The sequence below is a fragment of the Epargyreus clarus genome, unplaced genomic scaffold (assembly GCF_041222505.1).
Source record: "Epargyreus clarus isolate Ecla_fem2 unplaced genomic scaffold, WU_Ecla_fem_2.2 ptg000034l, whole genome shotgun sequence".
NCBI classification, from domain to species: domain Eukaryota; kingdom Metazoa; phylum Arthropoda; class Insecta; order Lepidoptera; family Hesperiidae; genus Epargyreus; species Epargyreus clarus.
In genome coordinates this window covers 662,386-805,557 of record NW_027332239.1, presented here as the reverse complement: position 1 = coordinate 805,557, position 143,172 = coordinate 662,386, and the positions used below count along the sequence as shown (strand labels likewise).

Below are 143,172 nucleotides of genomic sequence, written 5' to 3'. Positions count from 1 at the left end.
GCATCACACCGAGGATTAATAGACTACACATAGTCTGGAAAACGAAATTCCTAACACCTTATTGCGTAAACAAGCAATAATCATTTAATTTATTTGAACTCAGACCTCCAGATAGAAAACCTAAACTTGGGGTATCTGTGTTTTGCCACTTAGCTACGCTGAAATGCGCGCTTTTCTTAACGCGTAGATATATTTATGACAACGCGAAAAGTGAAGCAATAAAAATATTACAATTAGTAGTATTACTATTTGTATGGTATTTATGCCCATATACGTATTAGGCTCATAATTATAGGAAGAATATATTTTCCAACAGACAGATATTTGTCTTGTGACATAAACATGATAAGATTTATAAAAGCAACTCCTTTTCACACACAAAAAACGAATCAACCTTATAAACTAAGCACTCTTGCGCTTACAAACATTTAATGACGAAAGTCGATATTTACATTAAAATAAAAACGTATTACCCCGTCAACACTCGTATTAGAGTCATTACTTATCCAATAAGAATCTCGTATAAACGCCGGCTGATATGTGGAACATCGATAAAAAGGCGATGCACACCGCATCACTCACACACCGCTTACATTAAACTGGTAATGTCTATGATTAAACAAGATTAGATTCACATTAGCCAGTGTACGATACAAAACTGTAAGCTCCGCTCGAAGTGACGCGACTTTGTAGCGTGTAGCGATACGCGATGATGGCGTAATCGTGGTACATAGCATTTCGGAAACGTAGTATGAGTTATTGTGATATGGACACATATCACCAGGTATGATTTGTACATTTAAATTCTGATAATTATAGCTAGGTCGGACAGAGGCCCTTAACTCTAGAGCAGGTTCAACCGCTGATAGAGAAATATGTATGACAATGCTGAGATAAATATTTTTATATCAATATTTATTTATTTTAATTCAATATAATATAATATAATTTTATTTGATTAATTTATATCTTTTAAGATAAAAGCAATATAAGTATAACCAGTACATTTTGTTTTCTTCTAATACTAAATAATAATACTTGTTTTCATCTAATACTAAATAATGATGGAAATTAAAAAAGGTAATTTAACATTTTCCTAAAGTAATAACTTTAATTATTATAATGGAATAAATTTATTAATTTGATCGGAATTACATTAACTACCCGAGCACAGTAAATCACGCTAATCGATAAACCTCGACTTTCACATAGAACTTTCTACTCTTTGAACACAACTTTATAACTTTAAACACCCAAATCCGTTTTCGATCGCATTCACACGCAACTATCGAAGGTATAACATTTTTTAATCGAACGCTGTAATCGACACCATAGATTACTTTCACAATCATGATCTTAAATATAACCATTTACTGGTTAGACATAACATATTACAGTAATGCTCCGTAAAACTAATCACAATATCGGTAAAACCAAATAAAACTTATATAAACGGTACCGCGAATTTTTATATTAACTTTTATTGGCCGTAGTAGATTTACTAGATTATTGTTATATTCCAATGGTGCTTCAGAAGATCTCCATTTTCTTACTTTTCAGGATACCTATTATGAAGAATTTTAAAGTGTGAACGTTTTCGAGATTTAATTAAAAGCTTTGCTATGCAATAAAATTGCCATGAAATGCATTTGATTTATTCACTAGAAAACCTTAGAAATATTAAAATAAGAAAGCTATAAATAGTGTCTCTCATTTATATTCGCATAACCTAATTTGTGGTAAGCCTTAATTATTTATTTATTCTTTATGAACCTTACAAAAATGTAAAGGCACGAAGGCGGACTTAATGCTATAAAGCATTCTCTGCCAGTCAACCTTCGGGCAGTAGGAAAGACAGCGATAGCTAATTATACATACATATATCATACAATTCCAATCACAGTCAGTTTCTATAACGAACGTGGTAACCCTAACACAACGTTTACAATGCAATTGAAACCAAAGTGTCGATAGCATCAAAATGCCGTTGAAAGTCCAATTAAAGTCATTAACAAATCAATCCAATCCGTTGCGTTACCATTCGCCATAAAGGCCGATAATTAAATATTTATTCGGTTCTATTAGAACCGAATTCGAACTGTTACAGGGAATCGATTCGTCACCGTGGAAATGCTCAAATTGCTGGCAATAAAAAGATAAAACGCCGTGAAATACATTTGACAAACGACCGGAGAGAAAATCTATATTTACACTGAACGCAATTTATTCATTATAATCGATAATTGTTCTAAATTGAGGACGTTTATCGGTTTGGACGCATCGGGATCATATCGCCGTTCCCGTAACCCACTCGCGCCGATACGAATCGATTCGACTATCGATATATCGCTGAGTTCTCTTCGTCACGCGACCGCAGATCGCATGCGATTGCTGAAATGCTATCTTTGTTTTACACGCTTTCTAAATTATTATAGATTATCGTATTGTTTATAAACATTTGTCTAAAATGACGCTATTACAATTAAGAATACGTGTTTAATGTAGTATGGGATCCCTTTATATTTATTTTTATTTTTTAGTAGGTATTTGATGTTATACCAACGACAATACGCATATACGCATTCGGTTACAATTTTAAGTGCTACAAGCTTTTTATTTTATCAGTCAGTGGAGGCTTAGCAAATAGGATTTAGTTTTACCCTTTAGGTACGGAACCCTGAAATACCACCGAATAACAAAGTTCAGATTAAGTCCATACCGCGGTGGTCCGGCCTGCCTGGCTATCGGATGTCACGGATTAGGGGCTAATCGTTAATTGTGCTAACGACGCCTAATCAACGCTGTTTTGATATCTCGCTATCAAATGGCTTTCTGTTTACAAACCAGTTCCGATACGGAGGTGACAAGTGGTTGAGGTATTTGTGTTCGTGTAACTGAAATACGGTAATATTCAAGGTGGTAATCCCTCCATGATTCGACACCGAAGGCATCTCCACGCCTATTTCTGCGTTATAATAGCAGTGTTGCGCGATACTGTGTTCTTGTTTGAAGAAAGTAATAGGTGATCTCTCCATTACCACATCCTTTAAAAGGCATTCCAACGCAGTTTTCAGCATCTAGCGCCTCTTGTTTCCCGAATAAGAGGTCGCAGTCCGATGTCGGCTGTACGGTCCCCTAGGACGAAAGCTTGAAGGAGGTGTTTAGTGGGTAGGCATCCGCAAGAATGAGTCCTACACTCCCCAGGCATCGTCGTCGCGGCCTGGGGGTACTTAGGGCATTTACCTGCCTCCCTCCGCATAGGGTTGCCGTATTCCATATTCGCCTGGGCCAAAAAAAATCCTCAGCAGTAACAACACATCTGTGGCCGACGTCAAGATCCCAATCATATCTGAGGTCGATTATAAATGTCTATAGGCGACAGCTGCCACTTATCATCGGGTGCACTGTAAGCTCCAATAAAAGAAACAAATTTGTACAAAAGTTAATTTTAGCTTCGGAAATACTAAGTTAAAATCATTTCGGTTATATGTCTTTACTTATTACTTCCGTATGTGAGCGATCGTAAATAATATATTGTTTCAGTGTTAGGCAATAAAAACTTCGATCATAACCAATAAGTACCTATAACCATTTGTAAGTCTCATTTCGTTATTAACTCGAAGGCGTCGAAATTACAGCTATTGTATTTTAGCACCAATAATATTTTCTAGTAATAAAACCTCAGGTACGACCGGCGTAGCGTAATTAAATTATATAGAAAGCTTTAAGATATTATATCTTGTAACCTTCCTAAATATAATTTCCCAGTTGACAAAGAAATTGTTGCTATACACGTTTTTATCAATTTCTCTTCGCACCATTCCCTTTCGATGACAAGTCTTCATTCGCTCACACCTAAATTAAGTTTTAAAGCCGTCATATAATTGAATTCCGCGTCAACTGTGACCAACGGGTAAAACGGTGTAATTTGTGAATATAAAAAATGTCCAATAAACCAAACCGTTGGAAATCGACGGAAAAAACAATAACAATTAAAAAAAATATCACCAATTACCACGCGGCGGGTCGTCAAACATTGTGATACGAATTTGAATACTAATCGACGGGCGACTTTAAAGGAATCGATTAAATTGAAGCGGCCCCCGCTTATTAAGCGTACGTCTTAATTGTGCAACATCTACAAAGACGATCCCGGGCCATTTATCCAAAAGAGTTGCCCTCTTAATTAGTACGTATCCCGTGCGCTTGAGACGATAGAATCGCTGAGACACCTCTATTCCTTATTTAAAACTACCCGGGATTCTCCGCTCTCGTTTCCACTTGTACAGAAAGGTATATACTAGAAAGGGATCGATGAATATTTGAATGTGGCGAGATTGTGATCGTGGAGCGGGCGCCGGCACCCAACGTCCTAATGCGTGTTTTAAATGTTTACTAATGAACACGATTATTTAAAGTGACATTTTCGGATTTCTCCACAGCCATTACAAATGCCCGACGCTCTCGGCTGGACCTCTGTAGGAATTAAAATACAACAATTTTATACATTCGTCCGTAGTGTTGTGTCGGCATACCGTTCATTCTAACAGATATCGGTGACGATTGATTTAATGTTGAACTCTGACATCGATGGAATCGAATATTCGTTCCGGTGCTTCGTTGTGTATCGCAATGCTGCGTGCGACCATCACTATTGCCGGCCATACATTACACAGAATGGACGCAACAAAATAGGAATTTTAATTTCAAATTACGACATCACAAAAGCTTGCCGTGAGCTTCATGAGCTTTTATATTAGAGCTTGATTTGTTACTCAATGGCGTCAATCCATGTATTGTAAATCACTCCACGGACAAAACTGAATTGTTAATGAAAGACGAATTAAATATCTATGAATGAAGATTTAAATGACACGAATAGACAAATAGTATGAAATGATCGTAGAACTCTTTGAAACTCCACTAGGACGGCACCGCCGCCACGCCCTTTGCCCTAATAATAGGAGCGTAGCGTTATGGTATTCTGGTTTGAAGTCACGACAGATTGACTGTTTCTTTCGTCATGATTCACCAAATCAGTATAAATAACAAGATAATATCAATCCCTTAGTTACTTGACTTAATAATTAATAAAGCAGGAATTTCCTAACAAGTATCAGAATCTGGGCTAAAACTGTACACGTTAGCGACAGGGTGTGGGTGTAAAGCTGATGTAGTAAATATTTATATAGATTAAGACTTAATTAAATAGTAATGGAACATCATATTTTTACTAAATTTCTATATTTTTGTATTAATATAGTGATAATAATAAATCGTCATTTAACTAAATAATTTATTGTTGAAAACAAACCCTGTGTAGGAAAAAAATTGATTGTTTCTGGGGTTTCATAAAAATTTTAATTGTGTCTGGGAGAATGTTTGGCCCTTCGGATTGGTCTGGCTGTCCACAAAAGGTATTAAAATAGTCCCCCAAGCATCATATATAAAGTTGAAGACTTCGAATATAACAAAAGTTAAGTTATTTTTTATGAGGTTTAAAGCGTCTGGGAGGAATTACCGCCCACAGGAACGGTCTGTCAATATGAAATATTTATTTTGAATAATATTCTAAGTGACATATATAAAAATCAGTGCTTCGAATTTAAGAGAAGTAAGTTATGTTTTTGTCTACCTTTTCTACCTGCTAGCTGTGAACGGGCCGCCTAGCCAAACTAGCGAGTATACACACACTCTTAAACACATATAGGAGTGTCTATACCCTAAAATTCGTTACTTCAAAAATAAGGAAGGTCTGGGGGCCCTGGGATCTCACTCTATTCCCTCTTACAGCCAGTAATAATTATTTTTTAATAAATACAATACTTTAAAAATAAGAGGTGTCTGGAATTCGAATCAGAACCTCCGATTGAGAGGCCAAGTGAAGCAGTGTTGTGCAATACTTTTTAACCATTAGGCTAATAGTTTCACTACAGACTTATTGCAAGTTTTCCTCTTCCTTCCTGGCCAGACTGACACCCTGGATTCAAGCGATTTTTTCTGACATGAACCAAAATAGTTTCTGCTACAAAAATAGCGTACATACCTATATTACTTATCGCAAGTAATGTAAAAATCTGGCCAAAATAGATATGTTAATACTAAAAAGAACCACATAAATCTGACCATTGGTTCTCGAGTTATAAGCGCACAAACAGATAAACTGACGATGTTTCTGTACTATGTAAGAAAGGATGGGCGGGCGTTTATATGCCGATGTACCGTTGTATCGAATGTCAATAATTAACGTATCTAATAGTCATCAAGTAGTCGAATGGTCGTCATTTGCAATTTTCTAATCATAACACACCTTTTCTTCCTATCTTACTCATATAACGCAAATCTACCATTATAAAGGCGGTGACATACTATATTGGAAATGTAATATTTTAAAAGTTGATTAAACCATTGCAGTTCGAGTAGAAATGTACAACCGCCACACTATTTTTTTATAATATAGGAGTAGCAGACGAGCATGCAGTCCACCAGATGATACGTGACTACTGCCGCCCATGGACATCTGTAATCAACCCCCGATACGATTAGATATTCCTACTTGAGGTCCGCCACAGATGCGCCGCTACCCCTGCTGGAGCGCTACGGAAAAGTATGTCTCCCTTACCATACCCTTCAAAACGGAACACAGCAACACTGCTGTTATTAGGTAGAAATAGGTGTGGCGGTGCCGCCGGAGTCAAACCACAAAGAGTTCTACCACCTTCTATTTATATTACTAGAGTGAAGTAAGTTTTACGTTTCGGTTAAATGGTGTATATGTCAGCTGACCTACATGTACAGAGATCTTCTTAGCCTACAGGAGTATCAATGATGAGACTTCGGGAAGAACTCCTATTCTATAGGAAGTTGTATACTGATATCCACAAGAGCAGTGAACACTTATCAGTAGACTACATGCCTTTTGCTACTACAACCTTATAAAAAATATGTACATAAATTAAAAAGTCTCAATCCACTAAACTCGATAAATGATCAAAACAATTTTAATGAGGTTCTTACCATTAAACGGTGTAGTTTTTCAAGAAAGTTAATTTATTGGAATTTATGGAATTAGAAATTATTTACAGTGTTTTTAACCGACTTAATAACAGCTTTACACGAGACTAACACAATGTCATTTAATCCTAAAGGCTTTTATTTTGTAGGACATAAAATAATTATATATTCCGAAAACTCCTAGATTTCCTAGAAACGTAGATTTCCTGCAAAAATATTATTAAATAGGTACTTCATGCAAATGATAATATTCATAATTGAAACGAATTTTAAATAATAAAACTTCGCGTAATTCGACAACTAACTACTTGTTCAAAGGGTGTGGTGTAGTACCTACAGACGATTCACGCGACATTCCAACGTACTCCGCGAGATATGTCTCTTATCTTACTTGCACTTGTTTATAGTCTCCATGGGCAACAGGGAACCGTCAGCCAATGTCAGATGAACTGTAAGCTAGTTTGATACAAAAAAATACAACAAAGAAACGAACTTTATGTATTCTGTAACATGTAGGTATATTTCCTACGGAAAGTAGAATCTCATTGACAACAACAGTGTGTCCCAACCTTCGAAGATTGATTTAATACGTCATCACTATCTCATTAACGACGAGGCAGTAAACGGGCATCATCGAAGCCGGTAAATTACGGGCCTAGTCAGACCGAAATGCTCACATAAAATCAGTAAATAAAACTAATGGTATGCAAACGAATCGAACGTAGGCGTTGTCTAATTGGCCAATAAAGCGAGTGGAGACGGGGTGGGAGCTAGTGTTGATCTTTATGAGCTTTGGGATATTTTGAAAGGTGCTAGAAAGAGTATGGTTCGACCGGGAGGTAACACCGCCACACCTATTTGTAGCGTGACGCTATTCTTGTGCTTCGGCATATGAATGTGGATGCCGACTGAATGTCCACATCATATCCATAGATTAGTAAAGGATCCATAGAGTAGTAGGAAGTAATCCCTCCTAACCAGAAAATTTAACCAGTTTTGACAATTGAAATTCTTCTATTTTCGTGTTTGAAAATATTAAATGTAGTTTTTTGAACATTTAGGAATGAAACGATATTTCTCCGCACTTTTTCTTCGATTTCGTGTTTTTGCACCGCTTAAATGCGCATGTCGGCATTGTTCCGCGTGACAGCCATTAAATGGTTGACAGAGTTGTCAGCCGTTTGAGCCATTTAACGGTTTCCTTCAATTACAAGGCGGGAAAATATCTATACTTATCTATGATCATATCATATACACAACCAAATCCATTTTAGTCCACAGGAATAGCAATGTATACAGATACGTTACTAAACGAAATCACAGTATTTCCGTTAGGTAAAACACTTGTTCTATATGTTTTGTGGATTGCATGCTAGTTTACTACTTCTGTCTTAGAAAAGTTCCAATCTTATAATCAGATGGTGAATCAGTCGAATTGCAGAAAGCTCCACCTTTCTGCAATTCGACTGCAATACCACTCCTACGTACCTTTCTACACTTTAGCAAAAAACTTGGTGCTGAACTCCTCTGTTTTGAAGACGTGAGAGAAAAATAATCCTCATCATATAAGTAATTAGAGGAGAATAAGTGGAGGCGTTCATGAAATATGGTGTTTCGAAAGAAAAATACTAGACGTTTCCGAAATGTATTATTTACTAAAGATGTTTCGTCTATAAAAATTCCCAAACAAAATCTATATCATTTATTTATCGATCAATAACAATATTGCTAGCATAATAATAAAAACTATATAGCAGTAATCATTACGAATAGCAATAGGGTATTATAATACTTACTTGTGTAGTTTTATTTATGCTATGTCTTCATTGACAGCCGGAACCAAATACATCATATTATGTAGGGTTTCATTAGTATAATGCATTGACTAGCTTATCACTAGCTGTGCCTCGCGAAATTATTTGTGACTCTTATGTACATAACAATTACCAATGAGAGCTTAGAGGTTGAAACTTGGCCTCCAGTCGAGGGTTCTGACGATCGAGTCTCAAGCGCGACCCCTGATCTTTCAAAATTATGTGATAGAACCCTATGTAGTCTGACTACGACGGCACCATCACCACCCCTACCTTTGCCTAAGATCTGACTGTTGTCTTCCGCTTGGTCGATTGTGGTAAAAGAGACATACTTATCCAAGACATTCCATCTTAGTCTTCAGGTAGCAACAATTTTCGGTAGAAATCTAATCTTAGCTGGGTTTGTTTACAATTGTATACGGGCGTTAGGAGCTACTGTAGACTGAATTCTCGTTTTCTACTTCGTTATTATAAAAAAATCTAAATATTTTTTATGGATGTACAGATATATTGTTCCATATTTATATAGCAATGGCGTGCACTGCGTGAAGCTCCGGAGCATTAGAACGACTGTGAACGTGACGCTCCGTGTCAAGGCGAGCCCGCCAATCATCCTCACGATAACATTATGTAATAACATATGGGAACTGTATGACTCAAGTATGTGCCGCACTTTAACGTGGATAACGAATAATACTTTTGTTAAATGAAGTAATGCAGCTACGAGTAGTATATACGATATTTGGCTCCAAATGGATTTTAATGCGGATGATACATTTTGTGTAAAGGGTTCTTTCTATGGGCGTTTTAATGTGTAATTCAGTGGTTAGTGTATGTAATTCGAAGTTCATTATGTTAAATTATAAAAACAGTCGTATGTCGTGAAATAGTGCGTAAAAAAGGAAAACTAACAAGACGAAGAAGTTATGTCCGCTACCGAAGTTTCGCCGTGACTACGATCCAAATAATTTGGTCGAAATATCAAAATAATCAAGAAATAAAACCCCCTATATTTGCATAAAGAATATTATTTTCAGTTCGTAATTATTAAGATATACTATTATACAATACAAGTCACCGATATTTCTGACGTAGCACAGTGTAAAGCGCGGTTGGTTTTGGTATCGAATTACTCGGACACCTAATCCGACCTCTTCAGGCTACGCCCCCTGGGTTTGTTGCTTCCACCTTCCTAAATATAATTAGCTTCTCTAGGCTATTAGCAGTAACCACTTACCATATAGTGGACTGCATAGTGCAACGGATCGCTGCTGCCTTTCTGCTGGACTTAAATTCACTGACATCTCGTCATTTCTGAGAAATGAACTAATGCTATTCTGAATCGACACCATTACTTTTTATTCACGATTACTTCGATAATTCAAATTTGTTGCACTTCTTTGAATCTTCTCTATGAATGAAGCAGCATTGTGTACCGTATACCTACATTCCTTAAAGCTCTGCTAAAAACTAGCATTACTTGACATTGCAATTTGCCTACAAATTCTGCCGAATTCTGGCGTTTCATTGTGAAACCACCACTTAAACTCATTATAAGAGTGTTACTGATTGGTTCGTTTCGTTAATCCATAACAACCTCTACATTATTAAAGCTCTTAAACCTGTCAAAACGGAAAGTCACGCCTGAATTTATACGCGCCCGTAGGCTGTTCCGAACACATAATTCTGCATACTTAACATACTTTAAACAGTTTACATCGCGTAAATTAATAAAACAAGGACGGATGGAAAAAACAGTGATATACGGATGTGGACAGAACGTCCAACGGCCGTACATGAGGCGTCCAGTCATAGATTTTCATAATTTACCGACCTCCATAAAATATGTCCCCGTTAAAAATCATATGTATGCATATCATCAATAATTAGTGGACCTCCCATTGTTTTATAGCTCGAATGTATATTTTGTTGTATTAATATGTATATTAGCGTTAGAGTCGCGTGTCTGTCCATTCTAGACGCTCTGTTAATGACTTATTATTTACTGACCGAATCTCTAATGTTTATTTACGATGCTTGACAAGCGTCACTTCTGAGATTCGTATGCATAACTTCGATTATATTATGAGGAATTCGTGTTATAATCGTATTCTACGTATTATATGACTTATGTTGGAATCTAACACAGATTAATGACACGATAGACCGGAGATAGATTTAGTGATATTTTATATTGGTACTAGCATCATTCTGATATCCGATAGGCTGCACTACAGCAAAGTTTAAAAAATCACTTAATTGCTCTTTATTAATTTCGTTTTAGATACATACTTATAATGTAAAATTTGTCTTAACGACTCATGGGGTAGCAGTAGCAGACGAGCATGCAGTCCACTTGATGGTACCATCGAGTACCATCGAGTCCATGGACTTTAGTAATCAACCTCAGATAAGATTAGATTCCATACTGCGTTCGGCCACAGATGCGCCGTACCCCTGAGGACTACCATTGAATGCCTTGGAAAAGTGTGTCTCTCATACTACTCCCTTCAAACCAGAACACAGAAACGCCTAACACTGCTGTTATTTGAGAGAGAGGTGTGACGTTGGTGCCGCCGGAGTCGAACCACAGAGGGTTCTACCACCTTCAAGTTAGCTAAAACATTTCAACTTAACAACTTGTGCATTCTCAACAATTTCGCTCTACATATCCGATTATAAAAGCATATTAGAATTCAACATTGTATTTCAGGAATTTGTCGCCAGATAATCTAAACTTACAATCTGAATGCAGATTACAATCAAGTATGAAGCTTATTTGAATATAAATAGAATTGAAGTTTACTTATTAATGCATTTTACGGTGTCACTACATTCTCGTTCAGTTTTTCAATTTTTCGAAGTTCGCTTAAATTTGTGTACGTTTTAGTTCTCGTAGTTATGTTATAACTAATTCTTCAAATAAAACCTCAATTTTAATAATATTATGAAAATATTCCTACTGTGTTGACTTTTTCACTGGGTCAGAATTCCACCATAATTTCACCTTGTAGCCGATTTGCTACTTTTAAACAAAACTGTATGAATATGTAAGAAACTGTATTCTGTTCAAAGTACCTATAAAATACATATTATAGTGCTTATATTTTCCTTTTTGGGTTAAAGCATATTTTTTATAAGACATTTTTGCCAAGTTATTCTTATAGATGACGATATAAGAATAACTTGGATGGCTAAGATGACATTTATCCACTACACTGCGGGTAATTTCGGGGTCTTGACATCCACAATACCCTTAGCTATTGTGATAATCAATTGTTTCATATTTGGTTAGTTGGTTTGAACATAGCTACTGCTATTCATTTCTATCGATATATAAGCAGACGAGCATGCAGTCCACCTGATGGTAAGTGGCTACTGCCACCCATGGACATCTATAATCAACCACAGATAGGACCTACCTAAGGTCGGCCACAGATGCGCCACTACCCCTGAGGACTAAGCTGGAACGCCTCGGAAAAGTATGTCTCCCTTACCACACCCTTCAACACGGAACACAGCAGCGCCTAACACTGCTGTTATTAGGCAGAAATAGGTGTGGCGGTGGTGCCGCCGGAGTCGAACCACAAAGGGTTCTACCACCTTAAAAAATATTTATCTATTAAATTTTGAGAATGTTTCGAACGTAATAATCGATAGTGAAGAGCTGTCATTAAAATTGGTAGCGTTATTCGATCCACGTTAAACAGTGCGCACACGCAAGTATTTGAGCGTTATTTATGATTATAGCAGCGTTGGCGCCCGCTCCGAATGGTATCAAACGGATTATGAAAGCATTTTGTTCGATCGAATTTACTAACGTTTAGATGCGCACCAGAACATTACTTGAACCTATTAGTGAGGTTAAGTTATTACTCGGTTAAAGTGAAATCGATTTTAATATTGGAATCTGATTACGGGTAATAGTTATTAATGTTATAAACTCAATAACGAGTAACCGTTTTATGCTGGTAACTATTACCGTTAATTATAAATACGAGTAGTTTGCGAATTCTTACTCGGCTTTTTCTATTAGTAATCAAATTAGTTATTTTGAAGTATAATAAAGTGGCACACACATAAATCACACAGGTAAGTAGTCAATTACTATATTTGCTATTAAGTTGCAGTTACACCACAGATTAATAAATAGTTACTACGTGTTATACCGCTTGTCTTCTTATCAAAGTAGGACAAACTATTTATATAAAAAATGTTATTTCAAAAATTGAGAGTGTAGACGCTCTACAAACTGAAATCAAAATCAGAACTCTTGCTAGATTTAAATCCTTGTCCTCGGCAGGACATTATTATCCCACTGCTGGGCAGGGTTCTCCTCTCTGAATTAGAGGGGTTTAGGTCATAGTTCACCACCACCACCACCGTTGTGTATTAGAAGACTTAACTCAGGTTTTCTCACAATTATTTGGACTTTTTGGACTCTTTAATTGAGAAGATGTTTCATACCACTATAGGTACCTACTAGTAAAAACCCTTTATTACCTAGAAATTAAACTTGACATGTACGTATGCAGATAAAATTAAAGGCTTTAGATTAGTCCTAGTGCAAAACTCACCAACTTCGCTGTCTTACGTTAGTCCATATATGGAATGCCTCGTGTTCAGATAATCCCCGCGCTCTCGACTCCGATCGTTTCCTAGCCTCTTAGATAAAATGCCTTTAAGTTAACACGCACAACTTTACCACTAGAACTGGAAGTTAAATTTTTTATCATAAAATTAAGCAAGTTTTCTGTTACAGTGCCATCGGATTATCTTGCTGTTAAGCAGTTAACAGCATGTTAATGGCAGCAGGATTTTATACGGGCCTTAGTCCTTCCTAAATAAGGAAAAACTCTCCCTGTAAGACTGAACTAGAAATGTTACTCAACCGTCCATGAAACCGTACATGAAATCAGCCACAGTTTCAAAAATACGCAAAAATTACCACACCCTCTAAGAATATAGGAGACAGCATAGCGCTGTTGTTATAACGCAGAAATAGGTGTGAAGGTGGTGTTTCTGGAGTACCACCTTAAGTATTTTATGAATACTTATTTTTGCGTCTACGAAAATCTCAACATCATAACGTTATTATAGCTAGTTTCTACTTATATTATATGATTCGATAAACATAAGCGTTGAAGAATCTAGTAATAAAAAGTATCGTCATAAAAGGTGGGTAAGGTGCACTAAATCAGTATCAAGCGGTATATAAAAATTGATTTCCTATGTCAGTCGGGCGTCGCGTGGGCGGGGCGTGCGGAGGTCACAATACCAGTATAAATTATCGTTTATTGTAAGTTCCCACGAATGGTGACGCTTCACACTTCCTAGGTGGACTTTGATGTGACTGTTATGAGTCATCATTAACTCTATTTGAACTCAAATTTGGGCAAAATGTTAGAATGATAAATTTTAGGTTATAGTTCACGCAACCGGAGTGCAGATTGTGGAAAATCATTAAAACTATTGTTAAAGAACTGATATGTAGGTACGAAAGAAATCGTATTTCTTAACCGTTAAAGAATGTAACAATTAAGTGAAGAAAAACATCACGAAGAAGAATACCTATAATATTTTCAAAAAATTGTCAAATCTACCTATCCTATTCGCACTTGGCCAGCATGATGAGCTATGGCTTAACCCTTCTGACATTGAGAGGAGACCCGAGACCAGCAGTATGCAGTAAAGGTTCACTACGAAGAAATGATAAGAAACTTGTGCATATTATATTGCAAATTGTAGAGGTAATTTGTTTTGTACTAAAATTTACTAAACTGATATGATGGTATACATTAGCGATTAACCGTCGTTAAGTCAACTTATCCTGATGATGCTCAGTTTTGGAGCGAAACACGTGTTGGTGGTGGTATGTGTAGTAGTGCATATTTTTTATTTTATGCAATTGTACGTATCCTATGTTTCTATTATACATGATTTAAATGTATACCTTCAGACATGTCGGTAGCGGATTGTTGCGAAGTATTTTTTAATTTTTTATGCTTACTTCATAGCAGAGAATTCCGCAAAGTAACGCCTGATACTATTAACTATCTAAACAGATGATTTTATCTTTCATTATCTACCTATTAACGCTGGTTACAGGTCTTCTACAGGGTAGGCCGTGGGCAATGATATTTAAAACTATAGATATGTTACCTGCCCACTAAACTAACACATTTTCCATTTTACTTACATATTACAACGTAGACAAATACTCTTTAAGGGACAGAGCTATTGGAACAATATGATAAAGAGACAACTAGCATTTGACATTGCGTTTCATGTTTCATACATACGTAAATATCGACGTCAATTTTGCGTCTCTATCACTTTACTTGTGGAAGGAATACAGTTACGTAATCATAGCAGACCAAACACGAAACATAATCAAAATATAATAATTTCTTCTGGTATACTTGTGATATGTGATTCCATGAAGCTTGTTTTTTTTCATAATTTGTACAAGAAGGCATTTTGAGGTTTAGAACACTAAAATAATGACTTTAACGTGTACAGAAACATTCGTGTTAATTACTACGCCGAGCGAGAACGACTGGAGTCAACGTACACCAATTGGTGTATTTTGTATGTTTTAAATTTTTCCCGCTAGTAACCCATCTTTAGTTTATATCAATGACCGTAGGGTCATAACCAAGTGCGGATAAGCTATAAAGTGGTCAGCGATAAACTGGCACGGTTAGAGGTTTCAGTTAAATTCCTAGCCATAAACTTCTGATGGTTAATTGCGGATAAATTTTACCTGTAGTATTTTCATATTGTACATTACAGTATACTATGAGCAAAGATAAGTTCTTTTAAATGTACTTGTTGATGTGTATTGTAGAGACACATATAAATACACAGATACATTAATAAAAGTGATGGTAGAAATCTCTGTGGTACAACTACGATGTACATCGCCACCACACACACTTACCATATCGCTAGATTGTTGGATATCTTATACAACAATCTAGCGATACTGTTGGTTAGAGATGATCCAAGGGCCTCTCTATAAAAATTCACATACACTCCAAAAAGTCCTCAGAAATCTGTAGCAGCACTAAACCTAAACCTCCTCTCCTTCTAACAGGACAACCATGTGCATCAGTGGAACAATAAAAAGTTAACGACAATGTATATTTGTCGGAAATCAAGCCCAATACAGCCTTGATGACCATTGTCCTACACGAGTCATCACCAAAACAATCGCTCATGTGCCAGTACGTTATGCAAGCTATACAATTTAGTATCTCGCGCAACATTTAGCACACAGAAAGGACATTAAAATGTGGCGTACAACGTTTTGAATACTGCGGGCAGTGCAACGGCGTCGTCTGTGGAATATGCATTCTGTAATGAGGTGAGCTCCACTAATATCGACTACCCCTTGTTTTTTATTTCTTAAGGATTATAACATAATAAAATTGGTCAAATTCACAATTACAAGAACACGTATGTATACACAGATTTTTTTAAAATAAATTATGTTCAAATAGGCAAAATAAATTATGTACAAATTGTAGGCTTCATATTGCTTATGTACCTAATTAATCTTCTCTGTCTCTGAAATAAAACAAACAAACTTATTCGCAATCTTGATGGAGACACCTATCTTAGATACATATTTATAACCAACTGATGAAATAAATAGAAATAAAACAGAAATCACCTGAAGTCGGAAGATTCCTTACTAACTTTCTAGACAAATTACACAACCTACCATGACTACCTTTTTTTTTTGACTTTTTTTTTGACCTACTAGCTGAAAATATAATATAATCACATCGATAAAAGGGGCCGATATCACTTTAATTTCCAATTTTATTTTAATTTATAACGTAACGTTTTAGCTGCATTCACCCTACGAATGCAGCGTGCAGTTTCGGCGCGTGTGCGCTGCTATGTGCCGCTCGGTACCCCCGTCACGTCGCCATGAGTTAGATTTTATTACTTCGCTTGAATTTGTGATTCAGAAGCGCCAGCGATGACAGGAAAGCGAAATGTTCGAGCACTATACTTTTATTGCTACACATATCGTTAATTTACATGTAAACACATTTAATGTAAACCGTATTGAAGGTAAACGAAGTTTTCATGCAATAAAAATGGTACATTATTGGGCAAGAGCTTTAATATTTTCTTTCAATTCCCAGATAAGTATACCTATTACTTGATAGGGGACAAAGAATTAAGAAAGATTTCCTTTTTAGTATTTGAAATGCAAATAATTGATATTGGCTTCCTACATACATACTATATGCCCTATGCTTACAATATTATTGTTCCAAAATAATTGCTCATACTCCTGTAACATCGAATTATGACGAAATTCACATTTAACAAATTTAAATAAATATATTTTAATAAAAAATGCACACATACGTAGATATTACATCAATATACATATTTCAATGTAAGACACAAAACTATTTTTAGTTTATAAAATTAGCTACCGTACTTATTAGTAAATCCAACCCACAAAGGCAGCACCGAGCACCTTACAGTTGTACGTGGGCTGCGTTTATCGCGTCAGTACCAGGTCACGTGACACTCATCTGACCCTTGTCATTAGCGAACCGATAGATTTACTATACCCCCACTGAAAATTACGACCAACATAACTTTACTGTTACGAACCAAAGTAGCACTTAATAAACGACCTTATGTATTTTGAAAGAGAGAATAGGAGCAAGTTTCTTGGTAATAGTTTTATGTTTGCGCTTTATGCCACCCAAGGTGCATCAGCTCTATAAATGCGTACAATTTACAACCTTCTTAAGACGAGCTTGAAAAGTTGTGCTTGTCGCGTACAGCTAATGAGATACAATAGAAAAATTGTTCTCACGTCGCATTAATTCAAGCAAGGACCGAATGGGTGAGGTTCGTATTTCATTCATTTGTTTCTGAATGCGATGCGATAGTAATGTACGGGTTCTATTCTTGGTCCACACTTAATAATAGATAGAGCTTAGTGGTTTGAAATTCCGCCGACACCTGCAAGTAACAAGTTAGTTGGTCATTAAAAAGTTCTAGGACATTCACTGTGACCATAGTTACTGGGGTTACTGGGGTCTAAATGAGCATTGTTGGAAATTCGTCTACTTCACCCACCAGAAGTAAATATATCAAATAGATTTTCATCCGCTTTTGCCGAGTCATACAATAAAAACTCGTAGACATTCATGAGACCCGAATCCTACACTAGGCCATGGACTTCTCCCTACTTTTAAGCAAATAAAGCACTTTTAAAGGTGGAAAATTCTTTGTTTCAACTCAAGAGGCGTTGCCGCCAACATCACTTTTACACAAATAACATCAAAGTCAAAAAATGTGTTAAATGACAGAGGCTTACAAGATGCGTTCAACTTATTCATCAAGGGTAGCAGCGTATTTGTACTATAGGTAGGTAATTTTATTAGCAATTGACAGTGACCACTTAAAATCAGATGGACTGCATGGTCATTACCGACCACTGACAAGACGACACGTCCCATTTTAACCTAATCAATGACCACAGATGCATAACTACTTCTAAAATGTGATGACAAAGCTCTTTCACTACATAACATAGCAAACTCGTCCATTTGAGGTTCCCAAAGGAAGTTCTCATGGCGGGCATGCAGCACGATTTACGCGCTTCATAAACGACAACGTTGTAAACGCCAATCAATTTATTGATTTTACATCCGCAGAGGGTTTGATAAACAAAGGTGATTTACGGCCGCCCCGCAATCTCGCCATGTAATGAGCCCTAAACCACCAGTTACCTTGCGGCCTTAGCAGGCATGCTTCTTTTGATACCGGCGATTTGACAATTGCTTCAATGCTGCGTTTTAGCGACTTGCTGACGTTCGGTCATGATAACCAAAACGCACGTTTGCGTAAGTTTGTAACATAATCAATCTTAACCAATGTTTGCCTACCCAAGTTCTACATTTGACAGTTTTACTTAACTTAGAAGTAATAACAGTTTAAAAACTAAAAACCACGCTAAAATCGCACAACGAAACCCGTTAATCCTCATTCCTGGCAATCCTGGTGAGGAGAATGTGATAAAATTATTAAAATCGTGTATTGTCATTATCGGTTCTTGATAATTTTTCAAAATTTTAAATTAATCGGACCGTTCAAAGTTGGTAAAAATTGAATTCAAAGATTCCATTATATACATACATACATACAACCCAAGCTAATAAAAGCATGGTAATAATAAATAGTTGGTTAAGATCACCGTCGCGCACCGTATGCAGGATGTAGAATTGATCTCTGCGTCTAATTTTCGAAAAGCAGCTAAACCGTCAATCTGATGATGAAAGTAGCATGTCGGTTGGAACCCTTAACTACGATACCGATCTACTTACTTTGTATGCTGTACGCGACCGCTACAGAAATAGACACACAGATGTGATAGAATTTGCTCTATTATTTTTGCATAATGCATGCGCTAACATTTAAATGCGCGACATTGTGATTTCATAAGGAAATTTTAATTTATTCCGCATATAAATGTTGGCGTAACTTTAAAGATCTATCTCTACGCTTGTAAGCGTATGAAACACAGATTTTTATGTGACACATGTAACAATCTAGGATTGAAATTCTACTTGAAGTTAACCAGGATTATAGTCCGCGCCAAACTGCTAGTCCGCTCTGACGTTGTTGCAAGCAAGTGTAGTCATACAATTTGCTATGGCGACGCGATTCATTTCTATATTCAGAGCAGACTATCAGTTTTACGCGGACTACACGCCGCTGCCATCGAGGATTATGTTAAAAAGCTTTAGAAAGTCTATGCTGCTTACCTACGTCCTATACCTTTCAGAAAATATTTCTATCTACTTGAGCTCTGTATAAAACGTCTCAGGTGAAATGACAACATAATATTAGGGACTAAAAAGACATCAAACCAATCATATTCTTTAAGTTTTAAAGTACCTATCCAATTATTTGTCTACGATACGAAGTATTCGGATAATTATCTCCAAATCCATCGCTGGCCCAACCACGTGCAACGTATAACGTTATTACAAATAAATTATATTTAATATTGATTTTGGCGGCTCCATCGTAATAATAGAGGTGTTAAAATAAATGACATCTTTAGATATGCAGATTGTGTTTGTAAGACGGTCGTAAATATGTCCCGTCAGCCATTCATAGATGCAATAACCTGATAATATATGAAGGAACACTGACTTTTGTCTCTCAAGAAGTATTTGTTAGGATTTTGGGAACGGTGAGCTGTGTTGGTGTAGGTTTTTATTGAAATTTAATAAGCTTATCAATCCTACATACCAATACAAATATTTACAAAGCCTTTTGTTATTTAAATACAGATAAAACCAGAAGTTGCAATAATTTAAACTTGCCGATAATCTTATATATAAAATTCTCGTGTCACAATGTTAGTTACCGTACCTACTCCTCCGAAACGGCTTTGCCGAATTTCACCAAATTTTATATGCATATTCAGTAGGTCTGAGAATCGACTACTATCTATTTTTCATACCCCTAAGAGATAAGGGTTGTTCACCCTTAACATTTTTTTTGTTTATATGACAACACGTTTGCCGGGTCAGCTTGTTTTTATTTAAAAATTATACATAATCTGCATCATTATAGTGGGTATCTAATGCCTTTCGTAGCTCACATTACATTTAGATGTTGCTGAAGGGTCGCAAGAATATGTCGGTTTCAATTTAAATATAACCTGTGTAACCTTTAGTCAAATTAATGCACTTACGACTCAATGACATGTGGTCCATTAGTTACTTGCATATCACAAAGTATTTTTAGCATATGCAGATATATCTATACGATTCAGTAATTTATAAGAGCCATAAAACTTGATATAACAATAAAAACACTCATTCAGAAATATTTAATACAAACAAATGAATGTCACAAACTTTGACATATCGAACAGATAGAGAACACATCCAATAGACAAAATTATATTTATTGCTATTAATTAAACTTATTATTTAACTTTTAACCGTGCCTTGAATTAATTTGATATAATATACCATTGTAAGGTAAATAAATGTTAAAAGTGGTTGAAGAATTTTTCGCACATGACGCTACGTCTATTTTTGCGAATCGTAGTTCTTTTTTTATAATCTGCTACTCCTATGCAGACGAGAATGCAGTCCTCCTGATGGTAAGTGGCTACTGCCGCCCATGAACATCTGTAATCAACCCCAAATAGGATTAGACATTCCTACCTGAGGTCGGCCACAGATATGCCGCTATCTCTGAGAACTAAGCTAGAACACCTCGGAAAAGTATGTATCCCTTAGCAAACCTTTGAAACCAGAACACAGCAGCATATAACACTGCTGTTATGAGGGAGGAATAGGTATGGCGGTTGTGTTGCCGGGTCGAACCACAGAGGCTTCCACCGCCTTCAAAAGATAGAAGGTTTTAGAAGACAGACAGATAGACAGCTGAGGCTTAGTAATAGAGTCCCGCTTTTACTTTTTAGTACGGAAACCAAAATATAATGTTTTAACGAAACTAACCTGACAATGAAAGCTACATAGTAATGGAAAGACCTTTTCTATGCGCCGATCGAATTGACGTCATTGTCACATGTGTTTATCTTAAGAGGTTCTTAAAATTTATACGATAGAACAAAAGAGCGTCATTAACATCTCGCTATAAATATTTAATGAAGTAATTATCAGGTCACTTATATTTTATGTTATGTCTTATTATAGTTAGGTAATTCTCTTTTTATTACATACTCTTTTTATTCGTATTATTCAAAGTCCAGTAGCGTTCCATCAGTCCTGGGTTATCCAACGCCCATCCTATTTTTTAGTTCACGAGGGAACGAGGAAACCTTGAAATGGTACCCGACGCCGTAGGGAGCAACACGGGGTATATGGGATTTTTACCGCACTAAAATCCCTGTGATGGAGAATTCTGTGATCTAACGCCACCCATCCAGAGGTTTACATGATGTACCTATATGGACAAAGTAGGTATAATGTGCGTATGAGCTTCATCATAATATGTACAAATAGAATACTCTATTATTTACAAACTCATTCCCTCTCATGTAAACACCATCTTGATCGATCATTCGATCATTTCAATATTATTCTGAACAGAGAGAGCAGACTGTGTCACAAACCTTTAGATACAGGTCTGTGGTTTGTATATTCTCAGAAATCTCATTATGTATGAATATTTTCTAAACTCTACTACATTTTCTTACTTATATAAATGGTCGTATTTTTGACAATATATACTAAGCAGAAATTTTCAAATGTATCTTTGGTAGGAAAAGCATTGGATAGATTTATCATTAACAACTGGCGGTAGTAAGGTTATTTTACATTTACCTTTGAGCACAATATGTCGTCGGCGGGAAAAACTCATGTTTTCCTACCACAATAATCCGTCTAAAATGTCGGTGAAGAATGAATCCTCAAACACGTGTGCTTTGTCCGGCGGTAGTTATGACTGTGTTATGTTTAACAGATAACTTGTAAAGGTTTAAAGCTTCGTCACCAAACATAAATATACATAAATAACAAGGTAAATTAATCAAGTCAATAGTTCAATCTACCTCAAAAGGTTAATTAAATAAGTCGACAAAAATATAAATGAGCTAAATGTTAAAATCACATTCGACATTGTTCTTAAATTTATTAAATTCCAAAAACAAAGATATGTCAAAGTATACAAAAGGTCACGTCGACCATAAATAATACCATTTATTTGTTTCCTGCTGTTATTAGTATGTCAGTTCACCTATTTACAAGTTAATATAAATATTAATTAATATTAAACAATTGATTAATTTAAATCGTGTAACGTGAATGCCATGTAGATTTGGTAGCCTGTTGATTATATATTTATAATTTATTCGTCACAAAATCAACATACTCGTAATTTGAATTATTCTAATCATCAGCGATCGGCATAGTTTATAGGGTAATACGCGGTAGTTAATACATATTTTAACGATATTTATAATAGAAATAATGCAGTATTTTATAGGATTTTTATGTCTGTAGATTAAATTGTATAGTACGGAACAAATCTTTTTATTTCCCTCAGATAAATATAAAAAATGACATTGTAATAAGTAAATATTAAATCACTACTTACATTTAATTATGTACTATCCCACGTGAGTTCCAAACAGTCAAACAGTCCACAAAAATCGCGCAGCACATACGAACTTTTATATATCAGTTAATTAGTTTTAAATAAACAATTTTGATTTCAAATTAATTTATTCGCATACATCGTTTCGCATTTTATCGTTTTCCCATGTTGTATATCAAATCGGAGTTTAATTGGCTATTTAAAATAGGTACTGTGAAGTCAATAGCAAAACAATAACTTAGTTTCAACGTGGACGCGATGATGGCCGCCATAAAACAAATGACGCTCGCATATGAGTTCTAATTAGTTTTACGATCAATGAGATCATAGGGAACGCGACAATTCTCAGACCTATATTATAAAGCGCTATTTCTAGTGTCGTAAAATTCTGAAATCAACTATAGCGCATTTTATTAACCCACTCCCCAAAGGAAGAGAGGTTATCTATTCGAAACGTATATATTTTTTTTTATGTATGTTCAGCGATTTTTTAATCTTCAAATCAGTTGACGCGCTCGCAGCTTCGTGATACTGATTTTTCTAATACCATATACTAAAATTGTAAGAATAACCATATAATTGGATATATAGAGTAATATTTTTAAGCACATATATGTCTTATTCTGTGGCATACTCTACATTTGCGCCTATGTCCAGCGAACGCCTACGTTGGAAAAACGCTAGTGTGTAAGAGCCCTAAGATGAACCGATCAAAGATGACCGCGACATGGCAATGATATTATATTGGTGTCGTAAACTATCGACTCCATTCGCGTGCTTAAAATCGATTTAAAAACGTTTTTACTATGTTCTAGGTTGTAAATACCGACCACCTGACCACTCCTCGATTATATGGACGAAATAATTCAAGAGAGACAACAAAGTTCGTAGGTAATTAAGGTAATAATATGTATTGGATTGGATTCGAAAATATTTAAGGCCTATTCCTTAGAAATAGTGTAAAGTAAATTTGGCTTTCCTCTCCATAAATTTAAAGTAGCATTCACCGACTATGGAATCTAGAAATAAATATATCGAATACGTGATCTCCAAATTTTACGACACCACAACATAACGATAATTTGAAACGAAAATCGTAATAAAAGCTAATTTTGAAAATATATCTATCCGGCGCGTTCCATGTCAGACAAAAACATAAAAATATTCTCCCGTCCATTCATTTCTACAAAAATATGATTTTGTCAGCCACAGTCCGCCTATCTCACAAGTTCAATTTCTTTAAGTCTTAAATGGTGTTGTGACGTCCTTAAATGGACTCGGCGCGCAAACTTAATCATTTTAACATAGGCTAAGATTACACTCAACAATTTTCTTGTTATGACCACCGCCAGAGGGCGTTAATTTGTCAAATCAAAAACTATTAGTGGGCAATATCGTGTAATGGTATGATGTTGAAATAGAGCTGAGCAAGAAATTTTCTGATATTATTTCTAATTTATTGAATAATCAAAATAGAAATATTTGTCAATAACTCAATCAACATCATAACGTAGCATATTTCTTACCTTTACCTTATCTTTGACGACTTAAGAAGAGAATATCGAGTATTACATAAATAAATATACATATATGTAATTTTCAATGTCGCGATTTGTATAGAAATCTGAAATAATTCATTTGCAGCCTCTAATATTGGAATATAGTCAGATAGGCTTCATTTTTATGTTCTTATTTGAATCTCTCATAATGTTATATTGTATTTATTTATTGATCTGTTGAGTTTCATTTAAGCAATCTGTGAATTCTCCTACAAATACGTAGGAGTAGAGATTACTAAACAAAACAATTCAAATAAAAATAACATTCCGCCATTAATTGCAACCCAACTCGAACGTACAGTTATAAAGACCTAGCCCACAATGTTAAATTACAATGTGTTAGTACAATAAATATTACGAGCCGTACTAAAAGCTGTTTAAATCGCACAGCCCTACCGAGCGCTCGACGACACTGACCAATAACATCCTACAACCACCACGGACATTTAACACTACTGGTCAATACCCACCAAGACAGCTTCGCGATAACCAACTTTACCGATACGAAATAAACATGATTCTAAACGCAAATGAAAGATTGTCAATCGACAAAATTATTATGACTTCCATTTTAGTAACCCTAAGCTTTATGTTCTAAGAATTAAACGTGAAATAAAGCGTAAATTAAAGTTTGTAATAAGCAACGATCTACAGCCCGCTGTGAGAATCGCACCATATGATTTATTCGTACAAACGCGTCTCGGTATTAATTCACTCGCAATTTGTCATTGAATGTGAGAAAGTGGTATATTGTTCCTCTTCAGCGGAAAATAATAATGATAATGCATATTATTTCACGGGGCTCGCCACCCAGAAAATCATTTATAATGAGACAAACTCGCTAGTCGCCCTGACAAGCACTTACATTTAAATACGTCTCATGTTACATTTAAAAATTGCTTTCCGTAAAGATATATTAAGAGATGATAAAATCAAGTAATAGTGGTCAATCAATAAATGTTATTGTTCATTTATTGTGAGGAACTCGCAATCTTTTAAGTGGGTCGTAGGGTAAAGGACGCATTTCTAAGACATTTTATAATTACGAGTACATAGTTGAAGCTACTGGTAGGGGGGAAACTAGTTTTTCGAAACAAAAAGATTTATTTATTTTATATTTTAACATGTTTATTAATTTACATGTTTAGTTTAAAAAGTTTAGGTGGTTTACTCCGTGCCCTTTAACCTTTACTTACCTATCCTTAGAAAATTTAATTTCTTTATACGCATTAGCGAAAAAATAACAAAAGTACGAGTAAAATTTGGTAAGTGCCATGATACGGTGTCAACAGGACGTAGGTAAATTGTGTACATAACTAAAATGTTACGTACAGTAGTACAATAATTTCAATATTTTTTAACGCATACACATCCACTTTTTCAATACCTAGCGTCAAAAATACTTGCAATTAATGTGCAAAAATTTTGCAACACTTACATCATTTCCATTGCATTCGCAACTTTCGCCGACGACTGAACTAACACTTCTATATTCTAATTAATGGCTCGCTAATGACTGGACCTCATTAGAACATCTCCAATTCGCAATAGAAATCTATGCGGTTTTAATTTTGAGTGTTCATTAAGCATCCTTAGCGGCAAAATGAGTGGCATTAGCGACAGGAAGGCTCGTGGCTCAAGACAAAACTGTATTATTGTATATGACTATTCTATTGGTACAGTCAACATCAGAAACAAGTAATTTTACTTTAAAGTTATGTACTCACATTTAAATTAGAGTACGTATTATGGACATGCACCTATCATGGTAAAGAAATTAAAAGAGACGACAATTCATCTATCCTTTTCAAGGAAATATCTTTTAGCACCTCTATTTATATTATTACTATTTACACATTGTGGGTCTAACTCTATCTGTGTGCTATTTTTAAATATAGCGCCGAGAACACTGAATACTGTGGGACTATGAGTAGGTATGTATATTCATTTTTATTTATTTTAAGATCATAAGACAATAAATAAAAAAATATTATACCATACCATACCATATTCAGTGCTCTCATATTTCACGCTCATGGTAGAGTCGCTTCTCATAAATGTATTTATAGTAACGCAGGTCTTCAAATAAGCAATACAAATGTAAAAGCTTAAATTTTTAAGTAATAAAACCGAATATGGAGGCACAATCACCCACCTTTTTCTACCTTTTAAAAGCGCTACTTTGTCTTAATTTGTAGGGTGGTAAAGAAGTGGCACATGGAACATTCCAACTCAATCCCTAACTATCCAGGGTTGATTATAGAACTTCATATGCCGCCAGCCACTTACTACCTAACGGTTGGACTGCATGCTCATGTTATTTCTTTAAAAAAAAACGTAATCCAGCGCCAAATGTTTCAGCACTCGTCAACTGTCGTCGACGGTACAATGAAGAGATCATTAAAAATTCACAAGAGCATTGAGATGAGAAAGTGCGGCACGAGTGGCTGATTCGACACATTGCACTGTTTCAAGCGGGAGGGCGCTCGTAACAAGTGCGATTCCCAGACGCCATGACTGGACGCTAATGGTACGGTGACCATGCTTTAGAGATACGGAGATGGTGTAGCGTAGTGCATCAAAAATCACATACTATGTCTACCTTATAAAAGCCGTGTTTAGCGTTGCTGTGTTCCGGTTTGAAATGTGGTAAGGAAGACGTACTTATTAGAGAGGTTGCAACTCAGTCCTCAGGATTAGAAACACATAATCATAATCTTTATTTGCTAAATAAGGTACAAAGAGTGTTAAAACAAAGTATAATATTATCTTATTTTACTTTTAAGTGCAAATATACAGTCAGGTATGACAACATCTATGGCCGACCTTAGGTAGGTATAATGTTGTCGGAGGTTGATGACATAAGGTGACAGTAACCACTTACCATCAGGTGGACTGCATGCTCTACCATATATTTTTAATTTTGGCATTGCACGCATCCTTTGAGGGAGGAAGGGTGGTACATACTGCATGGTTTAAAATATATACCATCATAAAATACATATTTGTAGCGGATTGTTGCGCGGTAGTTTTAATCTTAACTTAATTGACTGCATGCTCATTTGTTACTTCTATAATACAAAAAATGTATACTGTTTCTGAAGCGGGATACGTCGAGGTTACTTAATGGTGTCCCAGACATTATTTTAACGCTCATTTATACTCTTAGTCTGGATGCTAATGCCACTCTTAGCATTAGTTATACTATAGAACAACGTTTAAGAGTTGAGAAATTGCTAAATTTTAAATCAACCAATTTAAATCTTTTCATAAAACAATCTTCTCAAATAAACAAAATTTTAATGTTTCTCTGTGACATGTAAATTGCCATAGTCAGTGATATGTTGTTGGAATTAAATAAAATTTTCAAAGTAGGCACTCCGAGGATCCCCATACATCGTTGCCACTACACAACCACTCGACTTATGAACTATTGTTATTTTTATGTAGTAGGCTAGTGTGGGATTATTCATACCATAATAAAATCTACAATACCCCACATAATAATTTGTTGTATGTATGTCCAATTGAACACTGAATGAGGTTTCATTTAACTCTATTAGTGTATAATAATTCTTAAATGTTCTTTAATGTTCTTAAATGTTCTTTGTGATAGATGTGTAGGTGTGGCTCTGTATAATTGTACTGTTTGTAGGTTTCGGGTATTATCGACGTATCGGCTCACTGCTGTATACCCCGCACGCGCGCGTCCGTCCTGTCTGGCAGCTCCGGGCAGAATGAATAAATGTGCGAGGGAGAGGGGGTATGCCCCGCTCCCTCTCTATGCCAGAGTGTGCGGCGTATACGCATGAGACGACAGACCCTTCACACTACTCACATACACTACATCTCTTCCTTATTTTAATGAAGAAAGAATAAAATTGTAATTTTAAATGTATATAAACTTTTATTTTGTAAACAATTCTACTGTAACGTCAACAATCAATCGCTTCAACATATCTTCCTAATTTCAAATATCATCAGGTAATTTCCCAATCAATAAATCGATCTATTACCAAGCTCATAGCATTAACTAATTTTAATAACTTCATGAATCGTCGTAATCATCCAATAATCGATTTAACACAAAGAACCGAATTTAACAAATTCCTAATACATATATTTTAACTTCGCTTCCTTCACTTCCTAAATTACTAAATTTTACATGTCGTCAGCATCATCAAGCTTCCATTAATTATTTTAAGAATTACTTGTTTATACCGTTTACCTCTATTATTTTACAAGCTTCAGCTCGTCCTTTCTTTTAACTTCCTTCACTTATTTTAAAATTACTACTTTACTACTTCCACCTTTATTCCTTTACCTCTTTTCATTTAGTCTTATTTAGTCCTCTACTATTACGTCTTTTCTTCTTTTATTTTTACCTTGATTTCATATGATTTCCTCTACTCCTCTTCCTCTCTTGTCGTTACTTCCGCCTCTTCTTCATCTACAACCTTCCACTCTCCCTCTACCTTTTTCAAGTGTACAATATTTCGTCTCAATCGTTCTCCTGTTTCGTTTTCTACTTCCACATCACCACCTGTTCGTGATCTTACCACGTATTCAGTAGGTTCAAAATTGGTACTCAGTTTATTCTTCCTATTCAAATCTTTGATATAAACTTTTTGGCCTAAACCTAGGTCATTATCCTGTGCTTTTCTTTTAGTATCTGCGTATTTTCTTCCTTTTTCTTTCTGTTCCCTATCCTTATCTCTAATATCCATGTCATCGGTTCTGTCAGATACGTCCTCGATCATAGGTAATTTATCTCTAATTTTCCTATTAAAAAATAATTCTGCTGGTGTTTTACCTGTAACGGTATGAGGAGTGTTATTATACATTGTTAAATAGTCAATTAGAGCTTCCTTCCAATGCATTTTCTTTTCAGCTTGACAAATTCGAAGTCTTTTAAGTATACTTCGATTTTGACGTTCCACCTCTCCGTTCTGCTGAGGCCAGTAGGGAATAGAATGATAAAGTTTTATGTTACTTTCTTCGCAAAACGACTTAAAGTCTTGGCTAACAAATTGCTTTCCGTTATCTGTCATTAATGAAACAGGATAACCTAATCTGCTAAAAATTTCTCTTAATAATTTTATCATCTCTTTACTAGACACATCCCGACAAACTTTTATTTCTTGATATCTTGAATAATAATCTACTACTACTAACAGATAGTCGTTCGTTGGCAGGGGACCCAATAGATCGATTGCAATATCCACCCACGGATGTGACGGTAATTCTCTCCTTTTTAAGGGTTGGGGAGGATTAGGTGCTGATACAAGTGTACATCCTTTATACGATTTTACAATTCTTTCTGCATCTCGATCATATTTGGGCCACCAAACCTTCGTCCTGAGTCGCGCCTTCATGGCCACAATACCGGGATGTCCCTCATGTGCCGCTGATAATATTCGATTCCGCAATGCTTTGGGTATGACAATTTTAGTACCCCTTAGCAGGATTCCTTCATGGAAGCAAAGTTCATTTTCAATCATTTTGAAACTTTTGATCGACTCATCCCACTTACGTTCCTTAATCCCTTCCTTGACTTTTTGTATATCCAGATCTTCGTTTGAATAGCGTTCTATATCCGCTAACGATACCGCTATTGGCCTCGAATACTCAATTACGTTTTGAACATAGTCAACCTTTGCAGTACTACTATCTGGAGTAAGTATACATAATCGGGAAAGGGGGTCGGCAATATTATTCTTTCCAGGGCGGTAAATAACTTTATATTGGTAAGACTGTAAGCGAAGCATCCACCTTTCTACCCTCGCACACGGCTTCGATTTAGGGCTAAATATTACCTCTAAGGGCTTATGATCCGTTACTAAATCGAATTGTTTCCCATACAAGAACATATGAAAGTGCTCTACTGCCCATACAAGAGCTAACGCCTCTTTTTCAGTCTGGCAGTAGCGGCGTTCACAATTTGTGAGAGTTTTGTTACCAAAAGCTATCACTCGTGGTCCCGACGCATTTTCCTGCACTAAAACAGCACCCAACGCTACAGGGCTTGCATCGGCAAATACTATTGTTCTGTCATTTACGTTATAATAACCCAAATTAGATATCTCACCAAGATCAACTTTTAAAGAGTTAAAAGCTGCTTGCTGACTCTTCCCCCACAACTCGCATATATCTGCGTTTCTGCCCAACTTACGACGAAGCAATTCTTTGAGCGGTTCTGTTTTCGTAGCTAAGTTAGGGATCCATTTCCCCACGTAATTAATCAGTCCCATAAAGCTTTGCAATTCAGAAACCGTTGTGGGAGCCCTAAAATTTCGAATGGTGCTCAGATATTTCTCTAAAGGTCTTATTCCTAGATTAGAAAGCTTGTGGCCTAAGAATTCTACTTCATTCGTATTAAAAATACATTTTTCTTCTTTTAGTGCGACATTATTTACTTTCAAGACTTCTAGGACCTTTTTTAGTCGAGCATCATGTTCTGTTTGGTCTTTTCCGAACACCAGGATATCGTCTATGAAATTAATCACTCCATCACAGTGTAATAGAATTCGTTCGAGTGTTTTTTTGAAAGACTTCCGGAGCGCAGGTAATACCAAACATCATTCTTTTATATCGATACAGCCCCTTGGCTGATATGAAAGTAGTTATAGATCTCGAATTCGGGTGCAGTTCTAGTTGATGGAAAGCGTCCCGAATATCCAACTTACTGAAAACTACTGCATTTCTAATCCTGGGTAACAATTGATCCATCGTAGGTAGAGGATGGTTTTCTCGTTTTATTGCTGAATTGGCCCGCCGCATGTCTATGCAAAGTCGAATATCGCCGTTCTCTTTCAAGATAGGGACTATAGGCGAGATCCAATCCGAAGGTCCGTCTACCTTCTCAATAATATCTTTTTGTAGAAGTTCCTTTATTTTAGCATTAACTTTCTCTTCTAAAGGGATTGGTATACGTCTGTACGGCTGTGCAATAGGTTTAATTTTATCATCTATCGGAATCTGTATTAAAATATTTTTAAATTTCGGGAAGACTTCAGTTTCCATTTGATTTACTTCTACACCAATTTTTAAAACTCCTAGATCCATAGCCGTTGTTTTTCCCAATAAGTTACGAGTTCCATTTTCAACCACATAGAAAACTGCATTTTGTGTTTTCCCTGCAAGTTTTATTGTTGATGTGAAAGCACCTAACAATTTTAAGGGAGAATCACTTCCATAAGCGTAAAATGTTTTATTAGGTTTCCGTATCTGTTGTGTAACCTTTATCTTATTACTTTTCATAGCAATCCATGATTTGCTGGTAATTAAATTATATTTACAACCCGAGTCAATCAGCATATCAATCTCCACCCCACCTATTTGGCATTTTACAGTATCATCATCATTCAAATTAAAGACGTAATCAATTTCCCCATCTAAATTTGTGCTCTTTTGTTCTATATTGCATGCATCTTTCCTCGGTTTTTTAAACCTCGGTGTATCTTTATTATACTTCTGCAATGTATCCTCTTCTAACTTCTTCTTCATAGGATTCGTCCTACATTGTAATTTAAAATGCCCTATTCTTCCACACTTGACACACGTCTTTCCCCTTGCTGGACATTTCTCATCGAATGCTAAGTGATTCCAACTGCCGCATCTAAAGCATTCTTTTTTCCCTCTCGAAATTCTGGTTTTCATTTTATCTTCTATTTTGTTTATGTCTTGATTATGTTTTTGTTTCTGACTAAAATCTTCTAATTGTCTGCTTATTACTTCCAATGCATTTGCTTCAACTATTACGTCTTCAAGCGTCATTTTATCTCCGGTTCTAAGAATTTTTTTCCGTAACTCATCTGAGCTGCACCTTTCAGTGACTTGGTCGAGAAGCTGGTCATCTACATCTGGGAATTGGCATTTAGCCGCTTGTTGTCGTAATCGTACAATAAATTTTTCAAATTTCTCATTTTCTTCCTGTTTCATTTGTCTAAATACATGCCTTTCAAATCTTTTACTTTGTTTTGGTGCAAAATATTCATCTAATTTCTTGATTGCCGTTTTAAATACATCTGCCTCCGCTTCTGAAGTGTTTGTTATGTCCAGATCAGGAATATTATAAAATATCTCTTGAAGTTCTGAGCCTCCCCAATGTAAAAGATTCGCTCGCTTCTGCGATGGTGTAGTAACATCTGCGGCTTCTAAATAAATATCTAAGCTTCTCTTCCACCGTTCCCATCTCACGCATACTGATGCTACATCTCCTTCACATTCAAATTTTTCAAGGGTGAGGTTTGCCATGTTTACCTGTAAATATACAAAATGCGTCTAGTCAAGAAACGGGCATCATCCGTTCTATGACTTACTTCCATCATCAATCATCCATAATATATTTATCACGAAATGGTCATCATCCATTCCATGGTTTACTTCCATCATCCATCATCATAAATACACTTAATCACGGAACGGTCATCATCCGTTTCTTGACATTCTTCCATCGTCCATTATTTTATTACAGCTTTTGTATGCCCAATATGTGTACCTACTACTATAAACTATCATATATAAACTTATTTACGACGATCTTTGTTAAATTTCACTTTTGACATAATGTGACGATTAATTATTATTCTTCTTCTTAATTTATTTTAAATTATAAATTGAACACTTTATTGCAACAAAGTTTTATACAACTTATTCATTTATCTGTTTATTATTACATACGTAACTCCAAAATACTCCTAACGTCCACTTCGTGTTTGTATTCTATTTGCATACATTACTGTTATATAATGAATTTAATTGTATAAGTAAACATAATTGTAGTTAATATCACATATTCGATCATGTTACTCAATTTAAATAACATTGCTATTATACGTTTACGTTAAGAATATTATGTCTAATATATTTAAGAATGTTATGTCTATTATTCAATACATTCCATTGAATTATAGGAAATAAACTTCGAATTTATGTTTATCAGTGGTCGGCGGCCATCTAAAGTGTCAGATTAAAAGAATTATTAATATCTTAATATCATAAATTTATTGTTCAAGTATAAAGGTAAGTTAAACTTAAATCGGTCTTTAACTATTTTCAAAAGTATGAGTTGAAAATAAGTCTATATTGATTAAACGAATGAAAGGTTTAAGTTTAAGAATAAGATTAAACGTTCAGTATGTAATCCAATGCGTACGTACCTATACATATTTATCACCCAATGATACGAAATATAATGTGGGTACATGCTGACATTAATAGTTAAACTACTTAGGACTACGACTGTGAATATTATATTCTTGATGGAAAGTATCTGACGTGATAACAATTACAACATTCCCCTACACTACCCACATTAACATAACATGCATACTGGATATTGGCCTACATTACGGAAAAGTATTCTTAATTTCATATGATATTTCTAGAAACTATGCAATATATTCACTTATTATTTGTTTATCTATTCTTTCCCCTTTTTTTGTTATTATTATTTTTAATATTATATATTATTGATTTTCCATTAATAAATTGTAAACAGTACTTACATCCTCGTCGCCAAATGTACTGTTTGTAGGTTTCGGGTATTATCGACGTATCGGCTCACTGCTGTATACCCCGCACGCGCGCGTCCGTCCTGTCTGGCAGCTCCGGGCAGAATGAATAAATGTGCGAGGGAGAGGGGGTATGCCCCGCTCCCTCTCTATGCCAGAGTGTGCGGCGTATACGCATGAGACGACAGACCCTTCACACTACTCACATACACTACAATAATGGTCTATGTGCATACAACATAGTCATATAGTTAGGTACATGGAAGAGACTTTAAAATTGAAGAAATCCTGGTACGTCATTGCACTTGTTTCTCGAAGGAATCATGTGATGGAGAACAGAAATAATTATGTAATTTATGCTTCTGAAGAGATGAATAAGAAAAACGTTGAATACATGACAATTATAATCCTTAGGGTTAGAAAATAATATTATAATTGATTCCTCAGCTATCGTAAGTGAATTTGAAATAACTTCGCAATCTACCACTTAAAACTATTTAGGTTCTAATAAAATATGCCTTAGTCATATATTTAAGTAGATTTGTGTATGCAACAGATTTAGTGATGTAAAATAGTCCGTCATAGTCAAGAAAGTAAGCACATAGTACAATTTTACTACGGTAACCACGTAGCATAAGTGAAATACATAAACGAAAACTGCAAATTAGCAGACTAAACGTATTTTTCTGCATTTCTGCAAAAACACAACATAAAACTTATGAAACACATTCAGCCCATATCTACGGCGGTAGTCTTATCAGGCTCTAAAGACGCACAGAGGCCTGCCGCCATTACGCATTATCAATGTAAATGTTCCACTCTTACATTAAATGAAGATTACTCTCGCTTCAAATGAAGATCGCGCCCGCTTTAAATGAAGATAAACAGTGTTTCTATTGCTATTTACATAATGGCTGCCAATTAAGTGGTAGCAGCTGGGTGCCATTTTCATTTGTTAGCGTCGCATTCACTCGTTATGCGCGATCTGCAATGGTTTAATGCAGTGCTTCTCAAAGACGATAACGCCAACTTATGGCCGCTGGAGGCTTATGACTAGGAAGGCCGATAAAGTGCCCCCAGAAGTAATTCTATTGCGATTTTCAAGTCATTCTATAAGTACTTTAAACAAATTAGAACGTAACAAAATAGTTAAATACCAAAGAGGAAGGTGGACTAGAGATTGAGAACCTCTGGTTTAATGTGTTGTTATTTGTTTCTTATAAAAAGGACTCTCCGATAAGTCAGTGAGGTCTTTGCACCTATAGAGTACTTTAAATATATTGCGAGACAAATCCATGACATTAACATTAGTTCTATATCTTTATTTAATACAATAAACATTATTTAAGGTATAAATGTGTTGAGTACAACATTAAACCAACATTATCAGCATATTCTTATGTATAGGTAGGTACTCTCTCGTATTGTAAGTTCTGCCTTTACCTACCAGCTGTGGGACAGTAATAGCTCAATCCTCTCCTAATCTTAACTTAAAAGTGTTATAAATACGAATATGAGTTTATTTGTTTATTTGCCAAACTATCACGCCTCACTATATAACCGATTGTCATTAAATTTTACACACAAGTTGTCTTTTGTCCCAAAAAAAGTACTGTTCCCGAGGGACAGATAAAAACTTATGACCCGTAAGCGAAACCGCAGATCAAAAGCTAGTAAGTTATAAAACCTTAAATATGCAAAGGTACTAACGTTTCCTAAACATTTTGGTTGAAAATTCATTGTATTAAACATAATAGGGACAATATGTCCCGGAACATTTGGACATATTTACCTAAAAATAGGGTGACTATTCAACTCATGGATATCATAAATACACTATTTTTATCTCTAAACATGGCCAAAATGTTTTTGTAGAAATCCTAGGCGTTTAAAATAATGCCTAATTCATCTGACTATGTCTACCAAATTGTGTTTTGAAAGTTGGTGAAAATCAAACCACCTAAAAGTACCTAACCTTCATCTGCAAATACTTAAATAAAATTGACACTAAATTGACGACAGGGAAAAGTAAAATTTTGTCAAATTAAATATTTAAATAAAATGGTCACCAAATTGTCAATGTTCTGTTGAGTTTGATGGCCTCACAACTATTTGATTTATTATTGACACATGTGAAAATTATTGATCGAAAATTAACTTTTGTACATTGTAACAATTACCAAAAAAATGTACAGTTGTTATAGGCGCAGAAAATCAGTTAATTATTTCGGTAACTATAATTTTACGTTAATTTTATTGAAAGTTTTATGGCCTATGATTGCGAAGAATTTTTTACTGAAGATTTGATAAGGTTTTGAAGAGGTGACATCTCTCCAAAAGACATTACAATTAAATATGACAGCAATTTACTCGTGCAAAAGGAACAGGTTCTACTGAAGACAAGAAACTATTTATTTTGTAAGGACACTTTAAGCACACTATTCATCTTAATTATTTGAATAACTAGAGAATGAGATAAAGAAAGATTTGGGTGTATAAATATTAACGAGAAAGTAATCTAGTTCCACGCGGTAATTAAAAATATTTGTATCCTAATAAATAATAAAACTTAATGTTATAATTGTGTTACGTTTTAAAAACAACTGAAAATAATTACTTGATATCTAACAGTCGACGACTTCTCTGAATTAATTTGCCTCCTAAGTAAGTAAGTCGTAAGTTCGTCTTCCCATAGTGATTTCCCAAAATATAGAAATGCTTTAATAATTCTGAATTTTCCTCGTTTAGCGATTAAATTTTCCATCGCTTGTCGTTCGCTGGCGGTGAAACAGTTTTTAATAAAGTTATCAACCTTCGACGTGAGAAAACCAAACAACTGGTATTAAATACCTTTGTAAATAAATTGAGCTATAAAATTTGGTCGTAAGCTCTTAAAACAAAAGTTCAAAAGCCCATTTGTGATTTGTGAGCATCATTGGAATGCGGAAAGACAAGGTTTTTAATAAATTTCGATAAATTATGCCTGACTACCATAGGCATAAAAGAAATTATGGTACGAAAAAAAGTTTTTTTTTTTATGGTACAATTAATTATCACCTGCCAAATTAAATGAAGTGTCAAATAATGATGACTTTGTAATTTTACGTTAGACAGACGTCATTTCGAAATAACAAAAATGCTTAGAAGCGTCACACAAATTGTTTTGTATAATTTTCTATTTTTTTTTAATTTTGATTGAATTAACCAGAGTTTGTTTTTTTACAGTTATTAAGATATTAAGCATTATTATTAAGGCACATAACATCTGGATGAAAGGTGTTAGAACCGGTTAGGTTCGACCTCGCTGTCACCACTTTTTACATCATCCATTTTTAGCTTAAAGCAGTTTCAAATTTCAATTGAAGAGTGTGGCATCCACAACGGACCTACGATGCGATCTTCTTACTCCTGAGGAATGCCAACGCACCTACGATCGGCTTCAAATGGAGCTCTTGTTTTATAAAAATGAAGTTGATCACAGATGTCCATGGGCGGTAATGATCACTTTTTGATAATATAGAAGAAGCAAACAAGCGTGTAGTCTATCCGATGATAAGTGGCTACTACCGCCCATGGACTTCGCAATCAATCCCAGAAGAGATAAGATTCCTACTTGAGGTTGGTCACAAGTGTATTGCTACCCTTGAGAACGACGTTGGAACTAAATGTCTCCCTTATCAAACCTATTTAAACGAAACACAATAGTACACTGTTATTATAAGACGGAAATAAGTGTAGCGATGAGGCCTTCGGAGTCAAACCATAAACGGTTCTACTACCCTCTAGCGGCTTAAGAGGCAATCCGGTCCAGACCTCCGATCCTGGGGGCCTCCAAACACAGCTGCTAAAAAAGGTCGTCAGAACCAAACAATCTGTGAAATGTGTATCAGTCTGCGAAAAAAAAAGGTCAGCGAACTTTTTAGACTGGGAGCCTCCATTCAACTTTCCGCCCGTGGCCTCCCACGACCTTAGTCCGCCACTGGTACTACCTTTTAACCATACAGTACCATCAAGCTCAGCGCTGCTGCGATCTTATAATGAAATCTCGTAATTTGTACCCATATATGCAGAAGTAGGTATGTTATTCGTTGTTTATTGAAACAAGTTAGAAGGAAATAAATAAGTTTAAAGATGCCTCCACCATCGCTATCGGTAGAGTTCGCAATCACCGCCCACGCATTTTCGCATCAACAGAACGTAACTACGTAAAGTTAATATTACTTTTATGAATGCATAAAAATTAAACGAATAATGGCTTAGCAATTTAACTCTGAATAATCTAGTTACATATTATGCCTATATAATAAAATAAATCTGTACGTCTGTGCACGTTAATATTAATTCAACCCGTATATTTAATATTATATTAATTCAACCTGTATTAATAAAATATTAAAATAAACCCTTTTTAAATAAATACACATCAAAAAATCATTAATAATACGTTATTTCATGACTGTCATATCAGATTTCATCTGAAATTTAAATAACATGGCAACACAATTTTCCTGTAGGTATAAAAGCTAGCGTAACAGGTTACGTTCTACACAAGCCACCTGGCATGACCTTATGTCCGGCTGAACTGAACGAAAGCGATAAATGTGACGACGGTACCATCAGGTTCGGGCACCCGGCCTGCCGCGCCTGTCACTTGTTGATTGAATGTGTATAACCACTTATTAACGTTATTAGCATATAGCCGTCTACTTATTATACGTCTGTAACATACTTCTGCCATACACGCTCTCTGTGTCAGTCTTTGAATATCTCTGATCATATGTATAAATTACCTGCCTACCTATTTTACAGATGTATGAGGAAATGGTTTATAAATAAAATTTGAGTGTAAGTTAAGCTTTGATTCAAAATATTACCTTTCATTTACGATTTCATAAATCATACACATTCATATTTCCTACTTAGGTACAGAAGAAGAAAAAAATATTTGTCTTCAAATAGATTTGCAAATCTTGAAAATTACCTAACAACTACCTATTTTCCAGGTAAAGACCTGGAAAACAAAACAATTATTGTTTAAAACCGAGATATTTGATTGCTACAGTCATTCAGGAAATCCCACCTGGATCTACAACACACCTTTTTCTTTTTTTTTTCTCGAGGGGGAATCCTTCAAAAGGTACCCGGTACCGTGGGAGCGACACGGGGTTATGTGGGACTTTTACCGCACTAAAAGCCTCCCCGTTGGCCATTCTCGGCGCTGCGTAGACTCACTCCGGGATCTCCAAAGGAACGCGACCGGAGTCCTCTCAGCACACTGCCCCTTCGGGCTCCGCCCAGGTGAGTTTGTCTGGTGTATACGACGGAATACGACCACACATACCGCCGTCCTTCCCGGGGACGCTAGCCGGGCGGTTCGAGCACCCACTCTTGCCGCCTGCAACCCCGAAAGCCCCTTTTAGTCGTCTCTTACCACAGTTAGGGGATACCATAGCCCTATTCTGGTCCCGGATCTACAGGGACAAGGTGTAAAACACACCTATCTTGCTTTTATATCTAATTGCCGTGCGCAATCCTTAGACACTGTTAGTGTAGTGAAAATTATAGAATGAAGCAAAGGCAGGTATTTAATGAATTGTCAAAATAATTAAAATAATAGATAACTCACCGTGTCTCAAATGATCCGTTGGTAATGTGGACTATAAGTTGTAGGATTGTGGACCTGAAACAATTTAATTATCATAATTATACACAGGGATTATATTCACCCGCGAACTAACTAAGATTATTATTAAGACCTTATTCTGTGTATGTGCCGGGATGGTGGGCACATTTGGAGGGCGGCAATATTTTAAATAGGAAGGTAGGAAGACGATAAAATGCACAGATACACATTTCAGAGAATACTTTCATATTTTTCAAAATGAAAATTTGTATTTTTCAGACTAATTCTATTAGGTTATATTCTATAGGCATCTATTATTACAGATGGTATAAGCTTTGCTTTTAATACGGATGTTTCATTCAAATCTTTATCCTAATAACAAATAATGAGATATGGCAACCCTGCCACAGGTCAATGACAAAAGCAATTAAAACGAAATTAATTACCGACATTAGAAATCGTTGTACCAATTCGTTGGCCATACAAAGCCCCGCCCACGTCGCTTATCAGCACCAAACTAAAATACTCTTTATTAATTGTGAAAATATCTACGTCATGAGTGTATAACAGTTTCGGATATCACACTTGCTTGAGGCTCGCCCACGCGACTTTATTTGGTACATGCATTTAAAAATAACTATAGCTCTTTCGAGTACAGCTAGTCTACGGTTAATTTGTTAATTATGTACTTATCTAATCTTAAAAAGATTTTAAAAGTACTTAAGTACAATACGTGGTTTTAGTTCCTTTATTGCCGATATTTCGACCTAGTTACATGGATCGTGGCCGTGTTAAAACTACAGTGGCGGGGAGAACCGTTGACAAGCACTAGTGGTAAATAAACTTGTTTACCGTACGTTTATTTACGTATTTTTCTTTTTTAAGTGCCAAATCACGACACACAACACTAATGTTTCCTAGTACCCTTCTACTCGAATAATAAATATAAAAAAAGATATAGGAAAACTGAGTTTGAATAGCTATTTACGGTACCTAACAGTGGCTAAAACCGTGGAGCTATATATTGTATGCATATAGGTACTAGATATAGTACCTATGTACTTATTACAGAATGTAGGTTCTTAATATTAGGCGGATTGCGTATTTACTTACTTCGTAAATTTCACAAATAATATTTCCGAGATATTTAACTCTCACAAAATGTATTGCCATAAGCAACTTTTCATCATAAATTTTGCTATTTCGGTTAAAAGTGCACCATAACCGCACGTAACAAATGTGTTTGAACGGCTCGCTCCAACAAATAGTGTGGCTAGTTTCCATATATTAGCGGCAACAACTTCCTCAACACTCACTAATACTAGAACGTAATTATGCGTGGAGTTATACGACTTTTGCAAACACATAGCCATTACCTCGGAGCTTCAGTAACATTTCTAAGAAGGCTTTAGGTGGTCGCAAACACGCGCATTGTTTGAACGGCAATTTAGACCGACCAAGCTCTTTTGTACACAACTTTCATTCAACAACTGCATTCGCTAAAACCAATCTTAATTCCTGCGAAAAACGAACCTCGCCACCGACGCCAGAATGGCAACAGATATGAAAAGCGCTCTTAAACTTAATTGCGAATCCTGCGCCTGCGCATCTCGTGTGTATTCACAAAATGTGTTAATTTGAAAACATTTGGAGTATAGGTATTGTGCGCTTATATGGCGTGCAAATTCTTTAGCGTTCGAATATTCAAAGTCAGTGTTTTTAATTTGGTCCAAATCAAACACTTGAGTCATCTTTTCAAACAAGGCTGTCTGAGAAATGATCCAGTCTTATCTCAGGATGGAGTATGTGTTTATGCACCTCTTCTCATAAATAACCGCATGGTCCAAGTCATAACAAACAACGGACACGAGTTAAATTTGGATTAACTACAAAAAAAAAGGAGTATTTTCCTTAAATTAATCCATAATGGAAATAGATACTTTATAGTAAGTCGATAATGGTATTTTTTCAGGATTGGTTTATAAATAAAAATTATTAGCTACCGAACACTGGTTATAATTTAAAAGCGAAAATGTGGATAATTTTGCAAATGAGTATATCAAACAAAATTTTATTAAATAAAATCAAAGATTATATCTGTATTTGCATGTCTTTGGTTGATTTATATATACTGTTAAAGGAATTAGATATGGGTGAACATCTTTGAATATGTTATTTAATTGAAATGGATAGCTTCAACACTACGCCGGCGAAAACAATCATTTAGAAAATGCCCGCTGCAATTGAACCACAAAGAGTTCTACCACATTTAGCGTCTAAACGGTAGTAGGTAGTATTAAGGTTATGATTTGCGTGCATCACATGGAAATCTTGTAGATTTATGCGTATCTCGCCCCGCCTCGCACGACCACGCGCCTACATCGAAATGGTTTTAACTCCACCCACGCACGCACCGAACAAATTAGTAACAGGCGTTTACCTACCTATACTGTTTAATAAAACTAATTAATATTATCAGTATATCAATGATTGATTAAGAATCATATACTAGCCCTACCTATAGTTTACGTATAAAAGTTTAAAACATATAAAGGAGAGCTTAACACTTACGTATGTAGTACCTACCTGTTTGTAGTTTTGTAGGGTTTGGTAAGTCAAAAATAATCACACTTGGCATTACAATTAAGTTTTCAAGGGTAGCAGCAAGTTTATAACCGATCTTAGGTGGATGTCTTATACTATATGGATTTTATTCAAACTCAATGGACAACAGTTTTATTACAACTGCACTGTTATTAAATTTTGGGCCCATTTGATTGAAAGTTAAAATTAGTCCTTAAAACTCCACCGCTAGAGGTCTATCAAAAATATTTGGTCGTAAAATTTGCGCTGAGCTGTGAATTAATTTACATTGTGTCTTCATACGATAGTCCCAATATATATATTGTATTTGGGTAAAAAAAGCGTTAGTTATTTATTTAAAGGCTCATTCGCACTCGGTAGTCAAGCTAATTCATTTGACATATTATTATGTAACGAGTACTCACGATATGCGTTTTTTGTATTGCCGATATTTCGACCCAGTTGCATGGATCGTGGTCACGGCGAAACTGAGGTGGAGGGGAGAAACAGTTGACAAGTACTAATGGTAGAATAAAACTATCTACCCTACGTCTATTTCGTTTTTCTTTTCTAGGTTTCATATCACGACACACAACACTAACAATATCCTTACGCACCGTACTTTGCAATATCTGTTACTTGCATAAACTAATTCATTTGTATTATCTATTACTATCTAGTATTTTGATGCAGAGTTTGCAGTCGAGAGTCTGCTAGCGATTATTCAAGCGACATTCGATAAGCGACGACTTCAGATGTTCAAGTTTAGTTCTTGCTTTCCCTGTAGGCCGCAGCCGGCGAGCTTCTATCGCTCGCGGTCAGTAGCAATCTTCTTGGATCTTCTTTCGGCATGTCTCACTTAGACGTGCGTAAAACGTCCATTTACGCACGCCGTGATATAAAAGATTATTCTAATCAGTAGGATAATATATCTATGGTTAAAACACACCCTACTTATTTCCGACAATACGTGGACGATTGACTCGTTTACTTCTAGGAAATAAAAAAATAAAACACTCAGTTATTCGTTACTTACATTTTACTTTATTTTTATTCAATTTTAGATAGCTTACAAAATTAATTTTCAATACCGGACATACAGTATATTCTATGTGTAGTCAATGTGCCTACGTTTAGCTAATTCTATTCACCTGATAGACTGCTCACACCCCTATGGCTTCAAATCACACACGCTAAACCAATAAGTTATTTCATAGAAAATAAACCAAACTATACAGATTATATTATTAAACGGTGAAGGAAAACATCGTGAGGAAACCTGCATACTTTTGACATTAATAGAGAAAAAATAAATCTCAAAGGTATATGAAGTCTACCAATTCGCACTTGGCCAGCGCGGTGGACTATGGCCTAATCCTTCTCATTCTGAGAAAAGACTCGTGCCCAGCAGTGGGACAGTAATGGGTTGATGATGATGATACAGATTAGTGTACAAAGATATTAAACAAAAAGGCGACATATTGCTTGTTCAAAGTTATTTAACTAATAATTTATGTAATAACAATTAGGTGAATTATTCTGATTCTTAAAGAATGGTATGAAAAAGTCTTCTTTTTCCTTTATCCATGTAATTAACCTGTGGTACGTAAACTGTATCATTGTATAGTAGACATTGCTCCTAGATATACACATCAGGTTCTCAAAGTAGCATAGTATGCACCATGCACCTAATCTTTATTAATACAACTATTAAACAATGTAATTTTGTTACTCTACAACGATACATATCACATGTCCGTCACATTTATATTTAACAATATAACACACCACAAAGTAAAGTTGAAATTGAAAAAGCACTAAGCACAATCCATAACACATGTCCTATGAAGCCACCATTCTCCAGGTCGTCTACCAGGTGTGGTCCTGGCCTCATTTGGGTTTGGTCTCCTGGTCGGTGACGTATCTAATGTAAATGATGTCCTCGGGCTTAGGGTCTTCGGCCTGGGTCTCGTCGAGCTGGGAACACGCGATGGCCAACGCGGAGCCGTCGTGCGAGAAACTCAGAGATGACACTGCTGTGTTATATCTGTAAAGGTTTATACAATTTTATTAGGGGCATTTTTAGTTGCATATAAATCAATTAGATACACTCAGTCAGAATAGATAATTACTGGTTATTTCTTCAGTTCAGAAATTCAAAGCTGATCCGTTTCTTTTTAAAAGCTTTTATTTTATATCTAAGTAGGCTTCTATAAGCACTTCATGAATTATAATTAATATAATTGATAATATAACTATAAAAGTATTCCTATATATATTTCCTGTGTAAAAATTAAATCATGCGAGAAAAAAATCGTAATTTTTTTTAAACGCTTTCTACACTCACAGCCCCACTCTAGGATTCCCTGTCTCGTGGCGCCATGGACACACACAGAGACAAATACACAAACACTCAGACCCAGAAACAGAAATCTAATTTCATCATTTAGATATCTGTCTGGCCAGGTTCGAACCCGGGACCCACTGCGCGTCAGAACGGTATGGTGACCGCTCCGCCACGAGGGTCATCTATTAATAGGCAATTGATTGATACATGTCATAAAAGATATAGTATTATTGTGATAAAATCGTAATTACATCATGAGAGGTAATGTATTGGGGCATCACAAACTCACCTGTGGAACTGACAGAGGCGTTTCTTGTTGAACCCATCCCAAATGTTGACGTAACCATCTGAGCCACCCGTCGCAAATGTGTTGTACACTGAGTGGAAGCTTATAGCGTTCACCGGATATATTTTCTCAAGGCCTAAAACGAAATAAACACCAATATTTTACCATGCATCACATTAACTTTAGTAATAGTAGTATAGCTTTAGTATTGTGTAATACATTAAAATCGATTTGTTCCAAAATTCAACACATAATCGGCATGAGCGAGATTGTTCACGTTCGGAGAAAAATGTGACAAAAATTCTATAACATACTAGCTGACCTGGCAAACTTTGTGTTGCCATATAAATAAAAAAATGTTAAGGGTAAACAACCCTTATCACTGAGGGGTATGAAAAATAGATAGTAGCCGATTCTCAGACCTACTGAATATGCATATAAAATTTGGTGAAATCGGTAAAGCCGTTTCGGAGGAGTATGGTATTTTTTTTTTTTTTTTTTTTATCTCAATTTCTTAAAAATACATACAATACATACAATGTACAAAGATAATATTCTTTAAACCGTATTCAAAGATGGTCATATTGAAAATTGTTCATACATACAATCTCATCCACATACCTCCATCCTTTGTTCTGTGGCATTTAAATGCATACTTCTTCTTCTGCACTTCTGGATTACTGTCCAAGTATTCCACCGCAACCCTACCCTCGATGGAACTGAGGACGTAGCCCTGCTTGTTAGGGAACACCCTGATGCAGCGTGTTTGGTACTTTAGAGAGGACTCCCGCCTCTGGTTCACATGGCCCATGTTACGTACATCCCATACAAAGATCTTACGACCAGATGTACCCACTACAAACTTTTCACCAACTATGCTCATTGTGTACACCTGAAAATTGTAATTATATCAATAGTACAGTTGTTATGTCGGGGGGATTACGGTTCTTACGGCGCCAAGATTTGAATGCGGATCCGTATAGATTTCGATGAGACAAGACAAAAAGTAAGAATATTTTTTTTTGATATCTCGCTTAGTTTTCGAGATATCGATACTCAAAAATTATTCGAAAATTTCGATTTTTTGGGTTTTAAAAGTGAAATTGCCGAGGAACGGCGCGGCGGAAACGGGTGCGACTGGTATCTCCGGATAGGGGAGGACGTGCAGAATACGGTAGAAGAAAAATGAAGAGAATTCGTTAAGAAACGGCGGAGGAAAATGAGAAAAACCAAAAATTGATATTTGAAAAACGGAGAAAATTATATTTAAAAATTTAGAAAACGGAGAGAAACGGAAGTAGTATGTGCGAAAAGGTATCGTTGAGACGAGTACGATGGTATAAAATAATTAGAAATCGGGCAAGGGACAACGAAGTTAGAGGTGATTGAAATTTGAGTTGGTATTGGTTAGGTTAGGTTAGGTTAGGTTAGGTTTAGGTTAGGTTAGGTTAGGTTAGGTTAGGTTTTTTTTATTATTATTGTTATTATCATAATAATAGTGATAATCATAATAAAGGATAAAATATATCTTCAAAAAATTTTTTCAATAAAATTCCAACATTTTTAATAATGTATTTATTAATATCTTGAAAACTAAGCAACATATCGAAAAAAATTATTCTTTGTTTTCGTTTTCTTTTCCAAAAATCTATCGAAATACATCATTAAAAGAATATTTTTTTTTTTTATTTTTCGATTTTTAAATATCGATATTTCGAAAACTAAGCGAGATATCAAAAAAATTTATTCTTACTTTTCGTCTTGTCTCGTCGAGATCTATAAGGATCCGCATTCAAATTTTGGCGCCGTAAGAATCGTAATCGTGCCGTTATGTCTATTAATTATTACTATATACTAGTCGACCAAGTCAAGTAGACGAATGTTAAACGTGACGTCACTCGCAATATATGTGCGTACCGCTGGCAAAAAAATGATAACTTGTTTTGAGAAATTGATTTATATTCCACCTGTTCGTCTAGTTGGCTTGGCTGGGTAGTAAAATTCAGCTTTGTATAGTTAATCTACTTAATCCATAGTAGCGTTTTTATAATTTTTTATAAGAAAAGGAAAGCTATGAAGATAAATATCACAACTAAAACAAAAAACTTATTTTAGTTTGATAAAACTGACAGGTGAATAATACTGTCATATAATTATTGCATTGAGTGCTATTCCTATGTTGATAACTACCAAGGTGTGTATATTTTTGTAATTGGACTACATTTGATTTATTTAATGACAATAGGGTAAAGACAAGTTTTCTGTCTACCTGATGGTAAGTGGTCGCTGCCACCCATTCACATTTGTAGCCAACCCCATATAAAACAGGAGTTGTACATAATAATTACATTACATACTGTACTAAAATGAAATGAAACAGTTCATAAAAATTCATACCCTTTCATTCCCCTGGTTATAAGTCCCGACACAGTTTGGCACTCTACTGTCCCACATCTTGACCGTACCGTCCCAGCTGCCCGTGAGCACTGCATTCACCTCATTAGCAAACTCCACGCAACGTATTGCACCTTTATGATCCCCTAGTATCGTCTCTGACGTTGCATTCAGGTCGTACATTTTTAAGGTTTGGTCGAGCCCTCCGCTGTACGAGTGGACTGCATCCTGGAAGTAGTATTAAAATTACTAGTATTAAAATAAAAAAAACAATTTTGTCCATGGTTTCGTATTATTTATACCAATGGGCTCTAAATTAATTAGGAAATTAACTTAAAATAAGGGGATTATACATAAATAAAGCGCGTTGATCACTATTTTCACTTACCCGAAAACAAACATCAAGTACAGGTAATTCATGGTTGTATTTATGCCTCTCAATATTCGCTGAAACATCGTATAGTCTCACCGAACAATCCCATGAGGATACAAGAAGGAATTGGTTTGATTTTGGGGCAAATTTTACACTTGAGATCGCGTCTTCCGGTAGAGTTTTTAACTTAAATTCTGTGCGGGATTCCGCCACCCGCGTAACAGTCATTGTGGAAGCAATTTTGTTTAACACACAGGGAACAACTACAAATTAAAATCTCGTTGTGTTATTAATTCTAAAAATCACACAAATCTGTAAATAACGGCGCTCATCACTCGAAGACACCATACGTCATATTATATTTTTTTCGAGCTCTATAGATAATAAATACTTTAGAGTCTTTAGATAATAATTTAGCACAGATTGTATAATAGAAGGTAATCTGTAAAATATTAATTTTATATAAAAAAACTAATTACGAAGTAAACTGTATCTTTTAGTAGGTATATCTTTTGTTAAAAAAATATATTGCATAAACATATCATTTCGAAGTTTGTTTTATTGAACGCTTCCAAAACACGAAATAAGTACTGACAATATGCGTTCCGTTTCATCTAATTACTTTACATCCTATTGGAATTAGTAATTTATTTAAATTATCAGATAGTATATCAACGCAATTCTATAACATTTGTATTTATTTGTTTAATTAACGGTTTAATATTATAATATAAAGTTATTCTTACAGTGTTAAATTTAAAATAAAAGTATTCCGTATCAATAGTCAATCAATTCATTCTTCGGCCGCAGTTAATGAACGCAGCTTTTATATGACATGTTTGTGATGAGGTGTGAATAGAGAAATCCCTGTTTCGCTAAAATGGATTCACGTATATTGTTTGCCGTTTGAACTTTTGTGATGTTTGATTTGTGCTATATTCGGATGCGCAAATAACTTGCGAATACAATACAACAGTGCCTCAAAACAAATTAACGTAAATGACAAGACCACCGAGGAACTAAGTCGACTCCGGTTGGAACGAATGGAGTGATTGCCATAAACTAATGATGCAAACCAACTTGAAAACTAAAGAGATGTTTATAGTCAGAGCTTTGGAAAAAATATTAGCGGATAAGGACATAAAAAGGTCCTATCACAGTCAGTTGAAAAAATCCTGTGAAGTCGCCCTCGGTAAGACATCTTGACGTTGTAACGGGTAGATAACGTAATTATTAGTTGATGTAGCTGTGTTACAGGTTTTCCTAATTAAATTATGGATTAAGTTACGAAATTGATACAGTTTTTTTTCGAGTGGCGATTGGTGCCATGACCTTGTAAAGTGGTAGTGGGGGATTGTTCGTGTTATCACGAGAGTTTGTACCGTGGTGACCGAATATTAACGCTGTTCATTAGTACTGAGCCCTATCTGTAATATGACACTCCACAGTAATTTGAAGTGCTGGCCCAGATATGGCTATTGCAAAATGCATAAGAAAGCAAGGACTACTATTGCAAAATAATTAGCTTGAATGAATCATATTTTTATTTTCCTTATGTATTTCTTATCTGCTATATATTAAATTAAATGTTATAGACTTAATTTTTATCATACCTGCTTTTATTTTATACTTATTTGTAGTGTACATAATGATGTAAATAGAAGCATGTATAATCAATTTGAAATAAAGTGTACAATTGCACACAGATTACATACATTTTATGTCATCCAATGAACTTAAAAAAAATCGTATATGTAGTAAATTGCCCAAGAGCCGCTTGTATGTATGTTGTTTTTTTTTTTTTTTTTGTGAAGTAAATTGGTGTATGAGCTGTTCATTTTCAATTTATTTATTTTCTTATTGGAGAGTAATAAAGTTTTATTTCAATATAGGAGTGTTCATTATTATTTTGTGAGTATATTATTTTTTTTAACTATTAGAAAGTTTCTATGTATACATTATTTCAATGAAAATTATCTTATTTCAGAGGAAATAAAAGAAGAACTAAAAAATGGAGGTCAAGTGGAATTATCAGAAAGTCCCACATCAGGCACTCTTCCCTTACCAAAAAATGACTCCTCCAATATTATCACTGCTGAGAAGTACTTTCTACCATTTGAATTGGCATGCCAGAGCAAAGCTTCCAGGATAGTGGTGACTGCACTCGACTGCCTGCAGAAATTAATTGCGTATGGCCACTTGACTGGCAACATTCCTGATTCCACCACACCGAGAAAACTTCTCATAGACAGAATCGTTGAGACAATTTGCAGTTGTTTCAATGGACCACAGACTGATGAAGGTGTACAGCTTCAAATAATTAAAGCCCTCCTCACAGTAATCACTAGCCAGCATGTAGAAGTCCATGAAGGAACTGTACTGCTCGCTGTCAGGACATGTTATAATATTTATTTAGCCAGTAAGAATCTTATCAATCAGACAACCGCCAGAGCAACACTAACACAAATGCTTAATGTTATATTTACTAAAATGGAGAATCAGGCCTTAGAGTCTGAAGGAAATGGCAACCAGCTATCTGAATTACATCATAAAATGCCCAATGGCAACCTTAACATGGAAGAGCAGCAAGGAAACCATGTTAATCAAGATCATAAAGATAATCAGATGTCTCATGAAGAAAGAGTGGATGAAATTTTGGAGGCAAAACTGATTGCTAAGCAAATTGTTGATTCAGTGATAGACAATGCTGTAACAATTGCTTCTAAGAAAAATACTGATGACTTAAGTCATAGTCCTGACAATAACGAAAACCCATCTGATTCTGGAAGTGTGTCACAAGAGAGCAATGGACAGGCAAATACAGAAGCTTCAATCACAAGGATTCCTTCACAAGAAAGTGTTGATGTGGCCTCTGAGAATGACAACTCTGTTACAGCTAAATTCACACATGTTCTCCATAAAGATGCATTCTTAGTATTCAGAGCTTTATGCAAATTATCTATGAAGCCATTACCCGAAGGCACCCCTGACCCTAAATCACATGAATTAAGATCAAAAATTCTATCCCTTCATTTACTACTTTCTATTCTTCAAAATGCTGGCCCTGTATTTAGAAATAATGAGATGTTTATAACTGCTATCAAGCAATATCTTTGTGTAGCATTATCTAAGAATGGTGTCAGTTCTGTACCTGAAGTGTTTGAGCTTTCATTGGCTATATTCTTGGCTCTACTTCAAAATTTCAAAGTCCATTTAAAGAAACAGATTGAGGTGTTCTTCAAGGAAATATTTATGAATATTTTGGAGACCTCAAGTTCTTCATTTGAACACAAGTGGATGGTAATTCAGGCCCTTACCAGGATCTGTGGCGATGCTCAGAGTGTTGTTGATATTTATGTGAACTACGATTGTGACTTATCTGCAGCAAATCTATTCCAAAGGCTTGTAAATGATGTGTCTAAGATTGCACAAGGAAGACAAGCTTTGGAATTAGGAGCTACCCCAAACCAAGAAAAATCTATGAGGATCAGAGGACTTGAATGTCTCGTTTCAATTCTGAAGTGCATGGTAGAATGGAGCAAGGAACTTTATATCAATCCAAACATGCAAACTACCCTTGGGGAAAGACCAGTCAAAGAAGACACAGATCATCAAAGTATTAAGTCTCATGGGGGCTCAAGCCTAAGTCTGGTCTCCACAGGGTCTAGCAATATTGGCAACAGGGAAACATTGGATTCACCCGAACAGTTTGAGGTCCTAAAACAACAAAAGGAAGTTTGGGAAACAGGCATAGACTTGTTTAACAGAAAACCAAAGAAAGGGGTGGCATTTCTTCAAGAACAAGGTCTTCTGGGTACTTCTACGAAAGAAATCGCTGAGTGGCTATTAACTGATGAAAGAATTGACAAAATATTTATTGGTGAATATTTAGGCGAAAATGACGACCATTCAAAAGAGGTTATGTATGCTTATGTGGACTCTATGAAGTTTTCTAATATGGATATAGTTGCTGCACTTCGCCATTTCTTAGAAGGCTTTAGATTGCCTGGAGAAGCACAAAAGATAGACAGATTAATGGAGAAGTTTGCTGCTCGATATTGTGTATGCAATCCGACTAACACGCTATTTATGAGTGCCGACACGGTATACGTATTAGCGTTTTCCATAATAATGCTAACAACAGATTTGCATTCGCCACAAGTCAAGAATAAAATGACAAAAGAACAGTATATTAAATTGAATAGTGGCATTAGTGACAATAATGATCTGCCACGTGAATACCTGTCGCAAATATATGACGAAATTGCCGGCCATGAAATAAAAATGAAAAATACATCCAAACCAGGAAAACACATGATTGCCAATGAAAAGAAACGTAAGCTGATATGGAACATGGAGATGGAACAAATATCAACAGCAGCTAAGAATCTAATGGAATCAGTATCTCATGTACAAACGCCGTTCACAACAGCCAAACACGTTGAGCATGTGAGGCCGATGTTTAAGATGGCATGGACGCCGTTCCTGGCAGCATTCTCTGTAGGATTACAAGACTGTGATGATCCCGAAATAGCTTCTCTATGTTTGGATGGAATTAGATGCGCCATTCGTATCGCTTGCATCTTCCATATGTCACTTGAAAGGGATGCTTACGTACAAGCATTAGCGCGGTTTACGCTGTTGACCGCAAACTCGCCAATCACAGAAATGAAAGCGAAGAATATTGACACAATTAAGACTTTAATTACAGTTGCCCATACAGATGGAAACTATCTTGGTTCCAGTTGGTTAGATGTGGTTAAATGTATATCCCAGTTAGAGCTAGCACAGCTAATAGGGACTGGAGTTCGACCTCAATTTTTGTCAGGCTCCGGCATAAAACCACAGCCTGATTCTTTGAAATTCAGTCTCATGTCTTTAGATCCTAGTGTCAAGGAACATATTGGGGAAACGAGCTCACAAAGTGTTGTAGTAGCGGTCGATAGAATATTCACCGGTTCCACGAGGCTAGATGGTGACGCAATAGTTGACTTTGTCAAGGCCCTTTGTCAAGTTTCCTTAGATGAGCTAAGCCATCCAACAAATCCGCGTATGTTCTCTTTGCAAAAGATTGTTGAGATATCTTATTACAATATGGGTCGTATTAGGCTCCAGTGGTCCCGCATTTGGCAAGTATTAGGTGACCATTTCAATAAAGTTGGCTGCAGTAGTAATGAAGATATAGCATTCTTTGCAGTTGATTCCTTGAGGCAACTGTCAATGAAATTCATAGAAAAAGGAGAGTTTGCAAATTTCAAGTTCCAGAAAGACTTTTTGAGGCCATTTGAACATATAATGAAGAAAAATAGTTCCCCGACAATAAGAGACATGGTGGTCAGATGTATCGCTCAGATGGTAAACTCGCAAGCACCAAACATCAAGTCCGGTTGGAAAAACATATTTTCGGTCTTTCACTTAGCTGCTGGTGATCAAGATGAAGCTATTGTTGATTTAGCATTCCAAACAACGGGAAAAATAATATCAGAATTATACGAAAAGCAATTCCATGCTATGATCGACTCTTTCCAGGATGCAGTAAAATGCTTATCGGAATTTGCTTGCAACGCAAAGTTCCCTGATACCTCCATGGAGGCAATAAGACTGGTAAGGTCTTGCGCAACGGCTGTAGGTACATCGCCACAGTTGTTTGCTGATCACGCAGGACTAGAGGGCGAACCAGGCGCGCCCGAAGAGGATAGGGTTTGGTTAAGGGGATGGTTTCCTCTCCTGTTCTCCCTTTCTTGTGTCGTAAGCCGCTGCAAATTAGATGTGCGAACTCGAGGACTAACTGTCCTATTTGAGATTATTAAAACGCACGGCGAATCATTCCGTCCCCATTGGTGGAGAGATTTATTCAATATACTATTTAGGATCTTTGATAACATGAAGTTACCTGAGCATCAGTTGGAAAAGAACGAATGGATGACTACGACTTGCAACCACGCGTTGTACGCAATCGTCGACGTCTTCACACAATACTTTGACATTCTCGGCTCCCTCTTGCTGGAACAACTCTACGCACAGCTTCACTGGTGCGTGCAACAAGACAACGAGCAACTCGCTCGATCTGGCACAAACTGCTTGGAAAATCTAGTCATCTCAAACGGAACAAAGTTCAACGAAGATACCTGGAGTAAGACGTGTCAGATTATGTTGGACATATTCAACAGCACACTCCCTACTACGTTGCTCACTTGGAAACCTGATGACGGTGAGGAAGGAGAAACGCCTCACGTCCGGCACGGTATTCTTAAGAAACCCCAAGGAGATGAAGCAAAATCGTCCAACCGTGTTTTCAACAGCCTGCTAATTAAATGCGTAGTGCAGTTGGAACTTATTCAAACTATCGATAACATTGTCTTCTACCCAGCAACATCGAGGAAGGAGGACGCCGAAACGCTGGCGCTAGCCGCCGCCGAATTAACAGGAGGCACTCCGGGAACGGAACAAGAATGTCAGCGTGAAGAACAGGGCATGTATCGACTGCTTAGTTCACCACACTTGCTACGACTTGTGGAATGCCTCATGTGCAGTCATCGATTCGCTAAAACATTCAATACAAATAACGCACAGAGAAATGTGCTCTGGAAAGCAAACTTTAAGGGCTCCGTGAAGCCTAATATGTTGAAACAAGAAACCCAATCGCTCGCTTGCGTTCTTCGGATATTATTCAAGATGTACAGCGATGAAGCTCGGCGGAGTCATTGGCCTGCAGTACAGAAAAGTCTCATAACGATTTGCTGCGAAGCTCTCGAATATTTCGCCGGTCTCAACAATGAGGCCCACAGAGATGCGTGGACGTCAATTCTGCTTCTGATTCTGACCAGAATACTGAAGATGCCCGACGAAAGAGTGAGTACCTGTTCCATTTCTTATACAAATTCATAGCGCCTATAGGATATTACCTAGACGCATAATAATATGAATATTTAGGCCGGAAATTAAAATGACATAACTTCCTGGCGCATGTCACTTGTTATCACGTGATACTTATCCACGCATTTAAATATACAGTAAATTAGATAGTTGCCTGTACCTATAATCGCATAAGGAAACTGCCGTATACGTTGACATATTAATACGTCGATGTAAAGCTCTGATGATGTCATGCAATGCGCACTTGCAGTTTAACAGTTTGTGCATACCAACGAAGTGTACAAAATTTATGCTTATAAATCTTTATTGCGTAGAAAGTAAAACTATAACGTAATGGAACCTTTACTTGATTTATAGAATACTGCAAATAAAATTTTACAAATAAAGATTGAAACTTTATCACAAGAATGTAAAGATATATCGACGGCATGTTTGTCTATCTCAAAAGCGATCTAAATTAAATTAATTGTGAATAGCACACAGAGCGTAGCTTTTTGTACTGGCTGATTGTTGATTTGTTGCATATAATAAATTATTGTTATATAGACACTTATGAAACTGGGGACAAAAATGCAAAATACCTTTGTGTTTCACAGTAATTACATCAAAAATTTTGTAGACATTCTTTTGAGATAACTTTATAATTTGAATTTATCGAAATTATGATATCAGATCTTACTAAACATGATATCCAAAACAAAGGAATGAACTAAATTGTTCCGGATTTATTAAACTACAAGCGAAATATACATAAATATTTTAGCTACATGATCACCATCTAAAGCTAAATATATAAAACTATCTGACCCGGCAAAGTTTGTACCGCCTCAAAATCTATTTATCAAATATATTTTATATAAAATATAGCCTATGTTACTTGTGGATAATGTAGCTTTCGAATGGTGAAAGAATTTTTAAAATCGGTCCAGTAGTTTTTGACACTATTCCATTACAACCAAACAAACAAATTTTTCCTCTTTATAATATTAGTGTAGACTAGGTACTTCGACGAAAGAACAATGCATGTTTATGTTCGTTAATACTGATCTAATCTTTATTATTCCACGCAAATATTTTTTATAGATTGCTACGATACTATGCATTTTGCAATTTTTGTTTTGGTATATACCGATGCAACCAACGCCACACGGTCCATCTGGTATTCCCACTGCTGGGCGCGGGTCTCCTCTCAGAATTAGAGGGATTCAGGCCATAGTCCACTGCGCTGGCCAAGCGGTTTCACACACCTTTGTGATTTTTTTTAAGATGTCTAAGGTGTCCAGGTTTCAGCTGGTTATTGTGATTAATTTATAAAACACATAACTTTTGTTAAATCAGTGGTCTGGAATTCGAATGCCGTTTCTTCTCCATAAGGAAACACCTTGTGAAGTGGTGGTAGTTTTACTGACATTCAAAAAGTGCTCTGTAAAGAACCTATTTTGAATAAAAAAAAATGATTTAATTGATTTGAACCTGGACCCGATCGGGACTTGAGTTTCCATGTACTAGGCTACTGCTGTTCAATCGTAATCTCCCTCATTAAATTATCAAGCAATACTTCAAGAAATCTTGCACGTGGAGAAAAATCTTGCACGTTCCAAATACCAACCGTCTATGACAGACATGAGTTAATGTAAATGGAATATCGGTGCAGAAAGGGTGACGTATATTTGTTACTATAATCGTTTTATTTCTTATGTTTAGTTTGCGGCCCACGTGTCCAGCTACTACCCGCTGCTGTGCGAGATCACGTGCTTCGACCTGAAGCCGGAGCTCCGTTCAGTTCTCCGCCGCGTGTTCATCCGCATCGGGCCCGTCTTCAACATCGTCGCCGCGCACTAAAACCACTTCACATTATGCAATACGTCATTCATTACTTAGATGTGAAAAAAATAGTTGGCGAATGTACATGCACAAGCTAACTGCCTTTAACCCATAATCTTAACTCATCTTGTGACGTTGCATAATGTAAAGTGCTTTAAATTAGCATCAGAGCCGATCCCACCGATCGATAACGGAGGGACTTCACCAAATATCGGATTAGGAAGGAGCACCAAATTGACAATAACTGTTACGCTGTATTTTTATTTTTCACTATCAGATTTATAATTCGCTTGCTAATTAATATAACTTGTTTTTTCGTGATAATCTTATCATCCTTGATAATCTTGGCGTACGGTAAACCGTTAAATTAGTGACACAATACGTCACCCTTTAATTTAAAACGAGCGCCAATTTAAATCTAGCTCCTTCCTAAATAAAGGCGAAGGTCGGCTCTTGCATACAAATATGGCCTTATAGTTCTGTAGGTTTACTATCACTTAGTAGTTTATTGTTAAACATGCGACACTGCGCTAGGTAAATCATAACACGACTCGTTGATTCCTTAATTTTTAATGTAATAATGACAGCAATCAGTACTTCAGTAGTATTAAAAGTGATCTATTACTAGCGTGTAGTAGTCTTATTGTCTAATTTATATTATATAAATTTAAATTATTTGATTATCAATGTTAAAGTCTAAATTGTATAATAAAAACATAGATGTTGTACCTATAAATTATAGTTTATTCTGTATATTTGAAGTTTTTACTGTATGGAGCGCTGAATTCACTCACCGCTGTTTGCTTCACATTTTCTTCTGGCTAGACTGATCCAACTGTGATTGTGATGGTTTTTCACAGCTTTCCGTGTTATCCCAACCTTATTGAGTGATTTCAGAACTCGCACGCAAACTGATTATATTATCCCTTATAAAATAAATAAAATAATACAATATTTGGCTGTGTATTATTAAACAATCTGAAGGCCCTCAATAGATTTTTCCAGTGATTCCAAGTCCCAGATGACTAGTTGTCCGTCCAGGCCTGAAGTGCTGAACTTCTTCGCGTTAGCTTTCGTGCCCTTGTAGAGGCTAATACAAGTAATAGCATTCTGATGGATAGAGTCCAAGTATGTGTCGCTGGTTTCAATACGAGCCTGACGATCGAGCGACTGGAACTTCTTCATGGCGGACAAACCGCCCGACTCCTTCCTCTGAGTATTGTCCAATTTGGCGACGAATCTAATCTCGTCGCCATCGTGGCAGTAAAGTAAGGGAATGCAACTGTGTCCAGCTACAATCAAAGAATTATTGGATATCCAATTGCATCCCAGGAATGGCAGATATTCAGTCTTAAGTTTAATTACAGCTCTACCTTGAGTAGCATCAGCTACATTGATGGAGCTGTCGTGCCCCACCCAGGCTACTTTTCTACCGTCGGCCGAAAACGACACGCTGTGGATCCAGCCACTGCCCGAAGAGAATGGAAATTCAGCCAGCAGCTGTCCTAATGGTAACTTTGATCCCCAAACATTAGGGCCGGGCTGATCTTCAATATCTTTTATGTAAGCTGAGAACACCCTAACCTTAAAATCGGTAGAGCCAGCGACAAGGAGAATATTGTTAGGATGCCAATCTAATGTAGTTACAGTTGAACGAATGGGTTTCTTGATGTGCTTAGATACCCACCAGTTGTTCTCTTTCTCGAAGTAACAGATAGAAATCAAGCGAGCCCCAGAGCCAACTGCAAATTTATTCTCCATGGGTGACCATTTCACGCAGGTGGCCGCACGGTTGATACGCAACAGAACAAGGGTAGTGTTCCATTTACCATCTTCAGTTTGCGTCCACACGTATGCATTACGATCGACGGAGCAGGTAACAATCCTGTTGGTGTTTGGTGCCCAGTCAATGCCCATAACTCTGAGGTCATGTTCCACCAAGTTATTGGTTTGCTTCCATTCGCTGCCCTCCTTTTGGTAGATGTGCACTTCATTGTTGTTTGGAGAAAATGCAATCTCTGCAAAACATTGAATAAAATTAAATAATAATGGAAATTTTGTCCATATACATAATATCAAGGATAACTGACGTGAATCAACAATTTAAAACACCATAATTGGTTTCATTGCCAAACATCAAATTTGGACCAGACAAACTTTGATAAATATAGCTTGAAACAAGGAAAACAAATTGAATAATGGGGGAAATATTTGTATAGTCTGATTCATAATTAGGTGTCCAAAATGTAAACAAAGAAATGTCATTGTCAAAATTCGATGACAGGTATTGCAAACCTTAACAAATTAACAAGAAACGAAAACTTTCACAAAATTCAACATAAAACAAAAACTTAATAACTGCACACAATTTAAAAAAACGCGCTATGAAAACTAGAAAAAATTCGAGTTCGATCACGATCACGAAAATTAATAATAAGACAACTACGACAACTATGACAACTACGAAACTTAAAAATGGCGGCACAAAAAATGTTTTGGATTCCGATTGTGTGACCATTATCACAATTTAATTTTTTCTCATAAATCTTGTTTTTTATTATTATTACTGTATGAAATGAAATTGAGTTAATATAAATATTGGAAAATGTGAATTGATTTTAATTTATTTAGATTATTATTTTATTATCGATGTCTTAATTGAATATTGTCAAAAATAAGAAACTGCCATTTGACACATATTTTCTTGATAGGTCAACACCTTTGTTTACATTTTGGACACCTAATTATGAATCGGACTATAGTATCAATCAATTTCATTGGTATTGTCAATTTTTACACTATTACAGCCATAGATATATTATACTAATAGATTGGCAATCCGAAAGAGTCAGAGCATAGTATACGTGTGTGTTAGAGCGAGATAGACAGGCGAGGCCATTCACGTATAGGCTGTCAGCCCAAGTCAGCCTGATGTTTATTATTGTAAAACTAAATCGCGCTTATTTTTCAATATTATTAATCAAAAACAGTTAAAACAGTGCTTACTAAAAGTGTTTGGCCATGGTTACGTGTGCTGTACCTGGATGTAACTCATCCAAGAAAGAAAACCCACAAAAATACTCATTTCACATGTAAGTACTACATTAATTGTTTAGCTGTTTAAAGGCAATATTTTACACTTATTACGAAAGTGTTATATACCAAAAGATAGGAAAAATCTTCGAAATTTATCACATAAACACTAGAAATGCACAGAAATGCAAATAAAAAAATTAATAAATACGTGAATAGTTGCTATTTCTTATCAAATTTTTGGTGTTGCGTATTGACAATATCGATAAAAAAAATTATCGATATTTCTAATTCTAAAGTATATAGTTTAAATAGGTTGCGTGCAACTTATATAAAATCTTATCCGGCCTCACCTTTTTTTTATTGTTGGATTAATATTTTTTGGGCGATTTTATCTATGTAAATTTTGATAAAGTCTTGTTAAACTTATTTTAATTTTTTTTTCATAGGCCAATCTATACTGACATTCTTATATGTTTAAATCCTCTGTTTGCAAGCAATGACATTTTATACTATTTATGTAAGAAAAGTATTATTTAGAAAAAGGAATAAATTTAGTAACTCTCGAGTGATTCGTCAATTCCAAATCATTGGAACGGGACGTAATCAAAACAAAACAGCAAGTGGAAGTATTCATATATTTAATATAATATATGGATGTCTATGATAAGAATAGAATTATAAGACGTCTATAAGAATTCTATTTTAAGGGCCCATTTTGTAATTAATAGGACACAATTAAAATATTTATGACTGTGTTATTATTGATGGTGCATGTGCACTGATTAAGTTACAGGACTGTAATTATAAAGAGGTAAAGTTTGTAATTTTGTTTGTTTGTTTGTAAGGGCTAATTTTCGGAAATACTGAACCGATCATGAATTTTCTTTCACAATCAGAAAATAACACTATTCAGGAGTGCTATAGGCTATATTTTATTACGATTGAACAAAAAGTCACAGGAAAATAAATATATACATCAAGTCAGCGGAAATTGGGAAAGATATGATACTTTACCGGCGTGCGCTGACTAAACTGTTCGGTATAGACGAACATGATGTTCATTAAATATTAATCCTATTGCATCGTTAAAATTCTTTAGGGTATACATTTTCAGAAGTATGGTAGGTTATTTTTTTTAAACGCGGGCAAAGCCGCGGGTGCTGTTAGGATCTTTATTCATGTAGGGTTACCATATTCAAACTACACTATATATCATGTAATATTTTTATAAAATTTGGATTTTATTCTTCATTTCAGATTTCCTAAGAATATAGATGTTCGACAAAAATGGTTGAAAATGGTAGATAGAAAGGAATGGGTTCCTAGTAAAAATTCTACTATATGTAGTAAACATTTTGAACCAAAATGTTTTTCTAATCGAGGTTCACAAATAGTAAAGCTATGCTCTGGATCAGTACCTACATTATTTATGCCCGTATGTATTTTTGAAATACATAGGATAACATGTATAGTTATTGGCTACTTACGCGAATGTAGACTTTAAATTCGTTTTAAATGTATACCGGGTGAATCGCTATTTTTATAGCTTCGAATTTGATCATGAAGTGCCCTGTACTTCTGCAGGTAATGTTACTGATTTGGACAATTCTCCGAGGAAGAAGAAATTGAAGAAAAGTATTGAAGCGTTTAGAAGACACTTAAATAGTAAACAATAAATAAAAAATAAAAAAATCTTATGAGTAACGTTCATAGTTTTTTTAACTCCCTTACACCTGCCAAAAGATATGAAAACTCCATAAACTGCATCAATTTATAATACAGGTAGCAAGTAACTACTACAATTTGTTTCATAGCTACATAACTGCGCGCATTGATATTTTTCTTTTTTTTTATTTATTGGCGGTCTTCACCAGCATAATTAATCTTTAGCGATTGTATCCTCTTTAAGTCACTGACTGAACAAACTGATAAATAAATTTGTTATTGATATCTTTCTTTAATCGGTATCGATACATTATTAGCAGTAACACTAGCGATGCATACTTTGGCATTTCACACACACATAAATAATCAGTTTTTAGTCTCGCTTGACATTTCATATTGCCAATCTACCCTACGTCAGTAGGATAATATATCTATGATTACAGCACATTTGAATTAGACAATGTTAGTTAAACTACAGCTGCAATAACAGGACAGTTGTTTCATCATGGACATGTGGTTGCAAACACAAAGCTACTATTCTGCTAATCGATATGCAATGGACAGATTCCAAATGGTGTCATGTCAGTTTTTCACAATATAATCATAGTGACGCTTCAAAGGCAAAATTTCGTAAACTTTACAGGATAGATTAGTATTACAGGAGAGTCATTTAAAGTTGAAATATTAAAAAATAAAATAAATGAAAAATTTTTGGGTGGAAATGATTTTAACAGATATAGAAATATTTTCAATCCAACAAATGTGATTTTTTTTCTGTAAATGCAGCTTAGTAATGATTGCTGCTTGATTGATTTGATTAGACTTAATATTTGTTATGTACCAAACGAAGTATTCTTTATAAATGTAATATAATATTAAACAAACAGAGGTCACACAATCAACGTTAGATATTTTTGAAAGGAATATGGTAAACAAACATGCAGTCCAACTGACAGAAGAGTTCTCTGTGCTGCTAATGGACAAATCTAATCAACCTCAGTTAAGATAAATGTGTTATAACTCTTTTATATTGATTGAATGATGGTTGAAACTTGATTTTTGGTTTTATGAAGCATTGCCACTTATGACTAAGTTGGAATGCCCTATAAGGGTTTCTTATTTACCACATCATTAACACCAGAACACAGCAGCACTAGACACAGTTGTAAGTTGTAATTTGTAAGTGCAAAAATAGTTGTGGCAGTGATGTCTGGAGTCAAATCACGAAGGGTTCTAATAACATATTAAATTTCCACTTACGGCTCCTATCCTTGTTCCACGCATGACAAGTTATCGGGGCGCATGAGTCACCGAATGTGAGCGTTTGCGACATGGTTCACTCTGAAAAATACAATAATATTCGACATAAACATCGTTTTAAACATGGTTTTAAGTATCTAAATCTGTAGACCAATGATAAAAACTATACTAATACCTTTTATCACAAAATTGTGATTAATCAGGCGCAACCGGTATTATCAGTTGAGAAGAACAGCCGAATTCGCGGACTCTGGGCAGTCAACGCGAAGTCCTGTAGCAAATAATATAGTGTTATTGAAAATGCTCGGTTGCTGGTGTGTACAATTTCTATCCATTCAATAAATAATTTACAATATCTGCAGCAACGTACACACCCCCTACCTCGAGAAACGACAAATAACTGTCAAAGTCAAACTGTCAACAGTCAACAATATTCTTAACTGGCAATTTCCAAACCACATAAATGATAAGTTTATAATATTATTGTAACTTCTTGAAATAATATAAGTGGGTATTTTTTATATATTTTAATGATAATATATTTAAATATTATATCCAAAAGTTATACGTTCTTTTAAATTAATGGCGGATGGTATCGTTAGATTATCTGTCAGCAGTTATGTTATCAAAATATGACAATAGGAGTCACAGACGATAAATGACAACAAATTAAAGAGTCCAGATGATTGTTTTTGTTTATGTTTGTGGATGCGGGTTGCGCTTGCGAAATTAAATTAACATATTTTGCAAGTTTTAAGTATTCCAGAAAAATATAAACTGTAAAAACTGATACTAGAATAAAAAATCGATTCAAAACAAAATCAAATTAAGTATGTCTTCTCGAGGTATGTTATAACTTTGTAATTATTAACTTTTAAATATTGTTTTACAAACTGTGTTATTTTCGCCATATTTGTAATATTTCCGTTTTCCTAATAAGATCTTCTCCTTGTAGCTCGACAATGCTGCTCCTTTACTACAATTTCCGATTTCGAATCTTAAATAATCTACCAAGTCCATCTAACCTACAATATTCACATTATAACTAACTATTATTTACGCCAACAAAACATTGAATGAATTAAATTTTATTATTATCCGGCATTAAATGTTTTCATAAGGCCTTGTTTCGGTCGTCTAAGAATAACAAGTGAGAAGTGTTTACGCCATATTCCTCCATGCCATGGGTAGATATTATACTTTGCTAACAGTTTTAAAAGAAACAGGTAGTACCTGGGATTCAAAAACTAGTTTTAGAACCCTAGCATGAGATGCATATTTTTGCAGTTCTAGGCCCTCAGTGATCTTTTTTTTTTGTATAATGCTTGTATTATATGTATTTCCTGTAAACTAGAATATATTTGCAGGTAGATACCGTGGTAACCGCAATCGCAACCAGCAGTCGTGTTCGTCGCGGGAGCCGGGCGTCGCGCTGGCACCCGACAGCCCGGTTCTCGCCATGTTCAGGAGCGCGGCAGTCAAGCTCAACGCCCGCCAGGACCGCCACGAGAGACTCGTCAAACTGTCTCGAGATATCACCATTGAAAGCAAACGGATCATCTTCCTACTGCACTCAGCCATTTCGTAAGTGTGAGGAAGTTTCTTTTAACTTCTTAGTTAGCACCTTTGTGGTACAGCAATTTGCCATTGTGGCCTCTATAGATAAAGATGGGAATGACTGGCACATAAAATTTCAGTGCATAGAACTTACATTGTTCTTCTTAAATATTGTCTCAGCTTGCTCAGCAGCTCAAAATTACTGATGTCTGGTAAAATTAAAATTTTCTCCAATTTTTCCATTCCCTCTTACTCTATTCTAGAACCCTGAACTTCTATTATTCTAACTCTTAAATACATTATGATATTACATTAGTGAATTATTTAAATTTCATCTACTTACTATTTTTAGGAAAGAATCTACAGAGAAAGCAGTAAGTGAAGCTAAGGAACGTTTAAATAAACTTCTGAAGGGACCCATTAAGTCTGTCGGCTTGGAACTCGAAAACAGTGCAGCCTACTTGCATTCTCATGCCGTCACAGCAGGCTTCCAGGAGTTCATTGAAGCCAGAACATTATGTTCTTTGATGGAGAGCAGATACATAGTTACTTATGACGAAGTGAAAAAGGAGTTTCAGAATACAGTCAAAGATAGTGATGAAGCAGAAGAAAGGACAGTGACCACTTTGTTGCCATGTACTGACTATATTCTAGGGATCTCAGACTTGACTGGAGAGCTGATGAGACGAGCCATCAATAGCATTTCCAGTGGTGATAGTGAAGAGTGTTTCTATGTGTGTCAAGTTGTCAGAGACTTGTACACTGGATATTTAGGTATGTATTTACTTAATGCAAATGTGATCATTATCATTACTAATCAATTGTAGTTAAAAATTAAGAAAAGTTCATTTTAAATCTTATGAGGTAAAATGGTTTATTATATAGAATTGCCTATTGACATTTGTAACCAACAAGAAAATATTTGTCTTACCTGGCCATAGTTGCTTGGCTACCTGTGTGTACTTAAATTGTAATATCTCATTGAAATAATTTGTGTCTCCTCTCTCCCTTACCTCACTTTTCAAACCACAACACTGTTGTTATTGAACAAAAATAGGTGTGACACGGAGTCAAAATGCATGCCTATAAATGTGCATTGATATCTCTCAGGTCTGTACCGCATCGGCAAGGAGTTAGCGCGCAAGATGAACACGACGCGCAACAACGTGGCGAAGGTCGAGGCGGCGGTGTACGCGCTGCGGCTGCGCGGCGGGGAGGCGCCGCCGCTGCTGCTGCTCACGCGCCTGCCCGAGCCCGAACACCACTCGGACGACGAGGGCTTCTACTAATAAACTGTTTTAACTACCGCCTCGTTTGTACTGCAAGACAAGGTCCTCCCGTCGACAAATCCCTAATCAACTGTTTTAACTGCCACCTCTTTTGTACTGCAAAACAAGCTCCTCCCGTCAACAAATCCTTAATAAACTGTTTTAAGTACCACCTCATCTACTAATAAACTGTTTTAATTACCACCGCCTCTCACTCTAATATTGAAATCCTGCAGTTTCCAAAATAAAATGCAAGAATGTTAACCGACACAAATTCGAACACAAACGAACAATTACATCAAGACCTGCAATTCAGCACAGTGAGGCAAGAAATAGTACGACATACTAAAACCTACCAGAAGAGAACCAACACCCACCTACTATTCATTGTCCAGAGGTGTGACAGATCGTAGTAAACATATATAAAAAAAAAAACTACCACCAGGTTTGTACTGCGACACAAGTTCCTCCCGTCAACAAATTCTACATAGAATTTTTAAACTTGACTGCACCGCCGGATTTAGTGTGCAGGCCCTCAGGATGAAGAAGTAGTAGCTCTACTTACCTTCCCTTAAATCTGGCTCTTGTTGAGTGCATGAAATTTTTCATAATAGCCCATTGGTTTAATGTCTAAGTCAAAATTTGACTTATAATTCTACTTGTATAATTTGATACACCATGTTATTACACTATCAATAATCTCTTACTACAAATTACAAGTAGGCTGCGTCATTTATTGACGATGGTCTATACCTAAATAATTAAAACAAAACGATGTATTTTATAAACTTTACTCATCTTTTAAAATCTGACATAATACATTAATCGATAGTTCCTGTAAACTCGCTGGACGGTTCCCACTCGTCTGACTCCTCATCTGTTTTGAAAGGGTCACTATCAGACTCGTTGGAGTCGCTCCAGCTAACTTTCGCGACAGTTTTCCGAGCTCGCTTGCTGGTTACCACGAGATCTTGAGGTGGTGTGTCACTGCGCTTACGATTCCGATTTTTCTTATCACCTGTTAAATCATAAACAACTTGGCGAATCTAATAGGTATACAATTATATGGAAATACAGTTAAAGGCACTACATACTACATCAAGAATATAATTATGTCGTACATTTATATACAAAGTTATTCACCGTTTGTTTATGATTTAACATGATGTTTTAACATTATCACATTTCTAACAATACATACATAATTCTTTATAACATCAACTAACAGTAAAATTCAATCATATTGCGACCGTCTGCCTGCCTGACATCAAACTTTGGAAATGCTATGATGGTCAACATACCACCATATAATTGTCAGCTTTGCTCAAATATTACTTATATAGGGAAATCTAAGACTTAAGTATTCTATGGCCATAATTTATTTTAGAAATCATAATCAGAATCGGCGCTGTGTTCGGAGCGGTCTGTGTCGGAGTCGACGGGGTTCCCGTCAGAATCCTCCGCCACAATACGATTGTCGTACACCTTAACTGTATGCGCGTTGATGTAGTATACATTGCCTTGTCTGTATAACACTCGTGAATCTGTAAAATTTAATATGTGTGGTGAGTAATAGTCTTGGGCGTAATAGTTAGCAACTCCAACACGAACTAGTTCGCTCGTTTAGTTCGTCTGCTCCCAGCTGCTTACGAACAGTTGGAAACTGAAGAACAGATGAACTAAAAGAGCGAAAGTTCGCCTTTTTTTGAATCAATTTGTAGATTTATTGTATGTACAAATAAATATATTGTGAATTAAGTGAATTAAGGAAAGTTGAAGGTATTGTAGGACATACGTAAGTAATGCTCCCGAAACCATTCTATTAAAAGTGTTCCTTAGTAGCTATATTATAAAAAAAGCGTGTAAAAAGGTACGTACCTCGTTGTCGGTTCGGGGGTGGGGGTTGCTGCGGGCCGGCGGGGTGTTCGTGGTCCCGCCAGTGGCGCGCGTCCCGCTTGGCGCAGGCGGCGCCCCACGGGCACGGCGCCCGCGCCCCCGCGCCCCAGTCCGCGTCGCGCGGGTGGCTGTACTGCGCCAGGTGTAGCGGGTTACGTCTGCAATCACGTACATTCACTTGGTATACTTCCTTGTTTAGGCTTGTTTCTTAACCACTAGGCAGTGATAGCCTTTCCGGGACCAGAATAGGGCTACGGTCGTTAGAGGCGACTTAAAAGGGGGCTTCTGGAGTTGCGGGTGGCAAGAGTGGGAGCTCGAACCGCCCGCCCAGCGGCCCCGGGAAGGACGGCGGTATGTGTGGTCGCATACCGTCGTACGCACCAGACGGTGTGGCGAGCGTTAAGCTCATCTGGGCGGAGCCCGACGGGCCAACGCGCTAAAAGGACTCCGGTTGCATTTCTTTGGAGATCCCGGAGCCCTCTACGCAGCGCCGAGGACGGCCATCTGGGGTGTTTTACTGCGGTAAGAATCCCACATAACTCTGTGTCGCTCCCACGGCACCGGGTACCTTATGAAGGTTTCCCCCTCGACAACAAAAAAAAAACGAAAAAGGAAAAAAAGCAGTGATAGCCTAGTGGTTAAGAAACTCGGCCTCTCGATCGAGGGGTCCGAGATTCAAATCCCAGGCACCTCTGATTTTTCAAAATTATGTATTATAAATTAATAATTATAACTTGCTAAACGGTGAAGGAAAACATCGCGAGGAAACCTGCATATGAATGCAATGCAATGCAATGAACCTGAGATTTATAAAAAAAAATCTCTAAGGTATGTGAAGTCTAGCAATATGCACTTGGCCAGCGCGGTGGACTATGGCCTGATCCTTCTCATTATGAGAGGAGACCCGTGCCCAGCAGTGGGACAATGGTTGATGGGAGGTGGGATAATGGGTTGATGACAATGATGACCAAAGGGATAAAACCTATTATAGTCCACGCCAAACTGCTAGTCCACTCTGAAGTTTGAAGAATTTGAAGGTGGTAGAACCCTTTGTGGTTCGACTCCGACGGCACCACCGCCACACCTATTTCAACCTAATAACAGCAGTGTTAAGCGCTGCTGTGTTCCGGTTTGAAGGGTGTGGTAAGGGAGACAGACTTTTCCGAGGCGTGCCAGCTTAGTCCTCAGGGGTAGCGGCGCATCTGTGGCCCACCTCAGGTAGGAATATCTAATCCTATCTGGGGTTGATTACAGATGTCCATGGGCGGCAGTAGCCACTTACCATCAGGTGGACTGCATGCTCGTCTGCTACTCTTATATTATAAAAAAAAAAAAAAAAAAAAAAAAAAAAAAAAAAAAAAAAAAAAAAAAAAAAAAAAGTTGTTCCGAGCAGGTAGTCATACAATTTGCTATGGCATCGCGATTCATTTCTATGTTCAGAGCGGCCTAGCAGTTTTACGCGTTATACTTTGTTGCTTAGGGTTCCATACCCAAAGGGTCAAAAAGGAACCCTATTACTAATCCTCTACTGTATCTGTCACAGGACTCTATCTCCTGTACCGTACCTTTTTTACCCAACTATTATGGTATGGTAATGTTTTTCGAGCGCATGTTTCATCTCGGTGAATATTCCTTTGATATACCTAAACCAGCCTAAAGAGCTTGACGGATTTTAACATATGAGATGTTGATGAATTCGTCTCTTGAGGGATAAAATAAGTGATCGGATTTTTGTTTTTATAATATACAAATAACAAGTGAGCATGCAATTAAAGATAACAGTCTAGTTGTGACGCCGTAAATGAGTGAGTCAGATCTTGCTTACCACACCATATAGAAATAGCAATCAAGAATGTATATGATAACCGGCTGCTACCTCAATTAATACCAAATCAAAAGACGGCATTGCAAATAAATATTATTTGAATATAAAGAAAAATCAATCACCTGTAACAATTTGCGCCATACATGCATCGTTCACGGAGAGGCGCCTGTGGCAATGCATTGGGTTTAGCATCATCATTTGAGTTGGAAGAACCCTGAAAAAGAAATGTCATGTTATTCATACAAATAGCCATGCCTAATTCTATGTATACAATTGTATACAACAAATACCTTTCATGAAATTGACTTGAAACATTATTGTTTTTGTACTCAGAGTTAGCTCGAGGTCAATCAGATGACCAGTAGGTATGGACTCCATTGACCACACAAAATACTGATAAAAAGATGAGGTGTCAAGGGACACCCGGATGGAACGAAGTTCCTTTCGATTAATTAGTGAAGGAATTGTTTTTTTATTATTTATTATGTACAAAAAACCTGTATACACTCAAAAAAAAAATAAACGTTGCGACACCACACTGTTCAATGCAAAATAGAAAGACGAAACGAAAATAATTGGCTTGCTTTCTATGAGTGAGAGAGAGAGATAAGACAGAGAAACACGCGCACGGTTTACAACTATAGCAACAAGTGTCATTACAACTTTTGGTCTTAATTTTTTCCGTGTAGGCCCCTTAGTCCAGGAGGAATTGGCGCATGAGTACCGAAAACTATTCCACCTCAATTTTTTTATGCGATCCTCTTTAAATTGTCCTACTGGTGAAATAAATGCATGTTGCCATGGGGCAACCCCGTGCTATATTGTTTAAACTGAAATTGTTTAAACAATTGCAAGGAATTGTTATTTTTCAACCGGACAAATTTTTTTTATATTCTTTATTGAAATACGAATAAAAAAAGTCCTATGACTTTTCACGATAAAGTTAATATTTTTAGAGATATGAATTTTTAAAGGTTCGAAAAATCTCAAATTTGGGTACTTTTGACCCATGAAAAATATATTAAAAAAAATATATATAAATAATATATTTTTTTTAATTCTTTATACAATAGTTAATAATATTCTTAATAGAGACTTTTAAAAATTTTATTGTTTATACCTGTTTTATAATTGTTAATTTCACGCGCTCACAAGTATGCGCCGCTTACCTTTAAGTATCGCCGTCTCTCTCTATGATAATAACTATGATAATAACAAAAAAATAATATAAACTGATAAAAAAGTAATTTTATTTACATGTTCCGATTCATGCTTAAATAACTTTCGTAAAATTGATTTCAGAAAAAAATTTATGAGAAACAAATTGTAGACAATTTAATTATTAATAACATTGCTCTCTTTAACAATCTTGATAAAGTTAATAGTTTTTAAGATAAATGATAAATAATGATTCAGGACATAGAGAGGCCGATGCAGCGTATGAGTCAAGAGAGACGGCGATACTTAAAGGTAAGCGGCGCATACTTGTGAGCGCGTGAAATTAACAATTATAAAACAGGTATAAACAATAAAATTTTTAAAAGTCTCTATTAAGAATATTATTAACTATTGTATAAAGAATTAAAAAAAATATATTATTTATATATATTTTTTTTTAATATATTTTTCATGGGTCAAAAGTACCCAAATTTGAGATTTTTCGAACCTTTAAAAATTCATATCTCTAAAAATATTAACTTTATCGTGAAAAGTCATAGGACTTTTTTTATTCGTATTTCAATAAAGAATATAAAAAAAATTTGTCCGGTTGAAAAATAACAATTCCTTGCAATTGTTTAAACAATTTCAGTTTAAACAATATGGCACGGGGTTGCCCCATGGCAACATGCATTTATTTCACCAGTAGGACAATTTAAAGAGGATCGCATAAAAAAATTGAGGTGGAATAGTTTTCGGTACTCATGCGCCAATTCCTCCTGGACTACCTTTCGCAACGCGCGTTAACGAACTTCGTTCCAAAATAAAAACCTCTCCAATGAAATATAAAAAATAAGTCTTATCTCTAAAGGCATTGAGTTAGCAGTAGCACATTATTACTATTAATTCTCGAAGTTTATAACAGGAAACACAAATCTACACTCTGATTGATAAGAGAGATAAATTATTTAAGCATGTGCGAATTGATTAAATATTCAAAAATAAGTAGTACTCCATTGGATACTTACAGCCTGGTCACGATTTACATTTGGTTTTACATCCGGTTTCTCTTCTGTATCGGACTTAGGCTTCTTGGCCTCATCACTTTTGTCAGCCTCATCAACTTCTAGCGGCCTTTTTAAAGGAGAACTTGATTCTGAAGATTGCCCTGGTTCATTTGTGCTCGCGTCTTCTTGCTGATTCGTCACTGCAAAATGCAAATATTAAAAATAATAATAAATGCAAGTAAGACAGAATCACATTTCACAAGTATCATACAACAGGAAATATGAGACTTTCCTGTTTACATAGTAATCTTGCCGTTCTCCTTATTGGTAAACCTATGCTATGCTGTACAATAATATTTTTTTCAGGTGTTCGCGTGCGGCATATTATATTATAATGCATGAATTTATGTTTTAGAATGCACCCCCACATATCTTTTGTTTAAATTAATTTATACTTTGAAGTGCTACATGTCAAACATGTATAGTAAAAATTGTATGAGTCTTGATTAATTTTATTTTTTATCTAAAAGTTTGGATTAAAAATAATTCAGGCAGTTAATATTGGTGTAGTAGACGAGCATGCAGTCTGCCTGATGGTAAGCGGCTACTGCCGCCCATGGACATCTGTAATCAACCCCAGATAGGATATAGATATTCCTACCTAATGCAAATGCACCACTACCCCTGAGGACTAAGCAGGAACATTTCGAAAAATATGTCTGCCTTACCACACACTTCAAACCAAAAGACAGTAGCGCTTATCACTGCTGTTATGAGGCAGAAATAGATGTGGTAGAAGGGTTCTATTACCTTCAAAACTGGTAACATAGCTCCATTTTAAAAATATAGTCTTGCTTTTAATAGTATGTTGGGTATTTTATATAAAAAAAATCTGAAAATGTCCATGCTCTAAAAAGGAAAATATTACCCATGAGTATAATACAGACTACTTACATAATGAAGGTGATCCTGGTTCATCTATATTTGATTCATTCATATTTTCATTTTTTGATGTTGTACTATCGCAATTAGACTGACTTGTGGATGACAGGTGAACATTATCAGGAACGGAATTTTCTTTACAAAAATGATCATCTTTAGGGTTTTCTTCTTTATGTAATTCAGATTGTGAAGATACTTGTGTGCATGTTTCACTATAACTTTGAGTTGATTCTAGTTCCAGATTATTGTTTTCAGAAGTCACTTCCTTATTTACATCTCCACTTACGCAGCCGGCTCCAATAAGTCTGGATTCTGCCTCATCATCTGTTTCTATATCAGAACTGATCGATGTTTCTTCATTTTTTTCTTGAGCTTTATTTTGCACCTCATTATCTTGTACCTTCAGTGGTGCTACATGCAATACTACATACCAGTGGGTAGTGGGTAGCAGACCCAGCATGTCACCAGTATTAAGGCTCACCGAACTATGCTGCTTCAAAACTTGAACCTCCATGGTACCTCCCTTCTTATAGAAACAGGGATTTTCATGCAACTGCAGATTGAATAAAATAGTAGTTTATTGATCTGGTTTATTTGTAAGTTCTATATTGAGAATTGATAACATATCAACAGAAATTATTAATTTTTACAAGTGCTGAGCTGATTATCTAACTAGTTGAGTATTATAAATGTATTGGCCCGTGACAAACTTAATTGTTGTTCCTCCTGAGGTACTCCGGGAGTGCTATGACATGGGCTCTTCAAAAAAGGTACAAAAAGAGGTCTCCTTCAAAGCCGGCGATGCATTGGCGACTCCTCTGGTGTAGCAAATGTCCATAGGCTGCCGCCTATGGACATTGCCATGTCTACTTCCCATCAGGTAGCATGTCTGCTTAATTGTTAGGTTAAACAATAAAAAAAACCTATATAACAACACATGCATTTCATTGATTTACATTATGTAAAAATAAAAATAAGTGAAAAACTATTTTCTTATATTAGTATAGGACACAGTATAGGACTATGATTTTGGTATAAAGGTTATATGGAACAGAATTTATATTAAAAATAATGTCTTATTATCTTTATGTAATATATAATTACATAAAGATAATAAGATTACATTTTTATTCTTAATGTAATATATAATTAGTTATATATAAATATATAGATTATGTACAACATCGTTGAACTGGTTGATACAGAATAAAATTTGCTAGGTATACAAGTACAGACCTGTATTTGTATTGTACTCAATACAAATACAGGTCTAGACTAATAGTCTTTAACTTAAGGAAAAGTGATTCTTTTCGCACTTTAATACATTTGAAAATGACGTTTACAGAGTTTACATACCGCTGTTACTATCAATGAATCATCGGTAACCTTGAGCTGACCATGTTTCCTAGAAACCCTTGCGTCATACACCTGCAACAAGTTAACAACACCTAATAACACTACTACTTATTTCTACCTAATAACAGCAGTGTTAAGCGCTGCTGTGTTCCGGTTTGAAGGGTGTGGTAAGGGAGACAGACTTTTCCGAGGCGTTCCAGCTTAGTCCTCAGGGGTAGCGGCGCATCTGTGGCCGACCTCAGGTAGGAATATCTAATCCTATCTGGGGTTGATTACAGATGTCCATGGGCGGCAGTAGCCACTTACCATCAGGTGGACTGCATGCTCGTCTGCTACTCTTATATAATAAAAAAAAAAAAAAAAAAAAAACAATTGCAAAATTTTCAAACAAAATATTGCGCTTACAAACTTATATAAAAGAAAATACTCAAACAAGAAAATACTCTTTAATACAAGAAAACAAGAAAATACTTTTTAATATGCGTATTAAGGAAAATTTGGTATTATTAAGAGACGTAGAGATATCGTGTATTGCACTTACTCCGAAGAGTTTTCCACGACCTAGGACATAATTGCCAGAGGGTAAAGTTATTTTTTTATCAGTATCGTTGTTAATTAATTGGCATGCCATGTTTATTTTCACTAAACCGAAACATAACAAAATCAAAGCTATTAAAAGTTGAAAAGTTCAAAACGGCTAAATGTCAAATTATTATTATGACATATACAAATACATTACAATGAATCACACAGACCAGAGTTTCCACTTAAAAAAAACATGATGATTTTAATAGAATATAATCTCATGAGTTCTTTCATTTTTATTTACCTCAACGATCCTAGTATTATATAATATGTTATCTTTATTATTTCTTGAAGGAAGAATATGCTAAAAAAATTATCCGTCCCCACCTCATAGGTTACTCTTTGCCATAGAGTATTATTATATTATACATGTTAATTATTATATTATACATGTTATAGAGAGGCAACTCTACGTATTTTTTGTCCCCCCTAAAGCGCCCCTAGTGCCCTGCCCCAGAACTACTCATGGGTTTTACATACATACGTATAGATACCTATTATATATTCATTATATGTATTAAAATTGGGTATATTATAAGTTGTATCTTCAAAAAACGAACTATAAATGACTGTGTTCCAAAGATTCACACTTACATTATACTTTTTTCTTTCTCAATTTTGATACAAGAACCAAACTACATTTACATACTTAACAAAATTTCAGAAAGATACAAAAATTTGTAACAATGTGAATCTTTGAATCACGCTCGTTTACAGTTGATTTTAAAGATACAACTTACGTGGGAGGTATCAAATATGTACAGTTGTCGCAATGATGTCTCTCTGAAGTGCAAAAACAACTTTTCAAATCAGAAACGATTTACGAAGTTGCGGACATTTGACAACAGACACATCATTTTGACAGTCAACTGTCACTCCGCCGCCATTTTAATTTGAAGTTTCCGGGGCGAGTCGTTACGTAGCGCTAGTATCTGCACAAAAAGTCATTTTGTATGGAAGTGTGCCCCCCTGCTCTTTGCCCACCTCGGTTTCTTTGACATTTCATGACATTTGTAAATTGTAATGTTTATTTAAAATGTTAAGTCAGTCAAAGTTTAGGAATTGATTATTTGGGTGTCTTTTTTAAGATAGATATTTGCTATAAATAAATGTACAAATATCGAAAATTGCCCCATATTAATTACCAAAAAAAGATATGAAGACATATTTGTTATAGAGACGATTTCGTGTACTATACAAGTGTAAGGACTTGAATCAATTGTGACGTGAAAATGATGAAAGCATCAGCTGGCTTATGTTCTCACCGGCCTCTCTCGGGGCAGCTGTACAAGTACACGAATGTGGTGAAGGGGTGGCAGCAGCGCTGGTTCGCAGTGGACCCCGAGACAGGGGTGCTGTCCTACTACTTGTTCGATGGCCCCGGTGACACCGTACAGCCTGGACAACCCGCGAGGGGAGAAGTAAGATATAAGATTTTTACTATTATTAATACTCATTGTTGGTAGGTGTATGTTATCAGCCTGAGATAAGCTTTGTGTATGAAGTCTAACACCCTTGATCGTGCCTTCCAAAGGCACTACTCTTAAACCAATATTTACTTTATATCAGCAGTGTTAATTCTCCTTGTACAATGTAAATCTTGCTGTCAAGAAGTGATATTCATATGCAAAAATCACAAGAAACAGGATGATGATGATTATAAATAAAAATATGTGATTATATTAAAAAAAGAGATTAAAAAAAAGATGAGTATATTAAAAAAAAAAATGTTCTCAGGCACACTTAGCAGCAGCTGTGATATGTCCTAGTGATGAGGATTCCCGCACATTCACCATCAACTGTGCCTCAGGGGATATGCTGAAACTGCGTGCAACTGATGCCCGCGCCAGGCAGGAGTGGGTCAATGGCCTAAGAGCTATTGCTGAAATACATACTAAAGTAAGTTTTCGAATAACACTTTAGTCCCCCTTGTTATATTGTAATGATAGCTTCTCATAACTGAATCTCAATCTGTTGTAATAACTGAATGTCAAATGCTTAAAGTAATGAAAAAAATTATTGAACTGGATATTCTTTTTTATTATTTAATAGTTGCCTTGTGTTTTAATAGTTGCATAATATGCAAGCACAAGATTAATTAATTTTTTTATACTGGTTAATTGTGTCATCATAAGTAAGAGCTTATAATTCATAGTAATCTTATATATTATATATTATCATATTTAACAGTAAGTGGCTATAGCCACACATGGACATCTGTTAGCAACCCCTGATACTGTACTCAATCTAGAACACAAGTGTATTGCTACCCCGGAAGACTAAGCTGGAATGCTTGGGCTAAGTATGTCTCCCTTACCACACTCTTCAAACCAGAACACACCAGGGCTTAACACTGCTATTATTAGGCGCAAATAGATGTAGAGTTGGCGCCACCTGAGTGAATCCAGAGGTTTCCACCACCTTCTATTTGTATTGAGATAAGAATTTAGTTTTTACAACTTAAAGGAATGTAATAGTAATGGCACAGTATAAGGATCTATACAGTATTGTAACTCGGCCCTGTCCTTGAATTATATACCTACAGGGGCGCTGGGCGAGAGTTCGCGTTAGGGCTGCGCGCCTACAGTATTTTAATTACGTCTGACTTTCTTCTAATTTTTTTTATTGTAAATATTAATTTTAGCCTTTACATAGCCACTCCTTGAAGGCAAGAGGTTGACTAACATTTTGTTTTAGTGGAAAATAATAAGTAAATAAATAACTTATAATAAATATGTTGCAAATTAAAATGTAAGAAAAGTGTAGTTATAATTGGTTAATATTAAACGAGAATAGCTTTTGCTAAATTATTATTTGTATATCATTTTCCTTTGTCCTATCCAGTTATTTATTTATGAATCATGGTATTTTGCTCAGTAAAAATTGAAATACCTATCTTTTAAAAAAAGAAACAAATTACAACTTGCATTCCGTGCATTTGTATGAAGACATAATACTATATAGATACTTATACTGTGGTAATGGTGTTTTTTTTTTATAATATAGGAATAGCAGACGAGCATGCAGTCCATCTGATGGTATGTGGCTACTGCCGCCCATGGATATCTGTAATCAACCCCAGATAGGATTACATATTCCTACCTGAGATCGGCCACAGATGCGTCGCTACCCCTGAGGACTAAGCTGGAACGCCTCGGAAAAGTATGTCTAGAGAGACATACCACAACCTTCAAAACGGAACACAGCAGCGCCTGACACTGCTGTTATTAAAGAAATAGATGTGGCGGTGGTGCCGCCGGAGTCGAACCACAAAGGATTCTACCACCTTCAAATGTTCTGTTCTGTTCAGGCAATGGGCGCGAACCCGCCGCTGCAGCCGCGCGAGCAGCTGGCCGTGCACGACGCCATGGCGTCCGCGCGCCAGCAGCTGCAGGCCACCGAGCTCAGCGACGCCGCGCTCGCGCGCTGCATCGAGGCCTCCGACTCGCCCTTCCCGCACACTGACCCTGACTTGCTCATGTTGAAGGTGTGGCTCAATTTTTCTCTGAAAACAGCAGTGCTAAACACAACATGTGTTAGTGATGACGATGGTCCTACTGTGAACTGTGAATATTCCCATATAATTATTGTATAGCCATCTTTATCTTCTAGTAGCATTTTGAAAATATATGACATGGACATCATGGCAAAGACAATGTCCAGTTTCTCCCCACAATATGGGAGGCCCTACACTATATGCAAATGATCAAATCTGGAATCCACTATCCCTGGTACTTATTTTAATAATAAATTTATGTAAATTTCAGGCTACTTCAGCGGCAAGTATGCAGTGCTTGCTGCAATGCCTCGGCATCCTGCTACGGCAGCAACAGTACGCCACCGTCAGCCTCTCCAAGCACTCCGACAATGACCATTAGCTTATGAACTCACTACACTCTGTCCACTATATAACTTTTTGTAGTAAAACAGATTATGTTTACAGCCTGTCAATTTCCATATTTTTCGGTTAATAAATGTATGATATAATTTTTTTTAAATGGTACTTGGGCGCTTTAAACACTGCGAGTTAGTCTTAACAGAACATATCAATAGATCAATACCATGTAAATAAAACTGATTATTTCGCCTATGTACATGATTTTCGTAAAAATCTAAATTTATTTCATTTTATTAATTAGGCGTTATTATGGAAAGTATAGTTATAATAAAAACTTGACTTTAAAATATGGAGGTTGCTACTTATATTCGTGCATTCATTCATAAAAAGAATGCAAAAGAAGTAGAATTATCAATGTAATCAATTAATAGAAAATACATAGCATAGTCCTCAATCAACAATACAATTGGTATTCTTGATTGAAAAGTATAGTGGATGGAGTTAACAGTATATTGATTTAAAATATGATCTCAATTTGTAAATTTTCTATTGTAAATCATGTTTCTTGTCTAATAATATTATGTGATTACAAATGTGTTGATTGATTGCAAACCTAATAATGCTTTTAAGTACCCCCAACTGATTGTGGCTGATTGAAAAATCTACTGGATCTGTTTACGCATACATTTTCCATGCAGTTACAAACCACTTGAAGTATAACTTTTAACATAATTGTAGGTATATGGCAAATATCATAATATTAAATAGCACAATTTCAGGATGTAGTGTAATTAATATGAAAGGAATCTGGCCTGGTTTTGAGTTGAATAAAAAAAAATATTCTATCACAGAGACTATCTTTGTTTTTCGTTTAAAAAAAATATCTATAGCAATAGTTACGATTACAGCTTTTTAAAACAGTGTGTTACTAAAAAAAGATTCATATTCAGCATTTCTTAGCTAACATAATTGTCTACTTGTATATAATACATTGTATATAATTATATGTATATACTTTGCAAAAATTATAATCACCATTATCATAAAATCCTTTTAAATGTAATTACAATCTATTAACAGAATGTTTATTATTCCATTATATGATATATAGTTTCATTATATTTAAAGTTAATTCTACTTTTTTATAACCCTTATTCTTATTTATGAATATATGAACTGTTAGTATGTTAAATATTAAATAAATGGAAAAATACATGTTTTTAATTGATTAATATAGTTTAAATTATTACACATTCTGTGTGGTAAAGATTCTACTTTCAAAGTTTGTATTCCTTTGTTTTAAACATCACTCATATCACTGTCACAAATTTATTGTCCATTAGACTACATTGTATACTATTTTTATTTTATTTTATTATACTTTACTCCATTGTGTCATAATGTGTGATGAAGAATTCAGAACGTTACGCATCGACCCTCGGTATCCTTTTCAAAATCAAACCAAGTAAGTATATCAGAACAAAGTTAGTTAATTTATTTCATAAGTGAAGATCATAAATTAACTTTAAGCACATTTGCTGTTAATCAGGGCATGCTATGACAACTACTGCGATTATTTTAAGTGCACTCGGCTTCTGGGCGACGTGGATGACTGCAAGATATTCAAACGGTACTTTGAGACCATCTGCCCGAACTTCTGGATAGAACACTGGAACGAATTACGAGAGAAAGGAGCCTTCCCAGGACCTATTTAGCTCCTTTAAGTATGCGTGTTGATTGAGAAATAAAAAGCACTCTAAATTATGTTTAGTTTAATTCCCTGCAATAATCTCCAAGTTTTGCCATAGCACGCAGGTTCGCTAATTATTAATCGCGTCAAACACTAAAAATAATATTTTATATGTATAAAAAATACACAAAATTAGGAGCCCTTTGTTATATTTATTATTTTGTGACGAAAACTGCAAGTTTCCTGGGCTGTAGGAAATCTTTAGTTTCTAATATCATTAGCCATCTCCAAACAGGGCAGTACACTGAGGCACTGAAGACAGCGCAGATACATTGAAATGAAATACGTCTTGGATTGGCATTTATTAATAATCAATGAATATTTTCTCCTATCAAAGTTCGTAATTTGAGAATGTCTAGTATGAAGATGTTTAGGATGAACTTTCAAATGTGTATTTATGGTAAAACTTTGAATAGATTGAAACACCTACAGTACAATTTCAATATTTCACGTAAGCTATATTTTAGTGTTTACTTAATGAATTCTATAAGTATTGTCTTGTGAGCTTCGATATTGTTCAGAGCATACCAGTTTAGACGCATGTTGCTCTTTAAGTTTCACAGGCGCATAATAAGGATTAGTAAAACGAACGCAAGTATTTCGTTAACTCATTTATTTGCTATATCACCGCTCGGACTATGGAAATTTAACATAAATTAACAGTAACTATGATACTTCGTAGCGAAGTGAAGCTTTAGATCCTGCCTGGGAAGGTGCCGTTGGAGCGCTGGTCATCCCACTTCTCCACCCACTCATTGGGGCAGAGCGACTTGAACGTACGCTGGAAGTACTTGCATGGTTCGTACTTCTCACCGCGGACCTTCTGGCACCGGTAGAAATCCAGATAACTTTGGTAGCAATGCCTGTGGAAATATAAGAATATAATAAACCCAACATGGAATTGTTTACTAAATTTCGTCAATATAAGTATTAATTTAATATTGTTTAAATGAAAATCCATTGTTTTATTATTATTATACGAGTATTTGTGAGTTCTGCCGATTTTGTGCTAAAAATATCTTCATCGAGAATGTTATTAGATTTAAACACTATATGCAACAAAACTAGAAAAAATATTGCGTCGCTTTCTTCTTAGACAACGGAATATATAACATAAATTTAGTCAGGAATTTTGGAAAGTCTACTAAAACGATATTTATTAATAGTATGAAATGGCGATAAATATAGATACTAAACTTTCATATAATACTCACAACGTTATCTGGTGTTATCAGGCGCTAATCATGAAACTAGAATAAAATATACCTGGCGTATCAAATGTGACACAAGTTGCTATTCCTTATATGCAAGTGCGAACAATAAAATCGATTGATGTTTATTAAAAATGATGTGTATTTATACCTCGGATTCTTTTTAAGTCTTTAACATAGAAGAGAAAAAATCCTTGTTACCAATTCAATTACCAACAATTTATCTATTGTAGTAATGCGGATGTCGCCTTTCGCCTGCGGAACATTTGACCTATTTAAAAAATATCCAGTACTCACCTCGCAGATGTCTCGTATTGCCGACTATCTTATAATTTATTTGTACTTTACCTGGTCTGATTCTGATTTGGAAACCGGGGGTCGAAGGGAGCGGTTTTGAGGTCCGCGGCTGATTTGATCATGTCTGGCATTTTACTGCAACGAAAGAACGAGGCAATCATACTCACAATTCTTTATTGGGAAATGCCGTTGCATTGTTAACAAATTACAGAAAGAGTAAACGAACGATTACAATAACTCAAAATACAAAGAACTAATGTTAACGTCACGTAAATTATGCTATAGAAGTTATAATTAAAATAAATTTGTAGTTCCTAATTTCTATTTTACTAGGGGTCTAGTTTTTCGCTCTTCTTCACAGGAAGTCTCTCTGTATTTCTTAACTTCTTGCATGTACAGCGACCAAGCGTCTTTTGGCGTGTTGTCGACGGCTTGCTCATCTATTGCTTTCGCTTTTTTGACCAAGCCGGTCTTGAGAACTCTTCCTCCTCGCCTCTTTCCAATAAAGGGTAAAACAGGCTTTTTAATTTCAGGTTTCTTTTCAACTTCTGTTTTCTTTGTTTCTTCCTGCATCTTTTTAAACATTTCTAAGAAACTGCCATCATTCTTTATAGGAATAGGTAATGGTTTGGACTTAGACGTAGAAGGCACTTGTGACATGTATTGATCTACAGTAGGTAAAAGTTCGGCAAAGTTGGGGCCCTCCACTTCGGGTGGATCACCGTATTCAATGTCATCTACTGCTGTTGATTCTACAGCACCAGGCGGGGGCTTCACTTCTTTGGGCGGACTTTTCACGGATTCTTTCTTCTCTTGCATCGACCTATGTAATTTCCAGAAGCGTTTCCGATCAGCGACAGTGAATTGACCACGACGCTCGTCTTCGCTGGCCGATCCGCTGCGACTGCGGCTTCCCGAACGAGAATGGCGTGATCGCGATCTCGATTTTGATTTACGGGGACTTTTAGATCGCTTCCGTGAGCGCGATCTGCTTTTGCTACCAGAATGTTTCTTCGTCCGGCTTTGGCTACGCGACTTTTCTCTAGACTCCTTACGTCTTGTTCGACGTTTCGACTTGGTTCGTGAGTGTGCTGATGATACAGATGATGGACTGGATGAAGACCTAGAACGCCGAGCCTTTGGAGTTCGGGAACGAGCACGCTTAATTTTTGGTGTTACCGACCTGGATCGCGACCTAGAACTAGCAGATGACTGAGCTCTGGCGTAACACCTCGGAGGTGTCACTGAACTATCTCTTACTCTCTTAGATGAAGATTCTGATCGCTGTTCTTTGTATTTTTGCTTCCTTGGTGGTGTCAAGGACTTTCTTGGCGGTGTATTAGGTGACCTACGGGATTTTTTATGAGTCCTTGAAGACTCAGGGGTAACACTTCGCTTCCTAGGGGGTGTAGATCCATCTCTTTGTCGCTTTTCTTTGACTTTTAAGTCTTTATTGGAATGATGCTTTGCTTTAGATTTTGATCCTGGCCTATCAAGTTTTTGTTTTGGAGTTATACTTCTTGACCTTCTGTCACTCGTAGGACTTTTGGAGCGCTTACTAGAGTATGAGCCTTTCTTTCTCAAGGGCGGAGTTAAAGAATTTTCATCTCTACTAACACTAACTTTTTTATATGAAGCATTAGATGATGAGGAGTGGGAAGAAACAGATCTCCTCTTTTTATTGTCTCTTTTAGATAGTCTGGAATATGAATGGGACCTTGAACTTGAGCTATCACTTGAAGAATACTTTGTCCGTTTGGGTTTAGTAGATCTGCTTCTAGACCTATGCCTCCTACTGCCCTCATAACTGCTCTCTCTTTTTCTAGAATATTCTCGCTCTCTTCTTTCATACGGGGAGACACTTCTAGACTTAGATCTATATGATCGTCTACTGGGTTCGTAGCCACGAGATTCGTAAGGAGAGCGGGGTCGCTCCGGCTGCCTCTGATGGTCATAACTACTCGGCTGGGGAGGATAAGCGCTTCTCACGTCATAGTAGGAGCCGTCGGACGCCTGGTAGTAGCTGGAATCGTAATTATAACCGTAATTATGAGCGCCGTACGCCTGGTAATCGTACTGTGGCGGACCGTAGTGACTGTAGCTAACCCCGGTCCAGGGGTCAGTGGTGGGCATGGGCGCGGCGATGGGCGGCGCGCGCTGCGTGGCGTACTCCGCCTCGGCGCCCGGGGGACCGCCGTCCCACGCGCCCGCCTCGCTGCCGTACGAGGACATACTTATACGTGCCTCTTCGCATAACCTGCGGCAGTTTGTAGGTACGCACACACCTACAAACAGAATAACTTTTCGGTGTAGACAACAACTCTATCTTTCCCGTCTGGATTTGCTCGCTCAACGTTATTGATGTATCGTTGTAAATAATTTTGTGACGAGGAACAACAAAATTACGTAATCCGCAGCCTAAAACGCGGAATGTGCTTGACATTGCATGCGTTACGGATAAAGCATAAAGACATATATAAAATATGGAATACCTGGTCGATCATGCTCACCTTTTTGGGTCAGTATTTAAAGCCTTCCTTCAAAATTATCGAACAGAAAATGGCAGTCGACACTTCGTTTTACACAATGACCAAAGACAATCGATAATCGAATATATGATAGAACGAGTGCTGCCATATACAAAAGCATGTTTGTTATGAAGGACAAAGAAATCCTTACTAAAATTATTCAATCCACACACAATGATATAATTTATGTAAATACACTAACAGTCACATTATAATGCTTAATAATATGTTGTTGATCAAGCGTTATAAACACATTTGAATACAATTATTTAGGCTGAAAAATAAGAATCCAAGATAAACAAAACCATTTTGTAAATGACAAAGACTAAAAAAAACTATTGTCTCTGGACTCACGGTGCGGCAGGAGAAGTGGCGGGCTTTGTTTTGGTTTATTTGTCGTAAACCTATTTGATTCTTGATTTTCATTCTAATTTGCCATTTTTTTAATTATATGAATGTAGCTTCTGAGTAAACTGTGATGAGTAAATCAAAAGTATCAGCAGAATGGAAGAAGCGCGTGAAGTCCGAATATATGCGGCTACGTCAAGCTAAGGTGTTAAACTGGTTTCGTTTTTTGTGCTGTTTTTTGATAGAGAACGTTTATATTTCATGAGATATTGTCGGGTTTAGCGGTTCAAGCGTGCAGACGAGGTGAAGGTGGCATGGGCTCGCAACCTTCGAATCATGTCGGAAGCTGTGGAGGGGCGGGAAAGCGAGGGATCGGATCGCAGCCGCCGACCGTACTGGCCGCCGCCCGCGCCCAGCGCCAGTCATGAGAGTCTTATGAAGCGGGCTGAGGTTACTTACACCGATGGTAAGTTGCTCAAACTATCTATAAACTTGTGCCTTAACTATATAAAGGCATTGAGATTGTTGTGATGAATTTTAAATTAAAATACAGTGAGCTAATTAACTATTAATATCATGACAATAAATATTAACAAAAATCTTGATAGCCTGTTGTTATTCACACTATCCATTCTGAATACTATAATGAAAACTATTCATGCCTAATTATTTAATATTTCCTCAACAGCGTCAGGAGTGGTGACCACCCAACAAGTGCCAATCCGCATCGTAAACTCAGTGAACCCCATCCCCACTATGTACACATGGGCACCGACACAGAAGAACTTCATGGTGGAGGATGAGACCGTGCTCCACAACATTCCGTACATGGGTGACGAGGTGCTGGACCAGGACGGTACATTCATCGAGGAGCTCATAAAGAACTACGATGGGAAAGTGCATGGTACATTGCTTCACATCTACATCTTTGTTCTGTTTGTGGATGAGGCTCACGTCTTTGTCCTCAAAATATGTTATATTAAGAAGTTTCTATATGTTGTACTTATTATAGGAACTGCTTAATTTCTTTGTTTCAGAAACAATCTGAGTAGTTTATTCAATAATCATATCATCAATAGATGTACTATACATTCATAATTATGACATAGAAACAAATAAAATACGTTTAATTTTTATTAGACTTTCAGAAATCAAATTCAGTTTTTTATATACAATTTATTTGTTGATTGTTTTGAGCAAGATACATGTGTTGTGAGATGTGTCTTAACTCTTGGAACAGATGAGCCAAGTTGACTCACAGCAGGCCCTGTCCACTAGCAGTAAAATAACCCATAATGGTGTGCGGTGCACACATCGCTGCTTGTAAATGCTAATGTAATAAAGTCTCCAACTGATAACCAAATGACATAATTATATTTGATGCAACACTTCATTACTTGTGCTAGATTATGTTTATAAACTTTGGAAGTATGTAATCTTATTAGAAAAAAGTTTAACCCATTAATTCCCAAGGGTTGAAATAAAAGGATTTTTTTAAATTTTATTATTTATATTAGTTACGTATACATTCAAAAGAAGAAAATCATAGTCAGAAAAAATATTGATACCTCCGTTTAAATTCCACAAAATGTTGCGTTTATGCAACGTTGGGATTAGTGAACTTTAAAACTTACTCTCAACTCGCAACTTACTTATACGGATGGACACTCAATTACTAACGGGAGTGGAACATTTTAAAACAATCAGCATGGAGATGCACCTGACATTTTTTACACATGTAAATTGTTGAACTTTTACATTGTCGGCATCTTCTTCGACGCTTATTTTCATGTTCTTCTATGACATGACCAACATTATCATAGCGAATATTAGTAGGCAATGCGTTCTTGGATGGTCTTCCCATATTTGTATTTGAAACATTCAAAGAATTAGAATGTGTGGCTAACTGTGCTTCTTCACTTTTCATCAAAGTTACAGCAACGTAAGATTTGAAATCTAATTGACTCAAGGTCTGTTCATTTACCATATTGTAAATTTTCCACGAATTCACCAAAACGCTGTCAATCAAATTGATGAAAAGTGGCCACCACCACTTCTTCCCTCTTACTCGAATTCTGTAGTTGGCTATTCCATTATCATGAAGATCAACTCCTCCCATATTTTTATTATAATCTGCTATTACTTGAGGCTGTTGCACATTCATCATCTTTTTATTTTTTCTGTCGTAACGTCTTGCAGTAACCAATGGTTCTACTTTGCCATTATTAGTAGCTACAGTTACCACAGAATTGTCATTCCATCGAACCAACAGCATTTCATTTTGTTTGTCAAAACAATAATCGAATGACCCTCTCTCTTTTTTACTGAGAATTTTCGTAGCTTTCAAAGTTTTGTTCATTGTACGATTTTCTTTGATAGTACCGGTAGCAAAGTAACCTTTCTCTTTTAGGATGCAAAATAGTTTATATGAAGAAAAAAAATTATCAAAAAATACGCGATGTTTACAAGGATCTTCAATTAGGGACAACAGATCTAAAACAGTATTTTCTCCCAAACCCAAGTCACTTCTAGTGACATTACTACTTTTGCCACCATATGGAATAAACTGATACAAGTAGCCACTTGCACTGCATAAACACCAAACTTGAATCCGAATCTAACAGGCTTTCCTTTGATGAACATTTTGCAACCATGACGTCCAAAATACGGCACCATTTCTTCGTCAATTGACAAGTTATGTGAAAATATCCCAAACTGCATGTTCTTTTTGTTGATGACATTGAAAATAGGACGCAATTTGGCAAATTTATCATTTTTGTCCAAGTCAGCGTTGTCACATAAGTGAATATTTTCCTTTATACAGTCGAATTTGTTTCGACTCATACACTTTCTTACAATCGGTACATTTTTGTCTTCATCTTTAGACCAGTACAGTTTTGTTGAAGGCAGAGAATGATAACCGGTCAGGAATAATATACCAAAAAATCTTTTGAGTTCTGCTACCGTAAGTGTGAATAAATGTCGATTATGGTCACAAGCATATTTTTTTGAGAAGTTTACAATCTGTTCCCAAACTTCATCACTGAAAAATAAGGAAAATACTTCAAAAGGTGTTTTTCCGCCTACACGTTGTTCAATATTTTGTTTTATAACGGTTTCATCACTTATAGGAAAGTTTATATATGTCGGATGACCCATTTTCCAGTCTGGAATACATTTTGGTGACTTCTTTGGCCTTTTCGATTTTCTTGAAGTTGAAGGACTGGTCTGGTCTAGCATATTTTCAGACTCAGTGGGTAAGTCAGTATGGATTTCGTACGTTCCAGCGATGTCGGTGGGCAGAGTGCTGTCGAAACCACCCAACATATCATCATCTAGGTCTTCTTCGTCTGTAAGATTGTCAACCGGTGGAGGGATGTATACAGCATCAATTTGGTTAGCATTTTGTAAATCTTCCTCTTCTTCCAACACGGCCATAATTTCTTGTGATGACAATGCTTTTTTATAAGCCATATTGTACAAATTCACTTCTGTGTGGGTTACTACGTAAACCAGAGAGCTTGAAGTTCAACAAGTAACTAACTGATGAAACAAAAGCGTTTGTGTCACATGAGCTCCAAGAAATCATTGTTTACTATAAATCTCTAGCATCAATGGGTCGCGGCATTACAATAACAAACATTCAATAAATCTCCCAACGTTACATACACGCAACATTTTGTGGAAGTCTAAGTTACACTATATATATAGGTCTTCTTGTTCAACAGAATTATTAAACTCATAAATAAAGGATTGTTAAATATTTGTTTAGTATAAAAAGTTCGAATTTATTTTAATTAATATTTTTTATGATTTAATGAAATTGTCTGTCTGGAGAAGACTCAATTCGCTGTTTTTCAAAATAAAAAATAAAATATAATTTTTATTAAATTAAGTGTCCAAATAATAATAACCTGTATTTCAGGTTTTCTTTTACAGACTGGATAAGATCTCAGAGATTTACTGCCCTATTTTTAATACCGAAAAAAATCAAACATAAAATGTTGCGTTTACGCAACGATGGGTAAAGATGGGTTAATACAAACAACATTTTTATAACATCATAATTTTTTATCTATTTTTTAATATTTGTTTTATAACAACTATTGTATTTTTTTAATTTACTAAGAAAAAGATTGCCTAAAAAATTAAAATAAATACCTGTCTCTTTCTGGTTTGTATTTAAATAAATAAACTAGAAATTATTCCAATGCAACTTCACCCAATGTTTTATAATCTATAAATTTGGTTATCGGTTTATATTAATTTTCCTAAACATGTAACTGCTATTATTTATAAACAAACACTCCATAGGCCAGCGTTCACTACCTCACGCTTCTCGTGCTTTTATCACATCATCAGTATTTACTCTTAGATAAAATCAGATTTTAATGTGCAAGTTTCAACCAAATATAACAATTTTTTTTTTTGTCTAGTAACTTTCGCAAACCTCTGCCTATACAGAAATAGGAAATATACAGACAGAGCACAATCACCATTACATTTTATTACACCAAAACATAATGGTTGAACAGACTTCATAATCCCACCAGTCTAGTGAATCTAGTACTACTTTGTTTTGAGGCTATATAATTTGAACACTATTTAAACCAATCAATAGTACCTCATACAACAAGTCCCTGGCTTTAGAAGTTTATACAGATACTCAAAATTTGTAATTGGTACAGAATATATTGTACCAATTGTTGTAACTTGTAAGGTTCAAGAATACAGGTTTTCACTCAATCAATACTAAGAAAGCTTAATTTATAAGAAAACAAATACGTACAAAAGAGGCCCTAAATCTCATAAAAACCATCAATATTTGTGAACTATACATTGATAACAAAGGCAGTGATAGCCTAGTAGTTAAGAAACTCGACCTCTTGATCGAGGGCCTTTAAATCGAGGATTGAAATCCTCATTTATAATTAAAGGAGGTTTTAGAAATTATTTATCACTTGCTAAACGGTGAAGGAAAACATCGTGAGGAAATCGGCATACCTGAGAGATTTATAAAAAAAAAAAAATCTCAAAGGTATGTAAAGTCTTCCAATACACACTTGGCCAGCGGGGTGGACTATGGCCTAAACCTTATCATTATGAGAGGAGACCCGTGCCCAGCAGTGAGAAGTTAATGGGTTAATGATGATGATGATGATGAAATTGATAACAAAAAATGGTGTTTCCAGGCGACAAGGAAGGCGGCTTCATCGACGACCAGCTGTTCGTAGACCTGGTGCACGCGCTCATCGCCTTCCAGACCAAGGACGAAGTGGCCGACGAGCGCAAGGAACGCAACTCCAAGGAAGAAAAGGATGTATGTACAAATTTCGTAATTTATGTATAGCGCAGTAACAATTTTTTACGAATAAGTAGCAAATAACACCTAAAAAAGGTGAAGCCATAAATATATAAAGCCATAAATAAAGCCTTTAACTTTTTCTTTAATACAATTGAAGTCAAAACACAGCAGAATGTAAGATTTGTATAATAAGGCAGAAATAGATGTGGTATAATATTAATAACTCTAGCTTTAAGTCCTTACTAACACACATGGATCAATGTATTCTGTTAAATTAAATTAAATTAAAATAAACTTTCATAGTAAGATAAAACCGTTTTTGTAATAAACAGAGATAAAATTGATTTAGTTGCCTGTAGATAATAATGCCGTAAAATAAATTTACAGAAGGAAGCTGCCAAGGAGCTTAAAGAAAAAGATAAAGATAAGGAGAAAGAGAAAGAGAAAGATGGAGAAAAAGAGAAAAATAAAGATAAAGATGAGCCAAAAGATGGAGAGAAGAAGCCTATCCACGACAAGCAGTTCCCCATATTCACAATATTCCAGGCCATTAGCACACAGTTTCCTGATAAGGGGACCGCTCAGGAGCTCAGAGAGAAGTAAGGGAATAGTTAATAGTCTTAATAGTCACAATGAAGAAAACTGGTGCGTAGTCCTTTGATTCACTCTAAAAAACACACAACTTACATTGTGTAGAGATAGCCACACTATAGCGAATACTGAATACACCGGAATAGGTTATTAGCATACTCACACTCGCATCTATTCGTCTTTATTCGGCGAGTGATAGAGTCTGCGTCAAACTGGTAGTCCGAATACAGAAACGAGTCGCGTCGTAATAGCAAATTTAGCGGGACGAAGACATCGCGGGGCCTGCCCGGCATCCGTCCGCTGCCCGCTCTCCTCCACGGGTACATAGCTGCGTTAATATGCCCTTACTTTACAGAGTATATGTTAATTAAAACCTACGCGCAACAACTTCAGAGCGGACTAGAAGTTTGGCGCGGACTATACTCTACATAAGATTGTATACATTGAATCGATCTTATGATAAGTACTATACCTTACATTAGATAAGATACTTAAATAAAATCGTATACATTTAATAAACTGCAGTGATAGCTTGGTGGTTTACTCCACGCACCTCTGATTTTTCAGTTATGTGCGTGTTGATGTGTACATTGAATAGCAAAATGTATTTTTTTTTTTATAATATAGGAGAGCATGCAGTCCACCTGATGGTAAGTGGATAGTGCCGCCCATGGACATCTGCAATCAACCCCAGATAGGGTTTGATATTCCTACCTGAGGTCGGCCACAGATGCGCCGCTACCCCTGAGGACTAAGTTGGAACGCCTCGGAAAAGTATGTCTCACTTACCACACCCTTCAAAACCGAACACAGCAACGCCTAACACTGGTGTTATTAGGCAGAAATAGATGTGGCGGTGGCACCGCCGGAGTCGAACCACAAAGGGTTCTACCACGTTCAATGTATGTACGTGTTTGTGTGTATTATGCGTAGGTACGTGGAGCTGACGTCGCGGCGGGACCCGGACGCGCTGCCGCCGGAGTGCACGCCGAACATCGACGGGCCGCTCGCGGAGTCCGTGCCGCGCGACCAGACCATGCACTCCTTCCACACGCTCTTCTGCCGCCGCTGCTTCAAGTACGACTGCTTCCTGCACCGTGAGTACGCCGCCCGCACGCACACACACATACTGACACACACACACACGCACACAGCAGACACACACACACACACACACAAACAATGAAACGCACTACACACGTTACTCACACAGTATATTTGTTGAATAGTATAAGTCAGTTGAAAAACAGTGTCCCATAAGCCAGCGGTCGGCAATCTTTTTGGCACACAATCACATAGTATAAGGTTAAAATTCAAATAATACTCAATTAGTTAAGGTTGGCCGCATTGGAAATAGACTACAAGAAATTTTAATTACGAATAAAAGATCCTCGTATTGATTGTACTGTGTTCTGGTTTAAAAAGTGTGATAAGGGAACACTTTTTCAAGCCTTTCCAACTTAGTCCTCAAGGGTAGCAACGCATCTTTAGCCAACCTCAGGTGGGACTTTTATCCTATCTGTTGCCGATTACAGATGTCCATGGGCGGCAGTACTGCTACCATTGTATGGACTGCATGCTCGTTTGCTAAATCAATATTTAAAAAAGAGCCGCAGTCTGCAGGTAGCCGACCGCTGCTTTAAATTATCTAATTATATAGCATCTTTTATCCCATAACATAATTATTACAATAGAAAGAGGAATAAATTATATGATTGCTAAAAAAATATGTGATCGAGACAAAATTCAACAAAAACATATTTACTCATATAATTACAAGATATTTTTATACCTCATGAATTATATTAGCGTGTAATGTATAATATAAATAATATTTTATACTCTATGTAATGTATATTAGATATAATGTTAAAACCTAGGGCTGACTAGTTTGTTGTTCTGTTTGGCCAACAGGGAGCCAGGCAGGTAAGGGTATCAACCTCACACAGCCAATCACCTTTAATTATGCTGTTTCATGGCTCCTTTTCTCCTAAAATCTTAATTTGCATCATTGATGAACTTACATTTAACACCCTTCATATAATAATAAGTTCACCCTTTCTTAGTTCACATATTACTTGCAATTTCTTCTAAAAACTCCTTAAAAATCATATGTGAAATTATTGTTAAAGTTGCATCAACAACGACAGTATAAAGTTAATAGTTAACTTTATACTGTATTTTGCCAAATGTTTGAGAAAAATATAATATGTATTCAGATTACTTGCATAATTGAACTGAAAAATGTGTGTATTGGCAATAAATGGCGCTACGCGCAAAGTAAAACTAGTCTTAATAATAAATTGGCCCAAGAAAATATTATATTTCCATTTATTCTACTGTTGCTTAATTCCAAAAAATATAATTTATGGCTGGCACCATAAAATATATTTTTTAAGGTTATTAATATAAGTTGAGTGTCATTATATAATTATCAGCCCTGTTTAGAACATATTACCTACATTAGATGATATGCCTATATCCTATTTACTTATTATATAATTTGCAGATGGATCCATTATTTTATTGCTATCCATAGATATATTTAGAATGTTATCCATACTATATATACCTATAAAATTACCTGAAAATAAACACATATGACACCTATTCATTGCCCTATCTATACTTATACTTGTTTAGATGTTATTGCTTTTTTATTTTGACCATTATTATTGGATGAAATTAAATTTCACTGAGTGGGAAGTGTTCCAAGGAGAGCAGATCTCTTTTTCCTTCTACAAAATCACTATTTACAGAAAACGGAATATGTTGATTACATTGAAACATTTAAATATTAATCACCCAACATATTCATCTTATGCTGTGATTTAGAGGCGATAGAGGTAGTTAAAAATTAATCTCTTAAAATTGGAAGGGAAAAGGCCTTTGACCATAGTTCTGGTCAATGATTAAACAGTTATATGCTGTAGAAATAAATTAATTGAAAGAGAGATTAACAGAAAATGGTAGTCTTCTGTTCTTTTATACAACAGAGATTATTATAGTGCAGTGACGTGAGTTGTACCATCTCCTTGTAGTATCTGACCCTCGGTGTTTATTATGTCTAGAACTCATAACAAATGGACGTCGGCTCTATTATTTAATTAACCAAAGACATCTGAAATAAACATAATATAGCTGAAGATGTTTAGCGATATATGAATTTCTCAACTTGAAATAGAACAGTAAACTATTAAAGCACGATTTGGTGCAAATATATTGTTTTTCAATGCGGACAACGCAAACCGACGTCCACTTTTTAGTACACATATGGTTAACCAAATTTAATTTAACCACCATTGCATTATTTTTTATAAAGAATGCCATGCTTCATTTTGTATGGCATTGTGAACATTTATTTGCGCACACTAGCAGCAAGTTTACAGTTTTATTTAAATCGACTTTGATTTTTGACACAATTTTATGATAACAGACTTCGAAAATACAATATAATCTTTTTAATTAAATTATAAGAACCTTTTACTAATACTTAGTATGGTATCATAAAGTTAACCAACGGGGTGTTAATAAATCAAGTCTCTGTCATATTATTAAAGTCTGTTTTCATTTTGTAAAAGTTTTATATTATTTGCTAATTTCCAAAACACATTTGAAGAGTTACTAAACCTGGCAGGTCTGCAAGCTTGCCACCCCGGACCTAACCTGACTAAGCGAAAGGGACCAGACCTGAAGCCCTTCTCGGAACCTTGTGGCTCCAATTGCTACATGCTTTTGGTTTGTATATCTTTTTATCTTAATAACATTTTACTTAAGACAGTTGTAGATTATATGTACATACGGTAGAAATAAATACTGTGTGTTCAAATATTATTTAGGTTTTAATACCCATTTCTGTTTTAATACCCTCTTAACATCAGTGTTAGGTGCTGCTGTATTCTGGTGTGAGTGGTGTTAGTTAGGAAGACATAATTTTCCGAGTGGTAGCAGCGTATCTGTGGTCGACCTCAGGTGGAAATCTGGTCTTGTCGGGGATTGATTGCAGATGTCCATAGGCGGCAATAGCTATTTAACATTAGGTGGACTACATGGTCGTCTATTTCTTTTATGTGCCTAACATTTCATCACATCTGATTATTTTTATAATATAGCAGTAGCAGACGAGCATGCAATCCATCTGATGGGAAGTGGCTACTGCCGCCCATGGACATCTGTAATCAATCCCGGTAGGTTATCTGACGACCAAAATGTGTTGCTATCCTTGAGTGCTAAGTTGGAATGCCTCAGAAAACTATGTTTATTTACAATCAACCTATAATAATCTACTGACATACGAGTTTCGTGCATAATTTCTCCTGGCCTGAGCGACTAAAGTTGAACTGTTGTGTCGGTGTGCAGGAGGGTATGCGCGAGAAACTCGCCCGCGAGCGCGCGGCGGGCGCGGGCGCGGACGAGAAGGCGGCGGCGCTCGACTCGCCCAACGACGCCTCCTCCGAGGACAGCAACGACAGCAACCGATACCTCAAGGGTACACACACACACGCTATACGTAACTGTATGAACTATCACATTCGAATGTGCATGGACATTTCATTCGGCTATGTTGTTTTGTGTTTTGAAATTAAGTGTGGTGGTTAAATTTTAAAATCTGTTGTGTCGTGCCTGATGCATGCTGATGGATTTTTTGAACAACTGAACATATTTTTATCGTTATGACAAGTGAAGGTGGTAGAACTCTTTGTGGTGCAACTCCGGCGGTACCACCGCCATACATGTTTCTACCTAACAGCAGTGTTTAGCATTGCTTTGTTTTTCAGGTAGGAATCTAATCCTATCTGGGGTTGATTAATGATGTCCATGGACGGCAGTAGCCGCTTACCATCAGACGGACTGCATGCTCATCTGCTATTTCTATTTAAAAAAAAAAACTTAGATGAAGTACCGTAGCAAAATTTTAAAATCTATCTGCCTTCATGCTGATAGATTTTTAAACAACTGAACTTTTTTTTCTTTCTATAAACCAATATCAATTAATTAAGAAGCTTAGATACATTTTTTTGTGCATTTTAATTAAAATTGATTGAAACTTCTAAATATCCCAGAGAAGTATAAAATAATACCCTTTTTACATAGATATAGTCCGCGCCAAACTACTAGTCCGCTCTGAATATAGAAACGAGTCGCGTCAAATAGCAAATTGTAGATATTAGCGGGACGAAGACAGCGCGGGACCTTTCCCGGCGCCCGTCCGCTGCCCGCTCTCGTCCGCGGGACATAGCTGCGTTAGTGTGCCCTTATGTTACGGAGTATGTGCTAACTAAACCTGCGCGCAACAACTTCAGAGCGGACTAGAAGTTTGACGCGGACTATGATACTGTAAACCGGATGGATTTAGGAATTTATTTCAAATTATATTTAACATTACAGGGAGTAACAGCAACTCGAGCAACAGCAACTGGAGTTCCAACGGCCACAACAAGCCTGCCGGGGAGACAGCCACCGAACCACCATATAATGCACTAGGTATCACTTTCAACAATATCTTAAAGTAACGAGCTTAATAAAAAAAAATTGTTAAATTGCAAAACTACTGTATTGTGGTTGAAAGGCAAATATGTTCATATGGGACAGCCATATTTAATCCTTAAATAGGGGTAATAACGCATTTGAATGATCTAAGACAGAACTTCTGCCTCTTTCGACTTAGTTACTCATGGACAACAATGACAACTTAATGATGGCAGTTGTATTGTATCATATTATTATAATCATTTTTTCCATTAGATAAGAATCAAATGTTATACTTATGAAAATATATCACATGATATATGATAACATGTGATATGTATACATTTCTTTTCATAACATTTTCTAAGATGTGAACAATTTCCAAACCACACTGAGACATAATAGTCTCAGTGTGGTTTGGAACCCACACTAGAAAAGTAGTTTGATAATATATAATGGCTAACAAAATATATCGCGAAACTCAAAAATTAATTTATATTGCTAGGTTTGACGACGGGCGACATCGACTCGGAGTGGACGGGCTCGGACCAGTCGTTGTTTAGGGCGCTCCATAAGGTGTTCCACTCTAACTACTGCGCCATCGCGCAGGTCATGCTTTCCAAGACCTGCCAACAGGTAATATACGTAATTATTCTATAATTAAATTAATTAATCCTAAAACAATAATTTTTTGTTTGCTTGGGAGGCACCGTCGCCATAACTCTGTGCCAATATTAATGTTAATAAAATAATAATTGATTTACTTATTTCTGACTTATAAAAACAATGTTAACCGCTGCTGTGTTCTTATTTAAATAGTATTCTAAAGGACACTTATATGATGTGTTCAGAAATTAATCTTAGGAGGTAGTAAAACATATTATGTGGTTGAACTTAGATAAGAGTCCAATTATATGTACCTAGACACTGTTTTTTTTGTCACATCAAAATGAATAATTGCTTATTAGCTTCCAGTCTGGTGTCTTTAGGTTTTTGCGTAAAATACCTGCTGTATCTTTTCTTAATATCCTATGTTATATGTGTCTGAATATTATGTGTACTTACCACATTTTTAAAATCCTCTGTATAATAAACTATTTGTGTTGTCAGGTGTACACATACTGGATCAAGACGGGCCAGGAGGAGTGCCGCGTGGAGGCGGAGCTGACGCCCCCGCGCAAGAAGAAGAAGAAGCACCGCCTCTGGTCCGTGCACTGCCGCAAGATACAGCTCAAGAAGGACTCCGCCTCGCACCACGTGTACGTTGCTCCTTACAACTCAACTTGTTTGACTAGGCACCATAGTAGTACACGTGTACGTTTAACTTTACAAGTCAATTAGTGTAAGCCTAGTGATCGAAAATCGACGAAAGTTCTTAAAACAAATTTGAGAAATATCTTGTTGATGTAACTATCAAACATCAATCGCTATTAAACAAAGCAGTACAACCGAATATACAATCTTCTCTTTCAAAGTCCGTTTAAAATAAAGAACATTGGTGGACAGGCAAAAGAGAAAAATATACTGGAATGTTTAGCCTTAATCTATCGATTTGTCCGCCAGAATCAAAAATTTCTTTGTTATAGAAATTGGCAAATTACATGAAATATTTGATTATTTATTAATATCGAGCGTGAATTAAAACAACCTATTTGAATTTTTTACATCAAAAAGATATAATTACCTTTGTTGTTTCTCGTGTAACTGTAAATTGAAAATATAGGTAGAGAATGTGGCTAGGAGAATCTAGAATTTTTTTTTTTATGAACATCAACTAAGATAAAATTATTAGATAACCTATATAATTGTAATATATAATTACAGGTACAATTATACACCCTGCGACCATCCCAATCAGCCCTGCGACAACATGTGTCCGTGTTTACAGTCACAAAACTTTTGTGAGAAGTTCTGCCAATGTAGTAGTGATTGTAAGTATGGTATATTCTTATTTGATTTTGTTATTTCATTGAAAATATCAGTTTAATTTTTTTGGTTTTTTATTTTGGTGGTAATTGTTTTGGTGGATGCGTTTTTAAGAATCTGATATAATCTTTCACAAATATTTACAAATTTGTAGATAAATAACTAACTTCTAAAACACCTTCTACCAAATAGACGACTTCTTTTATGAAATTAACTAGCATATAAAGTCTTAGTAAAGTATAGTCCGCGCCAAACTGATAGTCCGCTCTGAAGTTGTTCCTTCCGAGGACAAGTTAGAATGAATCATGTAAAAGTTTCTACTTTATTGTCCTCTTCAAACCAAAACACAGTAGCGTTCGATGCTGTTAAAGTTCCTCTGTTTCCAATATAACTGTTACTGCTTTATCTTACAGGCCAGAACCGTTTCCCGGGTTGCCGTTGCAAGGCGTCGTGCAACACTAAGCAGTGTCCGTGCTACCTCGGCGTGCGCGAGTGCGACCCCGACCTCTGCACCGCGTGCGGCGCCGACGCGCCCGCCATGCCCGTCTGCTGCCGGAACGTCTCCGTGCAACGGTAACTACACCACCCATCTGCAACACCACTACCACCGCCACACCCACGTATATCACCACCACCCACCTGCAACACCACTACCACCTCACAGCCAACTACAACACCGCCACCACATCCACCTACAACACCGCCACCACATCCACCTACAACACCGCCACACCCACCTGTAAAACCACTACATCACCCACCTACAACACTTACCACCTGCAATACCACGGCACACCTAGTCCACTACCACCATTACCTCAAACTCCTTTATCCTGTCTCCTCTAAACAGATATTCACTTAGCTGTTAATAACTCGTCATTTGATGGACTGATTAATATGACTCAGAAACCATTATGGTCATTTGGTAGTAAGAGAGAAGATAATGAGCCATTTAGCCACTGCAAATCGGTCATCTATTCTGATTCTGAACTCTCACAAATCTAAGCTATATGTGCTAAATAGTGCATCACCCAATGACTGATATACACGCTCACACGCAAAAGCACACACACAAACACGCGCGGCTCAGCACTACAAAAACTCCTACTATATTACAGAATCATATAACATGATATTACGTATTTCTCGACATCAGGCGTTAATGTTCATTGTGTACATAATGAAATGTTCTTCCCCCAGTGGTCTACATAAGCACCTGCTGCTAGCGCCGAGTGACGTAGCGGGCTGGGGCATTTTCCTGAAGGACGCGGCGCATAAGAACGAGTTCATATCGGAGTATTGCGGCGAGATCATATCGCAGGACGAGGCGGACCGCCGCGGGAAGGTCTACGACAAGTACATGTGCTCCTTCCTCTTCAATCTCAATAATGGTAATATATCACACACTTTTTAATAAAATTATTTAATAGTTTAATATAACGTAGAAATCAACGGACGATTACCGTTATAGGCATTCTTGGAGATTTGCAACACTTTCTATGTTGTGATTTGTGTGTGTTAAATCTTGTTTTTTTATTATTATTACTCTGGTCTGAAGTCGCTATGATTACAGTGCTACTTAGACTTTGTTCAGCTATTTGATCACAATCATAAAAAAATTAAAGCAGAGGATACACAACTGCCGTAATTTCAGTTTCGAGTTTATTAGCTATCTGAATAATGAATTTTCTTAATAAAGCCATAATACCTCTTTTGAATCTAGATATTTAAAGTCTTTTATTTATACATGGCCATGGCAGCCAAAAATTTTTACAAAAATTAAAAGTAATTTCATACATATCTTCAAATATCCTTTCAGATTTCGTAGTGGATGCGACACGTAAAGGGAACAAGATCCGGTTCGCGAACCACTCCATCAACCCCAACTGCTACGCTAAGGTGATGATGGTGAATGGCGACCACCGTATCGGCATCTTCGCCAAGCGCGCCATCCAGCCAGGGGAGGAACTGTTCTTTGATTACAGGTACTGTACGCTAACGACACAATGCTCTTGCGCATTTGACTTTAAGATTTGTATAGTCCGCGTAAAACTGCTAATCCGTTCTGAATATAGAAATGAATTGTGTCGCCATAGCAAATTGTATTACTACACCTGGTCGCAGCAACTTCATAGGGGACTAGCAGTTTGGCGCGGACTATACCTTATATAATATGGGTAACTAAGTTGACATTAATTTTAAATCAGAGTCATGTTAATTAGTCATTGTAAAATGTGCGCCTCTATAAATATAAGATATTCATATGCAAATATGATATTAATTTATTGATCCACATAGTGAATGATAGTATTGTGGCTGCAATTCTCAATTGGACAAAATTAAAGAGTATTCTAGTTAATATGTTTCTTATTTCTACTTCAAATAATTTATGCTTAGAAACATAACCCATAAGCAGAGTAAGTTTATAATTATGACTGACTAATCAAACTATTATATTTTAATAGATATGGACCAACAGAGCAGCTGAAGTTTGTGGGCATTGAGAGGGAAATGGAATTCTTATGAGAGCAACCTAAAAACTGATCCGAGGCGTCCACGAGTGCAGACACATCCTCGAGTCAACAGTGATTGACCATCTAACACAAGTGTTGCCTCAACGAACTGTTGTGTTTTCATACATGAACTACTTATGGTGGGCTGTGTATTGATATACTCTTTATACAAATCTTAATCAATTTTGAAGGACTTAATAAATTGAATCACACAATGACTGTTCTATAATGACATTTTCATAATTCATCTACATTGAAGTTCCTGAAAAGCATAATTTGTGCAAACCAAAATCGTGATAAGGACTCGATCTTGATGAAATAATTCATGAAGACATTTGAAATAAGCTTGTTTGTACTTTTTAAATTGCTTATTAATAAAATATGTGAAAAAACACAATATTTGTTTTATTAAATAAGGAACTCCACTGTGCAACTGAAGTAATTATAGGGACATGACCTAGTATATAAACAAAAAAATACACTGCCAGCTAAGCAGAGTTCTGTAATTGTATAACAACTATGATGGATTAAACAGTTATTGTTTGATATAAATGTAGGGAAAATAAAAACGAGGTTAACAGCTCCATATTTATTTAAGTAACAGAGGACAAATCCTTCACAAATTGTATTAATAACTAATAAAATCCTACAGCCCCTATCCACATGAACCAATATGAAACCAAAATGTCTCCTAAGGCAAAAGCTACTTACATTTTGTACAAAATCTACATTTCTAAAGGTTAAGTCACAGTCACAATTACAATACAGTTCAAAATTGGTAACACTCTTGGAATAAGTATACAAATAAATAGTTAATAAAATATTTATGTGTATAATGTAAAATAAAAAATCTGTCTTAATATTCAAAACTTTCCGTGGTTGAAACAGTTAGCACTCAAATCACAAATACACAATAATCTTTAAAATGACAGGTAAAGCATATCTTGTGATAAAAATGATTTGATAACATGTCATGAAGCATACTCCTACATTATTTCAATGTTAATGATAATGTATATTTGTCTATTTTATACAATAGGTTATAGTACTTGTATAACTACATTATAACTAATCACAGGAACCATCAGACCAGCCATCTCTCCACCGCTCATGGACTTTGCTGCAGTCAAACTCTGGCTTTCCTAGTTTAACATTCACAGTGTTATGTCTCTCACACAGCCATTTTGCTAGCTCATCTCTCGATTTTGTCTTTGGTGGGTACTTCTTAATGCTGGAATATCCAATAATAAAAGAGTTTATTAGTCAGTTATGTAAGCTATAGTCAATAATTAAAAAAGAAACATGAAACAAATTCTTATTTATAATTAAGAAATGTAATTTAATGTTATTTAAATTAAATTGATTTTAAGCTTATACAACTATTTTCGTTTTTAAGCTTATATAACTAGATCAAGGATATATAAATTAAAATATAAGTAGACAGTTTCTTATTGTTGCATGATGAAATATAAAAAGCAGATAGTATGGTTAAATTGCCACATTGTGTGATAATTCTTAATAATTTAATCTTAATAGTATAATTATATAATTACTTACTCTTCTTGAAAGTCTATGGCACAGGGTTCACAAGGGTAGAATTGTGCGAATATGTTGAAGAACCGAACCATGCCCTCACACTCTGACCGAGAGGGCTGTTCAGGGTAGTAAGATGCCATGGAGTGAAGGAAGCCCCATGTTGATCTACCAAGTTCATCCTTGTCTAATGGGCATTCTTTTTGCGTGTTACTTGCTGCAGGCTGTCAAGGAATGTTACTTTTAATATTTGCTAACAGTTATATCCTTAGTAAATAGATTTATAAAGTTCAGGGGGCCTACCACCATTTTTTAAAAACCATTATAGTTCAGGAAAGTTTTATTTCCTCCTTAAAACAGTAAAATATTCCGTCATACACAGTTGAACAAACTTAAACCCTTATTATTTTTCGCTTATCCATTGTATAAAACCAACTGAAATTGTCATATTTTGCTTAAAAAGTTAAATTTCCTACAAAAAAGTAAAAGTATCATTAAAATAATATTGTTTTAAGAGTTGGTAGTAACCCCCCAGGAGTTAATATAATCTAAAGTACTAAATAGTATGGTAATTTCTATTGAAAGCGTTTTAAAATAATCCCTTATTATGGTAAATTGGCCCGCCTTAGGGTAAATATAGCCCACAATACTCAGGTAGATTACCCATTGTGATTTCATAACAATTACAAAACATAACCTCACCTTTTTACTGGGGGGCGTAATACCGGACTTATTTTGTAGTTTGGCCCATGTTTTGAAGTCAGAGCAAGCTCGACATGGCTTCTCCTCTTCTTCACCGCGGCTCGACGGCATTTTGTGAAACGTTTACTACATTTGGGGCCGTGTTAAAGATAACAACAATGATGCAATAAATCCGCGGTTAAAATCTCTATGACACACTAAGTCAATTATAGGCTTTTCTCTAAATTCGAGATTTTTAAGCGCATATTTCTGTCAATAGTATAATTTAAATTAAATAAATAAATACTTTGAATTATCCGCGATTACACAGTTGCCTTCATTTGAGTCTCGAATGTATGACAGATAATTTGACAATCAGTTGTCAAAATCAGGCTCACGTGATTAACGTCATTGCCGTCAGTGATAATGGCACAGTTGAGTATAGATAATAGTGATGTATTGTATTAAAAAAAGTTTATATATGAATCAATTTGTAATATAAGTTATCAAATAACAACTTTTATGAATCAAATACGTACAAAATGCACCGTTTAATTCCAAAACACTATTATCATTTTTTTAAATGTTTCTATTTTCGCTAGAAACATTTCATTCCATAGAAGCTATGAAAATATATTTAATCGGTATAAATAAAACAAAGCAGTAAATTCAGTAATGCATTATATTTTTCTTATTAACAGGGATAAATCACAATGATTTGTACACTGACTAGGTCATATATAAATAGTATACAATATATAAAGTTTAACAGACAATAAAGATTAACATAATTCGTTTTCTAAAAAAAGTTATTCAGCAGTATTTTCGCATGCAGCTATTATTTCTGTAACAAAATTTTGCACATTATTATGGGTTATTATACGTAATACTTTTTAAAATTTGACACAAGCGAGTCCGTTTAATTCCCACTTGCATTCGTGTGATTACCATCTAGGAGAATACATTTTTCCAAAATCTAGTTAAGAAATTTTAGTTTTTATGAAACTTCTTTCGAGCAGTTTTCTTTATTTCTTAAGGCCTGGCCAAAAAGAAAGTGTATTCTAGCATTGGGCTAGACATTAGTGTTAGAAATAAACTCTTGGCGCTAGCGAGTTATTTTATACAGTTACTAGTAAGTGGTTACATTTGTCCCTGTAGTTCCGGGACCAGAATAGGGCTACGGTATCCTCTGCCTGTCGTAAGAGGCGACTAAAAGGGGGCTTCCGGGGTTGCGGACGGCAAGAGTGGGAGCTCAAACCGCCCGGCCAGCGACCCCGGGAAGGACGGCGGTATGTGTGGTCGCATACCGTCGTGCACACCAGACGGTGTGGTGAGCATCAAGCTCACCTGGGCGGAGCCCGACGGGACACAGCACTAAGAGGACTCCGGTTGCGTTCCGTTGGAGATCCCGGAGTCCTCTATGCTGCGCCGAGGACGGCCACCGGGGGGGATTTTAGTGCGGTAAGAGTCCCACATAACCCCGTGTCGCTCCCACGCCACCGGGTACCTTTTGAAGGTTTCCCCCTCGTTAACAAGAACAAAAAAAAAACCGCTTGGTGTAACCAGTTACTCACTCAACACAACTCAGTACAACACAATTCGGCGCTATAGCGTGGTCTCAGGCTTCACTTCTAGAGCTTACATCTAGTGCAGCGCAAGAATACGCGTTCTATTTGACCAAGCCCTCAAAATTGCGCATTTGGCCATTCCACATTTGAAAAAACAAGACTATATATATAAAAAAAAATATCGCTTTCTACACTCACTAGGATTCCCCGTATCGTGGGTGCTATGTACACACACAGTGACAAATACACAAACACCCAGACCCAGAAACAAAGACCTAAATCATTAGATGTCTGTCTGGCCGGGGATCGAACCCGGGACCCTCAGACCGGTGTGGTGACCGCTCCGCCACGCGGGTCGTCAAAGACAAAAGTGTGGAGGTCGCTTACTATCAACGATCTCGTTAAGCGCTTTCACGGCGGGCGAGATAAGCCTAAATATAAAAAAAATTGACAGTCGCTTACTATCAACGATCTCGTTGAGCGCTACGACGGCGGGCGAGTGCGGCAGGTCGGCGAAGGGCTGCAGGCCGGCGTCGGCGGCGCGCGCGAGTTGCGGCTCGAGCGGCACGCGGCCCAGCAGCGCGCAGCCGCCCTCCGCGCACAGCCGCGCGCACCCGCCCGTCGACGCCGGGAAGATCTCGCTGTGCGACTGCACACACATACGATTTACGTAAATACGGATGCATGTACGACCGCATTTGTTATCTAAAAAGTTTATACCATAGTAATACTCGTAGATTAAATTTAATAAATCTTTATTTTTGTAAGCTGAGGTCAGGCTTTATCTAGAATTTTACCCCCCATAGTAATAAATCGATTAAATGATCGAAAGGTCTTAAAGCTTCTTCCTTGCAGTCAAGTGTAGGTATTTAGTACTTTGATTCCTGTAGCCTTCCTGTATCTACTAATACATATTTTTACATAATATACACGTAACAAGTATGCAAACAGTATACCTAATGTAACAGTGTAAAAATTAGATTCCTACTTGAAGCCAACCGTTATTAAATTTGAGGATTGAATTGAGCTGACATAATTGTATTTGAACCAGAATACAACAGTGCTTAACACTGTTGTTTTCACTGTCCCTGCTGCAAGGCAAAAATATATGTAACAGTGGTACCTTCAAAGTCGAACCACGAAACAGTTTCCTATTTCTAGTACTTGGTCTTGAGTACTCCTACCCACCTTGCAGTTGGGGCACACGAAGAGCGCCATGTTCTCGACGACGCCGAGCACGCGCAGGCCGAGCTTGCGGCAGAAGGCCAGCTCGCGCCGCACGTCCAGCAGCGCCACCTCCTGCGGCGTGCTCACCAGCACCGCGGCGGGGTTCGCACCGGCTAGGTACTGCACGGCTGATAGGTGCTCGTCTGACGTACCTGTACACAAACCGACGTGATAAGGTACTGCTTTTTAAACTTTTGGACGTTTTTTTATAATATAGGAGTAGCAGACGAGCATGCAGACCACCTGATGGTATGTGGCTACTGCCGCCCACGAACATCCGTAATCAATCCCAGGTAGGATTAGATATTCCTACCAGAAGTCAGCCGCAGATGCACCGCTACCCCTGAGGATTAAGCTGGAACGCCTCGGCTAACTATGTCTCCATTAGTACATCCTTCAAACCAGAACACAGCAGCGTTTAACACTGCTATTATGAGGTAGAAATAGGTTTAGCGGTGGTGCCGCCGGAGTCTAACCACAGAGGGTTCTACCACCTTCAAATGATATGATATGATGATGTTCTCAAATGATAGCAATTACTATAAAAAAAAAAAAACCGACTGCTTACAAATATAGTCTACGGTCAATTCCACAATTTAGACAAATCTAACATATGTTAAAATGTTTTTTAACGATATATTTTAGAGGCACATGGCGTGAAAGATTTTATAGGTTTCAGGAAATACCTACATAAAAAAATATTTATATCACGGCGTGCGTAAATTGACGTTTTACGCACGCTTCGCGTGCGCAAAACCCCCATTTCCGACCCCGTAATATAAAATTTTATACAACACGCGGACGAAAAATGTTTTTCTGACTCGTGTGATTGCAGTCCTCGCCTGCGGCTCGGCCTGCAAACTCACACTTGTCAGAAAAAAATTTTTCGTCCTCGTATTGTAATGTACTATTTTATACATGTCTGAACTTGCATACATTACAAAATATATAACAACTCCTTACCCGGTGGCGTATCAATCAGCAAATAGTCCAGATCGCCCCAGTCCACCTCGCTGAGGAATTGTTTGATCATACCTGGAGACAAAATATCCATGACATAAAATTCACATATAAAATTTGAAAATGTTTTCTATTTCAATAGTAATATTAATATACTAATATATTTCATGTACCTAGTATATAGTTATAGATTTGCAAATATTTAAATCTTCTTAGTTACTTCCAACGACAAGACAGAATTTTGTAAATATGTGTGTAATCACTAATAACAATAGTTGTTAGATGTGTTACCATTTTTCTTGGGTCCTCGCCATATGACCGCGTCGTCGGGACTCGACAGCAGGAACCCAATGGACATCAGCGACACATTATCTGTTACATACTGTCAAAAGAAAATTACCAATTGTATATGTGTATAAAAATGTGATTTTTAAATCATATGATACATGGAACCAACATTGAATTTTAAACAATTTACTTCAACAATATCTTAAGATGTTGGAACCCTCGTGTGCTCGTTTAAAGAAACACTGCAACTATTTTACTTGATAATAAGAGCGTTTTCACATTATCCGATCCGATATCGGTATCGGACGCCGATACGATATCGGGGTAAGTAAAATGTATGAAACATGTACCTGCCTTTCACATTGTCCGTTCCGATATCGGATATCGGAGCCGACAGCGATATGCTGGCGACACCATCGGACGCCCGTGAGCCGTCGGGCGATAATGTTTGTATGTGTGCTCTACGTGTATCTAAATTGTCTCTGTGTGCGTAGAGCCCGATGCGCGGCGGCCATTTTGAGCTTGTTTACTAGTTTGGTTGTCATCATGGCGTCGTCATCATTTAAATACGATATAATTACATTAATTGAACTGGTAGAATCTAAACCATGCTTGTGGGATAAAACTCACGAGGAATATAAAAATAAAATACTCCGAGACAATAATTGGCGCGAAGTTTGTGAATACCTTGAAGAGGGATATGAAGTTTTAAATCAAGATGAGAAAAAAAAAATCTATCGAGCAAATGGCCGTATCGGAACGATTTTGTCGGAAATATGTGAAAATAGCACATGGTGTCGGCTATCGGATGTCGGCTATCGTCGTCCGACACCGATATCGGATCGGATAATCTGAAAACGCTCTTACGGTGTAATTTGATTTAATACTAAAATGTGGGTAGGTTGCGACAATATAGATCTTTCTAGAATGACATGTTAGCATCGTCTTCCCATGAGCATGTGTAATTGACTTTAGATCCCGACCACTTAGTGTCAGGTGTCTTAATATCATGCACATTTTCAGTGTGCACCGATACTTACGACAGGCGACCAGCCCGAGCCGGAGTTATGCACTTGCTCCCCCAGCACGCCCATCACCCGCGGCTGGCTCGGCCCACATATATCCGCGTCCAATATTCCCACCTGGAAATAAAGATTTAAATACTGCTTAATGACAACGTCCTGTGTTTAAACTACTCCAACTATTAGGGACGACATGGAATAAGTGCGTGGAAATAACTTTTTTCGAGTTATATGCAACGTTATATAAGGTTGCCAATTAAATAGAGCATAAAAGACAGGAGAAGACGGGAAAAGGAGGAGGACGGGTGTTATTTAAAAAAAAAACCACTAAAGTGGAGTAATAGAAGGTACCAATTTTTCTCTAGGAAAAAATCCTTTATTAGAAAAAAGAGCAACACAAATAAACAACCCCGTGAGCTTATAAACCGTAAGTAACCATGCACTTATAATCGAGTGCATACATAATACGACACCAAAGGCTTTCGTGGCTGACCTATATCGGCAGGACGGCAACGGCGAGGCTGTACCAAGCAGTGCCGCCGCGGCCGCCACGCGACATTGCGAAATTCCGCCGCGACGCCGCAATCGATACACGTGCTTTGTGCAAGCTTCCCGACAAGAAACATGGAGTTCGGCAACTCATATGAACGACGGTCAAGATATAACCGGGTAAATTTTTCAAAATGTTTGGCATACCACAAATAATATTATAAAGAAATGAAACTACCTACAATTTCAAAATAAGTGTCTAAAGTTGTATTTTAAACAGTTTCTATCATTTTTGGCGGCCTAAATTTGCAGCGGCTAATGGCAACGAGTAAACAGATTTGGATGTATGTATAATATATGTACAGAGCATAGACAGAGAAGTAATTAAAATAAAATAATTAGAATTTTGTTGCAAATAGAAAAGCCATAAACAGGTGCAAAATTTGAGAAAGCCGCGCGACGAATCTCGTTAATTTATAATTAAGAAACAAACAATGTTTAATAAGTATTGATTATTATTATAAACCAATACTATTTAAAGTAAAACTCACATCTACAAAACAAGTAGGTACAACAAAAACCAAGATCACTTATCTCTGAAGAAGATAAACTGATAGGGTTTCATTTGATTGACTCTTAATCAAAATTGACCAAATATATTTACATATAAAGAAACTACATAAATAATGTTGATTCTGTAGTATTATCAACATTGGTGCATTTAAAATAAACACAAGTTGAAAAGCTTTAAGATAAGCTATTAGTAAGTCTGTAGTGTCAATGCCATCAAAATATTTGATAAACTGATGATACTTATTTATAAAGGCTAAAGGGCTCTTAGTACATTAACAGCATTACGAGCAAGACACTACACAAAGCTATATAATATACTTAATAGCTAGATATATACTATGTACTTAAATTAAAGGAGTGCAACATGTATACAAGCAACTTAGTGTATTACAAAATTTGATTATGGTTTTTATCAAATGTTAAAAGCTGTAGTGTTCTAATGTGAAGAGTTTGGTAAGTTTGTACACCTATATCTACCTAATAACAGCAGTGTTAGGCACTGCTGTGTTCCGGTTTGAAGGGTGTGGTAAGGGAGATAGACTTTTCCAAGGCGTTCCAGCTTAGTCCTCAGGGGTAGCGGCGCATCTGTGGCCGACCTCGGGTAGGAATCAGGTAGAGATCAAATCCTATCTGGGGTTGATTACAGATCTCCATAGGACGCAGTAGCCACTTACCATCAGGTGGACTGCATGCTCGTCTGCTACTCTTATATTATAAAAAAAAAAGCCACAAGCTTACAACATTTACATATTGAGCTGTTCCAATTTAGTCGTAGGGATAGTAAATCATAAGTGGTTGGCCTCAGATGGACACCAATCCTATTTAGGTGATGTCCAGAGGTTGTAGTAACCAATTACAGCCATATGGACAGCAGGCAAGTTTAAATTGCTATCTTAATTGATCATTGCACACATTGTATTGAATAATGTATTTTTACTTTAATATAAATTGTATATGGTCGATTTTTATTGTACATGGTATAAAATGAGGTCATGTGTTACATTTCTCATAGCAGAAGATATGGTTAAGGTTTATTCATATCTACAGACATTGAATATGCCAGTCTCGGGACATACCAGGCAAAATAATATTCTTCTATAAATATTAAAGGCAGGCCCCCTTCATTTAGTTTATTATTATTATAAAGGAATGATTAGTGAGACTTTTTATAACTTATACTGATTCATATATCAAGGTGAACTACTTTAGTTTGTATATTTATGTGTGAAAGCATTCTTCAAGGAAACTAATTTGAATAATGTGTGTTCTGAATTGACATTGAAGCAAGGTGACACATGTGAAACTATAGTGACCGGCATGAGTCGTGAGCACAACTGACAGCTGCGCTAAGTAGTTAATGTTTCGGTCTCTTTGGCGGAATGAAGAAGCCATGGGGGCGGGGCGGGGTGCCGAGCTGCACGCGATTGGTTCCTCAGTCAATGCACATCGTCTATTGGAGGCTCGCGTGTCATTCGGCTACTGTACACTTTCGTGCAATTTTAGCGACTGGCCAAAAGTGTACATGCGCGAGCTTACCCCCACTACTGCCCACCTGTGCTCACGACTCGTGCCGGGTATTATACCTATATTGATGTATCAAAATAAATGTAAAATGACTCACATTGATATCAGGGTTCCTTGCGGCAAGACCATGGGCAAGGAGGGAGGTGAGTGTGCTCTTGCCCACTCCACCCTTGCCGGAGAGTATCAATATCTTGTGCTTCACATTTGCGAGCTTGTTCTTTATTATTTCTATTGCTGGGTCCGGACCTGCTGCTGCTCCTTTTCACATAAAACAAAAATTGAAGTGAGGGGATATCCCGTCATAGAAGTACTATGTAATACTATAACCTAGTAAATTTATTGTAAAGTTCTACATGCTGTGGCTCTTTACAATTTGAAAGAGAGCTTTTAGATTAGTCTGGGCTTGACTGCCTAACCTGATCACCATATTTAACTATTTGTTATTTTATGTACCTTATCAACTTAATTAAGTTCCAAAAAAATGCCTAATTTTTGTCAGTAATCTCCAGAACATTAACCAAAAATATGCAACATTTTACAAGCTATAAAAATGTAATATCTGATAAGAAAAAAAAATAGTTTAAATACAGCAAATAGTCAATTATTACATTAACAAATAATCTTATTTATTTGTAATATTCAATTAGTTCCTTACATAAGGACAAGTTTCATAAATGATTCAATACCAACAAATGCAAGGGCCAACTAATATAAATCAATGGACTGGCCAGTAGTTATAAAAGAAAAAACTAGATGTGAAGGGCATTAGCTTTCATGGTCATGCTTCTAATTATAAGAGTACTTACATTATCAAAATAACATTACGAGTATACATTTACACGATTGAAAAATAGAAAGGTATCTTTACATACCTACACATAGAAGGAGTTGTTGTGACTGTTTTAGATTCTATGAAGAACCAAGATAATATGTTAATTACATCTCATTATAATGGTATGTTAAAGAATTTGTTCTACTGTAAGATTTGTTTCAGAGTTATAACAATTCTTGTGACAAGCAGCATTAACAACAATAACATGTTGATTCATTGTTGATTTAAAACATTGCATGTGTTGTGCATCGTTGTCATGGTCGTGGGACTTTACCTGTGGCGCAAATGTTCTGATTGGGGCACCCTGCACAGGCGGATGCCTTCCCAGCGTCCTCGCTCTGGGTGCCGGGGCAATCTGAAATCGAACACGATGTAAACAACTAGTTACGATATTATTGTGAAACTTATTAGCATTTCAAATTACTTACGATTTGGCGCGTTCTCCGGTATACCACTCATGGTTATTACTTATAGTTACATACACTTTCTCTTAACAATAAGTCAATAGCTATGAGATGTTATTATTTGCTTTAATTCGAAAATGTTTGTCCCATTTCAATAAACATCAACAACGCACGACAAACTTCAGTTTGTGAATGATCAATGACATTCAATGAACGATGAACATTACTGACGAATGACAAGTGTTATCAGTTTGACTTTGACACTAGATTGAGGTTTCCACAGGCTTCTTAAAAGTACGATGTTTTGTCTTTTTCGTGTTATTGAAGTTATATAAAATAATAACTTATAGTATAAGTTATTATTTATAAGTCTTATACCAGCTCATTTATTGATGAAGTTATATTATTTGGCTAAATGACTATAGCAATTTAAGCAAATATTAAAAAGCTCTTTTTCAAAAAGTGTGTACCATAGACAATATATTAAATGTATTTTGATGTCAATTATTGACACGAAATTTGAATTTTAAAATCCCTTACAATAAGTTTACAAAACTTTTATGAATTTATCTAAATTTTTCCGCATTATTATTCTATTTACTCATCAAAATGGCTAAGGAAGTATCGATGTGTACTGTAAGTATCACTATCTACTTAATAATGGTTATTTCGTAATTTCTCTAAGGCTATTCAAACAATAGGGACAATAGTTTGGTGGTAAAAGTATGTTTCATAGATTCTTAAACTTCGTATTTTTCTAGCAACTGCAACAATGGAGTCCTGTGAAGGAAACGGCAGGAGCTCCGACTGTACCCCCGCAAGTGGGCTACTGTTTCCACTCGCCCAAAAAGCACCCATGGAGGCCTATTATGGGTTATGAGGAGATAGAAGTAACGCCTATGTAAAACACTTGAATTACCTTCTGATTTTATTCGAGTTTTACTTATTTTTCTTACGTACATATAAAGATTATTTCGTAACATTTTGACTTCTATTTTTTCAAAAGGGTATCGTGTAACTTGCTAATCATGTATTAAAAACATATTTTGTTTTTTGGAATAATTTTGTATAGGATTTTGCTACGTTACATAATTGGAAAAGATAATCTCTAAGTTCTTTTAAAAGTCAAACGCAAATTGAAACAAGATTTGTGAAAGTATTTTTTTTATTTATAAGTAAGTTATTTACCTTAAAAACCGTATCCCAGGCCCTCGCAGCCGATAACGAACACAATGGTAGACCCGTGCTACACGCCGGCGGGCATGGCGGCGGAGCCCCTGCGCTTCCCCAACCTGGTGACGGGCTTCGACCGCAGCCCCGAGCACGCCGCGCGCGCCGCGCTCTACACGCGCTACACGCAGTACGAGTGGAACCAGAACAGCATCAAGAACTACAATGAATCTGACGCGAAGAGGAACTTTTCGGAGCGCGTGCGCAATGACATCATGCGGCTTTTGAGGTGAGCTCTGCGACACTGACACTGCGACCTTTTGGCAGTAAAATGACGACAATGGACAACATATTCCTATTACACATCAATATAAGCTTAAGTTAAACTACTATTTATTTTATGGAATTAATTTTTACTACTTAGAGAAACAGACGAAATTGGTACGCAAGGTCAGCGGGACTCTGGCAGACGAATTGGGGAGCGCATCACGGATACGACGTTTTGGCGAAATGAGGCAAGTTTCGTCACAATGATTAGTAAAGTTTTATCGTTGTTTTAGATTTCGATATGAATAAAACTGATTTATTTAACAATCAGAACATGCCCAGCATTATGAGCATTTGTCTTACTAGTTTCATTAAGGCAAATTGGTCAATCATTTTGAACTTCAGTTAAATAGAATTAAATTACAATTATATGGATTAGCTTTTATTAGTACTCGTATGTGTTAAATTGGTACTTATTTTACAAGCAGGATTTCATTAAAAGTATTGATCAGAATTTCGTGAAGTGCCGATCGGTTCGCAGGTGTCAATAGAGATGGAGCGCCTGGTGGCGACGTGCGAGAAGCTGAACGACACGCGGCGGCAGCTGGAGCGCGCCGTGGCCGGCATCGAGGGGCCGCTGCACATCGTGCAGGAGTGCCTCTACCACCGCGAGAAGCGACAGGGTACGACTAGGAGGGGTTTGGGGTACACACACTCGAAATATCAACAAACTTCTTCTTAGTGCACTCTTGGCAGAGCGGTCGTGGTCATCATGTTTCTGGTTTTTCCTGGGGACCTGATGTAGTTCGCCTCACGATGTCTCGCCATTTCTCGCGGCTAGCCGATTTTCTGGTGCACTCATGCAATGGTTAACAAACTGCTGATGGTCAAATTTGTAGGCAGAGATGTTTGGGATATTGAATCCTCAAATTTCCTGGATAGAGTCAGAACAAAAAGAGGCTGGTTATATATCCTTTGCAGTGTTTTAAATACTCAAATGTCTGGATGTCTAGATAAGAGTACAAACCAAGAAAAAAGTAATTTTAAAGTGCATGAGCAATGTGGCATCCTCTGGCTGTAGTGGTTTCGCATTTTGCCAGTTTTCTTAGCCAGTAGCAGAAGTTAATTCAAAAAATTATTTTTGTCAAAGTTTAACGTAAAATATATCTCCCTTGTTTCATTACAGGAGTGGAACAAGTGCACGATGCGGTGGAACAGTCGCTTCTGAAAGAGGTTGCAATTTTACGCGAATGTCAGGATAAGTTCAGGAATATGTTGGAAAAGGTTTGTGACATATGTAATCACTTAAATATAAACAGGCTGTCGAACTAATGATCTTTTTCTAGTAGGTCCTAAAGCTGCGCATTTAAAACAATTTCTTCACAATTTGGAGACAATAATTCCGGACAAGCATAAGTAAGATAAAAATCCAATCAATTCAATTCAAACCGCTGAAAGTTTTATTTACCCACATATTCTACGGACGACGTAATTTCATGTTACGTTACTGCCTGACCAATGTGCTCATGAAGAAGTATATCACGAGTGTGGTATTTTATTTAGTTTGTTGGTGTCAGGTCCGTCAGCAGTCGAAGAACTGCCGTGCGACTCAACACGAGCTGGAGACAGACATGCGCAATAAGGAGTACGCGCTCGGCATCGACTCTATGTGCCACCAGCTCAACAACTTCTCCAAGGTACAGGGGCTAACCACTTGTGTCTACGTGTGGTCCACGTGGCGTGTGGCTGACCGACTAATAATGCGTTGACGGAAACGGAACAGGACGTCGTATGCTCGACGCACTAACGTATCATCGGTTAGATGTGAAAGGTTGAATGTTTTAGTAAATAATTGTTTATTCTGGCGTAACGCGACCGATAATACGTGACGCATTTTCCATCAGATATGTTCCGACCCTTAATCTTTTTAATTCTTTCTTCTTTCCATTGGACCTAAGATTAATGTTTATTAAATATTTTCTGTATGCCATATACATTTGTAGTTATCTAATCTGAAATATGATAATTATGATTGATGTTACTTTAACTAATTATAGATTTCTAAATAATAAATAACTTTCTGATGGCACAGTTTTCATTAAAGGGTCGTAATGCTGAAGGCCTTTGGAGATTTCCTTTTGCTTAGAAAATTTTTACGAAGTCAAATTGTCCGGTCAGAGTGTATATTCTGGCCAGACTACTAACTGTATAGTTAGTGATAAAAGCCAGGGATCTTCCTTAGCTTTTTTGCCCATATGACCCTAGACGCTATTATTACAGACAGGGTCGGATCCCTGGGTCTACCACGGTCGTATGTCCTTCAATTTAACCACCATCGTGTGAGTTCATTCCCACGGATTTACCACGCTCGTATGGGTCCCATCCCTGTCCTAGGCGCCATTTTAATTTCGCTGTAGAGTGGAGACAGGATCCGTTCCCTGGGTCTACCATGGTCGTATTTCCGGTCCTCTAATCTAACTACCATCGTGTGGGTCGGTTCTCATGGATCACGGCCGTTTGGGTCCGTCCCCTGTCTAACGTGTGTGGTGTGTGTCGCAGGGCCTGCAGTTCTACGCGGGCATCGAGCGCTACGACCCGACGGTGTGCGACGCGGCGCGCTGGGCCGCCGCCAGCGCCGCCACGCTGCAGCGCTCGCAGTCCGAGCGCGCCAAGGCCGTGCAGATGCTCTCCGGTATGACGGCGACTCATTCATGTTCACTATCAAACATAGTCTTCTTGGCATTTGGGAATTGCAAAACCTCATCATCAACACTTATTTCATTTATCATCTTGAACTCAATTCTAACCTATGGTTACCACTGAGAACACAATTCACATCCACCCAAATTAGTCAAATGCGGATTGATAAATTTGAAACAGCGTTCTCGATTCGAATGAAGTTTCTTGAGGATGTCTTCTATCACGGTTAAAACAAATAATTATTAATTTTAAATACGCAGCTAATTTTAAAAAGTATATACAAATCAAAACAAAATTTTAAACTACAAGGTCATCTCTGTGTTTAAACACACGTATGTGTCTAAATATTTTTCATCATCACCATCAACTCGTGCACAAGTAGCATGACATCATCGCAAGTATATAGAGCTTATATAAGTACCTACTATTTTTGTAATATCTTACTCCCAGATGCGGATAATTTGATCAACGTGTCTGCAACGGAGATCTGGGACCAATGGAGCAACACGAACAGTGCATTCACGCGACGCATTGCGGAGACCATCGAGATCAAGAACAAGTTACAATTGCATCTGCATAAGGTACTTCTTATTTCCATAATGTTCATCTTATCCATTCATCCCTCAGTTCTTTGAATTCTGTCTCTGGATAAAAGCATCATCTAGAAAATGTGTTATCATAGTGATCTTGATAGACTAAATCGATCAAGACAGAAATAGATAAATTCAACTTAGGACAATGATGTTATTGTTCAATACCATACAAAACTCTTTATATTGTACACCAAATTAATAGGAACTAATACAAAATTTTAAAATAATCAAAGGTAAAATTGATCATTTTTTTGGATTATTCTTTGTAAGCCGCAAACACGATATTTGCAGACAGTGGGACAATTTTAGATATCGACTTAATCTGCCTTATATCTTTTTTGTTGACCACTTTAATATGTGAGCAATGGGCACAGTTGCATCGATAAGTTGTATCCCCGTTCCGTTTCAGATCCAGCAGGAGATCTTCGACGTGGAGAAGACGCTGGAGCTGCTGAACAAGGCGGTGGAGGACAAGCTGCAGCCGCTGCGCGTGGCGCACACGCGGCTGCAGGCGCGCACCAACCGCCCGCACCTCGAGAAGTGCCGCGACGACGCGCAGACCAGGTGACCGATCAACGATTCAGTTTCCATTTAGGCTAAGTTTTGTTTTTTTTTTATTATTTTTATAATATAGAAGTAGCAGACGAGCATGCAGTCCACCTGATGGTAAGCTACTGCCGACCATGGACATCTGTAATCAACCCCAGATAGGATTAGATATTCCTACCTGAGGTCGGCCACAGATGCGCCGCTACCGCCTTGAGGAATAAGCTGGAACGCCTCGGAAAAGTATGTCTCCCTTACCCACAGATCTATATCTTAAGGTCTGTGCCCTTACCACACTTTTGACATTTTCTATTGTGATACCACTGACTTCATTATTCATTTTTATCTTTATGTGACATTTTATTGTTATAGACATTTTATCTTATTAACGTTTTAATAATATTGGAAATTAGTATCTACAATTTAATAGTTTGAATAAAATGCGACTTAAAATTATATTTGTACGCCATTTATGGCAGAATGAGCGAAAATTCTTGACTGTAACACCAATGTATACACCTTATTCTACAAATAAAGACTTTGTATTTGTACACCCATCAAAACGGAACACAACAGCGCCTAACGCTGCTGTTATTAGGCAGAAATATTATACCTGCTCGACACCCATCTGGACAGCTACGTCATCAACTTTGTCTCAACTTATCAACTGGACTTTGTATTAATGCATTTTGAAGGGTTTTGGTTAATTGATGTGATTGATAGGGACTTGTTTAATTGCCCTTTATATGAATAGGAATATCTTCCTATAAGGACAAATAAAACTAAAGGACGACCTTTTTTCGTTGACATTTTCTTCTTCAGTTCTTTGTTACCCTCTGCTGGATCTAGCCTTCTCACTAGACTTCCATAAGTTCCGATCTCGCGGTGTCCTCATCCAGCCTCTTCCCACCACTCGTACGATATCGTTGGCCCACCTGTCTGGTTGTCGGATTACTTTTCTGTGGTCCGTTCGTGGTCCGTGGTAGTTGACATTATCTCTTAAAGGTCACGGATGGACTTAAGAGCATGATCTTGAACAGAGAGCTGAGCCCCTTAGCTTCTCTGGATCAGCTTCAGCTTGTATGGATGGTTTCAGCTTGTGAAATTCGAGGTATTGAAATGCGCGTGGTCTCGCAGGTTGGTGAAGGAGGTGTGCGACCTGCAGGCGACGATGGAGTCGCTGCGCTCGCGGCTGGCCGCGGCCGAGGGCACGCACCAGACGCTGCTGGGCGCGCGCGCCGGCCTCGAGCAGGACCTGCGCAGCAAGGCCGCCACGCTCTTCATCGACCGCGACCAGTGCATGGGGCTGCGCCGCGGGTACCCCGTCACCGCCGCCATCAAGGCCTAACCAAACTGACAGAAATATACGTCTTGATATTATGTTCGCTCTTGGTTTTATTAATGCCACTATTTTTTAGACATTGTCGCCTTTGACATATTTTAGGCTATGGTAGCAGCTTTATTGCCATTTGAAAATGAATGCCCTATCATCCCCAAAAATATAAAACAAACAATTCAAAATTATTTGGTGAGAATTTAAAAATGAAGTTTTAGCTCTTAAATTTATATAAAATTATTATTTTAGTAACTTTCCTTTTATTCATCATATGTACAGTGTACAAACTTTCCTATAACATTGACCTTTTATTATTACTTCTTGGTCTTTATGCAGCACTGCAATACTGCACAAAATACTGTACTCTATGTACACTATCTTAAAATTTTATGAAAATAATAAATTCGATAAGAAAATTAAAAATCAACAATATTTATTAACAACATAACTGACAACAAAAAGTTGACTGCATTTACAATATAACTTATCACTGTTTTCACTACATAATACTAACTGGCAGTTCGTCAACACTTTGAAATCTCATTTCTTCACATATGATGGGATTGGTAACTTCATGCCCTTCTTAGCCTCAAAGAATGTATAAGACAGCACTATTTCATCCACATACTCCATTTTAGGATCATCCATGAATTCAGGATCTATGTAGAAAAATACAGGCATGTCCACCTGCAACAATCAAGTAAGTAATTGTGGCTCAGTTTATTTCTGTAATTAACATGCAAAATGTAATGAAAGCAGAATTAATACTACCACCACAGAACTCCTGTGCCTAAAACAATAATTGATTGATAGTTACTAAACAATTAGTAAAGAATTACCGCTTTTAATTGAAAAAGTTTTCTTCTACCTAATTATAAGCACTAATTCCTTAAAAACGAGAGATACTATTATTAAACTATGAGTGGTACCTGTTCATGTGGGTTAAGTTGTTGTTCCTCAAAGCAGAAGCACTGAATCTTGTTGAAGTACTGCCCCGCTTCAAAAGGAATTACGTTGTAGGTGCTGATGCCTATCACCGGCTTGTCTGTGGGGTTGCGCGCCGTGTAGAATGCCAGTGCAGTTTCACCTGGCACCACCTAAGTAAATAGAATATATGGGAATAAGATCAATTTAATAGGGCAATCAAGCTAAAATCTTTTTTTGGTTGTATAGCAAATGATTAAGTTCAGCCTGAAACCAAAATCTGTTCTGGTTAAAAGGTTATGGAGTAACATATACATCAGGTATTCCAGATTTATATATCTGTAGCTAACCCATAGTGTTATTACTTTCTTCCAGTCCTAAATATAACTGATTACAGATTTTCCTGGATAACACAGCCGATTGTTATATTGTTTAATGTAGCAATAATTGTTATCTTCTAATTTAATCTATAGCAAGTAATAACACAAGATTAAAAAATCATATAAAACATAAATATTCTTGACATAAAAATTGACATAAAAGTTATATTTTCATAACTCACAGTAATATCACCCTGTTGTGGTTTGAAGTTCCACTGCATGGAGGAGGATACATCAGCATTGAAGCGGATCTTAACCGGCCTGTCCTTCACAGCCTTCATACTGCTCACAGCCTCTGTGGCCTCTGCTTGGCCAGTTGTGCCTCCATAACTGTATGCCTAGTAATGATAATGAAAATATACTATTGTGGTTTCTTCCCTTAGGTGGAGCAACCTTATAGTCAATGCAACCAGTGTTGATCTACGCTTTGGTCAGTCTGACATGATGTTCAAGTGATCTTCAAGACTATCTTGAAGTTTTAATGTCACATCAACAAAGTGAGGCCCCTGCACTGTCCAAATGCATATTAGTAGACTTCACATCCTTGAGAACTTTTAAGAACTCCCAGGCGTCATTTACACATGATGTATACTTTCATCGTTATAGTAAGTGATAGTCAAGTTGTAATATGCACTTCACTTTAAAAAAAGAACTTATGATTTGAACTTCAGATTCATAGCTATCACTGTTTTGACAATACACAAATTGTTATCTTTATAATATATTAAAGTTTAAGCATTAAATTAATAAAACATGACGTTACCTTCTTACAAATTGACTTAGGTTTAAACTTTTGTGAGGATTAAATTAATTGCAATTTTATAAAATAAAACTTGATCATAATTATCTACTAAATACCACACACTAATACATAATTATCTATTAGTTAATTATATAAAATATTAAGTGCAGTACTCACTTGACAAAATATCCTATACAAAGGCACCGCTGCATAGCTGAGTCCTACTGTCATGACGCCCAGGGCTACCATATAGTTCATCGTTGACCGAATTTTATTTTGCTGGTGCGTTCCACGAATAACACACACATTTTGTAACGAGTTTCTCGGACTTAATAACACTGGTGAAATCTTAACATTATACCTAAATGTGTTGAAGGAACACCTGTTTATATATGCTAACCGATTCATGTTGATCAATTACAATGTACTTTTAAAATCGAAGTTTATCACATCAATAATAACATAGAAATATTTTATTTTTATGCATAACCATAACTCCCAACATTTCGGCCTATCTTTACTTCAACTCAAATGTCAATGTCATTTATAGACCCGACTGACAAGCACGATCAGCTTGACATTACGTAATTATTTTATTTATGATGATGTAGATGTATAATATTTTAAGAGTGTGATAAAGTAATAAATAAAATAATCAATATAATAACAATACAAGTTAAGATATGTAATATTTAAAATTGTGTAGCTCTTATAATTATCACATCACGGAACAATATATATGATAGCTAATTCAAAAAGTTGATAATCTGTGGTGAAAACAAATTGGCAGTCATAGAATTATCTATTATCAATGTTGGCGCGAAATTCGACTACTTTCGTAAAATAAATAACTGTAATATCACTTTTCAATGGCAATATTAGCAGTTTTAAATTGTTTTGTTTGTTATATATTCGAAATGTTGATTTTAATTTATGTAGTTTTCAGTTAGTTCCATATTCAAATAATGTGTACAATCAAAAAGAAATTCGTTAGAATCGTTATCATAGTGAACAGGATATCTAGCTAGCTGCATTTATGTGAAAATGTGGGATGCGGATATGTAAGTACTGTAGAATGAAAGCAAACAACAGTTAGAAAAACTATTTAAATATAATTAACATTAATATCACAATTTTATTGATTGCCTCAAGTCTCTTCATCATCGCTTGTATTCAAGTGACAAAGCTTTATGTTTAGTCTTTATATGGGCGTCTGTGTGAGTTTTCTGGTACGCTTTGTATGTGCAGTCGAGGAACGGACATCTGAACATTGGTTCTTTGCCGCACTCGTATGTAACATGCCGTCTGTATGTACTTTTATGTCGGTATTTCCGTTTACATTTTTCACATTGATAGCTCGTTTCATAATGTGACCAGAAGTTTTTAGTCTTCATTGGCATAATGGGCAACATGGTTTGCATCATGGTCTTAAAGAAATCCACTTCACCTGCAACAATAAAACATTCCAGTAGCATTTGTCATTGTACGAATGCTTACAGACTAGCACATACCTACCTATATATCTAATTGAAGCTATTCTACGTTTATATTATTTTTATATTGGTTGCTTAAACTATTTATAACATCCTGGACTTCTATGACCCGTTACTTGGTTGCGGAATACAAGATAAATTAGACATTTTTCAATTGAGAACATTTATTCACATATTCCAATAAAAAAAACAAACCAAACACACTCCACTGCATTTAAATAAAATACATACACTCTATAAAATAATTATTTTGTGCTGCGTAGCGTTGCTTTATGAATGACATTGGTCTAAATAATGTAGTCTTTCTTTTATAATCCTTCGTATTTTAGCTGTATACACTATCTCAATAAGGTCGTCATTTATTAACATTTTTAAAATAAAATTAATAAAACCTTGACACTAATATTAGAACAATTCGCATGTTTATCTTCACTCCTACTGCAAAATTCAAGGGCAAAAAAGTTGGCACAGATTTATATGGACTAGATATACATATATTACAGAATATGGTTAACTTTTTTATTAATTACGAAATGAGAGGCACAATTGTAAACATTAGCAAGTTATGTAAAATGTATTAGAAACAATAATGTGAAGGTTACTATAACTTTTTCTAACTTATTTTTGGTGGGTATTATAATTTTTAGTTACTAAATAAAAACTTTCCTTACAGTAACACTCAAAATAACACATTAATTTTACCGTTGTAGACACTGTTCAAAACGAACTAGTAACCTACAATACTTTATACAAAACTTAACCAAAATCGTTACAATAATTTATATACTTAACAATATTATTATTTGTTTATTAAGGCACTTAATTTTATTATATCTAGAATCGACTGGAAGATTCTTTGGTTTAATATATTGCTTGTTTATTTGAACTTTAAAGGTAACTTAAATAACAGTAACAAATGCAAAAATAATATACAATTTAACATAAATACTGAATGCATAATACAAAATATGAATGGTAAACAAATGGCATATCATTATTACGACGATAAATTTCTTTGGTAACAAGGAACACACACTAAATAAACATTAATAACAAGAACAAGAATTTAACAATCTATTAAAATGTTCTAAATATAAATCAAAACATTTGTCTTACGTATATTATTAGTCTAAGTAGTTTGAAATCTACATCTTCAATTTTAATATATTAATTAATATTAAAATGTCTTATGGCTCATGTTTTCTATAGCTGCCATTTCATAAAATATACATAGTTCGATACGGATCTAATGAACGTGGGATAACGACTGCTGAAGGCGTAGAGCGCCGTTTTTTGTTACAAAATTAACTTCATTTAAAAGTTGTATAAAAATGAAAAAATATAACATCACATCACAATTGTGCTGAACAATATGACAGCGGTCGCTTCATCTTCCCACGTCTTAATTCAATAATTTAATGCCTTATCTAGATTTTACTCAAAATGCGTTTCAAAATACACTTAATCTGATAAAATCAAAGCAATAAACTTCTCAAAATATGCAATAGAAAAATAGAGGTATATCATATAACATTAAAAATTTTCAAAGTTAATCCAATTCCACAAACACTAGTATATCAGTATTAACATTATTCTTTTGGCATAATAATAATTGTGCAAGTGTTTTAGTATAATTGCTACTAAACGATTCGGCAAAAAGTATTAAGTTATTTATATTATTATTATTAAATATTGCTTCATATAAAAATTACATTGTGTTTATATCGAAATTATTTTATAAGAAATCTAAACACTTAATTATAGCCTCAGTTAAATACTGATTGTTCTGGTAATACAAGAAAATACTTGTGACGTATGATACAAAACAAAGGAAATAGAAATAAGGTTCTTAAGATGTGGCAATTATTGAGCCTTTCGCCGAATGCTTTATGTAGCTGTTGAAGTCTTTCCTTAAGTAAAAGGTCCTCAAATTCCTTTTCTTCGTTGCAGTAGCAGCTGTAACAAAAGGTACATTTTGCTAAGTTAGACAAGTCTACCAAGGCCTGCGTCACTCGAAATCTAACTTTACTAGAATTTCTAATATTTGGAAGTCATTTCATTGCGGAGAAATAGTTTTTGTAGCTATCTTTTGATTTGAAATTAACTTATCTTACTAAAGTATCTATGTATAATTTAACAGTTCTATTTTCACGAAAATAAGTGTTTTAGAGAATATAATTTATACTTGAATCTTTCTCCAGTTACAGTGAAGGAATAAGTCAACAACTTATAAAATTTCTACATATTTGTTAAATTAAACCCTTTATAAAATTCTCTGCTCTACATTAAAATTATTATATCTATTTCTCCGTATATGTACCAAATACAAAATGTACATGCACATATAAAGCAAAATAAATTATAAATAATCAAAAAAATCTAAGAGCTATGTATTTACAACTCTATAAATATAAAAAAAATGTGAAAAAAATGAATAAAAAAATCCACTAAACGTTTTTGATAATGAACATTGACACATAAAATATTTTTAGTATGCATTGATATAGTTTAAATAACCATAAGAAAATCCCTTCAAAAATATTTAAATTGTGTAAATTGGATGCGAGCTCTTACATTCGGAGCTTGTGTTATAATTGAGTTAGCGTTAGTGGTTAGCCCACGATAAGCCCCGTTAGCCGTCCCCGATCGCCGGTTAGTAGCTAATTGTGAACGTTTACTGACATTAGACACCTCTATGGGCTGCGGGTCATTCCGACACGAAATCCACCTTCTCCGGCAAATCTTTGTGCAGATGGCGCTCGTGCAGGAGCAAATTGTGCTTCTGGTAGGCGCGGTACACACAGTAGGGACACTTGAAACTCGGCTGTTTTCTACACTCGTACTTTATATGCCGCTGCAGGGAGCCCTTATGCTTGTACTTGTTCCCGCAATCCACGCACTCATACAGCGTCCACCCGGCCTTGCCGCCACTCAGACCGGCAGTACCGTAACCCAATATATAAGGTGTGTACAACTGTGCAACTGAAATCGAAACGCAAACAAATATGAATACGTGCAAATCATAGCAAGCTACCACCACTGTGAAAGCAAAGCCACCTTAAAGTATGGAAATAAAATGTGCTGCTGTGAAGCATAGGATAATGCACCATGTCTCCCATTAATTTGCTCCTTTTTTCTACAATTAATATTATTGGTACTATTTTATCTACAGGATTACATGCTGTTTTAAATTTTGGTATGACTTTATTCTTTTTTATTAACGTTACAAGCTAGACTTATCATCGATTTCATCGTGAGTCTAATAATAATAATTAAAAATACAGTGGTTAAGAACCATACTGAACATGCAGTGTTATTAAACTACCCATTTTTATCAACCGTTTACAAAAAAAAGAGATTAGAATTATTGTCAACATTAATGTCATGTTACCACATCCACCACATCATAATAAATAAAATCAGAGTACAGTAGTATTTAATATAAAAACAAATACATGTCAAGAATAGCAACTTTATTAAAATACAAAAAGGTTATAAAAATACAATCAAATGCATTTAATCACTGTAACTTCTTATTGTCAGATACCGTTATCTACAAAACGTACAAATATTCTAGGCAGTAATTGTAAAACTAGATTCATAAGCCTGCATAGGATCACTTGGTATAACTCCTAATCACTCACTAATCGTTTTCTATTAACATATATCGGCCTATTAAATATCAGTTTTAATATTGACTGATTTCGTCATTTACACAGTAATCATAATAATTGACTCTCTTTGCAAGCAACTTTATAATCTGTAAATTCATAAATTGCTCATTTAAGGCGTTTATATATTTCAAAACATGTATCACGCAGTTTTTAAAATCACTTGAGAACACTATCACAGCTCTATTGTACCCAGTATAAAATACTAAGTTATGAGAAATCTAGCAAAAATCCGTTCAAAATATTGTCAAAATGTCAATTCACAACCTAGATATTTTGCAATAACAAGTTACATATCATGCTTGATTCAAAAAATCTTGTGAATATTATAAATCCTAATGACTAAAGTTTCGAAGGCACTTTGTATCATACTGACGTGACTTGTGGTTGTACTTAGCGAGCTCTACATATTGATTGTACGATGGTAACTCCTGCGGGTAGTAACCTAATGGGGCATCACGTCAGCAAAATCACTCAATCGCAAAACTACTTCTGCTATGTCAAGTTTCTCTTACCTATGACAGAATTGAATAATTTTGCTTATCGCGCTACCATCCCTAACTTATTATAATTTCTAAATGGTAATGCGTATAACATACTTATCGACTACGTGGAAGATTTAAATTTGAACTTGTCAAATAAGATCATGATTTGTGCGCGGCTTAATTTATTTTATAAACTTGTAATGGCAGTGTCTTTATGCTAGTAGATTCCACGATTCTATTATAAGGCACTTCTTTGCGACTGGTCTGAACTAAATCTAACAATAAAAATTGGCCCCAAATGTAACATCGAATAACATGTTCATAAACATTTATCTCAAGGAACTTAATTAATACGACCTATTTAATATTTTTTTCAATCGTCTAATACGAAAGAACTAGTTCTAGATTAATATAAAATAAATGCATTACACGTTAAAGAGATCTAAAAAATAATTGAAATAAAAAAATTAACTTACATATGAGTATTACAAAATAATGGAACATGCATTATGGCAAAGAACTAGAGTTTGCTTACTAAGCGACAAATAGCTTCACTTTAACTAAAACTACGCTTTACATTATATAATAGAAAAACCATTCAGCACTCAAACCATTATCCGTCCCTTCCTATATCGGAATAAGATTCTCGTAACTAATAATATTCTCGTCAATTTTGCAACTGTACCAAAAGAAATCGGTTTGTCACTGACGATAAAAAATAAGGCGTTTTACGATAACTTCATAGTAACTGCAATTGGTAACAACAGTAGTCAAACTTCAAACTGTCCTTCACAAGAATCCAAAATACGCGCAAATATCATTATCAAAATACCAGGAATGATAAATTTATATAATAAATGCTGTACATAAAAATATATCAAAAGAGTAAAAGCGTAACTATACAAATCACTTTTCTTAACATACTGGATAAATGCAACAGTTGCTTACACCGCTGCAAATAATTGCAACCAGCGTGAATACTACGAGTAATTCGTCATGAGATTAAATTCTTTATGGTATCTAAGTATTCAGTAATTATAAATTCAGTCATCGTGTGACTGGAGTAGGTAACGATTGAAGGCACAGTTCGCGTCCTCGAGAACGGCGATTACGTCTAACGTGACCGTTTGACGTCACTATCACAAAGAGATTCCATCACATTTATCACATTCTGAAAGTAACTTGCGAGTCTGATACGAATTTAGCAATTTACAACTCTCCCATAAAAAAAACCATCAAAATCTAACTCCCGCCTAACAAACGTGCCAATATCAAATTCTAACAGACAACGATGCGTAAAACTTAATACTAGACCGTCAAACCGACATCAGTAACACACGAGAGGAGTATTGAGTATTGACTAAGTGCAGGCGTCGACGTTGTCCTGCTTGATGTACTGCTCGGGCTTGAGGTGCACCTCGCGGTGCATGCGCTCCATGTGGCGCGCGATGTGCATCTTCTGCTTGGCGCGGTACACGCAGTAGGGGCACTGGAACTGGGGCTCCTTGCCGCACTCCCACTTCTGGTGGTTGCGCAGCGACGACTTGAGCTTGTAGACGCGGCCGCAGTCGGGGCACGTGAAGCTGGGCTCGCCGGGCGCGGGCAGCGCGGGCGCGCCCACGCGCATGCCGGCCACCAGCGGCAGCGCCAGGCGCGCCGACCACTGCTCCCACGACAGCCCGCCGATGCGCGTGAACGACGCGTCCTCGCCCGCCGCGCCGCCTGAAATGCCACCGGATCATGAGGGTGAGCGCCACGCCACTGCACGCCACATTCGACATTCCCGTGAGGTTAACGACAAATACAAGCACATAATACATGTTATATACATATAGATACATACACGTGTACATACATAAACTGAAGGTAATATACTACTGTGAGTGTCCACCGAGTGCTGTGATGAAAGCTTGCAAAGGAAAAATTAAAAAAAAGAACAAAAAGAAAACAAAAACATTTATTTTGAATATGATTTTTACGAGGATTCGACGGTGTCGTCCATTGCATTACAGTTCGTACTCTCGAGTGCGGTGATATTCAAAACAAATTCTCACTAACGAGTGGAAGGTAAGGTACCAAGAAAATTCATGGTGTTACTATGATCGATATGGTTTTAGTCACTGCTTTGGATATTCTAGTAAACTTTTGTTAAATGAAATGCAGTCTCCCGACCCATGGGCTTTTCTTGTCTACCTGAAATTATTAATTATATTAGTATGAACGAAAAGGAAGAAAAAACACATCGTCAATGCGTCGAAAAAGGGAAGCTGTGATTCAAAACATGCATTCATGCGCTAGTTACATTATCTAAAACTTTAACGAAAGCACTTACCAACATTTGATTTCCGAAGGAAGGTAACAAAAAGAACTGTCCCGTTTCGGCATCAGAATATTTTATGTAAATTAAAAATTGTGTCACCGGAACTATTTTTAATCAAAAGCAAACCTAATAAGGTTTTAATTATATCGTATTGCAATGAATAAATAAAAACAAACTGTACACTATATTCATATTTTATTAAACTTTTCTACCAAGTAAACCCCAATATATTCATATAAAAATCACACTAATTGATTAACTATTCTTCCAATAACATTAACAAACAATGTAAACTTCGTAACATCCAAATTTTATTCTAATTCATACATCAGTACCTTGGACCTTCAACAAACATGACATGATGGAACATTGCCTTATTGAAAATATTTTTCTATGCTTAGCAATGACTTGAACGTTCAATAACAAATAACATGCGTTAAATTCTTACCATCACGTTAATAACTAATACTGACTTTGGTCAAATAGCTTTGTTATCCTAGTTTTAACAAAAAATATCAACAGTCAATATGCTAAACAACTCGAATACACTATTGCAAATAAAATATCTTTTAATATCAGTAACTCTTTTTGTAAAACATTTTTGAACACATTTTTTCCCAATACACCAATAATATAAACCGAATAACATAATAAATAGATATGTAATAATAACTACAGGTAACATTGTAGGCACATAATCGATGAGCTTCTCATTACCTAAGCTGTATTTACCTCAAAGTTCTATATATATTTTAGTGAGGTATTTATGTTCACTTTGATGGAAATTTGAGGCATCTACGTAGCTTAATGGGAATATGGTCCCCATAAATTATCCTAATAAATAAATTTAAAAATAATGTAACTTTGGGTTTTTCTATAACAAAATGGGAAGACAAGTGTGTGGTCCCAAATACAACAAATCCTAACGGGAAAGGTTATATAAAAATGTATATGTCAATGTCTTAAACTACAAAACACAAATATCAACTAATCATTTCTTAATATCATTGCACTATAAGTTATAAAATTTTGGAATTATTCCAGTTAAGGAATGTTAAGGAAACTAAAACTAGAAGAATTCGAGATGATATTCTTGATTAACGAGACCCACTTGGAGCCACATTTACATAAAAATATGTAGATTTCTCAAGGGTTCAATTTCTTTTTGGAGCAACGTCGCAAACAACGTTAAACTAATGGTCTGTTTCAAAAACAACGATTGAACAAAAATACTTAGGGTCAGTCTTAACTACAATAATAAACTCTAAAACAAAAAAATAAAAACAACAAAATTAACACTAATGCCGTTAGGGAATGTGCACATTAAAACTATTATCTTTAGTGTATATTAAAACGTTTTCAACAAAAATAAAAAGTAAATATAAATAATATTATTGCAGTACCGATTTGGTTAGGTATCTACTTTGGTCTAACGATTCTTTGCCTAAATAAAACTAGATAGACGTCTTTTTATTCCGCCTGACTTTGTTGCTAGCGTACATGTACCACTCGGTGTTGTGGTGCTTCCGGATGTGTACGCCCAGGTTGCCCCGCTGCTTGGCCTTGTAGGAGCAGTAGGGGCATTGGTGGGATGGGGCCTTGCCGCCGCACTCGACGTTCTCGTGGCGGCGCAGCGTGGACTTCCAGCGGTACTTCTTGCCGCAGTGGCGGCACTCGAACTGGCGGCTGGCGTCGTCCGAGCCGCTGCCGTCGCGCCGCGCCGCGCGCTCGGGCGCCGCGAAGTACTCGCCCTCGTCGGGCAGCACGATGTCGTCCGTGTCGTCGTACTCGGGCTCCGACTCCGCGTCGTCCGCCTTGCCCGCGCCCACCGTGTTGTTGTTCTGCAGGAAGGCCTGCGCGTGCGCCTGCAGCAGGTGCGCCTTGAACGTGTCCGCGTCCAGCGCCGCGGCGGGCTTCATCACGTTCGTCACCTGAATGCAGGGCGGCACGAGCGCCGCCAGCGACGCGGACTGCGCGTGCTGGACGGACAGTAGCGATAACAGTGCCGACGGTAGGTGGGTATCCTTGTGTAACTCTGAAATACAACACATTAACGGTATTGCAAATAATAAGTTAAGCGGAACTACGTACGGAGTCTCTTGTTAATACTACCAAAGGCTAAAATAAAATTAAGGAACCAAAGAAATGCGTTATAATAATAAGTAAAAAATAAAAATAAAAAAATAATTTCTGTTAGAAATTATAAAAGGCGAAGCTTCTAATTCATGCAAAACATGCACAATCCAAGTATCTGAACCGTCATTGACTTATCTTCCCATAAAGATCGGTACTCGGACGGGTAGTCTTAAAAAAACAAAAAACCGGTGACGTCTTAAAACGTTTAATAGTTCAAAAAATATCGAATATTATTCAATCATCAATACATAAGTGTACAAGGCTCATATAAAATTTACGTAATTTTAATACCATCTAAAGGAAGATCGAGTAGTCGTACAAATAAGGCACTAGTTTGAGGGCGGAGGGCTCGCCCGGCGCGTCACTCGGCGCGGTGGTGCTCGGGGTGCTTCTTCTCGATGTGCTTCTTGAGCTCGTTGCGGCGGTGCTTGCTGTAGGCGCAGTGCGGGCACTTGTACTGCGGCTCGCGGCCGCACTCCAGCGTGACGTGGCGCACGAGGTTCTTGCGCGCGTTGTAGCAGCGCTGGCAGTTGGGGCAGCGGTAGCCCTTGTCCGTCTTGTACTGCGCGCAGGGCAGCGAGCTGGCGCCGCGCGGGAAGATGTTGTAGCGCGACTCCTGCTTGGGCTCGGGCTCGGGCGCGCGCGGCTTGGCGTCGGGCTCGGCCTTGGGCTTGGCGAGCGGCTTGGCGGGCGGCGTGGGCGGCGCGGCGGGCGCGGGCGGAGTCGCGTTGGGCTGCTTCTTGTTCTCCTTGGCCTCCTCGGGGACGTTGTTGGGCGGCTTCACCACGTTTTTTAATATGGCTAGGGTGGTCGCGCTCGCCGTTTCCTCGCACACTTTTTTACTACTACGGGTTACTATACCGTGACGCGGCGTCGTCGTCTTGCGACCTGAAAGAGAAAACTGAGTACAGTCCTTTTTGCGACCCCGCAATTAGGTTATTGATGATATCCGACGCGATAAAAAATGTAAGCAAAACGAATAGAAAATAAAAACAAAATATATTAATTAACGTAAATGTATTAAAAAAAGGGAATAAAAAACAATGTTAGAAAACAAGTAAGCACCTCTAAGCTTTAACAAAACATAAACTTTTACCAAAGAAATAACAAAAAAGAATAACAAAAAATGTCTATTACTGACTTAACAATAGTAATTAAAGAGTTAATTAATCAAAAGACCTTATATGGCAATGTTATGAGATCGTTGGTTGACATTAGGTTTGTACTTGTAATTTATGCTATCTTAATCCTAACAATTCATGTTTTAGGTCTCGATTTAATAATCAACAAAAGTAAACTATTCATAAATGTAACTTTATAAAAATAATCTTAAAAAAAAAATAAGAAGCTAAAAATAAACGAAAAAGCCAATTTGTTCATATGTATCTCTTGATTAATTTTGATGCTTCAGAGCTACATGTGATGTTAATGTTTTTTTCTGGGAATATTTTTTTCCACATTTGTCGCAAGCAAACTGTGGGCCTGTGACGCATTCATATTTTTCATGCCTTAGTTTATTCCTTCTGTATTTGTATTGCTTCTTCTGGCATATGGAGCATATATATCTTCGATCTTTATCTTGTTTTAATCCGCTATTGACCATTTCTAATTCGATATTTCTCTTTAATCTCTTTTGTCCTTTGATAAATTTCTGTTTATTTTTAAGCTTTCGACCTCTTTTCCTTTTGGGAACAGCGGAGTCATCTCCCGTGTCGGCATTACCTTCGATACTCTTAAGCCACCCACGAGTTAACGGAAAGGGAGTTTTAGCGTAATTCAGGATGGAAGTTAATTTTAGAGGCGGTTCTGGAAGGGTAAAACAATGAAAAGCAAGAATGAAATATGTTCAAAGCGTTGAGGTATTAGTACGCGTGTACGTGAACAGCACGGGTATGGGGTGTCCAAGTGAAATTTAATTACAAATGTATTATGGTTATAAAGAAAGTGAAAATTTAAAATCAGAATATATGTACATGTATGTTCATGTGGCAAAAGGACAATGCGTTCATGCCGGTTGTGCAAGGAGATTATGGGATGATTTTTTAGGAATAGAATGTTCCCTATTGTATTTTTGTTGTTCACGAAACTGTATGTAGATTTGTCATCGTCAATAAATCATAAGTTATGAATGATCCTCATATACAACTTGATATGTTGAAATGAAATGCGCATCCACTACAAAACAAGGATAATGTTGAATTTCATTAGACTTCTAATCTAATGAACATGCATATTGATATTGCTCCTAAAATCACTAATGTAATAAAACATGAATTGCTAGGAAAGACATTTGCAGTGAAATCACATGTGAATGCAAATAAAGACATAATAAATAATAAATAAATAAGCCACATAAACCAACAAACTACGACGACAAAATAATATTTAATGTAGGTTTACCTTTTTTGGTCGGCCGCCGCGCACTTTGTCAATCTGATTTAAACTTCTACAACAAATTTTTTCATCAAAATCACACAACTGAGATAAATCACGGATATTTTCGTAGCCACGTCATTAGCGAATCAATGACAAAAGTCGATTTTCGTGTTCAGAGAAATACTGTGATCTACGTGATGTGTCGTGCATAAACTAAAATTGTTCTATGTCTAAATCTACATAAATACTTCTTATTTCGGATCATAAATACGTAAATTTTACTTACCGACACAAAATTATGTTCCACTCCACATGTTAAATGTTAAAAAAATAATAAATTAGCACTAGTTCGCGAAAAGTTATAATACCGCCAGTGCCATCTAAGACAAACTACAGTATGAATAGGCATGCAATGATCTACCTGCTCAGACCCCATATAACATACACGAAGCAAAAACACAACATCGTTATTAATGTAATGTAGCAAAATAATACAAAATAATTATACTTACCTCATGATCGTTACCTCGCCTCAAGTGGGCTACAATCAACAAAACCATACCTTTTCACCTTTACCTTTACCTGATGTTCTGAAATATCCTTTTAAAGTTTATATATTTATAAATATAAAATGGTAATAAGATTAGTAATTTTATAATATTAATATTAGATACTATTTATTACTATAAGGTTGATTTTCACATGTGAAAACACTAGCACTCTTGTATCCGCTGTTGTAAAATATAATATTTATATATAACAGGATAAATAGATTATTTAAAGCAATGATCGTTTTCTATTTCAAATTATGGGAAGACATTGCGCATTTCATCCGTTCCTTGTATATCTAGAACAATCAACTCTTCACAAGTATGATCTTGTATTGCAAACTTTCTAAAATATTTCCATAAAGAGTTCATTGTTCCAGAATCTCAATCTTGAATCCCATGTAAGTAACATTTTGCGTCGCTTAACAGAGCATTTCATTAATTTTGATTATCACTGTTTTAAACACAGCTAAGTGAAATAGCAACGCAAAATGTTTGTATAGTCATCATTGCAGGAATTTGTTAGTGCACAGTAACATGATTCCTGCAATGGTGTACTGTAATACTGTCCTTCGCTTACCTTGCGACTCTCGGACGCTGTCATTTGAGTTCATAATTTCATCTTGAGATCGTTCCATATGCCATTGGAAATCTGAAATTAAAAGTAACAATGATTAAGACGAATTGTATGTTATATATTTTGTTAATATCTTTTGCATTCGTTATAGCAATAGCTTAATGCCAGTATCCATGTAAACTATATATAATTTTTAAAGGTAGATAAGTAGGTTTAGTTTTGATAAGCAACTATCACCAGAAAGGTTTTGTGTAGTCTACCAATTCACGTGGCAAGTGCAGTGGACTAGAGCCTACACTGCCCTTTCTCGGAGAGCAGAACTGAGTCTAGCCAGGCCAGCGATGAGTTGACGACTACCCCTATCGGCACACAGAGCCTCGACGGTACGTTTAGAGGTGTAAACGGGGAAACACTCACTGCGTACGACGTCGTTGTGTGCTGCGGGCAGGTGGTCGGGCAGATGGTCGGGCAGGTGGTCGGGCGGCTGGTCGGGCTCCTCGTCGAGCGTGAGGTCCTCGACGCCGTCGCGCGACAGCTCCTCCTTGCAGGGCGGCGCGCCGTCCTCCGCGCCGTCCGCGCCGCCGCCGGCCGGCGCCGCGCTGTCGGCGGACGCGCGCCGGGCTTTCTTCCGCCGCCGCGACGGACTCATCGAGCCCTCGCGGCTGTCGATGCTGCCATCCCGGACCTGCAAGCGGCCGATCTAATTACTATTTAGGCGGTCCTCCACGGTTCGGTTTGCGCGGACGTTCTCGCCACGAACGTGCAAGATGTGGAATGAACTTTCTCCTGATGTATTTCCGGAGCTCTTCAAAAAATGTGCAAAAAGAGCTCTCCTTCAAAGCCGGCGATGCATTGGCGACTCCTCTGGTGTTGCAATGTTCATAGGCGACGTTGACTACTTTCCATCAGGTAGCACGTCTACTTTATCGTGAAGCTCAAATATAAAAAAAAATAATTGCGCGGGTGTCACGGGAAAGGTCATCATTAAATTAATTTGCATGTATTAAATATGTTTGTGTTGTGGTTTCTAAATGTAGCGCGACGAAAAATGTACGCCCTACTCTTGTGACGTCTTAATGGTTTAGTGCTACACAAGAAACTCTCCTAAATAGATGAAGGTCTATTGCCACAATCTCAGCTTAAACTAGCATGTTCATAATATCACTATTATGAACTACTACTAAGTAATTAAGTATAATTTATCTTTCATTATAATATTTTTTTTTTTTTTTTTTTTTCCTTGTATAAAGTACCGAATGAATAATAAGGTACTTTATATTTATTACAATCTAGCCTACTATAAGACTAATGAGTAATTTTACGCTAACTTAAACTGCTAAATAATCATATAATGAAGGCGGCGTCCTCTGACACTGCACTTCTTTGTCTTATCACATAAAGGAGTAGACACATTGTTCTTGTGTTCTATAATGTTCACTTATCACTTCTTCACTAACACTACACTGTGTCATGTCACTAACTCAAACGGTTTAGTCCTTTTGAGTCTTCTCACTAAGTCCGTCGTATCGAGGAGCTGGATCGCCTCGATATTGACGTGATGGTGAAGTCTTTTTTGATGGCCTTCAGCATAAGTGCTAATCACTTTTTTAACAAGGTCTACTTGAAGGTCCCGATGTAGATCTTCGTTTCTTACATACCAAGGTGCATTTGCAATACCCCTAAGTACTTTATTTTGGAACGTTTGTATGATATTTAAATTACTTTTTTTGGTACAGCCCCAGAGTTGAATACCATATGTCCATACAGGCATTAGGACTTGTTTATATAGCAATATTTTATTGTATATAGACAGCGAGGAATGTTTCCCAGCAGCCAATGCATAGCTCTGTATTTGAGCTCCAGCTCGTCACGTTTTTTCTTGACGTGAGCTCTCCAGCGCAGCTTCGCATCAAGGGTCATGCCAAGATATTTGGCTGTGTTTGCGTATGGAATGGGTGTGTTGTTAATATATATAGGTTGATAATTAGGATGCCTATTTGTAAAATCAATGTGCACTGATTTGGTTTCATTGAGTTTCATTCGCCACTTCTTCGTCCAATTGATTACTTTGTTGATAGCTACTTGGCAATTCTCCGCTGCTTCAGCGTGATCATTCCCTACAGCTATAATTGCAGTATCATCAGCAAAAGTTGCGAAGATGTTATTTTCTGTTTCTGGAATGTCACAGGTGTATAAGAGGTACAGGACCGGCCCCAATACACTGCCTTGTGGTACGCCAGCATTTATTTGCTTGAGATCTGAGTATGCTTCTCCTTGTCTCACTCGGAAAGCTCTGTTTGAAATATAAGATATTAATATTTCTGAGAATTGCTTTGGTAGCATTGCTCTTAGCTTCAATATCAAGCCTTCATGCCAAACTTTATCGAAGGCTTGCGCTACATCTAAAAATACTGCAGAGCAGATTTTCTTCTCTTCTAATGATTTTTCTATTGTACTAGAGATCCTATGAATCTGATCTATCGTGGAGTGTTTTTCTCTGAAACCAAACTGGTGATCTGGTATAAAGTTTTTATGTTCTAATATGGGTTTGAGTCGCTTTAACAAGAGCTTCTCAAAGACCTTAGACATTATAGGCAATAGGGAGATAGGCCTGTATGATGCAGCTTCATGTGGCGGTTTACCCGGTTTTGGTATCATTATTACTTCAGCTACCTTCCATAAGTCTGGAACATATTGAATTCTGAATGAAGCATTTATTAGGGAAGTTAACTTGATTACAGCTTTTCTAGGAAGGTTCTTCATAACCTCACCTGTAATCAGGTCGAATCCAGGAGCTTTTTTAGGATTAATGTTGCGTTGTATCTCTGTTGACACTTCTTTTGGGGTCACAAATTTAATATCTAGCTCTGTCTGCTCTATACAGTGACTACTATAATCACTATATTCTCCTTCATTTGGTTGGAAGATTTTTTCTAGATGAAGGGCAAAATGAGAAGCTTTTTGCATATCATCAATTATCCATTTTCCATACTTATCTTTAATTGGGGGAATTTGCTTGATAGGTCGTTTCAAACCTTTGGTTGCTTTCCACAGTGAGTAGTCTGTGCTGCGATCATTGTTTAAGCTTGATAAATAGGTTTTTAGGGTATCGTTATTAAATTGATTAATTTTTCTCCTAAGTGTTTTTGTGAGGTTGTTCAGATGTTTTTTGTCTTCGGGAGACCTCGTTTGGTGCCACCTTCTCCTTTGTCGCCGTTTTTCCTTTATAAGGACAAGTATTTCCCTTGTATACGTTGGACGTGTGACTCTCACTCTAGCTTGTGGTGTATTTTTCCAGGCTGAATGTTGGATAATTTTAACAAATCCACCCACTTCTTCGTCTATTTGTTCGGGAGTTTTAAGTGGAACGTGCAAGTTTATATTACGTGTGAGATCCACCTTAAAACTTTCCCAATCTGTATGCTTATTCACTAGGCCGAGCTGGCTATTTCGATGTACAAAGCTTTGATGCAGTGTTAGTATGATTGGCGAATGGTCCGAGCTCATATCGTATGAACCCTCAACGCTCATGAGACTTCCTGATATTTTTTTATATATAAAGAAATCTATCAGGTCAGGAACTTTATTAGGATCAGTTGGCCAGTATGTAGGTTGTCCTGTTGATATAACTTCACATTTCAAGTGTTTCAAGGCATTGAATAATTCTTTGCCTTTAGGAGTTGTTAACCTCGAACCCCAATAGACATTCTTGGCATTAAAATCACCACCCAAGATGAATTTTTCGTTAAATTTATTTAAAAATTGTATGTACTTCTCTTTTTTTATTGAATATCTAGGTGGGCAATAAATTGCTGCAATAGTTATATGGTAGTCCTTAGTTTCGACACCAATAGCCACTGATTGGATATCATGTTCTTCGTGTTTAAATTGTTCATAATGAAACAGATTATCTTTGATAATAACAGCACTTCCACCTCTAGCACAATTGTCTGGATGGATTGCGTGATATATTGCATATCCTTTGAATTTTATGTGTGACTGTGAGGTGAAATGTGTTTCCGAAATTAAGCAGATATCTATATTTTTTGTGTCTAGGACTACTTGAAGTTCGCTCTGATGTTGCTGTAGTCCGTTGGCGTTCCATGTCATTATCTTTAGTATGCGACCCATTATAATTTATTACTATGTTTAATAATATTTTTCTCTAGTTTATTAAGCCGTTCGTTAAATGTAGTCATAAACTTTAGAATTTGACCTAATTTATCATCAGTTTCTTTACTCTTATTTGAGGTTGATTGTTGTTGTACCTTCTTGTTAGCTGCTGCTGCTTGAGCATAAGATTTATTATTGTTTTTTTGGTTTATTTCAAAAGTGTTTTTTTTCTCAGTAGCTTCTGGATTTCTTTGTTCTGAAATTGTTTGACGGTTTTCAGGGTTTGTTAGTTTCTTTTGGCTTTTATTTTTCATCTTTTGCATCTCTTTTGCTACGATACAACCTCTATAACTCGCGGGATGAGCTTCACCACAGTGGATACATTTAGCTTTAGCGTCTGACGGTTTTTGACAGTCCGTGGTAAGATGTTTGCCAGTGCATTTGACACATCTTGGTTCTCTTGCGCAGTATTTATGTGTATGACCATAGTTTTGGCACCTCTTACATTGAGGAATTAACTTTGGAGTTTTCAGTGGTTCTATTTCTACTTTGCAACCTAAAATGGATTTTATATTGTACACATTACTTATATTTTCTTCATGTTTAAAGGTAAGCATAAACATATTAAGTGGTTCTTTGTTCTTCCATCTTAACTTGTTTGTAGCTTCCACAATCTTGTATCCTTTTTCTAATAAGTCTTCCACTATTCTTGTAGGTTCGCATGTATGGTGTAATTTTTTAGCAATGACTCGTATTGGCCTCTCGCATTTGTTTTCAAACGAGTGCCAGAGTATTTTGTTCTCTGACAGATTTTTTGTCAGTGTCCTGTAGCTGTCTTCATTGCTTGTATTAATCTTTACTGTTTCCTTACTCAACATTTTAACGTTGAATGTGTTACCAACATGTTGAGTCAGGAAATCGTAGAATGTCTGGTAGTTTTTTATGCCATCCACTATAATGGGTGGTGGTGGGGGTAGTTTTTTAGGTTTTTCTCTTTCGGGCTCCTTTTTCTCACCGGAGTCTTGTTCTATTGAAGTGGGTGATGTCGCTAATTTCCTCTTTTTTCTGCTTTTTTGTCTAATCCACTCCGTTTCTTTCGCAAGATCTTCCTCATCAGTAGTGTATGTTACCGAACGAGTAGGCTGCTCATTGGGAGTATTCTCATTCCTCGTGGTATTTTTTTCTGCTTTTAGCTCTGCGATTTCTTGCTGTAATTGGGCTATTTGACTCTTAAAGTCGTTAATTATACCTTCAAGATTTTCTCTCTCAGCTTTTTCTTTCATATATGCTTCATAGAGCATATGTTCCGTTTCTGTTTTTAATTTTATAGGGGATTGCTTAGCCATACTTACGACAAGTGTAGCTGCACCTTAATATTATAAATAAAATAATCGGTTATAACACCTTGCACTTTAACTGGGTCATCGCACGAACGCGGCGCGGCCGGCGGCGCGGCGACAATGTTATGATTCGTATGCACTTTCTGCTCTTAATTGGAGCACGCGAGCGACACGACTGATTTTGACGGAAATCAGACAATCACTGAATTATAATATGAAGAGATGATTAATTAAAAAATTTACAAGTATTCATTTTATTATATCTTAATACATTTGCAAGACATAATGTAACTATGTGTAAAATATTATTCTTACTGGTTAATATTTCTATTTTATTTAAAACTTTAAACAATAAAATGTAATGTATATAGCAAACACTACAAAATTATAATAAGAATACTTAACATTGTTTTGCTTAGTTAGATGTAATGTGATTCAACCTCATGAATACACGTCAAATATGTATAAAATCTACATTGAATGTAGAAGCATAAAACCAAAATAGTAATATCAAGGTAGTTGAAGTAAATCTTCATATTGCGATATATTTTACTTCAGTACTATTTTACTACACTTTTCCTGAAAAATGATCGGATCCCTAAAATAAGTAAGGTACATAGAAAATGTTTTGATCAGAAAAATTGATCAGAAAAATATAAAACTAAGTAAATTGTAACCTTACTAATACACAAATTTGTTTTCTATCACAGGTTCACTGGAATTCTTCTTATCTCCTACTTAAAAGTTAAACATAGCATAATTATTTATTTTACTTTATCAATCAATAACATAAATACAGAATGACACATAATTTAAAATTTTCATTGCCTTGATGTAATAAAATTTTGTGTCAAAATAAAAAATCAGATGGTAACTAGAGAATTGATTGAAATAGATTACTTAAAAATATAGCCTGTGTCGCTTCCACAATTTAGATGAGTATAACAACTAGCCCTTTACGTCAAGCCCTTTGGGCTTCAGTGCGTACTTAATTATATAGGCTTGAAATACGTGACCATCTGCAGTCCAGTAAAAACTATGAATTATTATAAATTCACAAATATATGAACATTCTTAACATCACTATTAATAGATTTGTATAACTGATCACTTAGTTGATAAGATTGATATGTATGTTAAGCAAAAAAATTTTTAACATTAGACTTAAAAAAAACATTTAATATTCTTTTCCTCAATACTTAAGATAAGTAGAAGAAACAGTCAGGATATACACAAAAAAATTCAAAACAATATTATTTGATTAGTAAACAAATCAGATTTCAAAAACTTTTATCATATTTTTTTATGTTATATTGATTCTCTGAGTTCCATCACATGATTACTTAATTGTCATCCTATTTTAACCTCAAATAGAATTTAGTGTCACCCAAAGGTCTGTCATAGGTGCAGTAACTGAGAATTACATAGTAAAGCTTATTTTATGTTTATTGTTACTGTAGAAGTTGCAAAACAACAATGCATTTCACTGGATGGTAAGTTATAACTAGGACACATAATAAATTCCAGAGGATTAGTAAGTTAACCAATGTTGGCCCCATATATTTTCCTACGCCAGATTAACAAGAATGCCTGATACAAGTGGCTTTCCCTTACCTATAGTATTCAAATCAGAACACAACAGCACCTAAAACTGCAAAATAAGGCAGAAATTGGTGTGATGCTATCACCTCTGGAGTCAAAACTTTAATATTTATGCTACTATGTAATGTTTTCCATTTCTGCCTGCAGTTATAAAGAAACAGCACACCATTGCAAATTCTTGCTAATAAAGTAGTATGTATTTAAAGAACATGTCAATATGATGAATAGTAATCTGCCAATGGAAGTCGATGACTGATTTGTCAGTCAAATTGTAAAACCGGACCTACATTACTAAGCCTCTGCAGTCTGTCTATCTGTATGTTTGTTACAGGGCTCTATCTCTTGAATCATAATAGATAAGACACTAGAATTGTTTACAAAGTATGCATAATGGTGGTCTTTATAACAAGTACTAAAAAAAAGTTGACAATGAATAAAGGTAACCATACATATATAAGTAAATAACTAAAGACACTGCAATTTTTTGGTATTTTTTGCTTTATATATTAAATTGTAAAAGGTAGCCAGTTGAAATTTACACAATGCATTTACTTCTATGGTTGCTATGATAACAAAAATATCGAAAATAATAAATACATTAAAATAGGCGGTACAAAACCCTCTGTGTGCCAGTTCATCTTACACTTAGGCAATTAAAGTAAGGCTTGGGTAATTATAAATAGGGTTTTATCGTATTACAATATCTAGTTTCATATTGATAATCACAGTCACAATAATTTTATCATAATCACAATAATTTTTAGGTTAGGTTCATAAAGGATTGTGCATTTATTTTTAATGTATTTCACAGTTTCAGAAAATTAAGTTGGTTTAAATCCTTATTAAACCTTTTCAGTTCTATGAAGACAATGATTTCAAATAATAAAAAGACAAATGTTATTCAAATACATGAAAAGACTTTTGGATATGATTGTTTGTATCATCATAAACCTGATTAATTATAATTTTGATTAATTTGTATTGTATTGGAGAATAAATAAAAACAGAGTTTTATATACATTAAATTAATGCCACAAAAGAGTTTACCTGTGGTGGTGGAGAGGGCACGCGAGGCGGGTGTGCAGGCGTGGCCTGCGGTGGGCGCGACGGTGGCCTGGACGGCTTGTTATCTGATAGACCCTTGATCTGTAAGGACTCCGCAGCCTTTAGTAAAGCTGCGAGCTGGTCCTGTGATATGTTCACCTCCCCTCTATACATATAGTCCATCATAGCTCTCAACTCTGCATACTTCACATCTTTCAAAATAATTATTGGATGTTTGTCATATTGTTGTGACAATACACTCTGGAACAATAACACAACACATTGTAATTACATGCAGCATGCTTACTTAAAATAAGTAGGTGTTCTAGAATGTTTTAAATATGTTAGAAATGTGAATGTTACGTTTATCTAGATTACTTTCACAAGGGACTATGACATAACACAGTCCGAAATTATAAATTACACAGTGACAAAAAAAATATGTCAATCAATTAAACTCATCATTTTAACATTCGAAACTAGATAGAATGTCATTTGAATTAATAACAACATTTAGTGAGTGTTGCAAACATTTGGAAAAGTAGTAGCAACAACTTTCTGTTGCCAACTCATCTATTCATTAATCTGAACTAATTGCTAACGTATGAAAGCTAGAACGTAACAACTGGAATGTTTATTAGAGCAAAACTGAGCTGCCTTGCAAGTAACTTAAACACGATAGCAATTGACCTACATAGCGCGGTCGTGCTAACGCGGTACCCACCTCGAAATAAGGACTGCACGCGGACAGGACCACTTTGTGTGCCTTCAGCGTCTGCCCTTCGGCAGCCAAGGTGCAGTCCACGTGAATTCCTTTTTCTAACAGAGTATCGAAGACGGACACCAGCGTCGACTGGTGGTTGTTCCACCGCAGGCAAAACTGCTGGTCGTCGTCCATGATGCCGTTTAGCCACTCGCCGCGCCCGCAGCCCTACGTTGAACACCCAATACTAATCAACACCTACTATGTCTAAACACCACGCATAATTAGGCCATCATGAAAACTTTACTCGAACCACATAAACATTACATCGAAGCCGTGTATCACTTCACTCGCCAAATTATCTCACCGAAACACTTCGTATGATGAGATCACGCGTTAGCTTGACTAAATTAACTTTATGGACCACATACGAGTCGTCATAAGCGACGCGGCACAAAGAAAATGGCCGCTTTTCCAGCGCGACAAAAAATAAAATGGCGACGAAAATCCTAAGTTTTACTATTTTCTGTGCAAAGTTTTCATGACACACATAGCTGTTTCAAGTTCAGCGTTGGCACGCGACACGGTTAACTTTCGAAAAGTTTAAAGTCAACAAAGAAACTTTTGAGAAACTTTACTTTGAAAGTTCACGAGTGGAAATTTTCAAGATGAAAAGTCACAGCAGAAAGTAAGCACTCGACGTATTGTACTGATATATTGAAACGTCTAAACTATAACACTTACCTTGACTATTTCATTAATAATTACAACAAGATTCAACACTGATATTAAGATTGGAAGCAATTTAGATTATAGTCGTTTGATTATTTTAACACATTTGCTTTGCACACCCGCCAGCTTTCTTGATAGAATGAAAATACTAAACTATGCTATGTTGCAAGTTTAGCGAAGCGAAAGGCACCTCTACAAAAATCCAAACGAAGTACAAGTTGGAAGCGAGCGACGAGTGACCCAAAATAAGCTCGTTAATGTTGCCACAATTAAAAATTCAGAAAGCTTGAAAATTAAGATATTTAGCAAATTGATAACATTAAAAAGTAATATTTGCAACTAAATAAATATTATTCATTATATGTTAACTAATTTTAGTGTCATATTAACAATATTGCGACTTAAATACATTTTCTAACGCAATTCAAACCATTTATCCTTGACCTAATTTTTGACTGAACATCTCGTGATTGTTTTTGTATTTGTAATTTTATAAAAACCAAATAAATATGTTTAAAATAATTTAAAAATATTATTTACAAAACTTTGTTTAAAATGTATTAATTATCAAGATTTTTTTTAGTTTAGAGACGATTTCAATTAA

The 143,172-nt window shown here is 36.3% G+C and overlaps 14 protein-coding genes across 21 annotated transcripts; 5 read left to right on the top strand and 9 right to left on the bottom strand.

Annotated features, from left to right (window-relative positions):
* Positions 1 to 43,259: 43,259 nt before the first annotated feature.
* Positions 43,260 to 48,000, bottom strand: Bub3 (mitotic checkpoint protein Bub3). The gene is made up of 5 exons (XM_073091247.1): positions 47,654 to 48,000; positions 47,269 to 47,493; positions 45,493 to 45,763; positions 44,875 to 45,007; positions 43,260 to 44,285 (listed from the first exon to the last, which is right to left on the bottom strand). Exons 1-5 carry the CDS (start codon positions 47,864 to 47,866, stop codon positions 44,129 to 44,131), a joined length of 999 nt encoding a protein of 332 aa, XP_072947348.1. The 5' UTR covers positions 47,867 to 48,000; the 3' UTR covers positions 43,260 to 44,128.
* Positions 48,001 to 48,402: 402 nt separating this feature from the next.
* Sec71 (ADP ribosylation factor guanine nucleotide exchange factor Sec71) lies at positions 48,403 to 57,294 on the top strand. The gene is made up of 3 exons (XM_073091233.1): positions 48,403 to 48,830; positions 49,626 to 54,490; positions 56,219 to 57,294. The coding sequence occupies exons 1-3, from the start codon at positions 48,704 to 48,706 to the stop codon at positions 56,354 to 56,356; spliced, it is 5,130 nt and encodes a 1,709-aa protein (XP_072947334.1). The 5' UTR covers positions 48,403 to 48,703; the 3' UTR covers positions 56,357 to 57,294.
* Arpc1 (Actin-related protein 2/3 complex, subunit 1A) lies at positions 56,893 to 62,708 on the bottom strand. Of its 2 annotated transcripts, none has more exons than XM_073091234.1 (4): positions 62,651 to 62,708; positions 62,475 to 62,570; positions 62,300 to 62,380; positions 56,893 to 58,356 (listed from the first exon to the last, which is right to left on the bottom strand). In XM_073091234.1, exons 3-4 carry the CDS (start codon positions 62,370 to 62,372, stop codon positions 57,308 to 57,310), a joined length of 1,122 nt encoding a protein of 373 aa, XP_072947335.1. In that variant the 5' UTR covers positions 62,373 to 62,380; positions 62,475 to 62,570; positions 62,651 to 62,708; the 3' UTR covers positions 56,893 to 57,307. The 2 variants fall into 2 exon arrangements, with proteins under 2 accessions (XP_072947335.1, XP_072947336.1); XM_073091235.1 differs by having other exon boundaries at positions 62,681 to 62,699.
* A 240-nt stretch (positions 62,709 to 62,948) lies between these two features.
* Positions 62,949 to 65,325, top strand: Trax (Translin associated factor X). Its single transcript, XM_073091236.1, has 4 exons — positions 62,949 to 63,144; positions 63,667 to 63,883; positions 64,209 to 64,630; positions 64,967 to 65,325. Exons 1-4 carry the CDS (start codon positions 63,132 to 63,134, stop codon positions 65,143 to 65,145), a joined length of 831 nt encoding a protein of 276 aa, XP_072947337.1. The 5' UTR covers positions 62,949 to 63,131; the 3' UTR covers positions 65,146 to 65,325.
* Positions 65,326 to 65,899: 574 nt separating this feature from the next.
* Positions 65,900 to 74,039, bottom strand: LOC140755911 (aprataxin and PNK-like factor). 2 transcript variants are annotated; one of them, XM_073091264.1, is made up of 7 exons: positions 73,850 to 74,039; positions 73,309 to 73,380; positions 71,965 to 72,505; positions 71,032 to 71,210; positions 68,968 to 69,059; positions 67,003 to 67,178; positions 65,900 to 66,142 (listed from the first exon to the last, which is right to left on the bottom strand). In XM_073091264.1, the coding sequence occupies exons 1-7, from the start codon at positions 73,937 to 73,939 to the stop codon at positions 65,946 to 65,948; spliced, it is 1,347 nt and encodes a 448-aa protein (XP_072947365.1). In that variant the 5' UTR covers positions 73,940 to 74,039; the 3' UTR covers positions 65,900 to 65,945. The 2 variants fall into 2 exon arrangements, with proteins under 2 accessions (XP_072947365.1, XP_072947366.1); XM_073091265.1 differs by lacking the exon at positions 65,900 to 66,142 and adding an exon at positions 66,344 to 66,668 and having other exon boundaries at positions 73,850 to 74,037.
* An 836-nt stretch (positions 74,040 to 74,875) lies between these two features.
* On the top strand, positions 74,876 to 78,366 carry LOC140756016 (oxysterol-binding protein-related protein 11). Its single transcript, XM_073091408.1, has 4 exons — positions 74,876 to 75,314; positions 75,631 to 75,792; positions 77,204 to 77,380; positions 77,661 to 78,366. Exons 1-4 carry the CDS (start codon positions 75,126 to 75,128, stop codon positions 77,769 to 77,771), a joined length of 639 nt encoding a protein of 212 aa, XP_072947509.1. The 5' UTR covers positions 74,876 to 75,125; the 3' UTR covers positions 77,772 to 78,366.
* Positions 78,367 to 80,077: 1,711 nt separating this feature from the next.
* Positions 80,078 to 83,644, bottom strand: LOC140756015 (cytochrome c oxidase subunit 6B1). 2 transcript variants are annotated; one of them, XM_073091407.1, is made up of 3 exons: positions 83,500 to 83,644; positions 81,041 to 81,124; positions 80,078 to 80,344 (listed from the first exon to the last, which is right to left on the bottom strand). In XM_073091407.1, the coding sequence occupies exons 2-3, from the start codon at positions 81,118 to 81,120 to the stop codon at positions 80,176 to 80,178; spliced, it is 249 nt and encodes an 82-aa protein (XP_072947508.1). In that variant the 5' UTR covers positions 81,121 to 81,124; positions 83,500 to 83,644; the 3' UTR covers positions 80,078 to 80,175. The 2 variants fall into 2 exon arrangements, with proteins under 2 accessions (XP_072947508.1, XP_072947507.1); XM_073091406.1 differs by lacking the exons at positions 80,078 to 80,344; positions 81,041 to 81,124 and adding an exon at positions 81,147 to 83,274 and having other exon boundaries at positions 83,500 to 83,611.
* Positions 83,645 to 83,858: 214 nt separating this feature from the next.
* E(z) (histone-lysine N-methyltransferase E(z)) lies at positions 83,859 to 100,066 on the top strand. Of its 2 annotated transcripts, none has more exons than XM_073091405.1 (16): positions 83,859 to 84,070; positions 84,148 to 84,331; positions 84,554 to 84,769; positions 89,058 to 89,185; positions 89,558 to 89,769; positions 90,695 to 90,858; positions 93,399 to 93,499; positions 94,121 to 94,250; positions 95,150 to 95,245; positions 95,736 to 95,866; positions 96,341 to 96,489; positions 97,055 to 97,161; positions 97,570 to 97,729; positions 98,357 to 98,547; positions 98,976 to 99,141; positions 99,622 to 100,066. In XM_073091405.1, the coding sequence occupies exons 1-16, from the start codon at positions 83,996 to 83,998 to the stop codon at positions 99,680 to 99,682; spliced, it is 2,271 nt and encodes a 756-aa protein (XP_072947506.1). In that variant the 5' UTR covers positions 83,859 to 83,995; the 3' UTR covers positions 99,683 to 100,066. The 2 variants fall into 2 exon arrangements, with proteins under 2 accessions (XP_072947506.1, XP_072947505.1); XM_073091404.1 differs by having other exon boundaries at positions 94,121 to 94,277.
* Positions 100,067 to 100,243: 177 nt separating this feature from the next.
* On the bottom strand, positions 100,244 to 102,260 carry Alr (Evr1_Alr domain-containing protein Alr). The gene is made up of 3 exons (XM_073091475.1): positions 101,905 to 102,260; positions 101,227 to 101,426; positions 100,244 to 100,900 (listed from the first exon to the last, which is right to left on the bottom strand). Exons 1-3 carry the CDS (start codon positions 102,013 to 102,015, stop codon positions 100,738 to 100,740), a joined length of 474 nt encoding a protein of 157 aa, XP_072947576.1. The 5' UTR covers positions 102,016 to 102,260; the 3' UTR covers positions 100,244 to 100,737.
* A 287-nt stretch (positions 102,261 to 102,547) lies between these two features.
* On the bottom strand, positions 102,548 to 110,999 carry Nubp1 (NUBP iron-sulfur cluster assembly factor 1). Its single transcript, XM_073091751.1, has 9 exons — positions 110,795 to 110,999; positions 110,641 to 110,721; positions 109,632 to 109,792; positions 106,967 to 107,068; positions 105,930 to 106,020; positions 105,642 to 105,713; positions 104,640 to 104,830; positions 103,914 to 104,100; positions 102,548 to 102,727 (listed from the first exon to the last, which is right to left on the bottom strand). The coding sequence occupies exons 1-9, from the start codon at positions 110,823 to 110,825 to the stop codon at positions 102,693 to 102,695; spliced, it is 951 nt and encodes a 316-aa protein (XP_072947852.1). The 5' UTR covers positions 110,826 to 110,999; the 3' UTR covers positions 102,548 to 102,692.
* A 273-nt stretch (positions 111,000 to 111,272) lies between these two features.
* On the top strand, positions 111,273 to 117,430 carry LOC140756267 (tektin-3). Its single transcript, XM_073091745.1, has 11 exons — positions 111,273 to 111,406; positions 111,532 to 111,671; positions 111,978 to 112,229; positions 112,365 to 112,455; positions 112,749 to 112,890; positions 113,394 to 113,491; positions 113,785 to 113,904; positions 114,767 to 114,899; positions 115,358 to 115,488; positions 115,910 to 116,064; positions 117,184 to 117,430. Exons 1-11 carry the CDS (start codon positions 111,380 to 111,382, stop codon positions 117,392 to 117,394), a joined length of 1,500 nt encoding a protein of 499 aa, XP_072947846.1. The 5' UTR covers positions 111,273 to 111,379; the 3' UTR covers positions 117,395 to 117,430.
* A 368-nt stretch (positions 117,431 to 117,798) lies between these two features.
* On the bottom strand, positions 117,799 to 119,979 carry Cox11 (Cytochrome c oxidase copper chaperone COX11). The gene is made up of 4 exons (XM_073091752.1): positions 119,606 to 119,979; positions 118,869 to 119,024; positions 118,312 to 118,479; positions 117,799 to 118,069 (listed from the first exon to the last, which is right to left on the bottom strand). The coding sequence occupies exons 1-4, from the start codon at positions 119,834 to 119,836 to the stop codon at positions 117,923 to 117,925; spliced, it is 702 nt and encodes a 233-aa protein (XP_072947853.1). The 5' UTR covers positions 119,837 to 119,979; the 3' UTR covers positions 117,799 to 117,922.
* A 1,081-nt stretch (positions 119,980 to 121,060) lies between these two features.
* LOC140756149 (uncharacterized) lies at positions 121,061 to 124,632 on the bottom strand. Its single transcript, XM_073091589.1, has 4 exons — positions 124,621 to 124,632; positions 124,019 to 124,151; positions 123,604 to 123,903; positions 121,061 to 122,877 (listed from the first exon to the last, which is right to left on the bottom strand). The coding sequence occupies exons 1-3, from the start codon at positions 124,630 to 124,632 to the stop codon at positions 123,629 to 123,631; spliced, it is 420 nt and encodes a 139-aa protein (XP_072947690.1). The 3' UTR covers positions 121,061 to 122,877; positions 123,604 to 123,628.
* On the bottom strand, positions 124,380 to 142,822 carry LOC140756268 (uncharacterized). 4 transcript variants are annotated; one of them, XM_073091750.1, is made up of 6 exons: positions 142,581 to 142,820; positions 141,858 to 142,064; positions 141,137 to 141,394; positions 133,452 to 133,719; positions 133,038 to 133,109; positions 124,380 to 126,799 (listed from the first exon to the last, which is right to left on the bottom strand). In XM_073091750.1, the coding sequence occupies exons 2-6, from the start codon at positions 142,029 to 142,031 to the stop codon at positions 126,438 to 126,440; spliced, it is 1,134 nt and encodes a 377-aa protein (XP_072947851.1). In that variant the 5' UTR covers positions 142,032 to 142,064; positions 142,581 to 142,820; the 3' UTR covers positions 124,380 to 126,437. The 4 variants fall into 4 exon arrangements, with proteins under 4 accessions (XP_072947851.1, XP_072947847.1, XP_072947849.1 ...); XM_073091746.1 differs by lacking the exon at positions 124,380 to 126,799 and adding an exon at positions 127,576 to 129,432 and having other exon boundaries at positions 142,581 to 142,822; XM_073091748.1 differs by lacking the exon at positions 124,380 to 126,799 and adding an exon at positions 129,723 to 130,421 and having other exon boundaries at positions 142,581 to 142,821.
* Positions 142,823 to 143,172: the final 350 nt, after the last annotated feature.

What these genes read in the sequence shown, in the direction of transcription:
- Sec71 (XM_073091233.1), top strand. Translation starts at nt 48,704, where the DNA reads ATGATGCAAACCAACTTGAAAACTAAAGAGATGTTTATAGTCAGAGCT. An exon ending in ATCCTGTGAAGTCGCCCTCG is followed by an intron (nt 48,831 to 49,625) that starts GTAAGACATCTT and finishes ATCTTATTTCAG; the next exon opens with AGGAAATAAAAGAAGAACTA. An exon ending in TGAAGATGCCCGACGAAAGA is followed by an intron (nt 54,491 to 56,218) that starts GTGAGTACCTGT and finishes TCTTATGTTTAG; the next exon opens with TTTGCGGCCCACGTGTCCAG.
- Alr (XM_073091475.1), bottom strand. Translation starts at nt 102,015, where the DNA reads ATGCCGTCGAGCCGCGGTGAAGAAGAGGAGAAGCCATGTCGAGCTTGC. An exon ending in TTACGCCCCCCAGTAAAAAG is followed by an intron (nt 101,427 to 101,904) that starts GTGAGGTTATGT and finishes ATTCCTTGACAG; the next exon opens with CCTGCAGCAAGTAACACGCA. An exon ending in GCCATAGACTTTCAAGAAGA is followed by an intron (nt 100,901 to 101,226) that starts GTAAGTAATTAT and finishes TGGATATTCCAG; the next exon opens with CATTAAGAAGTACCCACCAA.
- LOC140756149 (XM_073091589.1), bottom strand. An exon ending in GGGAGACATGGTGCATTATC is followed by an intron (nt 123,904 to 124,018) that starts CTATGCTTCACA and finishes TTTCGATTTCAG; the next exon opens with TTGCACAGTTGTACACACCT.
- Trax (XM_073091236.1), top strand. An exon ending in CTACTGCACTCAGCCATTTC is followed by an intron (nt 63,884 to 64,208) that starts GTAAGTGTGAGG and finishes TACTATTTTTAG; the next exon opens with GAAAGAATCTACAGAGAAAG. An exon ending in CTTGTACACTGGATATTTAG is followed by an intron (nt 64,631 to 64,966) that starts GTATGTATTTAC and finishes GATATCTCTCAG; the next exon opens with GTCTGTACCGCATCGGCAAG.
- LOC140756015 (XM_073091406.1), bottom strand. Translation starts at nt 83,221, where the DNA reads ATGTCCTCGTACGGCAGCGAGGCGGGCGCGTGGGACGGCGGTCCCCCG.
- LOC140756268 (XM_073091746.1), bottom strand. Translation starts at nt 142,031, where the DNA reads ATGGACGACGACCAGCAGTTTTGCCTGCGGTGGAACAACCACCAGTCG. An exon ending in CGTGCAGTCCTTATTTCGAG is followed by an intron (nt 141,395 to 141,857) that starts GTGGGTACCGCG and finishes TTATTGTTCCAG; the next exon opens with AGTGTATTGTCACAACAATA. An exon ending in CAGCGTCCGAGAGTCGCAAG is followed by an intron (nt 129,433 to 133,037) that starts GTAAGCGAAGGA and finishes GTTGTATTTCAG; the next exon opens with AGTTACACAAGGATACCCAC.
- LOC140755911 (XM_073091264.1), bottom strand. Translation starts at nt 73,939, where the DNA reads ATGGCATGCCAATTAATTAACAACGATACTGATAAAAAAATAACTTTA. An exon ending in ACCAGGATCACCTTCATTAT is followed by an intron (nt 71,211 to 71,964) that starts GTAAGTAGTCTG and finishes TGCATTTTGCAG; the next exon opens with TGACGAATCAGCAAGAAGAC. An exon ending in ATGTAAATCGTGACCAGGCT is followed by an intron (nt 69,060 to 71,031) that starts GTAAGTATCCAA and finishes TTTCTTTTTCAG; the next exon opens with GGTTCTTCCAACTCAAATGA.
- Cox11 (XM_073091752.1), bottom strand. Translation starts at nt 119,836, where the DNA reads ATGAATCGGTTAGCATATATAAACAGGTGTTCCTTCAACACATTTAGG. An exon ending in TGTATAGGATATTTTGTCAA is followed by an intron (nt 119,025 to 119,605) that starts GTGAGTACTGCA and finishes TATCATTACTAG; the next exon opens with GCATACAGTTATGGAGGCAC. An exon ending in AACTTAACCCACATGAACAG is followed by an intron (nt 118,070 to 118,311) that starts GTACCACTCATA and finishes TGATTGTTGCAG; the next exon opens with GTGGACATGCCTGTATTTTT.
- Nubp1 (XM_073091751.1), bottom strand. Translation starts at nt 110,825, where the DNA reads ATGAGTGGTATACCGGAGAACGCGCCAAATC. An exon ending in GCGAGGACCCAAGAAAAATG is followed by an intron (nt 105,714 to 105,929) that starts GTAACACATCTA and finishes TTTTGTCTCCAG; the next exon opens with GTATGATCAAACAATTCCTC. An exon ending in GCTCAACGAGATCGTTGATA is followed by an intron (nt 102,728 to 103,913) that starts GTAAGCGACTGT and finishes ATTTTGTTACAG; the next exon opens with AAATAATAGCTGCATGCGAA.
- LOC140756267 (XM_073091745.1), top strand. Translation starts at nt 111,380, where the DNA reads ATGGCTAAGGAAGTATCGATGTGTACT. An exon ending in GACATCATGCGGCTTTTGAG is followed by an intron (nt 112,230 to 112,364) that starts GTGAGCTCTGCG and finishes TTTACTACTTAG; the next exon opens with AGAAACAGACGAAATTGGTA. An exon ending in TCAGGAATATGTTGGAAAAG is followed by an intron (nt 113,492 to 113,784) that starts GTTTGTGACATA and finishes TGTTGGTGTCAG; the next exon opens with GTCCGTCAGCAGTCGAAGAA.
- Bub3 (XM_073091247.1), bottom strand. Translation starts at nt 47,866, where the DNA reads ATGACTGTTACGCGGGTGGCGGAATCCCGCACAGAATTTAAGTTAAAA. An exon ending in CCACAGAACAAAGGATGGAG is followed by an intron (nt 45,008 to 45,492) that starts GTATGTGGATGA and finishes ATTTCGTTTTAG; the next exon opens with GCCTTGAGAAAATATATCCG. An exon ending in CGCCTCTGTCAGTTCCACAG is followed by an intron (nt 44,286 to 44,874) that starts GTGAGTTTGTGA and finishes AAACCTTTACAG; the next exon opens with ATATAACACAGCAGTGTCAT.
- Arpc1 (XM_073091234.1), bottom strand. Translation starts at nt 62,372, where the DNA reads ATGTCGCAAACGCTCACATTCGGTGACTCATGCGCCCCGATAACTTGT. An exon ending in GTGGAACAAGGATAGGAGCC is followed by an intron (nt 58,357 to 62,299) that starts GTAAGTGGAAAT and finishes AATGTTTTGCAG; the next exon opens with AGATTGCATTTTCTCCAAAC.
- LOC140756016 (XM_073091408.1), top strand. Translation starts at nt 75,126, where the DNA reads ATGATGAAAGCATCAGCTGGCTTATGTTCTCACCGGCCTCTCTCGGGG. An exon ending in GACAACCCGCGAGGGGAGAA is followed by an intron (nt 75,315 to 75,630) that starts GTAAGATATAAG and finishes AAATGTTCTCAG; the next exon opens with GCACACTTAGCAGCAGCTGT. An exon ending in TTGCTGAAATACATACTAAA is followed by an intron (nt 75,793 to 77,203) that starts GTAAGTTTTCGA and finishes TGTTCTGTTCAG; the next exon opens with GCAATGGGCGCGAACCCGCC.